This window comes from Watersipora subatra, chromosome 1 (assembly GCF_963576615.1).
Source record: "Watersipora subatra chromosome 1, tzWatSuba1.1, whole genome shotgun sequence".
NCBI lineage: Eukaryota > Metazoa > Bryozoa > Gymnolaemata > Cheilostomatida > Watersiporidae > Watersipora > Watersipora subatra.
This window is the reverse complement of record NC_088708.1, coordinates 69,100,689-69,204,991: the sequence shown is the minus strand read 5'-3', so window position 1 is coordinate 69,204,991 and position 104,303 is coordinate 69,100,689. Positions and strand designations below refer to the sequence as shown.

Genomic DNA, 104,303 nt, shown 5'->3' with positions numbered 1-104,303 from the left:
GTTGTGTAATTTACTTGCTGAACTTATAGAATAAAAAGTTAACTTTTACTGATAAATATCAGTATTGCTTACAACAGCTTAACACTTTCACCTGAACCAGTAATAATCAAATTAGTTTCCACAAGCTAAGCAAAAGTGCACAAACTAAACATGGTCAGAAGAGAATAATATGACAAGCAATTTCAACACTGATGTTGTGCGTGGATTCGTATTAGTTATGCATAACATAATTTCTTCACAACCACACATAACAATAGTTATTAATCTTGGGCAGGCTTTTTTGGTATTATAACTGGCTTACTCCATTTAGAATTGTTTGTACCAAAATATTCACTTCTGCAAACAGAGCAATTAAATAAAATAGATTTAAATGTATATTTTGTTACCAGTGTTGTGTGAGAAAACTGTTGCACTAATGTATTTGATGTCATATTCAAATACGTGTATATGGCTTGTTTGGTACAATAATATCGTAAAGCGGAAAATCATTCAAAGGATTGTCCACTCTCTCCGTGCAGGGAGTTGTCATCTCGTTCGAATGCTAGTAAAGCGAGTCCGACAAAATAAAAAAGAAATGCCAGCTGTAAAATAAGGTTGAGAGTTCGTAGTTTTCGAGCTTGCATTTGCTTGTACGTTCAAGCTTTAAATTTGAATAGATTTTTTAAACCTAAGTTTGAAAATTAATTATGGTGATCCTAAACAAAAGCGAAGTAAAATGACAAAAAAATAGTTAGCCAACTCTTTCTTATTAAACGTTCTTTCTTATTAAACGTCTTGTTCTTTTTGTTGTTCTTGTACACTGCTTTCTAGTAGTTTACTTGCTGTGGTACCTTGTGGAAAACATGTTGTAAAATATGATTATTGATTACCACAATAAAGATTGCTCATATATAAACGTTGAGCTGGTTTGGCCTTTGTATTTTGTTCAGGATAAAAAAAATAGGCTCAAATATGTAGTTTTTTTGGCAAATAGATAATAAGCGTTGCTTGTTTGTTTTGTGATGTGCCTTTTTGGTAATTTTGATAATGTATAATTAGTATTAAAACAGTATTAAACATTAATACAGTATTAAACAGTATTATTAATTTGAAACTGCGGCCAGAGATTCTGAATACGCGCTTTCAGCTTTTCAGCTATCTAAATTTCTAAACTGGAAAGAGGCTTGACTAAACAGCATGAGATAATGCTAAAGGGTGAATTAAGACCACTTAGTGTTTTGCTTTGTATTATCTCACATGCTGCGGTGTTTCTAGCAGCTTTCAGGGTTGCTTTCAATTTTGTCTTCAGTCACAGTATTTTTCTTTGCTTTGTTCTTAATACCGACTCATGAGTTTTATGACTCTCGCAGCTCCTTTATTTTTTTCATATCATTTTATTGGTCAGACTTGAGGCAGAACTGGCAAACACTGTGAAAACATTTAAAATCCTCTAAAAACATGAAATATCTCAGCAAATCTCAGACATCCAACCTAACGTCAGAAATTTAACTCCAGTGATTTTAAGTCAATTCAAATTCTCTCAATAATTGTTATGGAGTAGTTTTTTTTACAGAAATTTCAACCAATAATAGTTGTTTAGACACTCAAAACTGTGCCTGCAATGATATAACATGGCAAATACTGGGATTAATGCATCAAATAATTCAGAACTATTTTGCAATCAAGGTCAGACTTGTCTAGAACTATGAGTGAATTTGGTTTCTCATCACCTTTGGCATATGATTTAGAAGATGACCTACCGTTTTTGTGCACTTTTGTGTAATGTTATTAGTTAAACATCTGCTTTTAAACTTGTCTCATATTCAACATCAACCGCTAATCTTGTTTGTGTAAAATAATGTCTAGATGAGCTATTGTCTACTCAAAATTTCAGCAGGCTCATCAATATATAGTGAAATACTCTATTACAACCTTGATGTCTGTCAATGGTGAGCCATCATTTACCTCTCTCTCTCCTCTAATGCAAGCCATCTACAATGGTCTCATCACTAAGTGTTTTTGCGGCTGGTTTTCCATATTCTCTGGCTTCACTGTTCAGAGCTTTATGAAGCGTTGAAATGTTAGAGTGTATAGTCATTCTTACTACAAACTGGCTAAAATTATTGCAATTTGTCTTACAGTAAGTCACATTAGTGCTTTCAGAAGTTCTAATTAAAAGTTACAAAGTATCCTACATACAGATACTTGCATTTATGTGAATAAAATTGCAATAGTTGAGTACATGTAATGTAATTAATTTCATTCATGCTGTAGCTTTAGAGCAATGACACTCACATTGTTTGGAATTTCAGTTAATGATTGCTATGCACAAACTATTAATATTAGTAACTAATGATACTAATGTTAGTAGTGTTAGTAATGTTAGTAATGTTACTAGTGTTAGTAATGTTACTAATGCTATTAGTGTTAGTATTGTTACTAATGTTAGTAGTGTTACTAATGTTAGTAGTGTTACTAATGTCAGTAGTGTTAGTAATGTTACTAATGTTAGTAGTGTTACTAATGCTATTAGTGTTAGTAGTGTTACTAATGTTAGTAATGTTACTAATGTTAGTAGTATTACTAATGTTAGTAGTGTTACTAATGCCAGTAGTGTTAGTAATGTTACTAATGTTGGTAGTGTTACTATTGTTAGTAGTGTTAGTAATTTTACTAATGTTAGTAGTGTTAGTAATGTTAGTATTGTTAGTAATATTAATAGCAGTAGCTATTTAGAATGAAATTTCTTTTTAAAGAACAAATTGTTAGTCATCTATTGCCTCAGGACACTGCCCGAATGGTAAAAAAGATGATATTTGTCACAAAAAATAAGCTGCAGAATGTCTTACTCATCACTTATTTATTATAGGAACAGATTTGTAATTTTTGCTACAGCATGTGTTTTAATAGTGTCCTGTTATGCTGTTTTTAATACTGCAGATTCATATATGTGATGACCTGATTGAAGATGCGCAAACTATAGTTGGTGGATATGACAAATGGTGAGTACAGACAAAAAATATTAAGCAACACTATAATTTGTGTCACTTCATCCAGTTTTTAACAGTTATTGATTGATTTTTCTAGCATATTCCTTTGACGGGCTGGTAGTATTTGCGTTGATATTCATCTCTACTTGTGCCTATGTTAGAAAAGTTCCGCGACTAAAGCAATGGTTTCTCTCAGAAAAGAAAGGCTTCTTTGGAGTGTTTTATAAAGGTAAATGTGAAGTGTCGCATTATACATAAAACATAGATATATACAATGTATATATATATATTTCACTTGCCCTATTCAATTCCAAAGGATGCTGGACGTTGAAGGTGTGTTTTTATTTGGATCATATTTTCTTTAAGTTTGACAATTGCATATTTAGTGCATTGAGTATAGAATTATTTTTCTACCCGAGGTTATTTGAAAACTTGTTATAGATCTTTATGACTTTTCCTCAGCCAACTATTTTATTCTTAGTGTAGCCATGGAGTAGGAGGTAAATCAACCTCTATTTTTACCAGGAGTGCCTGTATATCTACCACTTGTCGGGGCTTGTATTTAGTCATTGTTTGTGTCTGTGTTTGTTACAGCATCAGTAATTGGTACGCGACTCCATCTGGCTGTCTCCTCACTCTGTGTACTCATGGCTGTCTACTTAGTTCTGTTTAGGTGATGAGATACCGACATCGTTGACACTGTTTAGCCCAGCATTTATTAGTTTGTTTTTTTCTCATACTATTTATCTACTTCTGCTGTCCTTCCAGTTGTATTTCTTATGGTTGTCTGCCTGATTACTATGGAAAGCTTTGTAAATATAACAAACTTGTATGAATTATTCTGCATGCTAGCGTTGTGTTCAGCAGTTTAAATAGTGCCTGCATTTGACCATCTATATTTTAAGTGAAGGTATAGAATTTCCAATTAACACAGAGTTCATCGGAACTTTAGAATAGCACAGAGTTCATCGGAACTTTAGACTAGCACAGAGTTCATAGGAACTTTAGACAAGTACAGAGTTCATAGAAACTTTAGACTAGCACAGAGTTCATAGGCACTTTAGACTAGTACAGAGTTCATAGAAACTTTAGACTAGCCCAGAGTTCATAGGAACTTTAAAATAGCACAGAGTTCATAGGAAATTTAGACTAGCACAACGCTTAAAGGAACTTGAGACTAGCACAACGTTCATAGCAACTTTAAACTAGCACAGAGTTCATAGGAACTTTAGACTAGCACAGAGTTCAAAGGAACCTTAGACTAGCACAACGTTCAAAGGAACTTTAAACTAGCACAACGTTCAAAGGAACGTTAAACTAGCACAGAGTTCATAGGAACCTTAAACTAGCATGAGCTTTATGATGACAAGAAGTTTAAATGAGTTTAGGCAGCAAGCACAAATTATTATCGTGCTTCAGATAATAGAAAGACTGAAATCTTTGAAGAATTGAAGAAACCACAATCGTTGTTTAACACTCGCATTTAAAAATGTTATTAATATCATAAAGCAGTTGGTTGCCAGACTATTTGCCGAGAGCTGGGCTTTTTTCAATCAAAAGCAAATCTAAACTATTGTAAACCACAGGAAACATGCAGTCTACAGACAATTCAAGAAAACAGTCTCTAGATCATAGAACACAGTCTATGTACTATAGAATACAGTATACAGACCATAGAATACAGTCTATGGAACATAGAATGCTGTCTACTTATCACCAAATAATCCTTTCTAATACTTCTCAATAAAACAATCTTTTTAGTTATTGTTTTCAATTGAAGCATTTAATAGAAAGCATCAATTGTTTTGTGCACTCATCGCATTAAGTTCAATCAGGGCTTGGACTTCATCCAAAATGTTTTTCCAATTTGCTCACCATTAGCTATCTTCATCAGCTAAAATCAATCAATTCAAAGTTTTGTGGGAACGCCATTGGTTACTGCATTTTCAGTTGCCAGAAAGCCTTTGCTGAGAAACCTTGTAACACTGTACTGTACATTTCCTACTCCTACGAAGAGCAGGTTGCAGCACAACTTGGTTTGACAATATATATTGATGGATAGTGAAGGATGGTTGATTATGATGAACTGAGTTTATTTTGAAGCAGTATTTTTCAATGCGTTGCTTTGTAGGCACACCAAGCTCAACTTGTTCAAACTGGGTATGGTAGGTACATGCAATGATATACATGTGGGGGCTGTATATCATTGGTACATGTAAGTAAATAACGTCGGTGTGTTTGTTTCAGGAGTTTTCCCTTCACGTGTTGTAATGAAATGTTTTGTGCTCCAACGTGGCTGAGTCTTCATGTTAAATATTTAAATTAAACAAAACTAAAAATTATAAATTTTTGTTAATTTTAAACAATAATATATATCAAAAGATTTACATTAAAAGTTTATTAGAAGCAATGTTTTGGTTTGTCAGCGCTACCCTAACAACCTACAACAAAATGGCGTCTATTACGAATCAAATGTGCGCCTATTTAATTTTGCCGTAGCTCGCTCGCCAGCTCTAAGTGTATGTAGAAGTACATAAACCAACAGCTATCATGGATGAGCGCCATTGGTGGCTAGCTGCCAAAATTCAAGAGAGTTTTGGTATTGGCGGCTATGACAACCCGACCATGTTAGAAGATTTCATGTGTCAAGAGGATACCATGCAAGCCGTGAACAACTTTCTTCGGGCCGAAGGACTGCGTAAAATTTTTTTCTATTGTGAAAAGTTAGAAGGTGTTGAGTTATCAACTAGATCATTGCAGTTCACTGATTCACTTAGCACGTTACGAGACATAAACTTGGACAAAGTGTATATTTTGTACTTTCTGAGACGTGATACACAGAAAGAAGTCGACCTGAATCATTTTGAAAAAGACATAATCTCAGGAGAAATAAAAAAGAATGCTATTGAGCATATAACCACACTTTTAGGTGATATATATTTGCCTGCATTGAAAAATCAGAGAGACTGGGGTCAATGCACAGAAGAAAACAAACAGTCTTGCCTGCACACGCTCGAACGACTTTCTGTTAGTTTAGCTGAATCTGCATCTACAGTTCAAGCAGCAAAGCAACAGGTTAGTTTTTTCATGTTGCTTTTTTAATGGTAAGCTGATTTCAGATTTACTGCAAACGTGAAGTTTGTTCCATGTTGTAAACATACAGAATCCTTCTGAATATGTTGAACACACATGAAGGTAAGCACTAGGGTAGAGCTTAAAGGCTCTGATCATATTACAGATGCTAAGACAGCCAGATAACATTATTAGTAATGACTTCAAGCAGCACCGACTGGCAGCTGCAGATTCTACTATCATTGCTGAGTACGAAGACCTTGTCACTGATTGGATGAATACCATAGAGAACATTTTAATGGACTGTTCTGATGAAAGGTAGATATTTGGCCATCTTTTAGTATTTTGTTCACACCAAAACAATGCTGGTTTGACAAGACATGTAAAAACTGATTTAGGTGTCTAAATTCATATTTATTTTGCTTATTGTGCAGCACAGTACATCCACTGCAACATGTATTTCTTGTTGAGGTTCATGGATCCAAGCGCTGGTCCAATGTCTGAGCTGGAAAGGTGGAAAAGACGCCAGCGACTCATGACTAGCATCACAGAACAGCTGAAAACAAAAGAATGCAAGTCAGTTATTGGAGTTCTAATCCAGGCCAAGTCAAAGCTTCTCAAAAGATGGAAGGTGATAGACTGTGGGTAGGTTGAGCAATCAACATTTTACATCTGCTTTTGAGTTTCTTTGAATATCTTGGATAATACCGATTGAGCATTCTATTGTTCTTATTGAAATGTATTCATGGTGGTCTGATGTGTATCGCAGCATCACAGATGCTGTCAACGAAGCGAAAGACAAGGTGAAGTACATGGAGGGTTTACGTAGGTATCTAACGCAGCTCTATCACGGTGCCACACCACAAGCTATTATGCAAACGGCTCTTCCAGGCTTAGTCAACAATATCAAACAGATGGATTCAATATCGCGGTATTACTCTCGCTCTGGTTTTCTTGGTCTCTTCTTTACCAAGGTATTAAATCTATACCCGCTATTAGTGTTTAGTCTATGGACCTCCTTTTCATTAGATGCACTTAGTTATCTATTGAAATTTAATACTAGTTCCAACTTATTGATTCAATTTTCCTGACAAAACATATAAATATGTACATAACAAAACCTTTTAGATTACCAACCAGTTAGTTCTGGCATGCAAGGAATACATACAAGAGGCAACGATTGATGAAGATGGCGTGGATGAGCTGTGGAACATTGTAGCCAAAGAGATTAGCAGCGGAGTGGAAGGACTCACAGGAGCCTCTGATGCTGTGTATAAGCAAATGAAAGCTCATCTAGACAACAAGCTGAAAGGGAAGACAACTCAACACGGTCATAACAGAGATCAAGCTCCGGTGCTAAAGGAAGAAAGCATGCTCTTTGGTTAGGTTTTTGGTTATCATAGTTCTCAATGCCTAATGGCATAGTAGTAATTGTGCAATTACTAAACATGAGATTTAGTATGAGTCAATGAGCACCGTACACTACTTGTCAACTCACTTGTCAACTACTTGTCAACTCACTTGTAATTGTATTTATACATTCTGAGCTGGTATTTGGACATTCTGAGCTGTTAGAGATATTTGGTTTTAATTATGCTTTCGGAAGCAATTTTATTGTTAGCTTTTAGCAGAACCGAATTTAGTGTTTTTATTATTTTCTTGTAATAATAGGTCGCATGAGGGCATGCATAGCCCTTCTTTCTCACTACAAGGAGTGTGTTCATAACGTCAGAGACTCTCTCGGCGTGGGAGCCCAGGCCATGAGCCACTACCCATCTATGAGCAGTGTGGCTGCGGATAGCCCGCTAAAAGGGTATGTAAGCCTATTACAAGGCAAAAGATTCTCACTTTTGCTAGGTGAACATTTCACCTGCTACTATTTTCAATATCTATTTCTAGCTTCTAGTGAATCAACTGACTACTAGGCTTTGCTAACTGCTGTGGATAGAAGCAAGTACAGTAGAAAGTGTTGGCATCTGTCAAAATCATAATACTAACTTGTCAAGGCGTGTCATTCAAGAAATGGTAGCCAGATACAAGCGATATTTTTCATACACTGTTTTTTAGCATTTTAACTATTCTGTGTTATATAAATTCTCCTCTTTGCAGAACTACAAGTCCTGTTCCTTCGGAAAGGTAGCTCTATGAGTTCACTCTATTCTTTGCTACTGTTTGCTAAGCTGTGGTTTTGCTATAGACTTGTGAATTGCTCATTACCTTATGCAGCATTCTAGATTCAGGTCTTTTGCGGGCTCTATTTAAAATATCCCAACATTGCTTAAACTGCTAGATTTTTTGCGTAATGTTTTCAAGTTGGAAATGCTGTTAGCACATGAATGTTCAAGGATCAGTACTCGCGGGTATGGTTGTATAAGCTGTAACTTTTAGCTGTAGTGATAGTGTACTCCTGTTGTCTGTCATACAGGACTATCACTCCCACCACACCTCACACAGAAAGGTATACTAACAGTGGCAAACTTCTTACTTTTAGCTTTGCTTATTCCTTTTCCATTATTTCGTGTTGACTGGCAACTAGCATATTCACCTGTTCTGTTCACGCTGCCAGCCTTTCTCCTGATGATGTTCTTTTTGTGCCGGGCCACTCAGTCTCGATATCACTTTCTGCCAGAGTGTCATGCACAAGATGTATATACCCAAAAGTAAAGCTTGTAGTATTTACAAAGTTGAAACTGTTTGTCTTGTTAATTCAGTCCACTTCATATCTCATCTGTTTACATGAATTACTTACGTGTAGGTTTCGCTCTCTAGAATTCAGTATAAGTACTTCATAAAATTTCTGTTGCGATTGTCTTCTCCTGCCCTTAGAATTTCCTTAGCTTCATACATATCTCTGCTCTGCTGGGACACTTAGTTGATCCCAGTTGTCTGTCTGGTTTGTGTTGATGAAATATTGAACTCTCCATGTATTGTTAGACAAGCTTTGTTCGATATTTCCTTTTCTCAGCGTTTAACATTGCATTAACCGAATTCATTCCATGATTATGAAGAAGAAATCACCTGCTGCTGTCTCATACTCTTCATGGAGAAATTGTTTATTTTTTTCTTCTTGGTTTTAAGTAATATTAGAACGCTGTTAACCAGACATTGCATCATACGTTAAACAGACATAATAAACCCATAAAAAATATTAAGGTTATGAGGAAAGTCATGTTACACGAGGCTCCCTGATGTAAACCAAGCGTATAGCTGGCTCATGAATATATTGTTGTAGAACATAACTACAGTTCAATAATAGGGTTTTGATGATTGTACAGTGGTGGTATGCAAACTTTACTTGTGTTGTTAGCGGACTCGGTGACAACAGGAAACCGGGCTCTCGATTAACCGGTGGCTACTCTCCTAGCAAAAAATCAAGTTCCTTAACTGGAGACAGTCACGGGGTTACCATGAGTGATGATGATGCTATCATTGGCCACTTTGAGTCATTCTGTGTGCGACTCAGACAGATAATGGATGTGATGAACACAATGGCGCAGTATGAAAAGTGAGATCGTTTTCTATTATAATAAAACGATAGACATAAAAAATTTTCATAAGAGTGAGCATGTTTTTCATAACCATTATCATTCATACTTGTAGACTCATAGAGACCGCGAATGGGATCCCTCGGCCTCGCCCTGAAGACTTTGAAGAAAAAGAGTCTGACGAGATTGACTACAGGAAGTTGTATGCTCAAAAGAATAAAGCAGAGAAACAGTCAGGTTTGCTGTCGAGAGTGTTTCTTTGCTTGTAGTGCGCCAGCTGCTTGCCTCCGCTGGACACGAACAAGCTGCATTTAGTTGTTCTGCTGCTGCCTCTCTGGCAAATGTTTTTATAGCTGCTACCATGCTAGGATGCACTGAAAGTTGTTAGACTATCTTAAAATTTAGTCATCTCACTCAAACCTGTTCCGATAGCTGTTAGTTTAGTTGCGAGTGTTATCTTATACAGTTGAACCTGTGCAGCCGATACCATCGTATGTTCCGGGAGGCCTCAACGCTATTCAGGAGGACAGTGAAATGGAAGAGAAAGAGACGGTTAGCAAGCATGACAGCGAGGAAAGTGCCAATAAGGTTCAGGGGGTACTTTCCCAACCATTGACAGAACCCAAGGCTCTAAGTTCTGATGACATTGATATACTCAGTGAGTGTATTATAGCCTATAGCATCATTTCTGGTTAATAAGTTACTGTTAGTGGAGGCTTTTCATATGCTGCCATTTTATCTCTTTTCCCAAACAGTAAGACTATTTCACAGAAACTATATTACTGAGATAATTTAGTATTGTCGGATGATTGGTTGGACCTTTGTACCGTGCTAACACATTTTATGAAGCAAGAATCAAATATTTACAGAATAGATGGCTAGTATGTTAGTGTTTAACATCAGGCACATTTATTGTTGAAGTGTTAGTATGTCTACAGTCAGCCCTGCTATGGGTACAATAAAAAGTTGTTCTCAGCACTAAATGTGTTGTCTATGAGTGCAGTACGCGTTGCTATGGTAGCGTGAAATGTTGCTATGGAAGCAGTAAATGTTGCTATGGGTACTGTAGGTATACTAATGACTACAGGTCGCTGTTAAGGTATCTTATTGCATTTTATTATGTATCAACTATTGTTAGATCATCAAAAGCTAGTACTACGATAATTAAAAGCAAAAGGTATTGGCTCTACAAGTGATTTGACTGTCTGCAGGACAGTACTATGGCAGCAGTGCGGAAAATGAAGGTCCAAGTGTTGCCACAGTTGTCAAGGATCATATGCAGAAAATGTCAGAGGTAATGAAGAGCAGCGTGACCTCTCGAACTATGGTTGACGTAGAGACAGCTGATAAGGTAAGATAATGCCTTGCAATCATCTGCCTGTCAACTTCTTTTGAAATTTACTCAGTAAGATCGCTGGTTTTAAATACTTCATTTTAGGCGTACACAAAGTTTTTTTTGCTTTGCATCATAGACCTTGCTGTGTAAAGCAAAAGTTAAAATATTGATTTAAAATGGCATTGAAGCTGTGCTCTCCCTTAATCTTAAATTACCATAATCATTGACCCTAAACCAAGTGTAAGTGGTAAGAAAAAAGAGAAACGCTGTCAATACAAACCAATTATGCCATTAATGTATATATAACCAATGTATACAGTTCATGTAGTCATTAAATTGAAAAGTTGAGTTTGGTTTTTTCCTTTTTGAAGGGGTGAGTCGGGAAAAATCTTGGAACGGTTTAGGCTATTTACAGGTATTGTACGCTTTGTATGGCTTAAACCCCTACAACGTAAACATTGTCGCTACGGATTGTTTATGTTATAGAAGCATCTGCTGTTTTAGTTATTTTATTTTTATTTGCTCTGAAATCTTACATGAATTTCTAATAATCTCAGGATCGATTTGAGGAGACATACACTCAGTTCTTACGAACAGTCACAGAATTGGAGAGATTTATCTGCGCTTACCTTCACTGTCTCTTCAGCAAGAAAATGAAGACATGGCAAGCATTGAAGCTTCTCAGGCAGTGAGTATGCTGTAGGCAGTTGACTGAGACTATTCCAGTGTCCTAAGGGGACAACCATGAAGAGATGACTATAAGTATCTAACCGGCTTAGCTTGTGCTTCTTGCACTCTGTTTAGACAGCTTGACATAATCGAGGAGTCTTATTTTGTAGGTTGGCTCCCATCGCGCAAAGACCTGGCCCCAGGCCTGTCATAGCTGAGAAGTTTGTGGAGCTGTTCAACCAGTATGAAACAGACTTAGAGCTCGTCGCTGACATATATGAAGGAGGCAAGGACAGCCCTCCCATGCTGAGAAATGCCCCTCCAGTAAGATTCTGGTTAAAAAAACATCCTGACAGTGATTTTTAAATAATAGAGATTGATGACTAATATTACTGGTACTTTTCTGTTTCAATGACAGCTGTGCCAACAAAGCCATTGCTTGACTCCACTGTGTTTACTAGGTTGCCGGGGCGATATACTGGGCTCGGCAGTTGCTCATACGAATAGAAGAACCGATGAAGATATTTAGAGACACGAAAGCTGTTTCCTCATTGAGAGACTTTAGCAGAGTGTGCAAGGTGGGTACAACTCCAACAGTCAGTGGCTAATATACATGTATATTACAATCAATCATTGTTAAAGAAATTTCATTATTCAGCATTTTGAACAGCAAACACCAAAGCCAGATGTTGGCATAGGCAGCGTCAATGTTGAGCAGATTAGACCGGGCCTCATCAGGGTGTAACAGGTTTTAATGTTGTCTCTGATTTGCTAATGCTGATCACCGGTTCTGACGTTGCAGATGTACAACAGAATAGCAACGGCTCTAGTTACCTTTGAGACAATGTGGTTCCAAAGCTGGAAAGCAAAGATAGAGGCTGCCAAAGCAGGCATGAAAGCGACGTTGTTGGTGCACCATCCAGAGAGCAAGGAGATTCTTGTTAATGCTGATGAAAGGTAAGTGAACTGGATACTTTCTATTTTTCTCTATTTCATACCACTTTAAAAAAGCTAGACCACACTCAAAGAGAAATTTGCTATAATAATTTTCTTATCGGATCATTTTCAACTCACTCTCAGACTTTTGTGGACTTTTCACTGCTTGAAGTTTCTCAATCCTCACACTATTACGAGCATTTTATAAACTGGTGGCCGTTTTACATGCTTCACTCACAATGATGTCACAAGAAACTTTCAAAGAGGGAATTAAGAAGGAAAACTTGAAAATAGACTTAGAGGCAATTGAAAATAAATTCCAACATTTAGACTTAAAATTATCAGAAAAGTTGTGTAAGATCTGAAATTGAATCGAGATTTACATTTGAGCGTCAGCCTTAGCTCTTCAGCTGTACCCGGTGATATGTAAAAACAATCATGTGTCTGCCCTTGGTATTGGTTAAATTTCATAATATTATGTTCTCGCTTCACGAGGTGTCGAAACTTGTTTCAACTAAATGCATTAGTATCACTGGACTAGTTCTCTTTTGTGAAACTTTCATTTGAACTTCAGTAATGACTGGATGAGCTTACATTACTTCAATCTGCATCTATTTTATGCTGGTGTCTGTTGCAGGGTCATGCAGTTGCTCGCTGAGGGTAGGTGGATGGTGAGGCAAGGAATGACTCTGCCAGATTCGGTACATGTCATCCTCCAACAGGAGGGTAGGTTCAAGTCTTACAGAGACCATCTACAGCTAGCATTGACCCAGTTCTATGGCGTGATCAGGGCTATACCCGAGCATGTCAAAGGTCTCTTTCAACCTCATGTAGACCAAGCACTGGTCAGCTTTCAACCTGGGGTTAGCACTCTGGCCTGGAACAGCATGAATATCGGTGAGTTTGAACTACACGGTATACATTCTAATGTGCCGCGCAGTAGATTCTGAACTAAATGGGACTTAAGTAAATCTGAATTAAGTAAGGCTTAAGTAAGTCTGAATTAAGTTGGACTTAAATAATTCTGAATTAAGTAGGACCTAAGTAAGTCTGAATTAAGTAGGACTTAAGTAAGTCTAAATTAAGTAAGGCTTAAATAAGTCTGAATTAAATAAGGCTTAAGTAAGTCTGAATTAAGTAGGACTTAAGTAAGTCTGAATTAAGTAGGACTTTAGTAAGTCTGAATTAGGTAAGGCTTAAGTAAGTCTGAATTAAGTAGGACTTTAGTAAGTCTGAATTAAGCATGAGTTTCTTTACCAACCTCTTAAAATTTGATGACTCTTTTAGATCTCTTATTTTGGCGTTGTACCAACGGATTATCCAGGTATACCGACTCCAGTTCACAATGGCCGTTTATGCATTAGTGGTGCCTGAGAATAGAGTCATTCTGGTTGCCAACAAATCACCTCATGTCTGTGTATTTTATACAATGCTTTTCTATTGTTAGCGTTCATACAATACTGCATGCAGTCTCGTTCAATGGCAGCATCTCCAGCCCTACAGGAGCAACCCATGATTAGTGTTGTGCCATAGTTATTCATTTTATTGACATGCAACTGTACATATAAAATTATTAATCTCAGTAAAATAGAGTACGTCTATTTGTAAAATATTTGTGTATGTTTTGGAATGGTGTTAATTGTTTCTATGTTATTTCGGTTATTGAAAACTTAATGTTAAGTTCATATATTTAGTGTGTTTAGAACAATAATTAAATAACGATGTATCATACATTTATTTAAGCATTCATACTCGTCGGCAATTAACGCCTATCATTATTTTAGATGCCTTCTTGCATCAAATTCACACCTCTACAGAGAAGTTATCCGCTCTCGTCACCCTTGTCAATGACATCATGCAGACTCGCATCACTGCAAACATTAAAACCATCAGCAGCATGTTTCTTTTTGACTATGACTTGGCTTTTGGGCAAATCTGGGTGAGTATACTCAGCTTATCATCTACCATCTGCAGGTCAATCTTGAATTTGCAGGTAAACCTATCAACATGTTGAGTTCTGTAAATTAGGTGGCAAGTTTAGGTACATAATGGAAAGTGATGATCGTTAAGGCATTTTCGTGATTCGTTACTAGCAACTGATTATGTATCCTGTGATCAGCTCTGTACAGCAATCAGTTCTGTACAGTAATCAGGTCTGTACAGTAGTCAGTTCTGTATAGTAATCAGGTCTGTACAGTAGTCAGTTCTGTATAGTAATCAGGTCTGTACAGTAATCAGTTCTGTATAGTAATCAGGTCTGTACAGTAATGTTCTGTATAGTAATCAGGTCTGTACAGTAATGTTCTGTATAGTAATCAGTTCTGTACAGTAATGTTCTGTATAGTAATCAGGTCTGTACAGTAATGTTCTGTATAGTAATCAGGTCTGTACAGTAATGTTCTGTATAGTAATCAGGTCTGTACAGTAATGTTCTGTATAGTAATCAGGTCTGTACAGTAATGTTCTGTATAGTAATCAGGTCTGTACAGTAATGTTCTGTATAGTAATCAATTCTGCACAGTAATGTTCTGTACAGTAATGTTCTGTACAGTAATTTTCTGCACAGTAATTTTCTGTACAGTAATTTTCTGTACAGTAATTTTCTGTACAGGCTTGCTTTACTCATCAGCTGCTCTGCCATTCTTCATAAATAAACCAGTCACTGGTTTTTAAGTCGATAAACAACTCTGAATCTGCATCTTTGTCTAGAGCCGTATTACTACGTCTAGAACTGTATTACTGTGTTTAGAGTCGTATTACTATGTCTAGAGCGGTATTACTATGTCTAGAGCGGTATTACTATGTCTAGAGCGGTATTACTATGTCTAGAGCCGTATTACTATGTTTAGAGCCGTATTACTATGTTTAGAGCCGTATTACTATGTTTAGAGCCGTATTACTATGTCTAGAGCCGTATTACTATGTCTAGAGCCATATTACTATGTCTAGAGCCGTATTACTATGTCTAGAGCCATATTACTATGTCTAGAGCCGTATTACCATGTCTAGAGCGGTATTACTATGTTTAGAGCCGTATTACTATGTTTAGAGCCGTATTACTATGTTTAGAGCCATATTACTATGTTTAGAGCCGTATGCTATGTCTAGTGACGTATTACTATGTCTAGAGCCGTATTACTATGTCTAGAGTCGTATTACTATGTCTAGAGTGGTATTACTATGTCTAGAGCCGTATTACTATGTCTAGAGCGGTATTACTATGTCTAGAGCCGTATTACTATGTCTAGAGCCGTATTACTATGTTTAGAGCCGTATTACTATGTCTAGAGCCGTATTACTATGTCTAGAGCCGTATTACTATGTCTAGAGCCATATCCCTATGTCTAGAGCCATATTACTATTACTATATATTACTATGCTAGTTTTGTTCAGCACGTCTTACTTACTTGTCATGCTACTGTTATAACAGCTGGCTGAATGTCTTGGCAACAAAAAGGTAAATGTCTTTCTAGCATTCCAGCAACTATAATTAAAGCACTGTCTCTTCTATACCACAATTCTTGCTAGGTCAGCGCACGCTGTCTCATTCAACTGTATAACGCACTCGCAATCTTTGCACTCTGACCGAGTTTTTTCACTTTGAGTTACAAATCATATTTGGGTGATGGCTAGAGGCTAGACACTTATTACAGTAGTCGTTACTATGCGAGCAGCACTGTTGTAGTTGTGCACCTTTGTATTGCTTTACATCACCATTCTGTCTACTTGCCAGCACTATTCTTGCTAATGGCATTATAGCTTTACAATTTGTACATTGAGTTGGTAGGAATTAAGCACAGCTGAAGAGGGTGGAGGAGTGGGATTGTGATGTCACTGATGCCGGGCAATGAGATATTTGACAATAATTACAATAGATTTTGTAGTGAAGTTTGAATGAGCCTTTTGTAGCTTAGTAGCCTACAAATATTTATTGCTAGTTGTTTTTCTCTGATTTTAATATATCATTTGAACTGCTTCTAAATATTTTGGAGTATACTAATTATAGTTGTTACAACTCGTGTGAAACTATAAACTATCATTTGGTTAAACCGCTATCAAAATGCTCTTCGCTGGGTGAGTCTATGGTTTGCACAGTTTTGCATGGTTTTAAAAAAAGGTAATGTATTTTAAAACATCTCAAATTCTGGACAGATGTGGTAATAAATGCACAAAATGCATGATACGCACATAAAACTGGTATGAAGTCGATATTTATTTATATTTTGTCCAGCTTTATTATTAACATCTAGGCGAACCTGCAGCAAAAATACACACATGCTTACGACCGCAATAGATATCTAAATTATTGTTTGTCGCTGTAGTCTACTGAAGACTTTACCAAAGCCATCCCTGAGTCTGTGAATAAGAGGGCACAAGATCTCATGGAGCACATCAGCAACATTGAGTCCGGAGTGGAGGAGATCGTCAATCACCTGGTTAAAAGAAAGGTGAGTAAGGTGATGTAGTTGCAGTTTCTATAAGCTATAGAGGTATGACATGATAATGGAATTATAGAGGTGGGTGGTCATATAGGTAGTTTACCACTTTGTGTGACATAGTTGGAGCTTTATCCTTTTCTACTAGTTATGTTCATATAAAAACAACAACATATTAATACATTAGGTTGACAGCAACAATTAAAATTCTCTGTCAGCCTTTCTATAGCCTGAGAGTATCAACTTACAACTTATCAACTTTTAGTGTGTAAGTATCTATTTATCCACTTCATAGCTCTATGTCACTCATGATTACTCTTTGGCTCTATGTTTCTTAACTCTGCTTTGCTTCTTATATGGCCAACAGTTTCCTCCGGGCTCATATGCTTTTGAGTTCCTGCGAACTACAGGAGGCGACAATATCTTTAAGAAAGGCAAAAAGAAAAAGGTGAACTCATCCCGCTTCACCCTACGTAGATGTTTAATGTTTTGTGCTGTCTATGAGCTTTGGTTAAGGAGCCTTTTCTGTTCGTCAACCTTACCGCTGCCGCATCAGCACCCTTTGTTTACACCCCTTGTTTACAATAGTTATTTGCTGTCTTGTGATTTGATACCAGCTACCATTTGCTTTGCTTATCTGTTAATTGCCATAGAATATCACCATCGATGGGTAAACTCTTAACATGCTGAGGGAAAGCTTGTAAGCTTCTTTAAGTTGTGACTGCCTACCTGCCTGTCAGGAAGTTGTCTCTCCCTGCTATGCACGCATGTTACCAAGCGCATCATTCTACTTTTGAAACTTATTAATACACTTAGGTAGGAGTATACTGCATTCTAGGCTGTCAGTTCATCATATATTTTAGACAATTTCCTTAAGCTTTTTTGCGAGAGTGAATCGGATAGCTAAGCACTGGGTGGCTACCAGCAAAGTTACAGAACACTGGAATAGTCGGTCTCGAGCACCGCTAGTGGTCAGGGCCTTCTGCCTCTCTCTTGTTGTTTGTAGTCTTGGTTGCCTTGTTGGTTATTCCATCTCCTGTTACCATTTGCCATTTGATCCGCTGTTTCTTTCCTTGTTTTTGATTCGTTACATTTTTGTTTTGGAGTGCACCTGCATGCTTCGTGTGGTTGCATTGCATTCTAAGTTATAGTGCAGATACGACATTGTAACTTTTGACTGGCTCAGACTAGAGTTGACCGATTTGCTATCTGTTTGCAACAGCTATAACCTTAGACATCTTGCAGAGTCGAACTGCTGACGCAGAGAACTTGGATGACAAGCTGGTTGGAGACCTGCTAAGTGAGTTTTGTCTATCAGTTTGTTCACTTGTTTTTCTTTGAAAATACTTCCATGTAGCGTACGTGTATGCTTACTCTTTTGCTCTGTCACTGCCTGTCTACTATTATAGCAGCAGTTTTATGCGGTTTTTAATGACCAAAGAGATTTGTTTGTTGCAGACAATTTTGGCACCCAAGTGTATGAGGCTGTACTCACTGCCACGAAACGCTCTCTACTCACCCTAGCAGAGGCATCAGGCTGTGAAATTCACTCCGATTCTCACAAGGGAGAAGGTGATGGTCTCGGATCTGTACATAGTTTAGACCTGGCGGAAAAGCCTGAGCGCCCACTCTCTTCTCTTTCGGTGCTCTCCGACATGCCATGGACCTCCGCTATGGATGAGGAAATAACTTTCCTGCAGTAAGTTTCTTGAACTTATCTATGGACATACGTCAAGTCAAAGCTGGAGTTGCGTACCCTTTTGTCAATAATTTATATTTTATTTTAACAAGAATGTGTTGAATTTTTTTGTGTTACTCATAATAGTTTTTGTGTTATTGACAAGTCAGCAGCATATGCTTTTCCAAGCTCCTGGTATGAGTATTAATGAGATGAACCTGGTTATTCTTGAATGTTGTCAAAACCACATTTTAGATCTCCTTTGTATAAAGTTTGCAATGCTAAGTAAGTAGTTGTCTACTCTTTGTTGTGTGCTTGCTCTGCATGTTTCTGCATGAATTGGGTTACAGGTCGTCTGCTCTCGGTAGTCTTCTGCGTACGCTAGCTGACTCTCTGTCTCTATCATAGACCTATTAACTATACTATAACCTATAACTATATACTGTAGTTAATAGGTCTATGCTCTCTATACACAACTCCTATTGCATTGTCACTTCAGCTCTGCACAGTGGCTTTTCATGAACTTTGGGAATTGGTGCATGTGAAGCTGCTCGTATTGCCCTGCTATTCTGGTATCTGTTGTTAGTACTTCTAGTACCTCTAGCAGTACTTCTGACGCTAATAGAAATATTACACTTTTGCAATCATCAACTCTATTAAACTTTTGCATAATTTCTCTAAATCTTCTGTAAAAAACCCCAAATTTTTCATAGCTTTGTGTTTAGTGCTTGTGTAAACTGTGACTCCATTTTTAACAGGTTTCAGTTGGCTGTAAAGTATGACGTTCCAAACACGGTCATAGACCCTGGGCTCAATGTCGTCAGAGAAGCAGTGAACAGTGTAGCTCAGCAGATGCTTAAAGCCGTTAAAGGTACACTCTAGTCTCCTGAGTTCTTAATTTCCTAGCAACACTTCTTCTAACTGTTCTTTTGGGTCAAGGACATTCTCTAGTTGATATGCCTTACTGTAGGTCTCAAGTGGGCTGCTTATTCAGTGGGAGAGCAGTTCCATGGGAGTATTCTCACAGACCAGCTTGTCAGAGACACTATGCATGGCTTACGGAATATTGTAGATGGTGAGTGCTCCATCTCCTACATTGGGAAACTGTCTTATTCGAGGTTTTACAGTTTTGGGAGTGATGTTACCGCATCTTCACTAGTTTGCTGCTGTAGGTTAGCTTCAAGCATCAGCATGTTTCAATACGTCATCAGTAACAGCAGCTTATTTGGATAATGCTATATTTTGTATTCTATGTTAACACGTTGTTGCGATGACTAAGATGTAAAAAATAACATGGTTTCAGCTATTTCTACTTCTAGAACCCTTTAGAAGGTTCTAGAAGTAAAGATAGCGGTAGGCAGGTTAACTGAAGCTAACTGAAAGATAGCTGAAACCTGAAAGTGGAGTTAACTGAAACCTTCTAAAAGGTTCTAGAAAGTTCTAGAACCTTTGAGAATGTTCTAGAAGGCTCCATACATATCAGATGTACAACAATATGGAGATATTTCTTGCTGTGCTGTATAGCTTCACTCTTACTAGTCTCCTGAAAAATTTTTATGTAATGACTAAAATCGTACAAATATCAAACTACAATGTGATAGGTTTTGGGAGAATTCTTGTCGATTTTGATAGATTTTTGTACTTCAGCGACAGCTTTTATGGTCATAAATTGTGATTATTATAAGTATCTACATTTGTTTTCTAGACTTGGGCCCTATTGTCAAACAGCATCTTCATCACTTCTCTATGTATGATTTCTTATGGAAGGATGATCTCAATGCTGCCTATATTGAGTTCATGAAGTCTGATCCAGATATCGGCACGATAGAACGAGAGGTAGGGGACATTACATAGTTATATTGCTATACCAGAGTAGGGTGTAAATATATATTAACATTGTGGGTCTTTCCTGCCTTTTGTGCATTCTATCATGCATAGCACATGAATATTTGGCAGTTTTGTAAAATAATAATTTATTTTTCTCTTTTACTCTGTCTTGTTTAAATATTTTGCTTCCAGTTGATCGTAAAATTTGCCTTTAATATATATTTTAGTATATATAATGTTTGTATGGAAAGTTCTGGTCTGTTATGAACAGGTGGAGAGACTGCTGAGAATTGAGACCCAGTTGCTGAGTATACCAAAGAATCTGGTGGTTGGACCCATAATCCTCAACACATCACCAATTCAGAATGCTCTGCATGGTTTCTCCATGGCATGGAAGGCACGGTATGCGGGTGTTCTTCATGAGGAAGCAAAAGTAAGTAAATGGCCACAGACTTTTTACAGCCTGTCACGCCATAAGTGATCAATCACAGTGTCAGGTCAATTCCTGAAGCTTTACTGTAGACGAAGTACCACCTGCACTCACTAGGTGCAGGTACTGGCTGTGCTCTCGTGGATAGTAACCAAATATGTTTTACCGAACGCCAAAGTGGCTAAAAGCTGCCTGTTAAAAAAATACACTTTTTTGTCATTGTAAAGGAACTGACTGAGTTCCTCTACTTACTCCGCCAGTACCAAATTACTCAAGTGGAAGGCAATGAATAAATATTTCACAGTAAATATATATAAGAGTACAGTTCAAGATGCAATAAAAATACAGTAAACTGTACGATGGTGCAAGTCGCATCTGCTGCGTCTTTTATAGCTCCAGAAGCTGGCTTGGCTCCACCTCTTGGTGGTAAGGCCGACTTGGTTACTGACTTTCGACTGACCAGAAGTGTTACCGAGGGCCATATCGTATACTGAGTCAGAGCATGGCCCGGTGTCTAGTTGAGGCTCGATGGCATTGGTCGCCTCAGTGTTTTCTCTCTTCTCTAGTTTGGCCCTAGTCCCGGCGATCGGCCACCACATCTATAATATATATTTCGCAAAGTTTGTGGGTATGTGTGTAGTTCCAGCTATAGCTATTACAATCTTGGAGTAAAGAATCCGTATCGCAGAAGATTTAATATCGGACCCTCTGGTTTGCCAGTCTGACACCTTACTAACTCAGCCACACAAGCTTGATAGATTCCTAGGCGATATATGTCAGTATATGGGAGCAAGTACGCAACGGCTTTCCATTACTACGCAGGGTGATGTCATAACGTCACAAGAAGTTGGTAACTCTTATTAGTAAGCTTACTCAAATTATCCATTGGCATTGTGCCAGGCTAATAGCAAGTGGCAGAAAACTCTCAATACCTCCATTGTTTATAAGCTGATTTTTAGTGCCCGGGCAACGCCGGGTAGCACAGCTGGTTATATTATAAACATAATGCAGAACACTCTCTAAGCTATTGAGTAAGCCTTTTTGACGACCTTGGAAAGAGCTCAAGTTAGTTCATCACCGATCCTTCGAACAGCAAATGAATTATTATTATTCAGTTTCATCAGCTGATTTATGATTGTCCATCTGGCCTTCTGTGACAATAGTTTTTTAAGAACCTCTTTTTAAACATCTTCGCCAAATGATATCTGAAATTACCTTTTGCAATTGCAGTACAGTCTTAAGCTTCCTGTTAATAAAGTGTTGATTAACTGACTTTTTTATGGAACCAACATTGAATTGGCAACGAGTTGAACAGACTACAAGATATCAGTTTCAGAAGATCGCAGTCATGCAAAGACAAAAACTAGGGTTGAGTCATCAAGGAATATTTTTGCACGGTCATGTGATTTCATCTGTTAAACCTTGCCTTTGTCATATTACCATCAGAAGAGGAAAAAAACCTTTAACAACACTGCTGTCTGAATTTCTTTATTTCATTTTAGACAGGTTGCATACTTGCTGGTTATTTTTTGGCAGCTCCACCCATTTACAAAAATACTCTTTTCCAAGTGTTTTACGGAATCATCAACCTCGATGGACCTTTAATCATAATAAAATATGTGAGGCTGAGCTGCTTCTTTGAGCAATGCTGACAAAGTAGGGGGTATAGAGAGCTTGTGACCAAACAGCGGGATTATAAAGATGTCTGATGCTGTCAGTTTTCACCTTGTTTGAGCAAGCAGTAAGAACAGCTCGATATATTCTTGCCTTACAATAACTCGGTTAAATTTATTAATAGAAAAAGCTAGATGCTGCCATCTTGTATCGCTCGAATGTGAGGAACAGGCTCGAATTGGATGTGAACACGCTCGATCAGCTCAACAGCTCGTTGGTTTTGCTTGAAGAGGTCAGGGACATGGAGAATAAAATAGACAATATCTACCTGCCAATAGAAACACTTTATGGCAAACTCAGGTTGGTTCCCTAGTCTATAAACTGGATATGTAGAATGAGTCTATGAGGGGCTATGAATAGATGCTTTCCATGTGACATTCCATTTCTTGAACAATATTTTAAAACATTGCTCTACGGTAAAGCAAGGTGGAACATTCTAGAAAACATCTGGTTGATGAATATTTGTGTGGTTGATATATCTCATCATTTTGCCCCAGAGCTTACTGTCTCTACAGAGCATGCTCTTCCCATGCTTTATGTTCACAATTTGGTAAACTATGTCTTATACACTTACATGCATCACTAAATATATTAATATGTATTTATAGATTTTTATGAAATGCATGGAATATATTTAGTTGATCCTGCACACATACTACTCTGTATACCTATAGAGTAGTATACTTCTTTGATTATTGCGATGGATAAACATTAATGTTGAAAATCTGCCTAGACTATGCGGGTGATATATTCACTGTGTATCTGTGAGCCTACAGTCTTACTCCAGAGTAGATGTGTTGCATGTTATATCATGATGTTTACACTGTTCCATGTGTATCTTATGCGCTGATAACAGAATGTACGACGTGAGAATACCGAGGCCTGAAGTCAACGATGTGGACAACCTGAGAGCCGACTGGGAAGAGCTTCTACAGCTGGCTGATAGGGTGAGAGACGACCTTCTCAAGGAGAAGAGAAATGCTTTTGAACAGGAACTCGACAAGCAAGTCAAGGTCAGTCCACTCGTATGGGCATCACTGCAGAATTTTTCCTATGTTTATATTTTCATTTGCCTCGGGATCGCATTAAATAAAGTTTAGATAGTTTTTATTTTGTACCATTGAGTCATGAAAACGATTAAACAAATGTAATTAATACTTCCATCTTGACTTGATTTTGATTATCTTATTTACATAGTATTGTTTGTGTCATTGCTAATAGACACTTGCATCAATCTGTCATTGCTAACAGACATTTGCATCAATCTGTCATTGCTAACAGATACCTGTATCAAGTTGTCATTGCTAAAAGACACTTGCATCAATCTGTCATTGGTAACAGATACTTGTATCAAGTTGTCATTGCTAACAGCCACTTGCATCAAGTGGTCATTGCTAACAGACACTTGCATTAAGTTGTCATTGCTAATAGACACTTGCATTAATCTGTTATTACAAACATATACTTGCATGAGTTGTCATAGCTAACAGATACTTACATCAAGGTGTCATTGCTAGCAGAAACTTGTATCATACTGCTGTTAGATTTATTCTCCACAAATTTCACTATACTTTCTTCTCTTAATTAACAGACGTTTGTGGTGGAGGTGATCCAGTTTAGGAATGCCTTTGATGCCCAAGGGCCGAGTGTGCCAGGCATCAGTCCAGAAGAAGCAGTCGGCAGACTGCATGACTTTCAGCAGAAATATCGGCTGTATGATGCCAAAAGGAAGACCTTAGACTCAGTCTCCAAACTCTTCGGAATCAAGTAAAAACTATTAAAAATGCTTATAAATTAATTTTATTAAAGCTCCCATGTTGGTTTGATGCAACTGCTGTCACAAATTCACCTCTACAGTTTATTAGTTTTAAAATGCCTCTTAATATAATTACACCGACAGTATTATTTTAGTTTCTACTTCGGCAAGCCGCTTGAGTCATCAACTGTCAAGTTTTTGTAAACGCTCCACTCGTATTGCTTTACAGTTGTGGTTCATGATTTAAATTTACTCAAATGGAGTCGCTGAGAATCTAGTCAATAAAAACTAGGAATTTAAAATGATGTTACTGTTACAGGTGCAAACCATTTCCTGAGCTAGACAAGACGGGCGAAGAATTGGATCTGCTTGGACAACTCTATGGATTATTCCAGAAATTCATCCGATTTGACAAGCGCTTCAGAGACACTCTCTGGGCTGAAGTTGACTTGGATAACACAAACAGAGAAGTAAGATAACGCTTTGTTTTTTAACTCTCTATTGGTTTGCATCTGCTACAAATACCTGCTTATCTAATAAATTACACTTGACTCATTTTATAGACTTCATGTTCTTGTTATGTTGGCTCATCATTATTTTTAACCTTATAAAGCAGTTTGCTCCTTACTAGTTCTGAAATATTTTGATTATTTAATATTACACAAGAAAGTGCGTTACACATTTTAATTTTACGCAATGCATTTAATAAAACCTTTTCATGATTGTTTACGAATGTATTAGCTATATGCAAGTATGCAACTATCTCACTCTTTCTCACATAATTTCACTAGCCAGTTCTTGTTTGATATGAATATACTTTCTTTGATTTGTATAAAAATTTTGCCAACCTGTGTATTTGAACGCTGTCTTCCAAGTGAATTAGATTTATTATGACTTGAACCATACCGTGGACTAAGCGGTGGACATGATGTTTCTTGTGAGCTCTCAAACACAGTTGAAGCAGCAAGTTATTTTGCTCTGTAGGTTGAATCCTTTTGGGATGAGTGTCTGACATTGCCAAGTAAACTCAAGGACTGGGATGCTTACCATGACCTTAAGGGAGCCATACAGAAGTACTTAGATGTCTTCCCTCTTCTCCACAGTCTCGCAGCTAAGGTTTGTTAATGCATGACCTTAGTAAGGGTTTTTGATGCATGTACAATCTCTCATTACTCGTTACTAGCACTAGTTCAGTCAGTCATTTTTATCATTGTATTTAATATAATTTTGAGAATTTTCTACCCTTGTTCTTATTTCTAAAGCATATGGAGATGTATGAGTTATCTAAACTCAACACTTTACTGGCCGGATACCTCCAAAGATTTCATACTCGCGTGTTTCACGCCATTCTGGTAACATCTCGGGGCACCGACATTGACCATGGTTTAATATTTGCTGCCTATCACTGCATATAATTTGCATAAGTTTTGGTTGTGTGACTTTGATGTCTATGGCGCGCATGACTCAGCATTATCAAATATAACTGGTTAAGTTAACTGTCAACTAGTAGATATTCAGTGAGAATACTGCTGATGGGTTGGTTTACATTTACCTCGATTTATAGTTGCCTGAGTCACTCTCAGAGTGCCTCTCATCAGTTCACACCATGACTCATCACAACCTCTATTTTATTAGTATTATCACTGTTTTATTTATTTATTCTCTCCTGACACTCACCGTGAGTTTCCTCAGTATATTAGTCTATAACTTTTGGTCATTACAGCTGTTCTTTTTTAACTGGCCATTCTTAAGGAAGTTCTACTATTTCTACTGATGTGATATCTACATATTTACTGGACAACCAATTATGCCTCACAAACATAGATGACTGTATTTTCCTCCCTTATCTAATAGGTCGTTGCAGAGCTAGTAGTCACTGCTTACTATTGTTTCTCTGGTTATGCATTCTCATTTTTTACTCAATTGCAATTGTCTAACAGTGTTACCTTTGGATGATCTTCAGCAGCCTGTTAAGTTTGTGAAGCTCCAGAGCTTGATACTTTAATTCAATGCGTATCTTTTGATGCAGGAGATTAGAAATCGTCATTGGCTGCAAGTAATGTCGGCGACAGGAAGCTCATTTCAGCTCGAGGCCAACGTCTTCAAGATGTATCATCTCCTAGACATCGACCTCATTGCGTGAGTCAGTGTGAGCTTGGGTTAATAAAGGGAGGAGGGGGTTAATATAGGGAGTAGGGGAGGGTTGGTTCAACAGAGATACATAGGCTAGTTTAGCTAACTGTTATCAGCCTGGCAACTGTTTTTATTCTATGTATAAGTACTGGTTAAAAGTGTACTGAAACCTGCACCTTCTTGAGACAGCTGTTTGGGTGCTATCTTTGAATTATGTTTTACTCAGATTCGTTGATTTTGTGTTGACTTTTTCTGTGGATATGAGTGGATACGCTTAACTGACTGAGTTAATTGAGTTATAATACAAGAGAATGCTAAAAATACATTGTGACTCATTTTTGATGGCAAAATGTGATTAAAAGGAAGTGACAATTGGCTGAGGTATAGCTCCAGTTTCTCCTTTTTCTCAGGCACAAGCAGGAGATAGAAGACATCTGTCACGCAGCCTCACGTGAGATGGAGCTTGAAGTGAAAATGAGAATTACAGAGGAGGAGTGGACCGAGCAGGTACTAGCCTTTGAGCACTACAAGAAACTTGGCCCCATCTACCTTGACAAGGCCTTTACTGAGAGACTCCTTGAGCAGCTTGAGGACGCACAGGCTTTACTTGCAAGGTATGAATAATCCAGAAAAATCTTCTGATGCCTCCTGCGTGTTTCTTATGTTTCTTGGTGAATCTTAGTTAGTCAGACTGTCATTGTCTGTGGGGTAGGTAAGTACACGATGAGCCCAGCTTTTAAAAGTTTTTTTAAATAAATCTGTACATTGTTTGAAATCATGGAGTACGTGTGGTATAGTTATGGATGCAGTGGTTTAAATCTAATGTACCATCTAGATGTACTTCATATCTCTTTACCTGAAATGCTACGAACCACTTCTTTACCATTTATAAATGTGCAGCATGCTGACAAGTAATGTTCTATAATTGTGCAGCATGATGACAAGTAATGTTCTATAACTGTGCAGCATGCTGATAAGTAATGTTCTATAACTGTGCAGCATGCTGACAAGTACTGTTCTATAATTGTGCAGCATGCTGACATGTAGTGTTTTATAACTGTGCAGCATGCTGATAAGTAGTGTTCTATAACTGTGCAGCATGCTGACAAGTAATGTTTTATAACTGTGCAGCATGCTGATAAGTAATGTTCTATAACTGTGCAGCATGATGACAAGTAATGTTCTATAACTGTGCAGCATGCTGACAAGTAATGTTCTATAACTGTGCAGCATGATGACAAGTAATGTTCTATAACTGTGCAGCATGCCGACATGTAATGTTCTATAACTGTGCAGCATGCTGACAAGTAATGTTTTATAACTGTGCAGCATGCTGACAAGTAAGTACATAGGACCTCTGAGAGAAGAGGCCGCTTCATGGGCAGAAAAGCTAAAGGAAGTAGAGGATGTGCTAGAGGTCTGGCTTGAGGTGCAGGATCTTTGGCAGTATCTTGAGGAAGTCTTCAGCAACCCAACCGCATCCAAGGTAAGGAGCTCATGCTACGAAGATAATTCTGGACTGTTTTAGACTTCCAATGCTACAGTTAATATTTACCGGTATAACCGATGCTATGACATTCCAGCAAAGGGCTAGGACTCCCTTAACTCAAGAGTACCTTAGAATAAGTGAATATAGTTTATGTAATGTTTTTAACTTGGAAAAAAACTTGCTAGTATTTCAAATATAATTTATTTGTTATACATCAATTGTTAGTCATCTCTTACTGCAGGAGCAGCCAACTACAGAGTCTTTCTTCAACTGATTTCATGTTATTCGACTCGGTAGTAAAACCAACTAGTGGCCTTTTTACAGCTTGTGAGAAGACTCATACTTGAATGCTGCTTATACTCCCTCTACTCCAGCTCAGCAGATTTTAAAAGCAGTATAATGCTCCAATATAAATCATTTCTCTAATTAAATAATTTTCAGGGTGGCTCAATAACAGATGTATGACTAGTTCATAGTTCAATGTATAACTATTATGCTGAATACAGAGTACCTCATTCAAACTGTACAATATATGGTTTAGTCTGACGTTCCTTAGCCCATCACTCTGTAGCTATAAGTTCAGTGATTAAGCTTGCTACAGAGTGTAAAAACCCTAGACCTCTTGTGAACTGGTCATTAAAAACTGATTAGGACTTCCATGCCAACAGTTAATATGCAGAAAAACTATGAGCCAACAAGATAACAGTAAATTTGTACCTAGCTACGTGTAAGTGCTTAGCTAGGGTACAAATTTCCACTAGTTTACACTTAGCTACATAGCTAAATGTAAAGAAAGTTGCTGAAGCTATCTTTCACATAAATCGGTGCTGATATGTGGATGATATTCAGGCTCTTTCCCACCTTAGTCAAGCTTTATGTTCAAAGAGAACAAACATAGTCATCAAATATACAAATAAAAAACCTGCATGTGCTTGTTTACCATGTATAGTCATTAGCGCATTCGCAGCACTGAGAGTGGAGACAATTCCCGCTATTGTCGGCTCTTGTAGGAACTGCCACAAGAAGCGAAGAAGTTCAATCGGATAGACAAGGGCTGGGTGAAAATGATGAAGAGAGCTTATGACACACGCAATGTTTTGCAGGTAAGCCTATGGGCTTGTAAAAAATTGAAGCATTTTTTTTCAGTGCAAATGTGACAAAATTTATTTGAAATTCAATTAAAATTATGGCTTTAAGAATCTTGTTGCATTACTACTGGTGTGTATGTGCTGGTGGGCGTTGTTCATGTGTGTGGGTTGAAGAAGGACAGTATAGAAAATGAAATATTCTACAAATCTACATATTTGTGACCCCGGCCGTCAGAATGTACAATCGTGCGGTAATTCCATTGTTCACAATAGCGGCGCTAAACGTGCTTACGCTATTATATGACTCACCGTCACTATTTTAGTAAACATTGGTTTATAGTGCATTCAACCCTGCTCTTTCACATGGTCTTGTTTATTTTTGTGTCTGACCAATCATTAAGCCAGAATTGCCTTTTAACTATACCCATATCGGTGGTTGCTATGGAATTTTTCATAACCCAAGATCATAAATATAGGCTCTAACTACGGGTGCACGCATGCATGTGGCTATTTCCTGTTTTGATGCTTCAGACTAGAACAAAATAAAACCATCGCAAAAATTACGGCTCGTTGCTGCTATTAATTTAGATGAGTATTTCTACTTAGAATCTGAGTCAGCTGCCTCAGATCATAGTGAAAGCGATGATGAGGGAGGGTTGTCATAATAGGGCAACCTTAGAAATACAGCTTCTTACGCAATATGAGACTGCTAACGATAATGCGAGTAATAACGGTCATCCTCATGAATTAAATCAAATTACCGCCTATCAAAGATCAGCCTATCACTGCTGATAACATTCTTATTCTAGCTGTTGACATCAAACTAATAAGTGGGTGCAAATGTAAGAAATTATGCGCTAGTTTTATGTCGTCTGAACAATTAAGCCTCATTAGAACTGTGTATCAAGAATTACCGAAGGAAACATTGAATATGGTTGTGTTGGGACAAATTGCCACTAGCATAATAAACAAACCCCTCCAATGCACTACAATAAATCTCTGCAGCGTACTTGTGCTACACTGTGTGAGTGTTAAACTACATAAAGAAGCTCTAGATTGAATGGTCACTTGATGGGTTGATATTTCCGCATCCTGATGCCCCCTGTTGTCACTTTTCCTTGACCTTACCACGACCTTCTGTATAGATGGACAAATCTGAATGCACTTCCAACACTTTGTTAAGTTGTTGGACTGTCATTATAAGCAGTCATAGCAATATAGCTTGATGAGAAGTGCCCGGTTTGAAGCATACCCTTTTAATGAAAAACTCCAGGACGGTGAGGTTTTAGCCACATATATTGTTAACCTTACCATGACCTTTGGGAGGTCAACCATCAATCGATTCGGAACAAAAATGCAACCATCATTTTTTTCAGGGTTTTATTGTAGATAATGCCAGGTTTCATCAATATAGGTTGAGATTAAGTGGTCGGTTGCTATGGCATTTTGATTTGTAAACAAATACCATGATTTACAGTTCATGAATCACCAACTTTATCCTGCTTAAACTCAAAACGACAGTTTTAGTTCATCACGAGACCTTCTCTACTAAATCTTGCATAACCTGGGCATAAATAATCTAATTTAAAAAATTTAAAATGCATTAAAATCCTCAGAATTTGCTGATTTCAATTCTTTAAATAACTCAAAAATGTGGTTTTAGCACGATTGTACATTCTGACTGCCTGGGTCACATTTTCTATCTCAGCCTCCTGTTTATTGCAGTGTTGCTATGGAGGAGAGGTTCCTAAGGGTATAGTGTTGAGACACATTTATGAGGAGTTAGAAACATGCTTCAAATCTCTAGCAGCATACCTGGATGGTAAGAGAAGGATATTCCCGAGGTTCTACATGGTGTCTGACGCTGTTCTTCTGGCTATACTCAGCAGACCTAATGATCTAGAGTCAGTCCGGCCGTACTTTAGGTGGGAACTCAGGCTAGCTTACATCTCATTTCTTTTTAAACATAGCCATAGTTTCAATGGTGGGCTCAGTTGTAATTAGATTGGTGAGACTGACTCTCTTTCTCTCGACTTCTTCAATTTCAGTGTATTTCATCGGTGGTTGTTTCTAAGGCTAACGATGTTTACTGCTGTTTCTTTTTCTGTGCAGTAAAGGCTATATTTAGTAAGAGTGTCATATGCACCACTAATAGATTGGTACGACATGCAGAGCCAGCAAGGCCAACTAAGTAATTTTCTTCTGCATTTTGATCACGTGTTTTACAATAATAAATATCTGTAACACAGGTGCTTGTTCAGCGCCATCAGCGATATCAAAGTGCGAAAAGCAGGCTTTGGAGAGCTTGGAGAGACGGGGGGTAGTCCATTCACCTTATCACCTGATGGTGTGCACAGAGAGGGCTCAGCTGACTCGCCCTCTAGGCGGACTGGAACACCGAAACAAGGCTCAAAGAGAGGCAACTCACCATCTGGCCTCGAGCCTAGAGTACAGACACCTGTCAAGGTTGACAAACGGCTTACAGAAGTTCATGTATGTAGTTAAGAGCTGTGTCAAATATTCAGTAACTTGGTTAAAATCGGCACTGTGTCACCTTAATAGAGGCTATACAAAGTGTGTGTTATTGGCCTGGTTTACATAAAAAGCCTTTTTTATCAAATTAATTTTTATTCCAGGAGTATTTTTAGTTTTCGTTGAACGAAGCTTTTAATCAGCTACAAGACTAGCTTGGGAGACGGACTAAAATTGAAAAGGTTTTTCACATACTTAAAAATTTTATGATAAATTAAAGTTTTGCCCATGCTAAGGTTTTATGCCCCGTATGTGTATGGTAAACCTTTGTATTGTTATCAGCTTTCTGAAGTTTTGCCCATGCTAAGGTTTTATGCCCCGTATGTGTATGGTAAACCTTCGTATTGTTATCAGCTTTCTGAAGTTTTGTTTTATTTCCCGAAGCCCGATAATCTTTTACACGATCATGTGTAGAGCCTTGTTGCTGGTAATGTAAGCATTTGTTTTCTTAGAAAGGAAAAAGTGGAGTTGCTAAGGGTGTCAAAGCGGTAAGCACTCCCTACCCTCTGCACGTATTTCTTGTTTGTCCCGATTATTGGTTACCTGGTTTATATTTTCAGTTGCTCTGTTATCTGTTCTACTATGGTTGTCTTTAACAGACTGACATGTATTGAGTATGACTGCTAGCTCATGAGTCATTGTTGTCTAGTATTGAAAGCATGCCAGTAAGGGTGTTTTCTATAATGCTCTTTTAGTTTTCACTCAATTGTGACGCAGAATGCACATTCATCTGTCTACCAGCTATATGTATCTGTTGCTAATTGCTGTTGGTGTAACAATGACTGGTTTTTTGTAGAACATTTCTACTCAGCATCAGGGTCCAGCCATTAACCTCCCATCAGAGTTCCAGACTGTAGAGAATGTAACGTTGGACGCTTACGCTATCGCAAGCTCTGACGGAGAAAAACTCACCCTTAACAATGAGGTAGCTCCATCACAGCCTAGCATGTTGTTACCTATATATATATATAGAGCAGCATTTGATTTGTCACGTAAAAAAGACGTTTTGCTTTGGCAGATATGTAACAACCACTGTTTTCTTTGCAGGTTCCCTTAGAATCAGGAGTAGAAGTTTGGCTTGGACAGCTAAAGATGGAATTAGAAGACACCATTAAAGTCATGCTAAGCCATGCTATTCAGGATATCAATGCCAACCTAGCTCTGGAAGACCTGGCCTTCAAGGTACTAAGTTAAAATAGTCTCATACGCAATACACAGCACTTGAATGCTGATGGGTTTTTTTTTGACAGATAAATGAAAAAAATAATATCTTCGGCGGCAAATTTTGCTACGAAATGTATTTGACCTAGTTTACTGAGTCCCTTCATAATAATAATTAGATCAGTGGAAAGACATGAAATTGTTTGGTTTATATAATAATTAATAAAATAATTAATAAAATAGTAATATATGAGGTAATATATGAGGTAATACATGAGGTAATATATGGGTAATATTTGAGGTAATATTTGAGGTAATATATGAGGTAATATATGAGGTAATATATGAGGTAATATATGGGTAATATATGGGTAATATATGAAGTAATATATGAGGTAATATATGAGGTAATATTTGAGGTAATATACGAGGTAATATACGAGGTAATATACGAGGTAATATACGAGGTAATATACGAGGTAATATACGAGGTAATATACGAGGTAATATACGAGGTAATATACGAGGTAATATATTGGTAATATACGAGGTAATATACGAGGTAATATACGAGGTAATATACGAGGTAATATACGAGGTAATATACGAGGCAATATATGAGGTAATATATTGGTAATATATGGGTAATATATGGGATGAGTTACACACATGATTCACTGGTTTCATGTTGCTCCTTATAATTTCCAGTTCCCTAGCCAAGTCTGTAGAACGGCGCTGCTGTACTTCTGGACAAGAGAATGTGAGGCTGGCATAACAGAACTCCGCTATGAACGACGGGCTATACAGAACACCAAGGCTAGGTTTCAGGCTAATATTGCTAAGATTCCAACAGCTCTTGCTCGTAACTCCTTCAGAAACTTGGAAGAACAGATGATGCCCCTGCACAGACTTCGATTAGAGAATATGTACACTGTGAGTCATTTAAGGTTTATAAATGTTGCCTTTTATGTATAAGGCATTTAACTGGGCAGCTTTAACCTGCTATCACCTGTCATGCCTTCAGCCATACTATTGGAAAGCAGCTGAAGTCATCAGCTTGAGTGGGTGTTTTTCTTTCTAGGTTAGAATTAGGTAATGAAACTCACCTGAGGCCAGGAAGGTTTACTTGACATAACCATTACATGTATTTGTATTTTGCAGCAATCTTTTTACTTGAGAGACACGCTGGATGTTATGGGCACGAGAAAGATTCGAGAGACCACAGATTTTGACTGGAGGAGGAACCCAAGGGTGTACTACCAGGAAGTTGAAGGTCAGGAGTTCATCACGTTTTCTTGCAAGCACAAGATTGTAAACTTTGGCAGTCTTTCTATTTTTTAGTAATGTTTTTTATTTTTAGTAATAAATTTTAGTACTAAAAGTCTTGTCAAGCTCTTCCTTGTCAAGACAAGCTCGTCTAGACTGTCGGCAGCTCCGTCCATTTTTGTGTCATTTTCACTCATAATTCTGACCTCTGCTGTGTTTGTGCCATCAAATTATATTTTCTAGGATTTGTATGCTCCTGTTACAGATGAGAAAATGGAGCCTATGGTTTATATATTGGAAAATAGATTCAATTGTGGAAGTGAATTCTATGGAAATAGAGTTGGCTTAGCAATGACCTCTATAACGGAGAGATGCTTCCTTACTATGGCACAGGTATGTAAATATGTTTGAGCGAAGGCAGTAGATATCAGATGCTTCTATATACAGTAGCTTTAAGTTATTGTTTTTTATTATCATTTTATTGTCACCTTATCAAACCTTGCTTTGCAAGCTAAAATGATTTTATAAAAAATTATCCAGTTATGGCAGGTATTTTCTTCGCTATGCATGGGCTAACAATGATTTGGAAACACTTATGCAATATTTAGTCACTCTATATAGAGCTTGCTCACTTAATTTGACTACTGCCAGGCACTGACCAGCAGACATGGGGTGATTCTACAAGGCCCACAGGCGGTAGGCAAAACAGAAACTGTTAAAGGCCTTGGAGTTATGCTCTCAACGTTTATCAGCTTGCAGCACTGTGATATGAACATGTCAGCTCAGTCACTAGGTGAGAGACTATTAATGATTCAGTAAAATAGTCACAACTTTTGCCTACTACAATAGTGAGTCACTTGACTTAGAGAGTATGCTATATCTATAAACAAATATTCCATAGATGTATCAATGCTTGTAACACGCTGCTGTTATGATGAATAGGTCTATTAGACATCTAATATGAAACCTTGTATACCATTTGAAGGCAAGCTGATGCAAGGGGTGCCTCTTGATGGCTACTGGGTTTGCATGGATGAAGCTCATGTGATGAACAGGGAGGCGATGGCGGTCTTGCTCCAGACTGCTACTACTATCTTCAATGCTGTCAAATTAGCCAATGAACACGTGGACATTAATGGTGTAGAGGTAAGGTAAAGCAAAGCAAATCACGTTAGGAGTCAGCACACTGGTTATATGAAGTATTTGGTAATAATGTGGTGTGCTGATAGCATATTTATACTCGTAAGAGAACGACTACCTTCTTAAGTTGTAATCTATATACAGATACCTCTGAGGAAGACAACTACCGGTGTGTTCATGACTGTCAATCCTCACTCCACGACACGTCTCGACATGCCTAATGACACACGAGCTTTATTCAGGGTGGTGGCACTAATTACCCCTGACTATAGCATGCTGTTGAGATCTAAGTGCGCCGCCTTTGGACTAAAGGCTCCTGCCATCCTTGGCACCCGCCTCAAGATGGTGCGAGACTTAGCTTCAGATCTACTGTGAGTCTTCATATTGCATAGTCTGTGTTCGTGTTGCTCAGAATCTTATCAATGACGCCTAATGATTCATGTTGTTTGCTGGCAGTTTTAATGAGTCTAAGTTTATGGCAAACTTGACCGATTCATTTAGACATGTATGACTCTCGCTGAGTTCTCTGGTATTTTCAGATATTTTGAATGTAATTTTCATGACATGATATTTGTTGTACCAAACCTTACGATTGGTAGTTTACAGCGGTGTTTCAGAAAAGAAACCAATTTTTTTTGACACTTTCATTTTTAACTTATTTACTAATACAATGTTTTATTGATCTTGCACAGATCCCACAATTCACAATCTTTTTTCAATATCAACACCATGTCTGCGGTACTGAAGAGGTCTGTGCTGAAGAAGAGACACCTGAGAGGTGAGGGAGGTGTAGAGCGACAAACAACAAATCTGGACAGAAACAGAGCTGAGACAAGTGACAAGAGGGTGACAATGGAGGAGTCTCGGTCTAACAGTCAGGCCAGTGGAGGCCTCGTGGCCTCTAGCGGCAGCGTCATCAGTAAGTATTGGCCACTAAATACTATCGTTTAGTGTTTTACCACCGCCTATTGGATAGTAACCTAAATACCTCCCACCTTTCTTTGTGTAGCACCCAACAATGTGTCCTTAGCATTCACGCTTTTTAGTAGGACTAAAATAACTACTAGCTAGATATAATTGAATTGACAATGTCAGTTTTTGTGACTTGAAAGAAAACGTACAGCTGAAAAATTATTTTGACTTTTTTAGAGTCTTTGCTATGATTTAGTTATGCAGTTTTGATGTATGCTATTAGCGTGTATCTATATCCTAATTAAGCCCCTAACTGCACTCAGTGTGCAGCGTGCGTAAACCCGCCCCTCCAGATTGAAGTTATTCCTGTTAGGAATATTTATGGATATAACCGGCTCACTTCTCTAGACTGTCTTCTCTCCCCATATTTCAGCCAGAGGTCTGACTAGAATAATATCTGATTATTTTGAAGGTAAATTCCTCTTCCTCACTAGTATCCCCTCTCCGTTCATAGCCCTTCTGATGCTCTTACGCTAGGGACACACCTGCACTACTTGTCTTGCTTGTCAGGGACGCTTTAACAAACTCTGTTCAGAAGATGCCAGACTTAACCCAACTATGTGCAATTCTTTTTACGCAAACACTAAGTAATCTTTCCTTTCTCCCTCCCCTCCACTAATTTGGTTAGCCAGAGTGTCTTTCCTAATTTAACCTTAGATAAGATGCATGCTATCTTGACAGGTCATATATTTGTCAATTGTTAGCCGATGAGCTGCTTATTACCTAGACATGCAGGCTTACAGAGCGGCGTAGAGTATATATGTACATATAGTCTGCTCTGTATTTAGACTAGTATGGTGTTGCATGGCTAAAAACGCTTTGGGTATTTGTTGCTAAGATTTCATTAAAACTTTTTACAATTAGAATGGCTCAACAGGTGATTGGATAAACAATTAGGCAAGAGAAAAGTTGGCCATTAAGTTGATCCGTATCTTCTAACAACTAATTGGTTCGCTAGCAGGTAGTTAGCTATATATCTCTAGAACTTAGCTAGCTATATATCTCTAGAACTTAGCTAGCTATATATCTCTAGAACTTAGCTAGCTATATATCTCTAGAAGGTAGCTAGCTCTACATGTATATCTCTAGAAGGTAGCTGGTTATATATCTCTGGAAGGTAGCTAGCTATATATCTCTAGAAGGTAGCTAGCTATATACCTCTAGAAGGTAGCTAGCTATATATTTCTAGAAGGTAGCTAGCTATATATTTTTAGAATGTAGCTAGCTATATATCTCTTGCAATCTTTTCATTTTAATTTGCTTACACAGTTTTAATAACTTTTTGCTGACTAACTCATTAAAGTAAGCCTTTTGGAAGCGTTTTATCACATTTTGCCATACAAAAGAAATTCTGGCTTACAATGGGTGAAATGCTCTAATTAGGCCTAATTCAATAAATTAAGTCTTTTGGAGCATTTGTTACATTTCAACCATATAAAAGAACTCACACAATAGTATTTTTCTTATATCCTTTGCTTATATTGTCATCCAAACATATCTACGTCTGTTTAGGTCTTGTCAATGCTGGTTCGCAAAACAACGTAAGCCAAGGTAACCATATGAGGCATACTCTCTTCTCCTTGTGAGACTTTTGACCTTCACCTTTCTTATGCTCTGCCAATCTCGTCTTTAACATTTCAACTTACTCATACAATAATAATATTTGATATCGTCGTTTATCTATCTGCGGTTGATAGCAGGATAGTTACCCTGACCGGTTTACCATCTTGTCAATGACTAGTCGTCAGTAAGTACTTCTCTAGAAGTAAGTAAACTTCTTTTTCTAATGTAAGCAAAGCTGTTGAATGTAGTAGAGTTGTTGTACTGTCTGTTGAATGTCTTATACGCAGACCAGGATGGTCCGTCATACTCGAGTATGACCATAGAGCCGCCTCTTTACGATATCGAAGAGGAAGAAGATCAGGAAATAGTCGACCTCCTTTTGGAGAACGCGACTACTCCTAGAGATCCTGAGCTAATAACTACTCCCCCTCCAAAAGTCACCAAAAAGAAACTCAAATATGTCAACCAGCATGATCCCGTTCCAAAAAAGGCCCCACATTGGAATCCAGTTGGTGAGGCTGCCTAAGAGCGTCCGCACTGGAATTTCTTTCCTCAACAAAGAGCGCCTCGCATTCACACCTTCTTTTTGGCTTGCTGCTTCCGTTTCGGTTTTCTCTATAGGTTTTCTCTATTGGTTTGCTCTATAGGTTTCAATTTGAGCTCATATAAGTTTCTAGTTCTGCCAACTCACTCAGTGTATTATTAAAGCTTTATTAGAATCTCCGGCGCTCTTTCAGTTTTGACATTCTGTTCAGGTCCCGGCGCTGGCACCAAGCAGGAGCGGTACACAGCGGCTAGCAAAGCCAAGGGCACACCGAACCCATTGACCTCTGCAGCACGGGTCGAGCACGCATTGGTTGGACAGTCATTGATGGAGATCATTGGACCAAGGTTGCATGGAGAGGTACCAACAAACTTCTACTTGTAGCTATATCCTGAGTACATTAACCTTCAGGGTAGATGTGTTGAAGTATATTTGTTGTCTTTTTTAGGATCTAAGTCTATTCAAGAGTATAATTAAAGACTTGTTTGCGGGCCTTCCATCTCCTCCCGAACCTAAGACTTTGAGTGCTAGGGCTAGAACAGCAGATGTGGAGGTAGCCATAGAAGAGCAGTGCGATGAGAGAGGTCTGGTGGCTCACAAACCCTGGATAGACAAATGCCTACAGCTCTACACTGTTTCTACAGTGTGCCAAGGTTGGTGACCGATTAGCTTCTCCCTCAATATCGACCGCTACGCTGAGTCATGCTTTAGTAGCGGTGATAAATTGTTTTACTTTTTTTGAAAGTTTTCGACATTTACTTCTCATATCCTTTTCAGACCTGATGGTACTCTTAAATGCGTGCATATGTTTATATCCACAGGAGTCATTTTGGTGGGCCCCTCTGGAAGCGGTAAATCTGCTTGTGTGCAAGCACTCATTGACGCTCTGTGTGCCAATCCGAGGGGAATGAGTAGACAATCCCAAGGTCACTCCAAACCTACCGGTGCGCAGCAGGCTGAGACTAATCATCGGTTGCTGAAGATAAATCCCTGCGTAGTGGATGACTACAAGACTATGTTTGGATATCTCAACCAGCAACAAGACTGGGTGGATGGCATATTCACCCACTCCTGGAGAAAGGCTAACAGGGTAAGTAGGCTATCAAATAGAGCAATACAGTCTTACAAGAATCTCAAATATTTGTTATTAAAGAAATAAACAGAGTAGAGACATGTACATCTGTATGGATTGTACCACTTGCTAAAAGTTGGCAGTTGCCTATTCCATGTTTGCTCTATGACCTTGATTTACTAATGCTAAATAGTAAGTGATAGATTTATAAACAGTAGTACTGTGCACTGAGTGGAAACTCTAGCAGTTGCCAAAACTATATAAAAGGTCATGACTATTAGCATGAGATGATGGATTAATAGCCTTAGGAGTTATCAGTAGATTTAAATATTAATGGGGACCGGCGTTTCCTGCAATAAATAAAAATATTTGAAATAAAAACTAATTTCTAAAGTATTTGTATGAGCCGGAATTTTAACACCAGAACATTTAATCTACTTTTTAAACATATCGTATTTATTTCCCATGTTATAATTGAAGGAGTTGAAATTATCTTGATTAACGTTCAGTTTATATTTCAATTTCAGCTCCGGTATTTTAAGCCAGAGAATGCACTTAACATAGTATGGGCTTAGTTTGGACCTCATCTGGTCTGCATAGTTGTATTGTGATTGACTGGGTTCATTGTGTGAAGAAAGCAGCATGTTTGTAAATGTACTTTATGTATGTATATTTATGCATTTGAATTTTTTATATTGTTTTTTTTTATAATTTATTTTGATTTTCTATTTATTGTACGAAGTACTGAAACCACAAAAGGTGCGCCGCGAAGTAGCGAGGGATTGGTGTGCTTGCTATAAGAAGGTAGAGGCATGGCCATAGTCATAGCTGATAACTCTATGACTAGTGCTAGCCATAGTCATAGCAGATAACTCTATGACTAGTGCTGGCCATAGTCATAGCTGATAACTCTATGACTAGTGCCGGCCATAGTCATAGCTGATAACTCTATGACTAGTGCTGGCCATAGTCATAGCTGATAACTCTATGACTAGTGCTGGCCATAGTCATAGCTGATAACTCTATGACTAGTGCTGGCCATAGTCATAGCTGATAACTCTATGACTAGCGCTAGCTTTACCAAACATGAAATTGAGTTCCCTAGTAATATGAAGTGCTCGTGGCATGTGTTAACATCTCTCTGAGCTCTGGCAAGCTGTGGCACTGTCCTCTCTTTTCGTATCAATATTTTTCTTCCGTTTACATATTCCTCTTGTGCACAGAATGTGAGCACCACATGGATAACCATGGATGGGCCTTTGACAGCGACATGGGCAGACAATTTGAACAGCATATTGGACTCCGACAGGATGCTGCACCTTAAAAATGGAGACAAGCTTGCCATGTCCGACAGCGTGAAGCTCCTGTTTGAAACTGATGACATCAAGAGCGCTTCTCCGTCCACCCTCTCTAGATGTGTTAGTCTTTGCTCTTCTAGTTAAAATATTACTGTACTAGCTACAGTGCTAATGTGTGGAAGTAGTGCTGCCCTACTACAGGCAATGCTGCCTTACATAAGCTCCTCCTTAGGTACACTAGAAAGTAGGTTATAAAGATATTGAACATACCTAACCTCAAGCAAGCTCTGATGCCTGCAGTTGTAATTATATTAAGCCACTCTTGCGCTATGTAACTACCACCTTCATAACCGTCATGTATATAGTGAGTGTGTATGTTATACGTAGTGTATATGTAAGTTACTCTACAGGGTAGCAGCTCTGCTGGCCTTTTGAAAAAACTTGGTTTCAATTCCTAGCGCTGTCATTTAAATTTTCTCTCAAGATTAATCTACGACACTAATGATGTTTTCTTTAAGTAACAGATTGTCTCTTTTGTTCTCATTGTGAGAGAAACACTATCTTGTAACTCTAACTCTTCGCATTCCTCTGGTATATAAAAATCGAAGATCATACAATATTTAATTACTTTAGATGAAGCTTTTAAAGCGTTATATTCAGCTGCATTTTATATTCAGCTGAATTGTCTGAATTGGCGTGCTTGCAGGGTATCGTGTACATGAACAGAGATGTGCTTGGATGGAGACCCATCGCTAAGTCATGGCTGGAAGACAGAACACACCAAGAAGTGCATGTATGTTGAATCACCAATATAATTGTTTACATTAGTAACCTTAGCAACGGCCTGTGTCAAGGACTCTCGGTTCATCCGAGTTGTTCATGTTTTAAAGAATTTGCTAGGAGTATTTCATCTTCAAGTATATGGTTGTCTGACACTGTGTAGCTCGACCTTATACAATATGGTAAAGCTACACGCAGTGTAAATTTATGATCGTACTAGGCTAGCCAAAAAAAACGCAACTACGAAAGATAACAGTCGTCATGCCTATTTTGAACCTCTTAGATCAGAGCCCTGGTTTAATCAATGTAACTTGACTACTCAAAGTGCAGACTTGTATAAGTGTAAATGATTATACTTAGGCAATAATTTGAAAGGAGTTTTTACTATGACTGTCTGTTCTTAGGAAAGCCATGTACCTACAGCCCACCAGGTCTCTTTCATAATATTGTGATTACGTTTGATTTGCTCTGTAAATGCTTGCCCCAGGAACTGCCGTATTTCATCTTTTCGAGTGATTTGCAAGTCTCCCCCTGTGTGATTTTTTTTTCTAATCTATTGTCTTTATTCCCTGCTTTTTCGTAGCTCATTGTAAGAAAGTACAACCAGGTAAACTGTGAAACTTGCGTGAAAACCATTAATTCTCACAAATTATCTGTTTTGTTTAATTTCTTTTCAGACTTAAACATTCATTATTTCCTTTCATACATATATTTATCTCTGTTGGAAGAACATAGTCTTCTTGTGGTTTTACATTATACTGTTAGACTGAGAGTGTAGGTGAAAACTATACTGAGGATATCGGGCAATTAGCATAGCATCGCTACAATATATACACAAGGAGCTACTAAAACTATCTTAAAGCTATTACTAGTATTGCAAGTAACTTACATGTAAGTCATATATGGTATATATATGTATGTATATATATATATATTGCCATATATACATATACATGTATATGACATTGTGTGAAATTTGGCTACATACAAAAGGTACGGCTTGCTTTCTTCCTTACTTATTCGTTACAATTATTTTAATGGTTAAAATTGTAAAATCTTACTTAGCATCAAATGTTTTACTATAATAATCCAAAGACTACTTGCAGCTATTGTAATAATAAATACATTAATTTTATTGTCGTTTTATGTCACAACTAAGTTTATACTGTAACCTAGAAAGAAATGGTATTCATAAGGATCTTAAGGAAAACAGCCACTTTTATACAATAGACACAGTTTGATTAGTTAACCCTGTACCCGTTTATAGACATGAAATTGTGTTTGCATATACCGCTTGTCTTGTCTGAGGCAGTCAATTATAATTTGTATTTATTCCCACCATGAGTCAACAACTCCTTGTTTGTTTACACTTATAAGTTGTCTTTGCTAAATGTACAACCTCACATAGTGTGGTTTGTGGTCTAATTGGTCTATGCTTGCACAGCATGTAATGCATCTATTAAAATGCTATAAAGAAGCTGATAAGTTAGATGATACTTATGTTCAACTTTGACCTTTAGGTGCTGCAGAAGGCTTTCAACAAGACTGTTGACCCAGTAGCCTACTTTGTCATCAATGAAGCCAAGTATGTTACAAATATTTTCTTTTATTTTGCCTTTTACTTAACCAAACCAACTTTCCAATTGCTGTAAGACTTTGTGCGGCGATAGATTGGTGCATTAATGACATATACTATGGCATATTATAGCATATTGACATAGACACTAGCATAATGACTACTATTATGTACTCTTCTAGGCCCAAGGTGCGCTTATCAGAAGTAGGCATGTTCCAGACATGCCTCCGTCTGTTGTCGGCCATGTTGGCTGACAATGTCGAGATCGGAGGAGAAGCTCATATTGAAAGACTCTATTTATTCTGTCTCATGTGGACGTTTGGTGGACTTCTCGAGAAGAATGACAGGAAAGGGTTTAGCGACCTACTCAAGAGTCTCTCCACAGCGTAAGTAACATCACGTTATTGTATTGAATTGAATCTAAATTATTAAAAACTTGATTTCATAATCTTCTGTGGTAACCAGAGTATAGGGAAGTTTGGTGTTGTCTCCTCTTTACTATTCATTAAATTGTTTGTTTGTTATGCTAGTCTGCCTGACCCAAAGAGGTTACCTTTGTAAGTTGTTTACAAACAATCAGACTGCACTATAGTTTTTATTTACTTTTTTCACCTACACTTATTCACGCATACGTAAAGTTAGTCATTATTCTCATCATTTCTCACACACTTCTGTTGCAAATTCACACATTTAGTGTATTATCCTTATGTCTTTACAGCAATCTACTTTCTATTTTCTGCTTACTATCTGCTGCATTTTCTAGAAAAAAATATAAACTTGGACGCAAAATATTTTCTATCTTTTGGAGTTCCTACTAGCTTTATTTCATACTTCTGCATGCTACTTTTATGGTTTGCTCATTTCATTTCAAGGGCAGTCCTTGCGCTCGGTGTCTTGAAGTATTCGTTATCTTTATAACTAATACGCTGCCACAGAGAAAAAGAAACTGACTAAAAGGGTTGCATGTATTTAAGTAGTTGTCAATAATGCTGATTATGGTTTAGGGCACGCAGTGCAGGTTGCCTATCCATCAGTGAGTGGCTATGTTCAAATATTTAGTCAAAGTCTATCTCATATAGATACCTTGTCAACTTGGTTTGGCTTTTACACTTGTGACAATATTCCCATTTATTTACAGCTTACCAGATGATGACAGAGACATCTGTGTCTTCGACTACTATGTGGATGAGTCGGGTGAGTGGGACCCATGGCAGAGCAGGGTACCTGAGGCTGGCTACACAGACAGCCTTGACATGCTCGGAGACGTGTTTGTGGACACTGTGGACACGGTGAGCTCACATTTCGTTTATTGTATACAGTTTGTCATTACATCAGACTGGTGACATCTGTGTTCTTATTCAAATGTGTGTGTTCTTGATGTGTGTTCATGTGTGCACATGTGTGTTCTTGATCAAATTTCATCATTATAATATTACTTAATTTTAAATATGTATTTTGCAACCCGAAAGTGTTTGCGTAGATTATATGATTTTGATGTTCAGAAATGAAGGAATTTTTGACAGAAGCATTGTTATATAGCAATCTAGACAGAGGCTGCAGTGCTGGCTGTTTTTAACTCTAGATTCGCACGCGAATACTCATGGAGTTTGCCTCACAGTCAGGGCAAAATATTCTCCTCATTGGTCCGTATGGTTCAGGGAAGACGAGTATGATCAACGATTTCATCAGCACCCAAGGTGAAGTTTTTTACTGAAAATATATATTTCTCATTGCTTATTACTTACGTTAGTAGTAGTTCGCTAGTACGCATTTTAACCCTTGTTATTCTGCTAGCTCTTGTGCGAGTCAGGCGTTGTGCTTAATACTAGTTGATAACTACTAGCATCAGAGAAGGACTAGAGTAACTACCACAGATAACATGCTTTAACATTTGCTTTTTATATAAGTAACCTCTGATACTTTCTACATTGTCGTGGACCTTAGTCTATTTGTAAAATTGTTGAAGTGATACATAGAGTGCTAGCTTTATATCTCACGCTTGTTGTTGCTCTGGTAGACCCTCGCAAGTTGAGACACATATATGACGGCATAGTTTTTAATAGTACAGGTAATCAAATAGATAGGCACCCGCTTATAGTGTTCACCCGCTTTCTTTAGCTTTTTTATCAATTTCTTCAGCCAGTTTTCATACACAGTGCTGTAGTATCTGCATGCGCTCATACCCGAGCGCCTCAATCTCTTCAGCCTTGCATGTTTCCATCTTTATTTCTTGCATGGTGTGATTGCTACAAGCACGATATCTGTATTGCATGCATTAACTGGTATGGTGGTCCAATTGCATGAGTCATAGTGTCAGTCACTAAATGGTATTTACTTATATGTCCACACAATCAGCTCACATGCTTGAAGAATCATCAGGAACATGAACCATTCCCTTTCTATTATGGCTACACTGTTTCTGTCAGATCAAGGCTTGGCAATGTAATATGTTACTAAAGACTTTGCAAAGTGTGCAGCCTTTATATAATATATATATTTCATATAAAAGTGTGAAATAATTTACTAAATACGTGAGAGTATTATCTTATTTCACTTTTAGCTACTTTGCTGTGTTTGAATATTTTCATGACAGTTGAACTATTTTTGTGAGTAAACCTGATTGGTGTTGATTGATGCTTTGTGTGTTCAAGTATGATGGTGATTCGTGATTTACAGACCCTATGACAGCTATACACAAGCGCCTCGTGTTCTCCGGTGCATCGAGCGCCCGGCAGCTGCAGCAATTTATAGAGCGTAACATTTTCCACCGACAAGGTTACGTCTACGGTGCAAAGGAAGGAAAGAAGTTCCGAATGTTTGTTGATGACATTAATCTTCCGAGTCCGGATGCAGACGGTGTTCAGAGGGTGAATGAGGTATGAGACTATATGATTGCTGCCTTGAAAAGTACATAGCTTTGGCTTAGAACACAACCCTGTTTATATCAACTTAGTTTATATCTCCTAGTTTACAGCTGGCATGTTTTAGTATGTTTTTTATGTTTCCAAATGTATGAACTTCATAATCCGCTAAATAAGGTGAAGTTTAGATCCATAGAGTTATAGATCCATAGAGCTATAGATTCATAGAGCTATACGTGTTGTAAAAAGTGAGCGGCTGTTTTAAGACCCGTTTCACAAACGAGTCACGAGGTTGTAAAGAGAGTGATATTCACAGTTAATCTACAAGATGTATCAAACTCCTTGTAGATGCTGAGACAGTTGCTCGATGACAAGGTACTCTGCACTTTGGAGAAACCATTCGAGTGGAAGACAGTCGAGGACCTGACTGTACTCTCCTCCGTGAATATGAATGATTATCACAGCTCTGATTCCGATGTTCTCTCTCCTCGTCTCCTGGTTGGTTCTTTTTGCATGTTTTTTCCTCGTTGCTGTTGGAAACTGACTGTTATATAAGCAATATTGTTTGTGCTCCACAATAATAGGAATAATAATATGATTTTGTGTACCTCATTGGGCTGTTTTTTGACAGTCAATCAAGAAAACCAGTTGAAAAATCTTATGATTACTGGAGCAGAAGTTTAAACTACTGATAGAATTTTACTACCAGTAAAATTTAAAACGAAACATTTTATTAGATAGAAACTTTTAGCTTGTTAGTAAGATTCTTAACTTTTAAACTATTAGATAGCTTGTGTCTCTTCTGCTCATCTAAGACCAGCCAGACTACTACCGACATCAGTGTATCAGTTCTTTGGCTATTGCGAAGGTTTGCTTGTTAGACTCATCGCTGTTCTCTGTATTGTGTGCTGTGATTTTTATATTTAGTTCCATCAGCTGTACAATATATAAAACTTAATGTTGCAGAGGCACTTTGCTGTGTTCAACTTGGCCTCTCCTGAAGGAGATGGACTGAAGAATGTGGTGCACTGTGTATTAGAGGCTCACATGACCCAAAATGACAGTCCAGGTCTCATTATAGACCTTCACAATGCCATTGTTCAGGCTTCCTGTCGCCTGCTGCAGCTCACACAGAAGACTCTAAGGGCTTGCAACATGCCTGGCCGAGAATATTATGCCTTCTCCCTTAGAGACATCAACAACTGTTTTATGGTGAGACAACTTCTTATGACCCGTAGCTTTTTATGGCTGTCTACTTCCTTTTTAAGTGGTGATTCGGTTTTCTGCAATTTTACTACATGTACTTACATGTATACGAATACACTTTTAGCTTTGCATGTCTTTTCTACTATAAAATATGAGACATAGTAATACATTTACTGCGTCTATTTGGGTTTATTTGAAATCTTAAACAAAGCTTATATTTTGCTACTGTGCAATGCTGCAGAACCTGAAGCGGTTGGTAGAAGAAGACAGGTCTGAAGAGAACACAGTGATATCTCTCTGGCGCTATGAGATGTCTAGAATAATTCGAGATCAGTTGTGTCGAACAGCCGACATCAACTGGTTTGATGCCACGTTGGATAAGCTAGTGAAAGACACTTGGCAGCTTGACAGCGATAATCTTACTCAGACCTTTCTCACATTCAATGTAGACTCGAGGTCACATCCAAGGATAGGCATCTCTGATCGGCAGAAACAGAACAGGGTAAGTGTTTTACAGTATGCATTTTGCTATGGTATAGATAACAGTAACGAGTAGAGGTATAGGTGCCAAATGACAAGTGCCAAATAACAAGTACTACCTATCAGTTCACTATATTCATATCGCATTATACTTTTAGCCCATCAAGAATATTGATATTGTAATTACACCCCTCACACAATATATCAAACCTGATTCTTAAATTCCTGTCTAAATCTCCCACAATCATCTTCCCGTGCAGGCCATCGCAGGGTGGATTTCCAACAAGCCATTTTTTGGAACCAACTCCCTAAGTCAAGTAAAGGCATAGAGAAAGTGGCCAGTTTCAAGAGAGAACTTAGGTTGTATCTTTTAACATGTGAATAAAATCGATGACGACAAGCCCAACGCCACGACTAGCTATGCTATTGCGTATTACGGGCTTCATCACTCCTCCAACTTTTTTCTTTTGCTCAACTAATTTTGTTGATGAAAATAAATCACAAATCACAAATCAAGTGTTACATGACAAGTATCAAATGACAAGGGCCAAATGACAAGTGCTAAATGCTAAGTGCCAGATGAAAATTTCCAAATGACAAGTGCCAAATGACAAGTGCCAAATGAAAAACACCAAATGACAAGTGCCAAATGACAAGTGCCAAATGACAAGTGCCAAAAGACAGGTGTTAAATGAAAAGTGCCAAATGACAAGTGCATAATGACAAGTCTCAAATGACAAGTGCCAAACGAGAAATGCAAAATGACCAATTCGCAGTGTCAAAAGACAACTGTCAAAGATTAAATGGCAAATGCCAAGTGTGAAATGAAAAGTGTCAAGTGCCAAATGACCGGTGCTAAACGACAAATGTCACAGCCTAAAAGATGAATGTCAAATTACTTTGATTTTAGGAATATTAGTCATATATTAGGTCGTTCCAACGCTTGACAAATATTCCTGGTGCGTATATTATGATGGAATAATTTTCACAAGCTTGTAATGGTATTACTATAAAAGTGGCAGCTCCAAATGTTTCCACTTTTGGCGACAAACTTGACCATTTTTTACTCACAGAATGCTGCACACCTGTACCTGTGCTTCTATCTATCTATAACTTGAGTCACCTGGATCTATAATGGTACTTCATGTTGGTTACTTGGCTTTACTATTTCTGCTACAACTTTGTGGTGCTCAAGCAAAACCATTCATTCTGATTTACATGTTATAAATGAGCTAACATGCTGCCATGATTGTTTTTCTAGGTGGTCTTACAGCCAATGAAGGAGATAAAAACAGTCCACAGTTGCCTCCACACGCATCTAGTGAGACACAATGAAGAACTAGGCAATGTCAAGCTAGACATCATGCTTAGTGATCACATCGTCATGCATATCATAAAACTCCATAGGATTTTGACCTTGCATCACAGGTGAGTCGTGTACCTCTGATGACACGTCGTGGGTAGCATATAAATAGACATATCAACTGGCTCGTATGCATACATGTAGGTGATTGGTGCCAAACATCAGTAAGAAACCAATCGGGTGCTTTTGTAGTGGGAGCATGCTGTTGATAGGCTCGGTTGGCTCACATCTAACCACTCTCTGTCGACTTGCACTCTATGTAGCTGACATAGATATTTTCAAGTTGGACACGTCAAAGACTAACGGTTTCCTAGATGGCTTAAGATCTGCCATCCGAGTGACAGGAGCTGAGAGTAAGTATGGACAAGCACAAAACAGAGAAGTGGGTTGTATACAATGTTTGGGTGTTGTTAATGACTACCAATCATGTGAGAAGAGCAGCTATATCATTAGAACATTGCTCTAGGGCCACGTATACTTACATTTTTGCTAATAATTGTTGTATAGAAAAGAGTACAGAAACACAGCTCATTTTGCTTGTTGTACTGACATATTCTATTGACCATTTGCAGGTAAAGTGGTTTCTGTATTGCTAACAGCGAGGGAACTAGTTGACCCGTTGTTCCTCGATGCCATCAACTCACTTCTGGTCAGCGGAGAGTACGCTCATATCTTTAGTAATGACGAGCTGGAAGGACTGCTCCAGGTACTCACTGGTTACTAGATCTTGTTTTTACGCAGCTGTTGTACTTGAATGCATTATACCAATCAGTATTCATAGGTAGTCAAAAACTCAACCTCTGAATGCAGGCAATACATCCGGCCATGAAGAGAGACTTTCCAACGGGAAATGCAGACCCAATGAAGTACTTTGTTTCGAGGGTGCAGTCAAACCTCCATCTTATTATCTGCTTGCCGCCCGACCACCAGCTACTACGGCAGGCTGCTTCGTAAGTGTTGTTGCTGTTGGTTGTCGACATAACATACTCTTTCTTAAAGTCTCTCTTACTCTTTTTGTTCCACATGTATAGTTCATTCCATTTCGTAATCATCAACTTGTTTATTTTAAAATTCATCAGGCGAAGAATATGGTAAGTATTAGCTATTGAATGTTTCAATGTTCATCCTTAACTCTCTTCAGTTCTTTTGCTGAGCTGCTTGTTATTGAATATGATCAGTTTGTGGGAGTCGTCTTCTATTAAAAGAGATGTATGCCAGGCAATGTGTTGCAGCTGTTATCCTGGACTGCTGAGCGGCTGCCAGACTTTATGGCTCTGTGATTGGAGCACAGAGTTCCTCATGAGTGAAGCATCTCATTTTATTCGAAAGTTTGAAATTGTATCTGATGATCAAGTGAGGTGAGTTCTGATTGGCTACTGGGTAGGAAAGGTCATTGCAAAATATGATAATAATTTGACTGGCAGTTGATTGAGTAAAGGCTATTTTTTGTGCATCTCTAGTATTAGAAATATTATAAAGGTGTTATATCAAAAATACATAATGTACTAATGTTGAATTGTTGATTATTTTAATATTTTTTTAATTTTGCTCCATTTTCTAAAATCTAGACCAATCTTTTAATGCTATACTAAAAATGTTTTTGTTACTTGATTTCACACAGAATGGTAGTTGAAGTTTGTCTATGATTTAGTAGTTTTGATTAATATTTCAACTCATGGCTGAGTTCTATTAACAGTAACGCTAATATCAATTTCTTGAAGTGGAGGCATTTCTATGATGATCCTATGGTGACCCCCCTAACTGGTGCTGACTAAGAGGGCAATGGTTTTTTTTATTAAAAATTTTCGTCAATCATTATTATATTCTGTAATGCACTGTAATAGGTTTTATTGAGTTGATCTAGAATACTCTTCTTTTTTTATGTGCAATCGTTGAGCAAAGCATTCGTCTTATGTGTATATATTTATATAATATATATTTATATAATCTATATTTACCGTATTTTACATGGAATTGTTTGTAATGTTCCCACTTTAGACCCTAGAAATAAAGGATTGAATATAGGTACATCTAATACTCGGTATTATTTCAGCCTGAGTGTGACAAACTGCCTAGCCAACATTCATAGCTTTATACTGAGGGATTGCAAGCAGACGTCATGGGCCGGTGACCAGGCCTCCGAAGTGCAGATGGTGCAGGTCTCGATCAATGAGAGAAAAAAGGAACAGATTAAACACAAGCAACTAAAGGTGAACCTTTTGACTCCGGTGTTGTTACTTCTTTTTATTAGCAATGTCATTGATACTTTTAATGGTTATCAGCCTTGGCAAACAGATTTTATGATTATGTATTCATACACATATACAAAGTGATAACATGTGATTAACACTTACGACAAGTTGTAGCAGGTGGTTGACGCATACCTATGTGAAGTCATGGCAGGTAATTGACACACGTGAAGTCATAGCAGGTGATGGACAGATATGTTAAACCATCATAGCAGGTAGTTCACATGTGAAGTCATAGCAGGTGATGGACAGATATGACAAATCATAGCAGGTAGTTGACATGTGAAGTCATAACAGGTGGTTGACTTTACAGACAGTAGAAGATGAAGTACACCACCAGCTTGCTCTAATCAGTCTCTCACTTATCTCTGATAAAACAGTTCACACTGTAAGATGCACTTAGGGCTTCGTTAGTGTCAGTGCTAGTCATAGCAATAATGTCTGGTATGTATTAGAGCTCTTAGCTATCGAGTGCATGTTAGTTGCTAGTTATTGTAATGTTAGCAGCGTGTGCCAGGATACAGGAAATGTTGATATGAGTCATTTGTAGAAGTTGCTTGGACTATCATGCTGAATATGTAACATAGCATTTCTGCAAGTGTCCAACTTGCTTTATCTTGCCTCATCAAGTACCTAACCTGTCTTATCTTGTCTCATCAAGTACCTAACCTGTCTTATCTCGTCTCAACAAGTACCTAACCTGTCTTATCCCGTTTAAACAAGTACCTAACCTGTTTTATCTTGTCTCAGCAAGTACCTAACATGTCTTATCTCGTCTCAACAAGTACCTAACCTGTCTTATCTCGCCTCAACAAGTACCTAACCTGTTTTATCTTGTCTCAGCAAGTACCTAAGGTCTCTTATCTGGTTTCTACAGGTGCCCAATCTGCCTTACAGCAAGCTCATTCTGCTTGAACAAATAAAAAACAGGCACAGCAAGATGGATAAACCAGCGAAAAACAATGTTTTTGCTGGGCCTATGACATTCAGAAGGTTCTTGCATTCCTTCAGGCACACCTACAGGGAGATGTCAGAGAAGCGCTCTGAGAATCTGACACTCTACAAGTATGTCAATCATCTGACCAAACCATCTTGCCCTCATATCTATTTGTGTTCTGGTTATCAACATATATATCTGTTTGTTTGCTGGTCTGTTTGTTTACTCTATTTTATATATTGAGTTTATAAACTGGTTAGATAGGATGCAAGGGTGAAGAGTTGACACTCGCAAGCAGGATTATTTTCACTTGCATGAAACCACATCTTTACAATTGTAAATCCTAACCTAATAACTGAGTGACCTAGTCTTCCGTGTTTCTGTCTACAACCATTTTATTATTAGATTGTTTGTTATGGTTTCACATTGCTTTTATTGTTGTCTGTTGTGGAATATATTGTCAGGAAGGTGATACTAATTGCTCTGTTGAACACTTGCAGACGGGTGTTGGCTTCACTGGACACAACACGCTCAGAGTCTAAGAAGATGCGTAATGAGCACCGAGATGTGATGGTCAAGTATTACAACGTTGTCGAGGAAACAGCAGCTGTCCTCAAGAAGCTCACTCAGAAGGCAACAACGTTGGAAAAACTGAAAGCTAAGATTGGTACGCACATGATTATTGGCACAAAGATTTCCAAAAGTAGAAGTGCCTTATTACTAGATGATCACTCCATCTTAAACATTTATTTTGTCTCAAATGTTTTTATAACTCGTTTGACCTTTGTAGGCCAAGCGACTGCCTTGAGCGCTTTCTTACAAATGAATGACTTGTCTTCTGATGAGGAAGATGACAATGCTCTGCTGGCCCAAGAAGAGAGAGACAAGTATGATGCTGCCTTTGAGAAAATGAGAGAGCAGAAGATGAGGTCCCGGCAGGTGAAGGCAATTGAGGAGCTGGCAGCGGCTAAAAAGAAAGTCGAGGACTGTAGAGTGAAATTGGGTTACGCAAGGGAGCAGGTAAAAACATTTCCTTTTTGTTTATATTCTAGTAATTTCATAGCATACAGAAAATAGCCAATGGCATCACAATTTTGGTATTTTTATGTAGCTCTCCTCATTTGTGGTTGTACACATATAGTAAACAAACAAAAGGCAAATATTTATGGAGCAAGGTCTATTCAAATGTACGCTCATAAGGTTTGGTTCAGAATTTACAGTTGTAAAATTTTGCCCAAGGTTTTTCCAAATGTATTACTTGTTAGTTTTAAAACCAGTTTAAAATCAAATTTAAAAATGTTCTGATTGAAAGTGGTGTCATAAGTTTGTTTACTGGTGATTTACACCGTAATTTCCCTGATATTTCATCTAGCAATTTTGTTACTTTAACATTTGTACGATGATGCACCATTATTATGTGTGTTTGTTATGACTTTATACCATGGCGTCTATATTGCAAGTATGACAACGGATTTTTATTTCATATTCACATTCTATTAGACTTGGCAGCAACATTTCCAAAAACACTACTTATGTATAAGTCGACCCCAAAAATTTCACCTTAAAATCGAATCCTAGTAACTCGACTTATACTTGAGTATATATAGTAACTCTATTCATTTGGAGTTGTGCGCACATTCTCGAGAGATTAGTTGTGTATGATCAGAAAGGTTAATGTCTAACTCTTCAATTTTCACACTGTTAGATTGACAATGTTTGCAGGTTCTGGTGTGGAAAGCTAAAGTGGATAGGACATGCATCGAAAGGGTTAGGTCATTCACCAACCCCTCCTTACTCGTAGTGCAGGTAATCTCTCTCTTATACTGTTCTTCTCAACGTTCTAAACATTCAACCGCCTTGGTATGTCTGAGGAGTTACCATCTCCACATGCTGTTTGACATCTGTAGGTGATTGAGATGATTATGGTACTCATCGGTAAGAGGATGACATTTAGCAAGGATCCATCGAGGAGCAACCACGCTGCCGAAGAGATGAGTGGTCGTGTGTCAGCTAGCAGCAGCTCTACCCGATTTACCAAAAAGGGTGAATTTTATGAAATTGTTAGAAAATCTCTCTTCTAGTTTATATTGTTTGACTTTCTGGGCCGACTTGCTTTATTTTTTATGTTACTCTGCGAAACTATTACATGTGATATACGACTGCAGCAGCTACAACGAAGAAGGAATTGCCGGATAAGTTTGACCGACAACAATGGAAGATAATGCAACTTGCCATGACTGACTCGATCAAGTTTGTTGATATGCTTCACAATGTCCCCTGGGAGGATGGCCTACCACGTGAGACGAGAGAAGGTACTCTCACATTCTCTTTCTATGAGTCAGATCAAGAAAGCTTTGATTGGTATTTGTCTGTTCTTTTTCTTGTTACTCCGATTTGATTACCGCTCTTGTTTCCGCAGCTGTGGAAGGCTACTTGGCTAAAAGCAAGGATGGAACATTTGGTGTGACAGGAGAGGGCTCCTTGCTCGACAACGCTGCCGGTAGGTCTCTCACCCATTTAAAATATGTTCTGCGTTACATGCTTTCATTCTTCTCAGGACTGCTTCAGTTTTAATTTTTTTTTAAAAGTGTACTTACTGTTCTCTGTTTAGATGCCAACTTTAAAGCAATGAGACGCACACCCTCACCAGATAATTCAAGAGGAATCACTATTGCCGCTGCTAAGTTCTCCAGCGAAGATGCTGCCATCTTGGTGCAGTACACAATTGCTATCGTAGAGTTTACAAGGCTGTGTGGGCCCTTGAAGAGCTCACTGGAGAGACAGCACAAGTTGGAGAGGGAGATAGAAGAGAATGAGAGAATTGCTCGTGAAAAGGCGAATAAGGTTAGACTACTTTACTCAATCATGATTGTCTGTCATGGTGAATGATTATATTCATATGCTAACATGAATGTTTACACAATTTGTTTAACTGTATATCACAAATAATTTAAATAGATCAGCTAAATTTGGACTAAATTGAATTATATTTCAAGTCATTTTATAGGCAGTGCCCAAGAGTGTTTTCAGTTTGATTAAGGATTGATGTGATTCTAATTGTAACTGAAACTAGAATTACAGCTATGAAATAGTTACCATAATTTAATAACTTTACTCTTATTTTGTGTGTGCATTCCATCTGCAGTTGTCCGACTTGACTTGCGGGTGCTACTACTTGTTACTTTTATCTGGCTAGATGCCAATATATCAAGCATTGTACACAATGTATCTTGCCTTAATTCTTAAAACCATGCTAGTTCTGGTGCCAGCTAGTAGAGGTGCCTAATTAATTAAGATGCTTATCTAATTGACACACCCAGGTTAGTTGAGGTTCTCAAACTAGTTGGGGTGTCTCGGCACCTGTTAAAGCGAACAGCTGCTCACAGATGGAATAACTTTTTTAGTTTTTTGCACAAAGTCAATACCTTAAAAACTGGCAAACGGAAAGTGCAACTCGATTCAATACCTTGTAGATGAGCCTTATAAATATTAGTGAGTGACTGCTAACTTGGCGAGACCTTCAGTATGCTAATGCTAATGCCCGCTTGTCATAAAGTATGCTGCAATCATTGTTTAAAATTTTTGTTTATTTTTAAGCAGACGATACGATGCGTACCAATTAACTCGTTATATTTTCCTGTCTTCTTTATAAACAGAAAAAGGCCTCAGTTCAGGTATTATTATTACATACATGAGTTGAGGCTCCTTTTTTATTTTCATTTGCTTCTATTCCATGTTCACACATTATTTAATATGTGTTCAGGGGCACACAACTCACGCGTGAACACGCTCTTATTTTCTTTCTCTGAAAACTTGATGTCACCTTCCAAGTTATTCTCACAGCATTCATGGGTGTAAGGTGTTATGTAGTACATTTGTTCAACTCTGTTTAGTGCGTAGTTGCCCCTTCGTCATATAACACGAGCTCTATATTTGTGTATTTCGTTGACCTCACCAATTAGTGCAAAGCTCAATTTAACAGATGTATTGCATTTGCCATCTGTTTAATGCTTGCAATTAAAAAAGTTAAAGAAAAGACTAGTTTCTTGAGCTGTGAACTGAGATCGATTTTTGTACAGCAAGAAGAGCCAGGAGAAAGAGAGCCAACACCAGAACCAGAGCCCGAGCTGGATGAGGACGACTTGCCTAGAATCGAAGCAGAGTTAAAGGAGCTGCAGGCGGAGTACGATAAGTCAGTCGTGGAGAAGCACAAACTGAGCACTGAGCTGAAAAGCATGAATGAGAGAATGAGGGCTGCTAATGATGTCATAGAGAGGTATCGTAGATTTGCTTCATAAGTCTATGAAATTACGGACAAATCATTTGCAAAATGCAAAAGTTGGCAGTGATTATAATCAGCGCAGTAAAATACATTACTGCTAGACAATCATGATTAGAGTTTTTACACTCTGGAGCCATTTTTATGGTTCCAGCTACATAGATTCCTACCAGTTGTGTCTTTTATGGTGGTGCTAGTTAAACACTTCCACATCTTGATGAAACTGTCAAATAATGGTTAATGGTAGTTGTTTTTTTTTTACAGTTCTCAGCATAATTAACTATTATCAAGTACATACTTATAAAGCCTTAGTCTACAAAGTGATCTCAATATTAAAATATGTTCATTTATATGGATGCCAATAAATGATGCCCGTTTCTGAATACCGATATTTTCGTGTGTTTTACTAAAGCGGACTATTACATACCAGTTAGATGCTCAACCAAAGAAGTGATTTTTGTAAAAAAAAATATATATTTAGCAGCAAAGTAGTAATGGCCAGTAATTGAGATAAAAAGCTGGAAAAATAAAATTTTTGCTGGACTCATATAAAAACTTGGACATAGTATATTAATGTTTCCTTTCCTTGACTTTTACAATTGAATAAATTTTATTTTGAATGAGGCTTAGCGGAGCAAGTTTTTAAAGATTACCACTTCACTTTTTCAGCAACTTGATGGTAAATTGATCTGCCTCAAAGATGGTTTCTTGCATTAGAAATAAATACTAATGACATCATGTTTCAAGTGACATATCAAAATCTTTTGAAGAAAATGGCAGTTTTACCTTGTGCTGTGCATACATGGAACAAAAGTGGTTTATAGCCGTTGCTGGAAGTGTTTGGCAGCTGATGCAAGTGTTTGGCAGCTGATGCAAGTGTATGCTAGAAGCAAGATTAACTAGTCTTTATCTTCCTTACAATGATGTTGTAGTCTGAAAGGTCAGGAAGCTGGATGGAGAGATTATGTAGCAGAAAACAACTCCGAGAACCTGCTCTATGCCAACTGCGTTGTTGCCGCCGCTTACCTTGTATATGCAGGTCCATTTAACCTTGACACAAGGTGTGTTCGCTTTTTATGGTTACGTTTTATGTCCTGCCATTCATGCCTAGTTTCCAATGTTAAGGTATTCCAACTATATTATTGATTACTAAATGAACAACTTATTGACGACCAAAAAGTTTTCATCACAAGGTATGAGCAGAAGACACCCATTTATAACTATTGGTGCAATATAAAAGGAGCAGATATAACGTATTACAAACTGTCTTGCTTCAACATTTCTGTTTTCTTTATTTACATTCACACTAATCTTATTGTAACTGAAGTTTTGTGTTTTGGTTTAAACTAAAGAATTTCTGTTTTATGTTTCTCTGATGTTTAATCTTATTATTCTGAACGGATTAAATCACATTGCCTCAAAGTCAACTTTTATTCAATCTTTTGCTACTGCGGTACCTTCAAGTTGTAATAGGTTGTATTCAAAAAATTATGAAGGGTGGATAACTCCAACTATGTCTAAAAATCAGATAATGCAGTTTGTTTTTAACTTCATAGCTCAGACAAAAACTGTTTTTCTGTTTAATCCAGATTAGCTAAAAACACATTATAAAACTTTGTTCAATAGATTAGATAAATTATTTTTCTGTTAAATTTATTATTTTGAATCATTTTTATTTATTATTATTATTACTTATTGAATTTTTATTTTTAATTATTTTTCTGTTTAATCCAGATTAGCTGAAAACACATTATAAAGCTTTGTTCAATATATTATACAGGAAACGGTTGGGAGAATTTTTTGTGCATATCTGCCAGCACCACGGTCTTCCACTACCAAAGAAGGTCGTGCTCAAGAATCAGGAGCTCTTTGATTATCTGTACACAAAGGTGGGGGCACTAGCCTTATATGTCACTTAGTCTGCATCGTGTCACATGATCTGCTGCTAGTAGTAGCTCCACACGAAAGTGGGGCACTAGCCTTACATGTCACTTAGTCTGCATCGTGTGTCACTGACTCGGTTCCTAACAATAAACCTTGATTTACTAGGTTAACGAGTAGTCTCTGTTTTTATACATAATATTTCTGATAAATCTGAACTTGGAGATGTTCACACCTTAAATGCTCACATTTTTCTCAGCTTTTATATAGACCTCTGAGACAGTCAATTCTTTCTGTTGTCTGCTTATATTTAAGTATTTAACTTTGCGTATTATCATAAGCAAGGTTGAGCTTAAAATAAGTATTGGTTTTTTAATGCCCTATTCTGATGTCGTCTGCTCAGCCACCTGTCAATACAATGAGCTCTACATCTAAATACTTTACATTTATACTTACAATAGATAGAAAAGCAGAAGCTGGAGTTGCGAAGGCTGCCTATGACTCCGCTAATGCTAGAGAACGCCACCTTCATTATGCAGGAGGACAACTACCGAGCTTGGCCTCTCATCTCTGACCCGACGAGCAGGAGCATCGATTGGGTCAAGTTCTACATTCCTGCTATTACTACAGTCAAATACCACGTAAGTTTATGGCATAGAGTTATTTGTGATTAATGCACAAGCATCACAGAAATCTGTGATGCAGAGCCGCACGCGCCTAATATTAACGTAGATTTGTACAAACATAGAGATAACTTATGGATAGCTCATGTTATTGTAGGAACTAAGGAGTCAACTAGATACATGCCTATCTGATGGCACGCCACTGCTTATCACAGACTGCAATATGAAACTCATCATGGCAGACAAAAGGTTTCTTGCTGTGCTAGCCGGTCGAGGCCGATTCGTTCCTACCAACTCTCCCTTCAAACTCATGGTATGTGTGGTCAACAGGCTAAAATGCAAATCTATGCACTCGATGTTGATAAAGGTCAAGTGCACATTCTGATGACATGATGTTTGACCTCACCCATCTGCCTGTTATAAACATGAAGCAACAATTTTCATAACAAATCTATTGTTATTAGCGATGTTATTATTATGTTCATTACTGTTACTGTAGTAATTCTATATTAATTGTATTATTCTAATGATTGCTGTTGTCAGTATTATATGTTTTGATGTAAAGAAAAGGCTAATTTATTTCACGCTCTCAGATTGGTGAGCATGAGGTAGAGTGCAGCCCTTCCTTCCGGCTCTATCTTCACACAACCTCTGAGGCACACGAGGTACCAGCAGGTATAGCCAGCTATGTGCTCATCATTTACTTCCACATGATGAGAAATGATATAGAGGAGGAACTCCTTGACCGCTTCATGGCTAAGGAGAAGTCTCGGGTAGATGAGGAGAAAATGGCTTTATTGCAGGTGATACTCTGCTTAGCATCTGATTGGCTGCTGATCTTATTAAGGATTCGCAAAGCAGCAGTGCAGCCTTACGTCTCACTTGTTATGGAGGGCTCTAGTGACTGCCCGAGTGTGTTTACTAGTTCTCTACTTTAAACTACCAAATGAAGGCTTTAACTCTGTACTTTTAGTTCAGCGATTCGTAATAGTTCTATTGTTGAGAGTTGAGCTTAAATAGAAGTTTAATTTAGAGTTTTCTTCTCTTACTATTGGAGGTAAAGAATCTTATGGACTATAAAACAGCTGCATGTCATGCTATGCTTTTGTTAGTAGGTTAAGGGTTCTGCTATTAAAGTCACATGGCTACACATTGTGGTAGAGTCATGTGACTTGCCTATAGCATCTACATGTATCTGATATGCTGCTGATGTGAATATCTTTGTGTCTATGCTGCTTATATAAATACCGCTGTGTGTAGGAATACTTGGACAATGCTGAGCAACTGGAGGACATGGAGGTGAAGATGAAAAAATGCCTAAGCAGCAGAGTAAAGCTCATGCAGGACCTGCCTGCCATCAAGAAACTTGCTGAACTCAAAAAGCAGTATGAGGAAACTCTTGAAAGGTTCTTTTATTCTTCACTCTATTGCTTTATTCATCACTCTATTGCTTTATTCATCACTCTATTGCTTTATTCATCACTCTATTGCTTTATTCATCACTCTATTGCTTTGTTCATCACTCTATTGCTTTGTTCATCACTCTCTTGCTTTATTCATCACTCTAATGTTTTATTCATCAATCTATTGTTTTATTCTTACGTCTATTGTTTTATTCATAACTTTATTGCTTTATTCATCACTCTGTTGTTTTATTCATCACTCTATTGCTTTGTTCATCACTCTATTGTTTTCTGTGTCACACAGATGACAATAGAAATAGTAGAAAGTTCAATGCTTTATACCAAATACTCATTTTAAATGGATAGCCATGATTTCTGAATTAAGCCAAAACTTTGCCTTGGTTTTACCCTTGTACTAGCCATTTCCTATGATTTCCTGAGGTGTGTTACAGAGACAGTGAGTTAGTTAATGTCCTGTTACAGCCAACAGAGAGTGGAATATAACCTCGATTCTATACAGCGAGCGAGAGAAGGTTTCAGAGCAATAGCCCTCAGAGGAGCTATCATATTTGATGTCAACCAGTACATGACAGAGGCCAGTCCTCTCTATGTTACTTCTATGCAGCAGTTTCTAGAAGTTTATGATGCTTCAATCTTGCATTCAGAAAGGTACGCGCTATGTCAAGGTTTTTAACACACAGAAAATGTAAAAATGTGAAGACAAACTAGAAATCAACACACGAAATGGGGTTATGCATCAGTTCAATTTGGTCTGTTGACTTGTTAATTTGTTACTACCTGACAGCTATCCGTACTTGTATTGTTTGTCCTAATAATATATACCAGAAAAGACAGCGTTGCTGCCCTGACAGATATGATTGTCGCTAGGGGAATGGTCTGGCATTTTCTTACAGCCCATTATAGCTGTTGGCTGTCGTGGATTGATCAGATAGTATGTTTTTTTAATTTTTGCAGAGCATCTGTTAAGGCTGTCGTGGAGAGACTCACCTACTCAGCGTACCAGACAATGGCAAGAACCCTCCTTGAGAGGGACTGCATGGTTTATAGCCTGTTGGTCGCCATTGAAGTAAGCTTTCACACATGTTGCTGCAGCTCATGAAGAGCGTATAAGGCATTTCAATGATAACTCCTGTGACCAACTTGGGATTGTGCTCACTTGCCTGGTATATTGCCTATCAGTATGGCTTATATAGTGTAGTTGTACTACCAGAAGGATAATAATGACTGTTATTTGATGAATATATAAAGTAGGTCAGTAAATATAGGTCAATAAATATAGGTCAATGAATATAGGTCGGTGAATATAGGTCAGTGAATATAGGTCAGTGAATATAGGTCAGTGAATGATGAATATTGTCAAACAGCCTTCATGTTAGCTAACTCATGCTGTCTAGATTGAAGACGCTGCCGGTCACATTGGCTTAGGAGAAAGAGAATATGTGATAAGTCCACAGTTTGGAGCACTGACAATGTCAGCCCATCATCCTAGCAAGGGAGCTGACAAAAGGGTGACAGAGGCTAAGAAACCTTTTGATTGGATGACAGACGAGCAGTTCCACAACCTGCAGTTGTTGGCACAGAATTATGACTGGTTTATGGATATGTTTGAGAGGTATGTGTACATGTTCTAACCAGCAGTTTTATACTCTAGTATGTATTGGATCACAGTCTATTATCTAAGAGAACAAAGTCCTGGTCAAGGTTTCACTAGAAATATTTAGCATCATTACCCTAAGACTCGTGAAAATGTGTGTCAACTATTTTTATGTTTGTGTTATAAAATTCTGAGAAACATAACAAAGTTATTACGATGGGTTTACGTGACTGATTGTGATATTTTTGTCAAGGTTCATCGTCTCCTTTTGAATACACTCAATGTTAGCACCTGTACTATCCCGCCAAACCTAAAAGCTTGATAATGAATTACTATTTACTGCTGAGAATTTCATTTATCATTTATTCTGTAAGGAGTGTTGCCTTAGAAGTGTAACATTAGAGCTCAATAGAGCTTTCCCTGTTGGTTGGGGATGTGTGTCAACCTTTTTACAGCGAATAGTCTCTGTCATACCTTTTGGATTAACTTATTGGGTGGTTGTTTTAGTCCTACTGATATTCATATTAGTCTGTGTTCCTAACCCTTTTCAGTACCCTCAGCATAGTTTGTGATGTGTAAAGGCTACTAACTGTGCTACTTTTGCTAATACGGTATTCTAACCTCGTGTAGGTTCCTAGAAGTTAATGCTGTGAACGAGAGGTTTGTAGTCAATCTCGTCTTTCTCTTCATAAACCCAAGGCTCAACGCTATAGCCTTGGCAGAGTTTTATTGCACCTGAACAATATATCACTCATCATCCATGTTTGAACAGAAAACTGACACGGCTGTTTTCTGCCGAAACAGTTGCAATAGAATTCTGCTAAGACAAAATTGTTTGTGTTTTTATCTAGCTTCTGGTGTTTCATTCTTATAGACCCTCTACATTTCTTGTTTCTCGCTTGCATATTCCCTAAATATATCTCCCTTGTATGTTGTATTGCTTGTTTATAGATAGCTACTAGATGGGTTAATAGTAATGGCTTTCAATCTGTATTCCTCCATTCAATTGCTTTAACCCAACGAAAATGCGATATTTTTTTTGTAGTTATGAAAGACTGTAACAGCAAAATTAAAATTTTGGGTATTAATTGTATGGAATTTATTACATTTGTTGATGTCTTGCCGAACTGCTAAAAGGTGTAAAGACTGATGGTCGGTGAGACACGCGTTGGTTTTATTTGGTCTCTTCTGGCCAACTCCGTATTGTTCTGTCAAATTCTCTAAATACCACATCCGGTTCATCTAACACTATGTTATGAGCGTCTGCTAGTCACTATTGGAAAAAGCTGTGACTCATAATGGAAGCATTTCATCATATAAGTTCTGACTAATTACCATCTGAGATAAGTACTATAATATTGGCAATTAACTGAATATTATCTTTCAGAATGTCAAAGGACGGGAGAGAAATGGCCTGGAGAAACCTGTGTGAGGGAGATATGGGAGAGGCTGCCCCATTGCCTGATAAGATGGACGAAGTGCTGACGCCCCTACAGAGGCTTGGCATCATCCGAGCCTGCCGGTCTGACAGGATAATGCAGGCCTCGAGTCTCTTCATACAAGCGGTGCTCGGCAAGAAGTGAGTTTATAAATGACACTGTGTGCCTTGTGAAGTTTCTTACTCGTTAGAAGCACCTGACACCGTGTGCTTCGGTACTTGCTCTGCCATTGGTTCAAGCCAGTGAAAGTGGGAAATAGAAAATTTCTGATATTTTAAACTTTTGAGCTTAGACTTGATCTGTTGAAGTCATCAAGAACTCTGTGACAGATGTTCAATATGAACTCTGTGACAGATTTTCAATATGAACTCTGTGACAGGTGTTCAATATGAACTCTGTGACAGATGTTCGATATGAACTCTGTGACAGATGTTCAATATGAACTCTGTGACAGGTGTTCAATATGAACTCTGTGACAGATGTTCAATATGAACTCTGTGACAGATGTTCGATATGAACTCTGTGACAGATGTTCAATATGAACTCTGTGACAGGTGTTCAATATGAACTCTGACAGATGTTCATTATGAACTCTGTGACAGATGTTCAATATGAACTTTGTGACAGGTGTTCAATATGAACTCTGACAGATGTTCAATATGAACTCTGTGACAGATGTTCGATATGAACTCTGTGACAGATGTTCAATATGAACTCTGTGACAGGTGTTCAATATGAACTCTGTGACAGATGTTCAATATGAACTCTGACAGATGTTCAATATGAACTCTGTGACAGATGTTCAATATGAACTCTGTGACGGATGTTCAATATGAACTCTGTGACAGATGTTCAATATGAACTCTGTGACAGATGTTCAATATGAACTCTGTGACAGATGTTCATTAACATCTTCTTATACGTACATTTTAGACCCGTTATAATATTGCTAATACTATTCTGTCAAATAGTAATGATCGGCCATTTTTCACAAATGTCTCACTGAAACTGGCAGCTACTGGTATTACACTATAATGACAAATACATGTAATTTGTGTTTGATGTTGTCATTACATGAGACTGCCTTTAACCAGTCTTAACTGACCTGTGATTATTAGGTGATAAAAATGCTTTTTTGCGGAGGTTTTTTAAAAATCTATCAGGGAAATAACTCGGCAGTGACTACAACCCATCAAGTCTATTGTGTGCAGGCTAATGGTATAGAGTTAAGATTAGGTCTAACAGAGGAATACACTGCTTGTAAGCACAGAAAAACTCACCCGCCGTCACTAGTCATCCAAGTGTCATTACTAGTCAGTCACCAAACTGTCATGACTTAATGACACAACTGTCATCACTGATAAACATTCTTCTCTATTAACTCTCCTTTATTTCTACTATTCTACTACAGTAGGATAGTAAGAAATTTAGGCTATAAGTTATTCCTGATGTAAAGTTATTCCTGCTGCAAAGTTAGTCATGCTGCAAAGTTGTTCCTGCTGCAAAGTTATTCCTGCTGCAAAGTTAGTCATGCTGCAAAGTTGTTCCTGCTGCAAAGTTATTCCTGCTGCAAAGGTAGTCCTGCTGCAAAGTTATTCCTGCTGCAAAGTTATTCCTGCTGCAAAGTTATTCCTGCTGTAAAGTTATTCCTGCTGCAAAGTTATTCCTGCTGCAAAGTTATTCCTGCTGCAAAGTTATTCCTGCTGCAAAGTTATTCCTGCTGCAAAGTTATTCCTGCTGCAAAGGTAGTCCTGGTGCAAAGTTATTCCTGCTGCAAAGGTAGTCCTGCTGCAAAGTTATTCCTGCTGCAAAGGTTGTCCTGCTGCAAAGTTAATCCTGCTGCAAAGGTAGTCCTGCTGCAAAGTTATTCCTGCTGCAAAGTTATTCCTGCTGCAAAGTTATTCCTGCTGCAAAGGTAGTCCTGCTGCAAAGTTATTCCTGCTGCAAAGGTAGTCCTGCTGCAAAGTTATTCCTGCTGCAACGGTAGTCCTGCTGCAAAGTTATTCCTGCTGCAAAGTTATTCCTGCTGCAAAGTTGTTCCTGCTGTAAAGTTATTCCTGCTGCAAAGTTATTCCTGCTGCAAAGTTATTCCTGCTGCAAAGTTATTCCTGTTGCAAAGTTATTCCTGCTGCAAAGTTATTCCTGCTGCAAAGTTATTCCTGCTGCAAAGTTAGTCATGCTGCAAAGTTGTTCCTGCTGCAAAGTTAGTCATGCTGCAAAGTTAGTCCTGCTGCAAAGTTATTCCTGCTGCAAAGTTAGTCATGCTGCAAAGTTAGTCCTGCTGCAAAGTTATTCTTGCTGCAAAGTTATTCCTGCTGCAAAGTTATTCCTGCTGCAAAGTTAGTCATGCTGCAAAGTTGTTCCTGCTGCAAAGTTATTCCTGGTGCAAAGTTGTTCCTGCTGCAAAGTTATTCCTGCTGCAAAGTTAGTCATGCTGCAAAGTTAGTCCTGCTGCAAAGTTATTCCTGCTGCAAAGTTATTCCTGCTGCAAAGTTATTCCTGCTGCAAAGTTATTCCTGCCGCAAAGTTATTCCTGCTGCAAAGTTGTTCCTGCTGCAAAGTTATTCCTGCTGCAAAGTTATTCCTGCTGCAAAGTTAGTCCTGCTGCAAAGGTAGTTCTGTTTTGAGAAATGTATTCCTGAAGCTCTCATAATTAGTAGTAGTTGTTGTTGTTCAGTAGCTCTCATAACTGTTAGCAGTCATTCGATAGCGCCCATAGCTGGTAGCAGTTGTTGTTCAGTAGCTCCCATAGCTGTTAGCAGTCGTTCGATAGCGCCCATAGCTGTTAGCAGTCGTTGTTCAGTAGCTCCCATAGCTGTTAGCAGTCATTGTTCGATAGTGCCCATACATGTAGCTGGTAGCATTCGTTGTTCAGTAGCTGATGAGAGTTATAACATGTTATAGGTTTGTGTCTGATGGCACTATAGACTGGCCGCTGGCCCTTGGTCAGTGTAAAAACAAGACTCCAATACTCCTGCTGTATACCAATGAGTGCGAGGTGGTTGAGAGATTGTTTAACAGTCTATCTACCAAAAGGGGCGTGTCAACTATGATAGTAAATATCACGGCCGCAGATGATGAGCAAAAAATAAAAGTTTTGCTCCAAAAGTCCATAACCTCTGTAAGTTATACTTTTCTCTCTTATAACAGTTATGTTGTATTAATTTGTGACCATAACATACAAGTTGTGTTATTTCAATATACGCATTGTTCCCGTCTCTCTATGTACCCATCTAGGCAGGAGTAGAGAGCTAATTTGCCTCACTCATAACTATTATGAGAACAGCGACGGTATTGAGTTAAGTATGTATTTTGGTATAAATCAAATTAATCCAATCTGGATGACAGGCGTAGATTACCTGATTGCGCGCAAGCTTGTTGTTATTGAATGTCGTAGTAAGCATGGATGGCCAGTTGGTCTAGGGGTATGATTCTCGCTTAGGGTGCGAGAGGTCCCGGGTTCAAATCCCGGACTGGCCCGAGCTTTTACAACATTTGCTCAAGCACAAGGAGTATGCTTATTGATTATGCTTTATTAGCACGATTTTAAGAAGTAAAATAGTTGCTACTTTTATTCTAGGCAAAATGGGTTCTTCTCCAATTCGGACACAATTCTCCACACCTACTAGCAAGTCTTGAGTCTATGTTGCTCGAGCTTGAGCCAATGCATCCAGAGTTCCGGTGCTGGGTCGCTGCTTTATCCAACCTTGATCTGGTGCCCGTTCGTCTTCTCCAGATTGCTCATAGAATACAAGTTGACTCACCCAAGGTACTTGCTGCTCTTTACTGATCGATCATTGTTGTGAAACTTACGCTGCATTTAGGATCCATTGTGTTACATGATATGCATGCAACACAATGTCCTACTGCTGATATTACTTCTCAATCTTTTTTATCTTTTTGTCTGACAACCTGGCTATTTCTGTCCTTTTTGCTAGAGGCTTTTACAAATTATAAGTTGCCAGTTTGTTGAAGCCTGTATGTTCCTATCATTTAGCCAAGTTCAATAATCTAATGTTCGAATACAATACATGTGCTGTTGTTTTTATCAGCAGTTCATAAGGGGCTAGCACATGCATCTGGGTCAATTCTTTCTGTTTTTATTGCAGGCAATGAAGGAAAGCTTAGTGAGATCCTTTGGTTTCGTAGACTCAGAAATTCTCAAGTCAAGCGGGAGGAATGAATGGCCAGCAATGCTTCACAATCTCTGCTACATCCATAGTGCAATTAGACTCAGATCTCGCTACAGCACAGCAGCTTTTAACAGACCCGAGGATATGCTAGCTATTGGTGCTCAGGAACTAATGGTAAATGCCATTACTAAACGCTTCATACAAGCTAGTTGATCATTGCAATTGTGGACCAGTAGAAGTAGTAGTAGTACTATTTTTTCATTGAGATTAGATTGTAATAAAAGTGATGGCTCTGCTCAATGAATATCCCACATAACATTCCGGAATGCTAAATTCAAACTTTTCTATATATGGGTTATAACTTTGCCTGCTTGTGCTAGGAACATGGACACAATAGCATGTGAAAAACATTAAACAATGGCTGTGAAGTTAGCTTCACGGTAGGTGATGATCTCTCTACTATAGATGATGACCTCTTCACTGTAGGTGAACCTCTCTATTGCAGGAATCTTTGAACGTCGGTGTGGGAGAGTTCAAGGATGGCATGACGCTGACGGGAGCTGATGGCAAGCCTGTCTCTAAAAGCACATCATGGACCGCGCTTCGGTTCATGCTCGCTGAGGTACCTCCAGTCCTCTCTTAATTCATCACTTGTTTGTGTTGCTGAGCGTAGCTGCGTTGTCATGGTAACCAATGCCGACTGTATGCCGAACTGTTTGACATCTGCTTTTCTATGTTGTCTCAGAAGGTAACGTTACTGTCTTATTCTGCAGATTATTTACGGCGGTTACATATCTGACCCGTATGATCAGCTAGCTGTCAATGCTATGGTGGATTACTGGGTTTCACCCTTGGCTGTGAAAAAAGACTTTGAACTATCTAAAGGTAGGTTTAAATATGTGTGTTTTGTGTAGCTGCCAGTTGCCTGCAACTGGTTATCAGTTGATTGTGTGTGGTTGTCAGCTGCCTGCGTGTGGTTGTCATTTGCTCATCTATAATTTAGTAAGACACCTTTTGCTGTAATAATTCACCCTTCACATGAACAAGGACCTTAATATCATACAGTGTTGGGTGTACCCACTGCATCATAATGAAAGTTGCTTAGTGCACACTGTAGTACACTTCTCACAATGTTTCACTATACCTACAACATAACTATAGTATACTCACTGTGCTTCTATCATCTACCTCATGGCTACATTAAAAGTACACCTGCCATAAAGCGTTAGTTGATTTAACATATGGCTTTAGTATACCCACCATATGATGATTGTGCGCCTATTGCACAACCAGAGTAGCCCTGTACACGTGTCTGTGGTGAACTTACTTAGTAACAATAATATATCAAGCTGATGCATGATGGGTAACTGTGATATAAAGGGCTGAAAAGCAGCACCGCTGTCAGGAGGGTCAGAAGGACCAACAACTTTAGTTCCTTACGTAATGCTGCTTATGTTTTCTTCATTACTCTTTCCTTCTCTTGTTCACTTGAGTTGTTGATATAACGCTGGCCTTTTGACCTCAACCTTATGTACTATCAATATGCCTGCTAGTTGAGTGATGCTAGTTGCTAGTTGCTAGTTGTCAGTTGCTAGTTACCAGTTGCTAGTTACCAGTTGCTAGTTACCTGTTGCTAGTTACCAGTTGCTAGTTATCTGTTGCTAGTTACCAGTTGCTAGTTACCTGTTGCTAGTTACCTGTTGCTAGTTGTCAGTTGCTAGTTACCAGTTGCTAGTTACCAGTTGCTAGTTACCAGTTGCTAGTTACCAGTTGCTAGTTATCTGTTGCTAGTTACCTGTTGCTAGTTACCAGTTGCTAGTTACCTGTTGCTAGTTACCTGTTGCTAGTTACCTGTTGCTAGTTACCAGTTGCTAGTTACCTGTTGCTAGTTACCTGTTGCTAGTTATCTGTTGCTAGTTATCTGTTGCTAGCTGTCAGTCACTCGTTGCCCCTTCGTTTTCTAATGCAAATAATTTTTTATATTTTTTGTTGTTTTGCTTCTTTTTTCTTCTGAGTCAAGGACATTCCTTTATTATTGGTATTCTTGTTTTAGCAATAGCTCAAATGCTAGTTATTTTCTGATTCATTGGCTAGCATGTGGATAAAATTCCATTTGTTGAGCCGTGTCCTTCCATCATATCCTCTCATACATATTGTATGATTTACTTATAGTAAAGTACAAGCATCCACTACCATTCCTCAGTTCTCACCCACGGCTCTCCTTGCTCAACCAAGCTATGGAGTCTCTCCCTAACCACTTTTTGGACTGTCCCGAGGCCTGCCACATCCACCCAAGCATGGAGGTATTTAGCAATATCTCTTTGTTGCTGTCTAGACAGGAACGCAGACTGTTCTTTTCGGCAGCTGTAAACTAATAATTTTTGTAGGAACCTGTAACACATATTTTCTCTACTGCAGCATTCATAACACATAGTGCTTCTTTCTATTGGTTTGTACTTGAGTATTGTTTAAATAATCTGACTTATTGTTTAGAGAACAATTTTACATTCTTCATATTCTAACAGATGAGTTTCGATTTTATGTATTTCTTTTTTGGTAAACCCAATGATTGGGTTGACTCAGGGTAGAAAAAGGACCTGAGAGTCTCTGTAGTTCTTCTCATCCCCTCCACTGAATACCTCTTTTGGCTAAAAGTTTAATGTTACCTGTTGTAATCGAGTGTGAGCACAACTCAAAAAGATGCAACCGCGCTCACAAGTACATATGATATAGGTTCACTCTTACTACAGGCTCACCATTAGGAGTTGTGTCTCTCTGCTGTATAAATACTTTTAATCATAAAAAAATATTTAGGTAGCCTAAGTTTGTCAGCTTAATTTTACCGGCTTGAACTTTAGTTAATATCGATTTCTTTCTTTGCATCAAGGTTGGCAAATTTCATTTTCTTACAAGTGTTACAGAGCTTTTATCTTAAAAGTTTCTATTTGTTACATTTCAATAGAATGAGTTATTGGCTCGTTAAAGAGTTTTTCTAGAAAAGTTTGTTTGATAGTTGCTCATTGGCTGTTGAATTATACTGTTGATTTATCAGCATCTCTCTGAACTAAAGTTTTTCCCTCTTCCATAGCAACTGTACGAATCTTCTGCTGCTTATTTCACAATTTTTAGTCAAATTAGTAAACTGTCCAAGTAAACATTAACTGACAATTCATATTCTATCCTTTACTAGAACATAGAGCCACACATGAAGGTATATGATATAAGAGTTGTCACTGTTGCTTGTCACTGTTGTAAGTCAGGTGGCGCTCACACCTGCCATTGTATGGCAGGTGTCAAGTGTCATACACCACTGACTGAGAGTGTGTCTTTGGTTTGGCTTATCTATAACGCTTTCACGCACTCGTATCTCCGTTGCGTGCTTTTCATGCATTGCTTCATTCTAATTGCTGGTTAGTGACAAGTCTATAGCTAGCTTGTCTTTACGTCACTAGCGATGTTTTTAGCAAAAGATACCCTCGTCTTGTTTGTGTCTGTTGCTGTATGTGTAGGAATAACTAAGTGTTGCTTTATAAATGATTGTTGAAAATTTGGTGAAAGATTTGGACAGAGAATGCTTGCTTTTGTAAAATTAGATTTATGGTGAGTCTCGGCAGTAGAGTTGAGTGAAATCATGAATACTTCAATTTTTTTAGTCATTGCTGTCTTACCGACTCCGTAATAACCTTGATTTTTCAAGGACATATGTTGAAAACCTCTTAAAATAGCTGGCAGTTTTGTGGTAACCATGTGAAATAGTATATGACAAGAGCAAGCATTTATCTGTTGAGCCTTTGATGAATAACCTCTATGTATATGAATGACGAACAATTCATTAGACTGCCTAATTGTCTCCAAAATTATGTAAACTTGTAGACAATTCTAGGGGATGATATGTACGTGTTCACTCGACTAAATAAAGTGTATGATGCAATTCCTGCCACCAAGAGCCACAGTAATAAACTGTTTCCTCGCCCACCGACACCGTTTGACGGTAAGTAAACAGAGTTACTGCTACTTTTTATTGGCTATTGGTTTCAGTATATAGTGATAGAACTAACTGGTTGACTTATATAATGTAGCATAGTGGTGTTGATTGACAGGTCTAGTTCAAATCAAGTGAAGTTGTCTACCTACAATGGCATGAGCAGGCAACTCATATGTGAAATTAACAAAATTTTGATATTGACAAGCTGTTGCAGTGGTGACTGGTGATTAGCCTGACTGGTGCAATTTGTATAAAAAAAGACGTCTATAAAAATAGAACTCCGACAAACAACAGGTCAGGGTTCAATTCCCAAACAACGTCTAAGATGTCTATGCAAAAGATATTCAGATACTTAACTTGTAAAAACAGACAACTTAGGTTAGCTTGGCTGTCTATGCAAAATGCTTGTAGTATTTGCTCATTGGTATGATAATGAGAATTCACCCTGAATGTTGATCATAAAAACATGATAATGGTTTTTTCAATTTAGGGCCTCCCATGGCAACAACTGCTCCTGCCCTTACACCACCTCACGTTCTGGAGCAAGGAATGTTTGCGACTGCCAGTTATGCCAACCTGAAGATGAGGAAGGACCTTGAACTCGCTGAGATCATCTACTATTCACTGCCTAAGATTCCTAAGGCGTACAGCAGGGAATACATCAATGACAGGTTTGTACACAGTTTTGCCATTCTTATTTCAGTGCACGGCATACAACTCTGATAGTAAGAATAATGTTAAAGTCTGTTGTATTTAACTTATGAAAGATTTGTGCAAAACAGTAGTACGGATTGCATCAAGTTTGTTGGCTATCTAGGAGTTCATTCTGGTATGACATTGCTGATTAGCATCACTGGAATTTGTGGTAATTAGTCCCTGCCACTTTGCTAAGATGGCTGTGAATAGAATTCTGATAGAGTGGGGCAAGTTACGGACCCATTCTTATCTTGGGCACAGATCCTCATTTTCAGTTTGATCAAGTTAGGTATACTCGTGGCGCCAAACTCTTGTAGTGAGGAATTAGCTTATTTAAACTATTGTGAGGTGAGCAGTTCTAGTTAAATATTAAATGTTCTCTCTGTTTTGTTAAAGGTTGAAGAAGATTGGAGGAGTAACTCCATTTAATTTATGGTTGGTCAAAGAGCTAGACGCTTTCTTCCATCTCATCAACGTTATCAAGTCTTCTCTTCAGGTCAGCTCATTATCTGAACTGTTTATATATCTCTGACTTTGATGCGTGTCAAATCTCTCACTTACCTTTGACCTTGTTATAGGGCACTCCATCGCATTCACCCCTAAACCTACTGTTTCCTTGGAAACGTAATTGTAGAAATAGAAATGAAATGTCTTGATTGTGCGTGACTCACCCTCTGATGTCGCGTAATGAAATGCTCATTGAAGTGATTGCTTTTTCAATAATCTGACCATCAGATTTGACTGTTCAAAAGGAAAGTAAATCACGCAGTTTCAGTCGTTACTTACCTACTGATTTTCTCAACATTGTTTGTAGATAATAAAGGTTGCAATTGATGTGAATGCCTTGGGTGATAGCTTGACCGCTGAACAGCTATCTGTAGCAGACGACCTTTACTATCAGCGTATCCCTGAGCTTTGGAGACGCGCTGCAGGGGCAGCTGCACCACCACCTTTACAACCTCTCGCTACTTTCGTTAATGACATTGTAGCTCGAAGCACACACTTTGAGAGAATTCTTGTTCTGGTATGTCTAGTTGATTTGGAAATGAAAGTTGAAAAAGTTATCAAGTTGTTTTAAGCAGAACCTTTATGCTGGTATTATTTGATATGTCACTCTGGTGACATGAATTTTTTGGTCTAGGAAAAGGTAGTGATGATCATAGCTAGGTGTTGGTGCAAAAATTGTTTTTCAGCAAACAAGTTCAACAGATTTTAAAGTAAAACCGTGTTTTATTTGTTATATTTTGTAAAAGATTTGTTGTGATAGCAGATCAATCTCAAGAATGGGCCAACTGAATGCATTTCAATTTGCGATAGTCTTACATGTAGTTAATTGCTCATTCTCAAGAGGAGACGACTTCAACTACTCACTTTATTTCTTAAACTGCCAGTTCTAGTCAATTTTGGTAGCTAGCTTGTGTTATTTTAATTATAGCTAGAATTCTGAGTGCAGAATGCTTTGCTGTTTATTAAGAGTACCTAGATATATCTTTCTTCCCTTTCTCACTGCTCTAACTATTCCATACCTGTTAGTAAAATTAAATGAAGGGAACAGCTAGTACCAATCGGTTTTGACAACGACATTGCTGCCTAACTTTATAGTGCATTGATTGTGTCATAAAGGGAGTAATGCAAGGTGTTCAACTTGTACAGTTTTATACTAAACTAGTATTAGAGTCCAGATCCACTCCGCGATAAGACTTTGTATCAAATGTACAATGCAATAAAAACCATTTGCAAAACCACAACTACTTGTCCACAGTGAGTATAACCAGGAACCCTTGAGACAATAAACACTCCTAGTTGTCAGTATTCGAGAAAGGGCAATCGCCATGCCTGAATCTTTAATTTGTGATAATGCCAGTGACAGTTACAACAATATCAAGTATTGCTGAGAGCGTTCAAATATTTCTAGTAAACTAATTTCTAGCTGTTTTTATAATGCAGCTGTTGGAAATGTTACAATTATTTTTTATAATTTACAACAAAACTAAACTTGAAGTTATGGAGAATGAGATTATCATAAAACCTCTAATTGAATGCCATGGCGCTCTACTTTTTAACCCTTCCTCTATAGTGGCGGTCAATTGGAGGCGGCGTTCAAACAGAGGCTGGCTGTTGTATTTTTCAAATGGCTCGTTAGAATTTTGGAAGTTAAATTTAGCCCAGTTACGGGTGCTGCAAATGTAGCCTATATTTTGCCCTCTTTTTTCGGTGGAGCGACATTAAAACTTTTGGATGCAATAAATATGCTAACCTACCTCCATTTTTTCAAAGATTTCTTAATAAGTATGCATTGAGAAACTAAGAAATATTTCTACTGGTTGATATTTATTGCTTGCAATTAATCTGCGATGATATGATAGCCTGTGTCCTGCTTTACAATTTGTTAGAGCTTTCAATTTTTATTCCATTTTAAATTTGAAGACACATTTTTACTTTATATCTATATTTACTAATGTTGCATAAAAACTCATTGCACTCATTGATATGTTTGCTACAGTTTGCAGCCAAACCTAGCTTTTTATGTGCAATAGAAGAGGAGTTACGAGCGTCGATCAATTGTAAGATCAGATTACTGCAATGATGCTATCAAATAATATGTTGTAAATCTATAAATTTTCAAGTTATATAATGATAAACTATCAAATGCTACAGATATATTTATTAACAAGTGACATAAACAAACCATACTTATATTACTGTGGCAGAAACAAGAAGTAACGTTTTTAAACCAAAAATGTTTGCATCATTTCCTAAAAAAGCTGCGTTCTGATTGTCACTTTTGATGGAAGAAACATCTTCTAGTTGTCCAATACCTTCCACAATGTCTTCTGACCTCAACTCTTCTTCTGCACTGCTGAACTAGCCGATATTAGCGTCCAAACAATTTTTGGGCAGAGTAAAACATTTACGCATTGCATTTAGCACAACTGCAACGCGTAAAGGTTTTGCTCGCTACATGTAACCCTTGTACCATCGCAAATGTAAACTGTTTTTATATACATATACTTCAAAGTATCAAGACCGGGTTAAACAAAGAACTACTATTAGCCTGAGGCAGTTATTAATTATTTTTCTGGTGCTGCTTTCAAAGTTTTGACGAAAAAAAGCAAAAAGCTTCGAGTTGAACAATGAGAGTGATGATTGTTATTAATGTAAACAATTCATTATTAATACGATTTTGTGGACACTGTTTTACTGATCACTCGATATTATGGGTTCATTAAGATCAAAGATAGTCAAAGTGGCTGTCAAATGAAGGTGGTGTTCAAATAGAGGGTGGCGCTCTATTAGAGGTTTTATGGTAACTTGCCCAAATGTCCTTAGAAGTCTAGGCCACCAATTTTAGCTATTGGATTTAAACTAAATTTTTAAACTGCGACATCTGGCTGAGAATTTTTATGCTGGAAAACTTACCAAGGGTTCCTCAGGAGATTAAAATAATTACAACCACTGAACTCAGCCTCAACAAAGTTTTTATGCAAACATGTCTGCCTGAGAATTTGTGTTTGAATAAAATGTTTTAATTATTTTAAGGAAGTAGAGTTGTAATAAGTGAAGTGCAGTAGAGTTATTGGAGGCATACAAGTTGCTCATGCCTTTTGACAACATCCTCTGACATTTATCTTATGTACTTCCTAAAAATACAAAGTTTTTCATATTACTCTTTAGCTGACTATTTGATGTTTTACTAAACTGTCACATGTGGTTGACAGGGTCGAGAGAAGAACCCAGCCTACTGGTTAGGGTGCTTCACCAACCCACAGGGCCTCCTCACCCTTCTGAAACAAGAATATATCAAGCACAGCACCAACAGCGATCGCTCTGGTAACCTCGAGAACTTTGTCTATCAGACTGAGATAACCAATCGTGACAAAGATCATGTAAGTACAATGCAGTTGGGAGTTATCGCTGCCTGTAGTCTCAGTTTCTCATTTTGTCTCTTGTTGACTTCCAATAGCCTCAGCTGCAATATATGGTTCTTAATCTACATAGATCATTGTCTAAGATGTAGCGAGTTGTTCGTGCTGACTTGTTGTGCCACTTCCTTATAGTTTAACCAGTTAACAGATTTATTGTAATTTGAGTGTTCAACACTAGACACACTTCATTGTTTGCCTAGTATTATACAGTGCAGTAGCCTACATGCCCTGTCAGATGTCTATGCGTGTACACATATGTCATTGTTGATTAGGTACAACATGTAAGTCTATGCGGCTTTTCTCTCAACTACTTGTCACTTTCGCTATCGTATTCCGGATCTTACTCTCTCTAAGTATAACATATACTATTGTTGAGCAAATGAATCACTCAAATAATTCCACTTACTCTTGTACCAGTCTATGACATAACTCTATGTGTGTTTTAACAAAATATAATATAGTCCCTAAACTTTGTGTTGGGTGCATCCAACCTTATCATCACTCATTTAGCAGTGAATTTGTTTTGCTGATTTATCCCTTGTATGTGGTAGATATGTAGATAGGTTCAGCAAAAACATCCCTCTTCCTATCTACAAGAAAAGTAACAATGCAACTACAGGAAGCGAGCTTTAAAGAAATTCTGTTCTTTGATTGGCTCACAGTAATTCACATTGTCGGACATCTAAATAAAATGTTGTCTAGACCCTAAAAGTGTAGACAACTAGTTTGTTCGTCTTATATTTCAAGATAAGACAACTGCTGATAATGTCTCGCAAACTCTTAACATGTATATTATTGCATCCTCGCGGTAGATTATGTAGAGTTTTAATTTTTGTAAATAATTAAGGAAACTTGTAAAATATTTCTGGTATCATGATAAAGTTTTGACTTATTTTGAATATGTCAGCTCTTTAAACCTCAAACACTTTATACATGTATTATGTTTTAATTATTATCTTAAACAATAATATTCAAAACTGCCATAATAGGAAATTCAGAATGGTTGAAGCTCTCATATAAAATAGCAAAATAATTCTCTTTGGCCTAAAAATTTATTTCAATAATTAAAGGGTGTAATTTGCATGTTTGCTGGCAGCCAACTTGAAGCAGGAAAGAAATTCGTCGAGCATGGAAGCACTTCATGTTGCATCATTGGTGTCTAGTGCAAGATTGCCAACTTAAAATGATTAAAGAAAATGAATTGAAAAAATTAAAGGAAAAGAAAAAACCTAAATGAATTTACACAGCTAAAAAAAGTGTTTGTTTATTTTTAAAACTTTTAGATAGCTGTTCAATGCTATAATAAGTTGTTACATAATAGATAGTAGTAGGTGATCAAACTACTTGCACTACTATTCTAAGGTTGAGTACAAGGTCGTTCCAGACGGCATTACCGCGACTGAGCTAGATGAGATGATTATCCTTGGCTCAATCAAGGAGAATGTAAACTACCGTTCTCAAACGCTCTTACAGATCATAGACACAGGCTATGGCCTCGTAGTGTGTTGGTGCCTGATCTCCGTGTCTATGGTCCAGCTCAATTCTACCTTCTTTCTACTAACTGCTCACTTCCTCGTTCCAACTACTTCAATTAATCTGTTGCTCTTCCTGTGCTCTATTTGTCAGATCAAGATATTGCATACACTGCTTGTTAACTTATTATTTGTATATGCTGTATATTGTTTATTGTAACGCAGTTCCAGAAAATATTCGATTTAAAACCACAAATCATGACAATTTAAATATCACTTGTCTGATCTCCATTGAAATATCTCATACTTGTATCTTGTGATGGTTGCAGTTGAGAGATCCGCCCGCTGATGGAATGTTTGTTCATGGAATTTTCATATGGGGAGCCTCATGGGAAAAGACAACAGGGGAGTTGATAGACGCCCCACCTCGACACGGGTGCACAGCTCTTCCTGTTATACACGTGACTTGTTGGCCTCAATCTGAAAAACCATCGATGCAGGTAAGAACGCTTAACAGGGGTCAGAGGTGAAAACCAACAGTTGAAGATGGAATTTACATTGAGATGCTGTAGATTATACGGGTTACTGCTCAGCCGCTACTCACTGCTAATTCTTGTGCTTTAACATGGTTCTCAGGCTAATATACATCACAACCTTCTCGCTACTGTTACTACGAGAGCAGCTGTCGTGAAGTGGTCGAGAACACACAGCCAACAAACAACAAGTTGGGGTTTAATTCTCAAAAAAGGCCACCAGTAGTAGCAGGATTACATCCAACCTTATAGGGTTCTTCGCAACTGGGCATGTCTCCAGTTGTCGAGGTTTCCTTGTCACTAGACTCAGACATGCCCAGACAAGATCACAGAGCCAATGTTTGTGCTCTTAACACTTTAAAGCCTAATCTCCTACATACTAGCGAGTCTCCTGATCCTAGGCCAGATTAATCTAATTTCCGCAGACTGTTAACCCATTTAGAACTACACAACTTCTTTTAACTGAATATCATTTTGAAGCTTGAAGGACTTGATAAAAAAAACAGAAATAAAATAGGATTTGATTTCTGTTGATCCTACAGCAAAGGATTTTTTATGCATTCTGTCAAAAAAGTGTTGTTTCTGAGATGACTAAAGAAACATAAGGGTTGCAGTACACTGAGTTTGATAGTGTGTATATTTGTTACGAATAATCAAACTAATATTTTTGGTGTAAATTTCTTGTTGCTGAGAAGCTTTCTAGTTTCGTCTAATTGGGATCCTTTGTTACTAAGAATTTCAATTTCAATGTGTCATCAGAAACTAGTGTTCTGTAGGCAGCCATTTTTCATTTCTCAGTCGGTTAGAAGTGCGCTCTGAAGTCGGCAATATCTCAAAAAGTAATTGTATGATTGATTTCGAAGTTTGAAATTATATTAAATGCATATCACACACAAAACTATCAAAATTTTACAATCCTACGCAAACCAGATGTGCAGCGAAACTGCGAAGCTACGCAGCGAAACCACACATCAAAACTACACAGAGAAACTCACAGCAAATTCAGGCAGAGAAACTACGCAGCGGAACTATGCAGCAAAACTACGCAGCGAAATACACACCCTATGATAGGATTGAGGCAGAGTATTTGTAGTTCTCACTGAATCAATGCGAAAGTTAAACTGCTCTCTTCTTTTGGTATAGTCTGTTATCTTTTCTCCACTCCTTTCTCAATTGTTACAATTGACTTGGCTCACTGAGCAGCGCTAAGAAGGACAGATAATGAGTTATTTCTTCTACTTATCAGCGTTTTACTCTGTATATTGTCTGGTCTGACATGAAATAGATTTTACCAATAACATTAGATAAAACAATTTTTTCACATCACCAGTTCCATAGAAATCTGGTAGACATCTGTGAATGCATGTTGCTGTTTGCCTCACCAGATCTAAAGGTGGTACTGGATGTTATATATCAGGTTTTACTGCTGCACCAGTGCTACAGGTGGTAATGGATGTTATATATCAGGTGTTACTGCTGCACCAGCGCTACAGGTGGTAATGGGTGTTATATATCAGGTGTTACTGCTGCACCAGCGCTACAGGTGGTAATGGATGTTATATATCAGGTGTTACTGCTGCACCAGTGCTACAGGTGGTAATGGATGTTATATATCAGGTGTTACTGCTGCACCAGCGCTACAGGTGGTAATGGATGTTATATATCAGGTGTTACTGCTGCACCAGTGTTACAGGTGGTAATGGATGTTATATATCAGGTGTTACTGCTGCACCAGCGCTACAGGTGGTAATGGATGTTATATATCAGGTGTTACTGCTGCACCAGAGCGCTACAGGTGGTAATGGATGTTATATATCAGGTGTTACTGCTGCACCAGCGCTACAGGTGGTAATGGATATTATATATCAGGTGTTACTGCTGCACCAGATCTAAAGATGGTAATGGATGTTATATATCAGGTGTTACTGCTGCACCAGATCTAAAGATGGTAATGGGTGTTGTATATCAGGTGTTACTGCTGCACCAGTGCTACAGGTGGTAATGGATGTTATATATCAGGTGTTACTGCTGCACCAGTGTTACAGGTGGTAATGGATGTTATATATCAGGTGTTACTGCTGCACCAGCGCTACAGGTGGTAATGGATGTTATATATCAGGTGTTACTGCTGCACCAGCGCTACAGGTGGTAATAGATGTTATATATCAGGTGTTACTGCTGCACCAGCGCTAAAGTTGGTAATGGATGTTATATATCAGGTGTTACTGCTGCACCAGCGCTACAGGTGGTAATGGGTGTTATATATCAGGTGTTACTGCTGCACCAGCGCTACAGGTGGTAATGGATATTATATATCAGGTGTTACTGCTGCACCAGCACTATAGGTGGTAATAGATGTTATATATCAGGTGTTACTGCTGCACCAGTGCTACAGGTGGTAATGGATGTTATATATCAGGTGTTACTGCATTTTAGGACCCGGTGAAGATGAATGAGACATTCCAGTGCCCAGTTTTCCCATCACGACTGGCAGCTACTGATCCCATATTTGAGATTGACTTGCGGCATGACAATGTACCAGCAACCAGATGGGCCCTCCGTGGCCTCAATGCTACTGTTAGACCATTCTAATAAACAACTTTATTACTCTCATTATTATTATATTCAAATGATAACGCTAGTATTTTATGGAACTGTAACAGCGCCATAACTCCAAAGGAATATGCAAACATTTACATTTACTACGATTCTCGGTTTTATCAACGCTGTGTATCCGTCCAAGACATTCTACAACCTGCTATTTCAGAAAATGTGATACACCTACATAATGTATTATTATATTATAGTACAACAGTAATATAATATAATACGATATGTATTATTGTAATATAGTGAGATATATTTATTATCAGCACTTATTGCCAACTGCTATGGCAGACATATTTTGTATATTTATTTTATATTTCATTCTATATTTTGTTTGATCTGATCTCATGTTTAAGTTATTCAGTTTGATGGTCATTTTCTGTGATATTTGCTATTGCAATAAATCTTCAAGGCACCGTTTTAACAGACGTGACTCTCAGGCTATTTTCTGTGATATTTGCTATTGCAATAAACCTTCAAGGCACCGTTTTAACAGACAAACTCTCAGGCTTTCATACAGCTATAGGTGTAATCATCAGTTATTTGTGACAACCTCTAATTATGTAGCATTATTCCTAAATACGCTACATTTATTACAAAAATGAAATAATAACTAACAGCGCTTTCATGCACATAGAGGAGGCAACTCCCACACACATATCTTAGTGCTAAAAGCTTGTCTAAACATGAAAGCAAAGCGCTATACAATAGAAGATGTTTCTTAGTTACCTACAGCCTACGTGTACATAGAGCAGCTAATCTTCTCTTATCAGGAAGGAACTTCAACTCCCTAGCAGGCACTATCTAATCAATTACAGCATTCAGAGACCATCAGTACACATTCACGTGAGCAAGTCTAGTATATAGTTTGGTGTTTCCTCTGCTTGTTATGGCTTACTCTCTACTTAGGAAAGTTCTTTTCTGCATTTTTGTTTTATGGAAAGCTGGTAAGTTTATAAACTGTTAAAAGATTGGTTGGTAAGTTTCCCCTGTAATTCTTTGAGCTATCAATGGCTAGAGCAGCTACATCCTGCTGGACTCGATCTCATGTTCAAAGTTTGCTAGCTAGTATTTGTTGGAAAGAGTAGCTACGAGGCCATTTGATTTTCACTTTTTTATAAGTAAAGTAGCTACATTATGCAAATGAGTTATTTAAATGACTGTGCAATAGCGTGTAGGAAACACTTGGCTAATAATCATGTTTAGAGAACAGAGTTTTAGCTATGAACTGATTATTTTGGAAATTGGAAGTTGTCTTAACAAAATGTATTCATATCTGTCAAAGGATTCTTAAGCCTCATTCTCTACAGTAAAAGTTTTGCTGTAGCTACTCAAATAAATACTTAAATCTAAACCAAGCATATACTAATTTTATCACAAGGTATGAAAATGACTGACCAGCAAAGGTCGCCATCTGGCTTTGTGTGGCTCAAATAATTCTCTTTAACTCTTTAATATGTATTTCAAATACCTAGTTGGACAACTTGCCACATGTATGATCAACAAATTATGGTTGTCTTTTAAATAAGACTTCTATATAAGCATCAATGATGTCCCAGTAACGGATTCATTACTTTATAGCTGCCCAACCTACCGCAAGCAGCAATGTTGACCTTAAAGCAACCTCTGACCTGTCTTACAAGGAAATCACATCTGCCCAACCTACCGCAAGCAGCAGTGCTGAGCTTCAAACAACCTCTACCCTGTTTTATTTGAAAACGACATCTAATTTAGCAAGAAAAAAATCTATTAAATCATCTTTGGCCTCAGCTTCAAGTATGGCTACAACAGAAACGGCGGACTCTGTTGAGACTACCACTAATGAACTTTTTACCACTGTTACTCTTCCCGCTGACATTAGTTCTACCAGTATACCTGCTAATCCGAGCGCTGCCAGTGTGACAGTAGGTCCTAATAATGTCAGCATAGCATTAACTAAGACACTTACGTCTACTGAAATGACCTACACAAGCCTCCTGACGACACGCTCACCAAAACCATCAACTACCACAGGTTTGTCATAGTTCAGAATGTTTTGGTAATCAGCTAGACCTGCTTTTTCAACATGTAGATATGAGCATGACATGTAGCTATGAGCATGACATGTAGCTATGAGCATGACATGTAGCTATGAGCATGACGTGTAGCTATGAGCATGACATGTAGCTATGAGCATGACATGTAGCTATGAACATGACATGTAGCTATGAGCATGACATGCAGCTACGAGCATGACATGTAGCTATGAGCATGACCTGTAGCTATGAACATGACATGTAGCTATGAGCATGACATGTAGCTATGAGCATGACATGTAGCTATGAGCATGACATGTAGCTATGAGCATGACATGTAGCTACGAGCATGACATGTAGCTATGAGCATGACATGTAGCTATGAGTATGACATGTAGCTATGAGCATGACATGTAGCTATGAGCATGACATGTAGCTACGAGCATGACATGTAGCTATGAGCATGACATGTAGCTATGAGTATGACATGTAGCTATGAGCATGACATGTAGCTATGAGTATGACATGTAGCTATGAGCATGACATGTAGCTATGAGCATGACATGTAGCTATGAGTATGACATGTAGCTATGAGTATGACATGTAGCTATGAGTATGACATGTAGCTATGAGCATGACATGTAGCTATGAGCATGACATGTAGCTATGAGCATGACATGTAGCTACGAGCATGACATGTAGCTATAAGCATGACATGTAGCTATGAGTATGACATGTAGCTATGAGCATGACATGTAGCTATGAGTATGACATGTAGCTATGAGCATGACATGTAGCTATGAGCATGACATGTAGCTATGAGTATGACATGTAGCTATGAGTATGACATGTAGCTATGAGTATGACATGTAGCTATGAGCATGACATGTAGCTATGAGCATGACATGTAGCTATGAGTATGACATGTAGCTATGAGTATGACATGTAGCTATGAGCATGACATGTAGCTATGAGCATGACATGTAGCTATGAGCATGACATGTAGCTATGAGCATGACATGTAGCTACGAGCATGACATGTAGCTACGAGCATGACATGTAGCTATGAGCATGACATGTAGCTACGAGCATGACATGTAGCTACGAGCATGACATGTAGCTATGAGCATGACATGTAGCTACGAGCATGACATGTAGCTACGAGCATGACATGTAGCTATGTAGCATGACATGTTAAAATTGAACTTGCACAAATTTTAGTAGATTTTATCTGAAAGTAATAATATTTTTTTATCATTTGTGATTGTTTTTGGTTTTTGATGTGATTTCACTGCCAGGTTGTTTCAAGTATAATATCGACAAAACTTGAATATTTTTGTTAAACCTGCAAACAAGTTTTGCTAAGTTTAATCTTGAAACATTCTGGCAGTCAGATCACCTCAAACATTAAAAACAATTGCAAATAATAAAGAAATACTGAAAATTTCTGATAAAATCTACTAAAAGTTCATGCAACCTCATCTTTTAATCTTTTACATTTATTCTAATCTTATGACACCAATAGCATCTTGAGATGCGCTCCTGCTCTATAAACTATTATTTCAAATAGCTGCTCTATGTTATTGTGTATGTAGTAAATCTGAACCTTGTAGAAGTTATCTCCCCAAAGTGCTGTTTTATAAAAAGGTTTTTAAAATAGTGTACTTCACCAACTAGTTAGCATGCACCATTCAAAGCTGTTAGTTGGCTAAAAATTGACAAAAGTTATATATAATGTTAAATACAATATAACGGAATATAATAGAATACATTATGCTATGATATAGTATATTATAATGTAACACATAATATTATGTAATATGATATAAAATACAGTACAAAATCATACATAAAACAATATACATACATACATCAATATACATATATCAATATACAGATACCAATACACATAATACATATATCAATATACATAATACATATATAATATACATAATACATATATAATATAGTACATTTTAATAGAATATAATACAACATAATTACAACATAGATATTTATAGTATTTGCTAGGGGAATGCCCGGGGTTGCACAGGTATTAAAAATCAGCTTATAAATAATGAGAGGTAATGTAGTTGCCTGCCACTTGCCATTAGCCTAGCACATTGCCAATGGCTAATTTGAATAAGCTTACCAATAAGAGCTAACTACTTGCTCTCGTAGGAGAGCAAGAATTATGTTGTGCCATAACGGAGAGTGGTAGTGTACTTTCACCCACACAGCGACATATATCGCCCATTGAATCCATCAATCTCTCATAGCTAAATTAGTAAGGCATTTGCCTGGCAAGTGGGAGGTTCCAAGATCATATCTTCTGCAATAGGGATTCTTCCTTCCAATATTTTAATAGCTATAGCCAGACATCCCGAAGGACATATACACACATACACACAAACTTTAAGATTTGTATTTATAGATAAATATTTATAGTATTTAAAGGTATATTTATCCATAGTATTTACGGTAAATATTTACAATATTTATAGGTACATATGTATAATATTTATAGATAAACATTTATAGTATTTTCAAATATATATTTATAGTATGTATAGGTAGATATTTATAAATAGGTATTTATAGTATTTATAGGTAACTATTTATAGTACTTGTAGATAGACATTTATAGTATTTATAGATAGATATTTATAGTATTTATAGGTAACTATTTGTAGTACTTGTAGATAGACATTTATAGTATTTATAGATAGATATTTATAGTATTTATAGGTAACTATTTATAGTACTTGTAGATAGACATTTATAGTATTTATAGATAGATATTTATAGTATTTATAGGTAGATATTTATAGTATTTATTGATAGATATCTGTAGTATTTATAGGTAGATATTTATAGTATTTATAGGTAGATAGTTTGGCTTTAGTGCTAATATATTTAATTGATTTAGATGAGTAAGTATGTATTGTTTAGGTTTTCAGATCTCTAAACTCTCATGCCTCTAGATACTTGACACTAGTTGAAAATTTAGGAATTGTTTTCTGCTGATGATAAATTCTGCAACAACCTTAGAGTATTATAGAAGTACAAGCTGCCTCATAGTAATATACATGTTACTGCGCAGAGGCAAGGGATTGGAAAGCAATAGAATTGGACTTTGTTGGCTCAGCTTCTGATTGGCTTCAACCTAAACTGAGGCTATGCTTTCGATGCGTCGCTTCAAAACACATCTTACCCCTGTCATGCCACAACGTCACAGATATTGACGCTACTACCAACAACTCAATCAGTAAGAATTTGAGGCTGTCAAAATATATTCTTTTCATATTTCACTTTTATGCTGATTATTAGCGTACAATGTTGTAAAATGTTATACATAATTTCTCATTGTAAACTCAACTTAAATATACACCTGTTGTGCAGTGTTTAATTCAGAAGTTGTTGTCTGCGAAATAAGACAACTTCGGATATTGTTTTGCAAATTCTTAATTTGTATATTATTGTATCTTTGCTGTTGATTGTGTAGAGTTTTCATTATCGTGCATAATTAAGGAAACCTCTGAAATATTTCTGGTATCTTGATAAATTTTTGACTCATTTTAAATAAGTCAGCTTTTTTTAAACCTCAGACACTTTACATGTATTAAATTTTCATAATTATTTTAAACAATGATATTCAAAACTGCCATAATAACAAATCCAGAATTATTGAATCTCTCATATAAAATAGCAAAATAATTCTTATTAATCTAAAAGTTTATTTCAATAACTAAAGTGTATTACAGTAATTACAGTGAAATTTATTTTTAAGTTTCTTGGCAGCCAACTTTGAGCAGGAAGATAAATACACAAAATATAGTAGTTCTACTTCCTGAATCATTAATATATAATGCATTACCAAGATTGGCAAGCTCCATTGGTTTAATGGCTTACAAATAAAAACAGTTAACAAAAATTATGTGGCGACAGCTTTACAAGTCTCTGTCAGCTCAATAATAAACTTGCAAACTAAAAAATGAGTTTATTTGTTAATTTTTACCCATTTTTTGCTATTTTTTAGCTCTTACTATTTCATTCTGGTTGAATGTGCAACTCCTAAAGTATGTATCCTTTCTAGAGAATGACTACAGCTGGCAAGCAACTCATTTGCACCAAGGCTGTGAAAAGATAGAGTTTCAATGGAAGGCGCAGTGGAAGGAGGGTAACACGTGGGGATACAAAAAAGATGGAAAAGTTGTACAAGGATGGAAAGTTGAGACGACAAAACAGAAGCAACCAATGAGCCGCACATTAAATCTTCTTAAACACGAAGGATGCTCGGCGGCTTATTTGGTTGTCACTACTGAGTGGGAGCAAGCAGGTGCTAAGAGATTATTATTCTTTACTAGTACCCTAGCAGTCTAGTGAACTATAAGAGATCATCCAGGAAAGGCGTCAATGAACCTTCTGATTCGAATTTTATCTGTATTATTTCTGTTCGCTTTTTCTGTCATAAATTACAGAGAATAAGTATTCACATAAATATTCTGAAATGTCGGAAGACTGTCGATAAGTGCCGATGTTAGAGGGCCAGTCTACCAAGCTGGATGTCATGAGTTCGAGTCTCGTTAAAAGTAACTTTTTATATTCTCTCACCCAGGCTTCGGACAGACAGGTGGGTGGACAGGCTGATTCTTATTATAGTAAAGACTGATAGAATGTCTGCTAGTAACGCTATCCTTAATTTAGAAATATTTGTTTAACTTTGGTAATAAAATGCATATATTTTTCATAAATATTTCAATGGCAGGAATTAACTTCTGTCAGTTACGCCTGAGTTAGCCCCGCAGCAGCCTTGAAACTGAGCATATCATCTGCTAGTTAGTGAGCTGTTAATTAGTGTGTGGCTTTAACTCTTATCTTCATGTTTAAAACTGTTGCAGCCCCCTTTACATATCCAAGCCTACTCAACTGCTCCACAATATTTACGAAGACTGTAACCATCTGTCTATTAATTCGACTTTTTGAAGTCACGGTAGCAGATAAAAAAAATTGCATTGTAACGAATTCAGAGTCGCGACATGCAGCTTGCAAGACCACCACTCCAACACTGATGCCAATCGATCACCTCCCAGCATTTTAGCATGACTGTAGTTGTATGTATAGTTATATAGTTACTACGCATGATGGTCTCTCACAGAGTACTAGACTGCCAGGGTACTGGTTACAATAAACTCCTCTGAGTGAAGCATCTCCATTGAAGTACATTCATTTTTATAATCAGTTATAGCACTCACACTAGAATAAACATGGTTTAAAACTATTTTTGATCCAAAATAATGGTGAATTGAAAAGTAGAAAAAAATGGCTGTCTCTCGATTTATCAGCGGCTGCGCTCAACATAGCAAAGATCTACTTTTATCATTCATAGATGTGAAAGTAGATTTTGTGTCATGTTTTTTCAGTTCTTCAAATTGCCATTCCCTTTTGTTAAAAATATTATTTTTGCAACTGTACCAAACACTTTTGGGATGTACCCAGCTTTCCTAGCAACAACCCATAGCAACCAGTCACAATCTTTTTTCCTTTTTAGTCACATGCAAACTCTCCTCTTTTAGGTACCCTGTCATGCTTCTCCCCACTTCCTATAACCCTGACTTTTCTTGGCAGGTTTCAACAGTAATTTGCCATTGCCTTCTGTTGCGTGTTTTTATTGAGACAGCATCTCTAGCTATCTAGCTGGCAGTTGGCTCACAGACGAGCTTCTCCACTCTTTGTCAGGTTTTTTTTTTAGTCCAGCAGTCCTTCTTCCTTCAACGTTGGAGTGCAGATGGAAAAACTGGTTTAGTCGCCTACAAACCAACCAGATTTGGTACTAGAGTAATTGTAGTTAGATGCCTTTCCTGAAAAACCACTGATGGTCCTTTGGGGACTCAAACCGCTGACCTATTGATCATAAGCCAGCGCACTAACCACCAAACTACGGTTCCTTCGTGGTACAAACTCTACTACATGCTTATTTTTCCTAATTTCTGTAGCAGCCTCACTGCACATATTGTATCGACAAATAATTTAAAAAAGTACAAGTCTGTCTCTCTGTTAATTCAGGCATCATCCAGGTCTTCTCTAAATTGTTTTTTATCTATTTACAGAGATAACTAACGTGAGCTGTGGCCATAGTGCTTATACAACAAAATCTGCCTCCATTTCCAACGCTAGCGATCCGGAGAGGCTTCCCACAGGCACCGTGCCTTCTGTTACGATTGTGAACAAACCAACCCGTTATGTGCCTGTAAAAAATCTGCCTAGTCAAAACTTTGGTCAAGGTCTGTACAAGTGCAGACTGCCTGCCGTTTACAAGATGTTTAACAATGCTTTAAGCATCTACTCATTTTGCTGTTATAATCAAATAATATATAGAACAGCTGCTAATCAAAGCTATTTGTAACAAAATCTATATTGTAAAATAGATCATTAAAATTGAAGATATATTGCGCAATTTTTTTGTTAACTGCAAATTTTATCTACATAGTTATAACCTTTAAAATTATGGCATTTAATTTAGTATTTACTCGGTATTTACTTTCTACTTGTTTGTATAGTCCCTGCTCCATCATTTCTAGTCATCTTTTCATTGCTGCCGTTAGGTACTAGTCAAAGGCTCAGAGTTGTTACTTACAGACAGTGTCCATGTCAGCTGACCTATTAAAGTATTGTTTGGTGGAAACACTAAAGTCATCTTCTGTCTTACAGGTCCGATCATAGCAATAGTCATTTGCTCGGTGGCCGTCATTCTGATCGTATTTACCGTGACTGTCTGCGGCGTACGACGGTAAGCAAAACTGAGTCTCCTCCTGTCTTAAACCAATGCAAACCTGTAATGGTTGCTGTATACTTTACAGCTATCCGAACTATGTTTGACGCTATCAAAAAGGCCTATTTACACATCACAGTTTGAAGTTTAAATTTAGTTACAAAAAGCTTTGCTGAACTGAAAGTAGAAAATATAAATTTATAAAGTAGTAAACCTTAAGATCAGCCAACTCACAAAAGCTTTATTTAACATTGAGTTTGTTATTGTTTATCTCTTTGGTCTGAAGTCTGCATTCATTCTGAACCGAATAACCAAAGAGAGAATGTTGTACATTTCAAAGCCTGAAACAATCTGGCATGTCTATGGCTTTGACTGAATGAGTATTACACGTTTTCTCTGTCACTGCTGCAATGTGCCACATACCATGACCTCACTACCACTACAATGTTTCATTCAACAATGAAGTTTAAAATGGATTAAAAGTATTGCGGTAATTGTGATTTGCATTCTTTTGCTTGTTTGTAAATGTGGTAAATAAAAAATGTATAACTATAAATTACTCGTAAAATAGATTTCATTAACAAACTTTTCAAAGTTTTAAATTTGATGAATGCGCGTGTCACGTAAAGTGGCCAATCAATACGCATGCAAATAAATGTTGCAGATTTAAACTAAGACGGCGAAGGTTTTACCGAGACATGAATTATGATGATCTAGACGGGACGTCAATAGCATTTGAAAGTGTTCCTCCCCACAGAAGAAATAACAACCTATCAGAGTCTAAGGTTCACCTCTACTCCCCTTTGTCTGACGATGATGAAGATGAGCAGCCAGTCTACACAAATATGTATACAAGCACAGGTGACCATAAAAACCAAATCTTCTCTAAATTATAAAATATTTGTACTAAACTCATACATGTTTACGCTATCTTTTAGTCACATACGCAGTGTTTCCATGCTGTGAATGGATTTGGAGTTGTTTTCTCTTCGAATCATAGAAACAGTAAAATCTGAATGTATTTGACGCCAATTTCACTTCGCTAAATTTATGTGAATGTATTCGTTGTGAAAAAGCAAATCTACTTTAACAAGTTTTGTTTTAAGGGATACGTCATGAATCTTGGAAAGACCTATAGGCCTATAGTGTAACTCTGAATCGTTGAATCGATAAGGCGCAATCTCATCGGCAGTGGGCAACTCCAAACCCATTCGAATCATGGCAATACTGTGAATGAGCCAACTACTGTAGGTTAGGTCAGTCAATATTATAGTTACTAGTACCCTGGCAGTCCAGTGCGCCGTGAGAGATCATCATATGTAATAACTAAGTACACAATTATGCCAAATTGGTTGGTTGGTCGGTTGGTACAAGTGGTAAAGTGTTGGTTTACGAAGTTGAATGTAGTGAGTTCAAATTCTGTTTGAAAGATTTTTTTCTAACCTTTAAGGGTGACAGACAGACAAAGGTAATCTCTATGGACAAACAGACAGACACAGATTCTTATTATAGTACAGATAAATACAAAACAAAAAAGATTATAGTTAATTATTATAATTAAAACACCCATATAAGATTTTACTTGATTGTTACCGAATTTCTGCAAGCCAGTAAATTGAATGTTGGGGGTTATTTGCTAAGTTGGGGGTTATTTGCGTTTGGGTACTTTGACGAGACATTATAGACAGTATGCTTGTATACAAACACTGAGTGAATGTATAGATATGGTTCTTATTTGTGCTTTTAGCTAGTAACAGTAGTGATAACAGTAGTTGAATAGATAAACACACTTACTAAGGAATAGCCGTAGTTACATGAATTCTGAACATACGCATATAAAGAAATATAGGCTTATTAAGCCCGTAGGCATACAGCAAATCAAACATATTTTGTATTGATCTATGGTGTGATCCAACAGAATCCTATATAACAAAACAATTAAATGTGTTGAGGCAATAAGCCAATCAGAAGCAGTGATTTTTACTGATTTGAATACATGTAGTATATTCAGAGTTTAAGAATTGCTGCTTTTAGTAAGCAATAAGCATGGAATATTATAATTCAGCTCAAAACCACATTCTGAGAAAACCAAATTTGAAGTTAACACTGCTGATTGTCATGTATTTTGTTTGTTTATGTGTTTGATATTTTATCAATGGATGTTCCATAGTGGTTTACATAGCTAAACATCGGATGTTTACTAAAGACACCATGAGGATTCCATAGAAACCTCTAACTTTGGTGTATAATATTTTTAGAAAGAAATCTGAGATTTTAATTTAAGGAAACTTTTGTTACAGAGCAGTTAAAAATAAACATGAGATTATATAGATAATTGTATATACTACAGTCTTCACAACATATTTGGTGCAATAAATACATTTTTAGCACTAATTTGCAATTAGCAATTTCCACAAGCAACCACAACTTCCATGCCTGCCTTCAGCAGCCAATTAACCAAACATTTATTGAAACAATTTCAAATACGACAAAGAAATAAGATTATTAATACATGTATCAATGAACATGCTACCTTGTAATTAATGTGTAAAATTACTGAAAACCTTCTTTTTGAAAACAATCTACAACTATTTTCTTTTCAATGGTAATGCTGATGTGCAAATTTGACGGCTGGACAGATTTGTTTTACCAAAAGCTCTACAAAATATATCGTTTAATATTTTGTCAACTGAAAGAGATTTTCACATCAAACATGGATCTGTTTAATAGAAATCAAGCCTTCAACAATACATTGGTAAAAAACATTTTGCAATGGTCTCATCTCAGCATCAAAAATATCATAAAGGTAAGCCAGCTTAGCTTTGTGAAAAAAAAAATGATCAAAGCTCCATTCTACTTCAGTCAGAAAATTTCCTTTAAATAATGTTGCTACACAAACACCTGTCAAAGCTGTTCATGTTACTAAAGGATTTCAATTTTAAAAGTCTTTTTAACTAGATATGCATTTTTCTTGTGTTAGTAAAACTTTCCATGGTTTGATGAATGCAGATAACTTTTTAAAAAAAAACTGTTTGCTTTTGAGCAACGATGAGATGTAAACTTTACATGTATGTTTATGTGGTTTGTTGTGCTACACAAGCGACAGAACATTTCTTAAGTCTTCTCATGTTCATGATGACTGTCAAGATGCTGTCATAATTGCCTTTAGTATGTTAAAAGCAATTATTACCCCCGTTCAAATTTTATTATCAGCAGGAATCTTTTCCACAGCGTTACACAACACATAGATTTTATAATGATATCTAGTCAATGTTTTTATCAGTGCTATAAGTTTGCTCCGGAATTTTATAAAAGCGTTTGCTTCAAGCAGACATTTTCATGTTTTCAAAATAATAAAATCATATCAGTGCCATGATTTCTAGTTATTTCTGGTTACAATTTTCAACAATAAATTTAGCATGTAAAATATGTTAAAATTTTTTATTAGACTGTATGAAATAGAAAGGTTTTATTTATTAAGCTATTGGAATTTCTAAAAAAAAATTGTACACTGTAAACTTTATTAACACTCCATCACTCAACAGGGACACGATACATGGACATTCTAAAAGATAGCGAACTGTCACCGATTATGCCCACCTATTTGTTCTACAGGTGATGCGTATTGAGGTTGCTACTACATGCTTGTCTTTTAGATACGCCTCTGCTGAAGTGTTTCTTTGCTACAAAATTTTACACCAGAAAATTGCAGTGCAAATCTGTTAAACCATTATGGAGAAGTAAACCTTAGTGCAGTCGCTCGTTTTCTTTAAAGGAGACGTAGAAGATGTGCCCCACAGATCTGGGGGTGGAGTACAAACAGTTTATGAAGATCTTTCCTTGAAGCCATTTCCTTCTAGCAGCTCACAGCACCCGGTAAAATATAACGTAACTCTTTCACACGTCTTCCTGTGTTCAGTGGAGCAGAGTTTTTTAGGTCCTGGTTTGACCACTGGCAGGTACAGCGTTAAGCCCTTGGTTGACCACCAACCACTACCTGTAGAGGTCTTGGATTAACCATGGATTAGTGTTTTGAGATCCTTGTTTGACTACAGATAAGGATTTTGTTTCAAGTTTTACAAATCACGTTCTTAAGTGACCATTGAGCAGGACTTTAAAGGTCCTAGGTTGCCCTCTGGGTGCCTCAGAGGACTGGTTGATGACAACTGGCAACAACCTCAACAGGAAACTCTAACAGACGATAAAGAGCAATCTGCTCATAACTTGATTTTCAACTTGACAATGCCAACTTAACTGTTGACGAGTAGCTCAAGTGAACATTCATGTTATATAACTAGTTCTACAATAACAGTTGATAACCATAAATAAGCAAAGTACCGTTATCTAAGAGCTTTGTAACTTAAAGGTCTCTCCTTCTTTTATAGCTGACACCAGACCCGTAAGAGCATCATTCCTTGGAACTTAGAGCTAAGATAAGCAGAGATATCTTGTGGCTTGTTGAGTTTACAGAGAGTCATCTTATGTCTCCCTCTATAGTTTGCTTATCAGCGACAAACTCTCACTATTTTTTGTTTTTAATCTGAATATATTTTACACAGACCTTTTGTAGATTAAATACAACTTTTTTATTACCAATTGTTTGTTTATGAAAATGACAATTACGAATATACTTTTAACCAATAAAATTAAGAAAAGTGTGTGATATAAATATAGATGAATAGATGGGTAATAATAGCAATAAGTAGGTCAAATTCTTTGTTGTTATATAGTTGAAATAAAATGAGAACAAGATTTATGAAAACAGAGCAGGCTATATAACACAAATGCACGCCTAATACCTAAAATAGAATTTGACTGACTTATAATTTGATAAGTATAGTCACTATTACTGTTAAAAATTGATACTAAAGCCATTCAGCAGAGTATAAAGTATAATATATAGAGATGAAAATTTAGCCTTTTTTCACAGCTTCAACTCTTCATGTGAAACAAGTTTGTAATAAACATCGACCGCATTTTTCATAGTTCTACGATAATTAAATACATATAAATAAAACACATGAGTAACTTATAATATTACAGCTATATATGTCTTTTATCCTTTTATTATGTGTGTTTTTTCATTCACACATTTAATTTTTTGTTTCATGGTTGCTATTACATCATCATCAAAAGGGTACTTATTACTTTACTAAATTTAATTTATTCTTAATAAAATTACCAATAATCATCAATGTTGTTTATTTCCTTTCAGTACAATTTTTACAGAATGAAAATACAAAACTATTTTGTTGCAACTGTTGAAAGTGATGAAAATTTTGCACTCTTATCGGCTCATCTTATTTACCAGTCCATTGCGATTTTACGCTATCACCAGTAATGACATTCAAGCCAGACTGATGATACACAGCAATTGAGTAATTAGACGACATCGTAGCGATAAGTCGTACTCATATCTCACAGATACAAACAAATCAGCTCATTATCCTCAAAAGGTATTTTAAAAAGAAATAATCATGGGGCCATTAGCTTGTCAGAGAGCGAGGAGAAAGACAGAGAAGTAGGGAATGACATGTTTACACAGGGGATTAGTAACACATTATATGCCCATATTGTACACACTCGCTACACCATTTCTCCTGATACTGCTCTCCCTTATCTTTCTATAATTATAACTCTTATTATGCAGTTTATAGTGCCTCTCAATGAGCTCTTCTCTGTCAACACGCCGTAATGGGTTCTACGCAACATCAATTCTGACACCCACGCCAAGCCTCGCTGTTGTCAGCGTCGCGTTATGTCTGCGTTTTAAATTTTTTGTGGTAAAACTTTTGTTTACCTGTTTGTATCGGTTTTTGAGGCGCGGAAACAGATAAAACTGAGGAATGCTTTCGGTTTGTTTGGTACAGTGTTCTGTATCACAGTTTAAATCGAAAAGGTGTCAGGTATCTAGCTGAGTCTCAAAGCCATTGTCAGAATTACTACTTGTAGTACAGCCATCATATTTTAGTCTATAATGCTTGCGATATAGCCAATCTATTGGTGTTTATATTACCTGCGGTATAGCCAATCTATTGCTGTCTATATTACCTGCGATATAGCCAATCTATTGCTGTCTATATTACCTGCGATATTGCCAATCTATTGCTGTCTCTATTACCTACGGTATAGCCAATCTATTGGTGTTTATATTACCTGCGATATAGCCAATCTATTGCTGTCTATATTACCTGCGGTATAGCCAATCTATTGGTGTCTGTATTACCTACGGTATAGCCAATCTATTGGTGTCTATATTACCTGCGATATAGCCAATCTATTGGTGTCTATATTACCTGTGGTTTAACCACAGGTAATATAGACACCAGGTCTATATTACCTGCGGTATAGCCAATCTATTGGTGTTCATGTTGCCTGCGGTATAGCCATCATATTCTAGTCTCAGTAGTGACCATAGTTAAGATATAGTTACATGAACTACATTAACTGATCCATTTACAACTTCCACATATAATCTGCATGCTTTGACCAGCTATTTTTATTGTGACTAAAGCTTTTTTATGACATCATTTTAAATAGCTGCCATTTCATAGTCGGAGACTTCCTAAATCAGGTTGAGTATCCTTGCAAGAGTGAGCAGTCAATTTCTTTGAACCATATTACACTTTACTAAATGTTCAGTTACTATATACACTACAGGCTTTCGAGGTTGCACTTCACACGAAGAAACAAGGTATAATTTGTGGTTTTATTGCATGAGGCTGACTTCCCTCTGAGCATATGCGTGCATTGCTAGCTAAGTATTTTAGCTGAGAAATTAGAAGATAACCAGAATAAAACTAGACAATGAGGTAGCCTAGAGACTTGGTGCGAGTTAGTTGAAGGTACATTAGCAATAAGTTGTCTGGTCTATTCTCATTCTCAAGTATATAGGACCAGAATTGAACTAGCTCAGAGAGTTAGTACGAGTTGAATTAAGGTAAGTTAGCAATAAGTCATCTGGTCCATTCTCGTTTTACATTATATAGGATTACATGAAAAATAAAGTTACAGAAAAAATTCTTCACGGAAGGAAATATACACAAAAATGATGAAGATAAAAATTGGTCTAGCAAAAAGCTAAAAAAATATAAGATCTTTTCTGTTAAGGAATGGAGGGGCGGAGTTACAAATAAGAGAGCAGATTCACTAAGGCTATGCAAAAAATATAGCAGAAGTGGAAATTTAACAAATTGCATGATGCTATTCAAAAGTATATCTATGTTGTGGGTAAAGCTGTGGAATAGAGTTCTGTGTTGGGCAGTATTGACAGGAAGCGCCAGAGCCGTTGCTAGGCAACGGATGGTGGTAGTAGTGATGATAGTTTACATTTGGTACATAGTTACTACACTGCACCGGATTGTATGGCGGGTAACAGCAGGTAGGATCCTGGCCATGCGCTATATGGTTTGGGTATTGACAAGGAGAATTCTGATTGGCTTGTTGCCAGCTGTGAGACGGTGAAGCGCAACGGTCGGCCTGGTGAGGCAAGAATCGCAATGATCCTCGAATGTTTCGCCGAACCAATGCCTCATCTAACCTGTGGCAAATGATACTTTTCATCATATTTCTAACTTCTAAGCTAAAGTGCAAAACTGATAGCAAATAGCAAAAAAATACCAAAACCTTGTCAGTAAAGGCAAAAAATTTATCTGTTTTTATTTGTTTACGTAAGCTGCAGATAACAGTTATTGAAAATTTGTTAGTTAAAAATGTTGCAATGAAAATATAATTTTGTTTTGTAAGCAATATTGTAACTGACAAAGACATCTAATGCAGGCATACGCAGCCTGCAGCTGTGGTAGGTTCTTTTCCAGCCAGCCACATGTCTTCCTTTGTGCAGATGCAAATGGATAGCTTACACACAGTTAAGATGAAATAGCAATAACAGGTAACAATGCATGTATGATGGTAACTCTCTGCAAGGTTTATTGGCTGCCTGCCAACAAAGCACAGACTATTGCTACAAAAATTTTTAGTAGCAGTGAGTTTTTTGCGTTACAGATTTAAGAATATCGTGTACATATGTATAAACTTCTATTGTCATTAGTAAACACCAACAAAATGATGTTTTCCGTTTAATGTCAAAAGAAAAAAGAGAAGACAGAAAACACGAATTATTGAGTGAGTTGAACATGAGTGTTTTAAAAGTTGGTGATCTAACAGTATTGACGAGGTGTCGGGATAGTAAAATGTTGTAATAGAAAGTTCATAAATTAGAACATATGATGGTGGATGTAGTATGTGGTGAAGATACCTGCAGTCGAGCATGAATAAAACTGGTAAACAATGTCTTAGCAGGGCAATTAGTAGAATGATGGTTTATATCAAAACCACTTTACAGAGACCAAACCTCTTCAACAAGGTTTATCCTTCATTTACAGACACAGTCTAAACACTATGTCTCTCACATACACTTCCTTCTGACACACAGGAAATGCAACTATGTTTTAAAAAGCCGCGATTAGTAAACATCTCGATGAAGAAAAAAAATTGCATTTCGCTTGAGTCAGCACCAGGAGTGCAGTTATTCAACTACAGTTAAGTCAGCACTGGTTTAACCTACACCAGCCAGTATGTTACGTGTAAATGCTGGTGGTATGTACATGTATATTACCTGCAACTACACAAAGGCATTAATATCAGGGTAAAATAAACGGTTGGAGTGTTAAGTCTAATTGAAGTGTTGCTGGTTTTACCTGACCGCTACTGGTAGAGCAACAGGTTTCTATGCAAAATTGTTGGCATTATACCAGCTCATTGCGCTAAAGCTCGCGTTAAAATGAGTTCCAGCTTTATTAGAATGAAAACATATGACAAGCTCTTTGTGTGCTGAGTCTGAAAAAGAGCTGTACATAATTTAGTTTTAAACTATGATAATTTGATGCAATTTTATATATTTTTGACAAGCATCAAAAAAGAATAATAACTTTAAATCACATAATAAACTCCCAATATATGATCTTATGTCCACAGAAGGTCCAATCTGTGATCAACTAGCTATAGTAAGTATTCGTTATTCTGGACTGAAAATTTTGACGGTTTGATAATATTTCAGAGAAATGTTTAAAAGCATTTATATTTGCATATTCTAATTAAATTTGTCATACTTTATCAAGCCACTTTTGAAAAATCACATTGTAACCGCATCCTTATTTCCCAGCAACCTTTGCAACCTTTTTAATCAGCAGTTTAGCAAATGAAGTCTTTTATTTTCATACTGCTATGGCTTTAGCAGATAGATATCACTTGTTGCATTTCTTACCTGTATGCCTTCCGCTCCTCATCGGTGTAAGGAGAGTAGAGTGGGAGTCCCGTGCTGGAGTCCATAACCACTTGTCCATTAGATGCCAGTAGTGACAGGTAGGCGTCTGTGCTCTTCCTTCTCCCTCGTCTTCTCCGACTAGGCATACACGAAATGCATGAAACCCGTTGCGAGCGAGTCAGAAAGCTCGATAATAAATCATATTACAGAATAAAAGTAGGTCAACAAATCAGCATCCCATGAAAGTTTAATAAATATCTTGATAAAAACGGGATGTAACTGCTGCAAAATTTAACGAAAAAATTGTTGTTTGCAGCTCTAAATTTGTAAAGATTTAGGTTTCAGTTGTTTTTTGTTTTAGTGCTTATCTATAAGATGCTATCTGTTTTAGTAAACCATCTATTTTAGATCCGAATATTTCAACTTAACATTGCAATAAGATGAATTAGACTTGTACTGTGGAATACTGATTGCGTTCTGATCTGTACAATAGAGTTTATAGCAGAAGTTGTACTTTATACAGTGGATGCAGTAGATACAATGGATCGTGTATTATTATAAATAGTACCTTTGCTTCTGTTTAAAGTCTCCTCTTTGGAAGTCTGGAAGGTTCTGTGGATGAATACTCCAGTAATTTCCTTTCCCATCTTCACATCTGCCCACTTTAATGAAGCAGTCATTTAAAGACAGGTTGTGTCGGACACTGTTTCTCCAGCGTCTGTTGAATACATGGATATATCATTCAACTCATCTAAGGCAATTTGTTTATATTTTATTTGTTTATTCATATTGTGTATTTATTTAAACAATTGAACACAGAAATTATATTGTACCTCCAGCATATATATTACCTTAACATATATATAGATAGGTATAAACTTTATTATCACCGGTCAATGCCGTACAAAACAAATTAGACCATGAGACAAAAAATGAAAACAAAATTAATCAAAAAATAGTAAATTAAAATTACACATATTGGAAAAAAAGTCTATTTGCATAAAGCTGTTCTATAATATATTTGTAATATAATTATTACAAATATATAATTTCTTTTTAATTATAATTATATGATTTATTTATAGCATGAATGTATTTGGTTGAACTGCTGTAACCATAGAACCTGTGTGTAGGCTTTTAAACTATAACACTAAGTATTGTACAAACACTAAGTAGCTGAGTTTAATGTATCAACTTATTTTTTTCCATGTAATTTAGTATTATAGTAATACAAAATTTCAAAGGATAAATAATAAAGTTGGTCACACTAACAGTATAAACTGTTATAGCTGAGATATTTACCTCAATGTTTGAGGCACAATATAAAACAATTTATTATTACAGTTTGTAAAACAAAATATAACAATAACCATTTAGTCAAGTGCTTTAATATGCTGGTAGAACGCACCAGTTGATAACCAGGACAGATAAAGAAACTTTACCCTTGAGTGGCATCGTTGTTCGTAAAATATGGGTAGTGCTTCTCAATCCAGCGATAGATGGCTCCCAGACTCATTCTCTGCTCTGATGACTCCATGATCGCTGTCGCAATCATCATCACGTAGCTCTGTGTAGGTTTCGTGTATGCCTTCCCATCAGCTGCAACACAGTTATACAAATGTTGCTTGCTTTCCCTCGACTGTATGATTTAGGCATATATTTATGTTGTATTATTGTTGATGGGATTACAACAAGAATGGAAAATGTCCAGAGTGTTTGATGCTACCACTTTGCCAACAAATCAGCATCACAACGAAGTCAACTAAACACATTGACAAAAACATGACGAAACTGCTGCAATTAAAAAAAGGTTGACCATGGCTATAAATGCCTTAAAATTTTTAATTGAGGTTGCCAATTTTGTTTGCTTTTCCATTGACTGAATGATGTCGTCACTTATGTATTTCTGATGACTGAAGTTATATTCATAACTTATGTCTGCATCTCTTTTGGCTGATGTAATACTGTGTTAATAATGAATGGAAATAAGTTAACATTATCAAGCTAGCCCTAGCTCTCTGATATAAGACGGACAGTAGAGGTCTCCCTATAGTTTATGTAATGGATAAACATAAAAGAGTTGCACTTATTCAGAAACACTTATTCTAGCATTAGTTATGTATCATCTAGTAGTACAAATAATTATTCTGGTCTCCTTGACATATTTACTAACAAACATAATTTGACAGAAACAATAATTTTTAACAACACTAAAGAACCTTTAAATTCTACGAAGCTTTTCCTAGCTCAGCTCAAGCCTTGTTGAGTATACAAGGTTTCCCTAAAGGTAAAATAATGTAAAACAAGTTAGTGTCCTCAAGTTACAACAGGGACCCCCACATTTGCTGTGTTGATATAAACTATATACGCCATAAATTAATAGTACACAGTAGTTTACTAATAAAAGTTTCGTAAAAAACTATTTGAAAATTTAAAATGAAAAACGTGACAGCATATGCCTTAGTCAGCCGCAATGACAGCATAAAGCTTTTTAACAGCTTTATGCTTAGCTTAAGCTTTAAGCTTTAAGCTTTTAAGCTGCAACATTTAAAGCTGCAGCTTAAATGTTGAATATTAAAAGCAATTAAAAAAATTACTTTCTGTCTCCTCTTCTTTTGTTGTTGTTGAGCTTTCAGCTGCCTCTATGCTCACGACGTTACGCTGTCGAGCGACGACTAAATCTTTTGTCTCCGAACATTCCATGTCAGCGCCCGAAGTTGAACGGCACCGCTGAGACCTGTAATAGCTCGTACTTGAGCTCGGCATCGTTGCTACGTACCTCATGTTGGACTGGCAAACAACGATTGGTTACTAGAATATAAGCCAAGCATGGGGATAATAAATCACGAGGAACCACTGTCAAGGTGTATTTGTTTTTGATTGCAGCGAAGCTGCCCAATCGAAACGGAAGAGTTATCAGGGTGAGAAAAAATACTAGCCTCTGATCTTGAAGGACAGTTCTCTATCTTGAATAAACACGGAGAAGTGACGTAAGAGAGGTGATGACAAGGGTCGTAAGGCTAGTTGGGTGTTATTCCTCCGTACATTTGCCATGTGCTACTGTGTGGCTATCTCATGGAAGGGTGTAAAGTTCAACGGTTTTAATTCTAGAAACATATCCTTATGTAAGCAGATGATAAAATATCCCTAGGACAGTATTCTGCAAAAGCTTACGATCAACATAATAGGTGTTATTTGGTAATGCTAGCCCAGTCCTGTTAGTTTTTATCTTTGGGCAGCTTACAACAGCATTTCTTGGGTTGTGGGTCCTAATGCCGTAAAACTAAATATCGATGGAATAAATGTTGATATGACAAAATGTCGACGATCGTAATGTCTACATGTCATGGACTAATTTAAAAACGAGCATAGTGACCAAAAAATATATATTGCAAAGAAAACAAAATCTATAGATGAAATTTACCTTGAAAAAGTGTTTCATTAACCAAAATTTGGTCCATTGTGTGTCGACATTATGACAATCAACATTTTAATTGTCAACATTTAATCTGTCAACATTTGATCAGTCGACATTTTGTTTGCACATCCAATCATAAACAAAACAAGAATTGCGGTATTTACAGGTTTCATAATCAGCAGAAGTTCTTCATGTGAGTTCGAATAAATTTGGACCACATAGAAAAAAAACAAATAACTGATCTGAAAAATTATCTTATCTAATAAAAACCTTATTTAAAAAAATATCTGGGGTTTGAGAAAAAAGAATCTAATCTAGTTCTAAAAAGGATCTGATCTAATTCAGCAGTTGGTCACATGCAGGGATTAGCTAGAGAGCAAGCACTGTTGATCTTATAATTCCATATGTACTCAGCCCTGCTGTAGTTCATTCTATTTGAGAGAATGAAATACAACAGGGCTGAGTAAATGTGTAATTATAGGTCTACTAAATCTACCCCTGATAAAGAAGTGAGCAGAAGAAAAGTGGGTGCATGGAAGAAAGCACTTCTCTTTAGACATAAAAGCGTGCAGTGGGTACGCATTCATTAGTAATACATAATCAGACAAATTGATGTCATAAAAGTCTGTTTGCATATCGTTGGAGATAAGGAGAGTTATATTACTAATAGAGCACCATGTTACCTTTACTTATTCCTTGCCAATCGTCTTATATTGTTTTATTATCCTCTGAATGTTCCTTATTGGCCCAACGAAAATGAAAAAATATTGACAAGAACACTAATAATATTTACTGTCAAGTGGTTAATTACCATAAACCTTGCCTGGTAACAAAATCGTGTTTATCAAGGAACCGCCATAATTACTCTATTCGTAATGCTATATAAGACAAATTCTAAAACAATAGGCTAGATGGTTAAAGAAGTACTGCAGTGAATAAAGGGTCTGTAGGGGCAGACAATCCGTAATAACACTAGCGAGATAGAATAGCCAGTGTAGCTAGTACAGCTACAGACAGATGTTGGCAATAGTGGATCGATGGTTAAATTAAATCGATTTCTACCCGATTCTAAGTTTAATTCATATATTAATAAAATGTACAAAAATTGCACAACAATAATCAGCCTAATCCTACAATGTTCAATCAGAAATTGATGTTTAAATTATGTTTTTTGCTGGCAAAATGATGATAAAATTGGATAAGCAACAGGAGTAGCCTGGGTGGGCACCATTGACATACATGTAGGAGCAATGCAGTATTTACAGAAACCTTATTGCATTAGAGTTCTTTTTCCACTTTATGAACAGGATATGATGTCGTGATTAAATATATCGTTTTGGCAGACTTCCTTCTAGCCCTATACCTGTGATAAGAAAATTACTGTTTCAGGCTAAAAAGCTACAATTTATAACTATTTGTTCTGAGTTTTCATACTGAAAACGTTTTATAGATTTTTCTTCCATCTTTCATAGCAATAATAGTTCAGACTATTTCTCTACACTAGCGTCTAGTGTGAAATAGTTTTTGTAGCAACTTTTGACTCATATTGCCATAACTTCTTAGACTCGCGTGGTGGAGTGCCGTAGCCTACACGCTTTGGGGCACTGTAGACTATGGTCAAAACTACCTCGCAGTGCAAATTTTTGTTAAATGTTTTTATAATAAGCCCTTTAGTTTTGATGGCCTTATTAGATAACAGATAATAAACTGTCATCTAGTTTTGAAGTTATTGCTTCTTCAATAAATAATTATGCCTTATCTTTAGCTGGTTCATAGGTTGCCCAGAAAAACACTAAAACATGGTTCACCATCATAACAGAGCACCAGCAGACAGACCAACATTTGAACTAAGATGTACCACAGTACAAACTGTTTTAAAGAAAGGTATATCAGAAAAACAAGTATAAAAAGATTTACATACACTTCGAACAACGTTGATGAGTTATTTAGCAGCTGGAAGAAAAAGAGGCATTGAGGCACTAACTTTAGAAAGAGAAGTACAATTAGGTAGGTATTCACATCAGGCCAGGAACTTACATCGAAGAAAAATTTGCTGATAGCCTCTAAAGCCTACCATGGACTCATGCCAAAACAAGTTTGTAAGCGTGCATGGGAATTTGCTGATAAGAACAAATGCGTGTATCCCAGATTGAGGAACGAGCAAATATGTGCAGGTAAAGGTTGGATATATGGCTTCAGAAAGCGTCACCCTGAGCTCTTTTGAAAAAAGCCTAAAGCTACTAGTTTAAACAGAAGAACCAGT

General features: G+C 37.3%; 2 protein-coding genes, 1 non-coding gene and 1 pseudogene across 5 annotated transcripts; 3 read left to right on the top strand and 1 right to left on the bottom strand.

Moving 5' to 3' along the window:
• Nucleotides 1–595: 595 nt before the first annotated feature.
• Nucleotides 596–3,808, top strand: LOC137399678 (protein kish-B-like). 3 transcript variants are annotated; one of them, XM_068085876.1, is made up of 4 exons: nucleotides 596–629; nucleotides 2,920–2,981; nucleotides 3,067–3,198; nucleotides 3,564–3,808. In XM_068085876.1, exons 2-4 carry the CDS (start codon nucleotides 2,972–2,974, stop codon nucleotides 3,644–3,646), a joined length of 225 nt encoding a protein of 74 aa, XP_067941977.1. In that variant the 5' UTR covers nucleotides 596–629; nucleotides 2,920–2,971; the 3' UTR covers nucleotides 3,647–3,808. The 3 variants fall into 3 exon arrangements, with proteins under 3 accessions (XP_067941977.1, XP_067941986.1, XP_067941968.1); XM_068085885.1 differs by lacking the exon at nucleotides 596–629 and adding an exon at nucleotides 988–1,928; XM_068085867.1 differs by lacking the exon at nucleotides 596–629 and having other exon boundaries at nucleotides 2,597–2,981.
• A 1,711-nt stretch (nucleotides 3,809–5,519) lies between these two features.
• LOC137390844 (uncharacterized) lies at nucleotides 5,520–80,914 on the top strand (annotated as a pseudogene).
• Trnap-agg (transfer RNA proline (anticodon AGG)) lies at nucleotides 66,627–66,698 on the top strand. Its single transcript has one exon. It is a non-coding gene; the product is annotated as a tRNA-Pro (tRNA).
• A 15,407-nt stretch (nucleotides 80,915–96,321) lies between the features above and the next one.
• LOC137410110 (forkhead box protein A4-B-like) lies at nucleotides 96,322–101,409 on the bottom strand. The gene is made up of 5 exons (XM_068095695.1): nucleotides 101,220–101,409; nucleotides 100,065–100,221; nucleotides 99,191–99,340; nucleotides 98,623–98,760; nucleotides 96,322–96,897 (listed from the first exon to the last, which is right to left on the bottom strand). Exons 1-5 carry the CDS (start codon nucleotides 101,404–101,406, stop codon nucleotides 96,561–96,563), a joined length of 969 nt encoding a protein of 322 aa, XP_067951796.1. The 5' UTR covers nucleotides 101,407–101,409; the 3' UTR covers nucleotides 96,322–96,560.
• Between the last annotated feature and the right edge of the window lie 2,894 nt (nucleotides 101,410–104,303).

Coding starts and splice junctions, on each gene's coding strand:
- LOC137399678 (XM_068085876.1), top strand. Junction 3,199..3,563: donor CTTTGGAGTGTTTTATAAAG/GTAAATGTGAAG, acceptor TGTTTGTTACAG/CATCAGTAATTGGTACGCGA.
- LOC137410110 (XM_068095695.1), bottom strand. CDS start 101,406: ATGAGGTACGTAGCAACGATGCCGAGCTCAAGTACGAGCTATTACAGG. Junction 99,341..100,064: donor AACAACGATGCCACTCAAGG/GTAAAGTTTCTT, acceptor TGTATTCAACAG/ACGCTGGAGAAACAGTGTCC. Junction 98,761..99,190: donor GACTTTAAACAGAAGCAAAG/GTACTATTTATA, acceptor GTGTATGCCTAG/TCGGAGAAGACGAGGGAGAA.